This window comes from Apteryx mantelli, chromosome 2, assembly GCF_036417845.1.
Source record: "Apteryx mantelli isolate bAptMan1 chromosome 2, bAptMan1.hap1, whole genome shotgun sequence".
NCBI lineage: Eukaryota > Metazoa > Chordata > Aves > Apterygiformes > Apterygidae > Apteryx > Apteryx mantelli.
Window position 1 is genome coordinate 18,520,103 of NC_089979.1, and position 144,179 is coordinate 18,664,281.

Consider the following 144,179-nt stretch of genomic DNA (forward strand, 5'->3'; position numbering starts at 1 on the left):
TTTTCAGAACATGAAAAGAAAGAGTTGAGAATCATCAAAGCCTAATGATTATAAATCTCGTATCAGAGATTTGACTCTCATAAAAAGATAAAGGTGATTTACTCAGCAAGGTGCTTTCCCCATCTCAATTGTATATTCTTCCAAGATGCGTATAATATAACACCCTGTCTTGGTCTTCAGCCTTGTATTGGTTTTGTGGAGCCTGTGTTGTATCTTATTTGTTTAACGAACAGAAGAATCTTTATATGCTGTATATGTTTATGAAAGACTAGATAAATATGAAAGCTTTTAATATCTCGAAGGAAAATGTAGACTTATTTGAATAACTTAGTATTCATTGATAACTAGGTTTCTATTCATAAAACCTGACTGGCTTCATAAAGCCTAGTAGGCTTTACACAACTCAATGGAAATAAAATATCACTACTTAAATGGACTTTAAAGTGCCAGTTTCCATTCAGCAATGGGTATTTGTTCTCAGTAAAAGTCTAAATCAATCCTGTTTCCTCCAGAATTGTCTCTTTGAGGGATATCCCTGCGCAGCACAGTTTAATTCACCTTTCTGTCCTTGAACTCAGAGCAGCGGGGATAGCTTAGATGATCTTTGACTGTAGCTGTCTTCCACTGTCACATTGACCCTTTGTTGCAGAAGCGGCTTAGCACAAACCTGTAAACCTAGAACAGGTAGAACCGCTTGTGAAATAAATGTTGCAATCCCTTATTTAGTACGTTTTATACTAGTCCAGATGACAGGTTAGGAAAGGAAAATAGATTAATATTTTGAACAAGTAAGCTTTTTTAATTTAGTTTTTATTTACTTTTACTTAGGTTTTATTTAGTTTTTATTTACTTTTTAAAATGAAATATATCTTGAAGCTGCATCTTAATTGTCTCTGAAAAGTAACAGACTTTAAGTCCAGGCAAGGCTTTCTTTGGCTTAAAACTGGAGTTCCACAGCTTGAGTTTTAGCTGTTTGGGAATACTGTGGCAACACACAGATGTGCTGAAAGTAAAGTAAGATGTATTATGTGGATGCTATGTGGCGAAAAGGGTGTAGACAAGGTGGACAATCTCTAACGATAGATGTTTTCGCTGGGAACACCTGGGCATCTGCGTTGGAATGTGTGGTATCGCCTGTAACATCTTCTCAGAATGAGAAAGTGTCATTTATAGGATTAAAAATATGTGGCAAGGCATATGGATAGTTCTCATTAGAAGATTGCACTGCGTGGAGGGTCACGGCACCAAGACACCTGAAGCAGCGTTAGAAAGAGGACGAGGGAGCTGCCAGAGGGGGGTGAGTTGGGTTCGGCGAGTGAACCTGCCGCAGTCCTTTCCCCGGGAAAGGCGTCCCCAGGGCTTAGGAAACGGTGAACTGGAGAATGCGATCGGCCTGTCCATACGGTATGGGATCGCATGGGAACATATGGGACCAACGTATGGGAACGAAAAGAGGGCTGAACGCTTGGTATGAAAGGTGACCAAACGATTGACATCATAAAGAAAGGAAGGTTTTTCATCACCTGATATGGAAGAAATTTGTAGGCAACCCCCTGGGGGAGGCCTGGCTGCCGGGCCCAGACCCAGCTCTAAGCGGGTGCCGCTGAAGGCGGCCCGTCCCGCCGGGCCCGCGGCGGGGGCGGCTCCGAGCAGCGCCGCGCCGCAAGGAGGCCGCGGCCGGGCAGCTGCGTCACGCCGAGCCGCGGTCGCCGCCTGCTGCCCGCCTGAGCCCCGGCCCCGCCGCGCCGCCGCCGCCGGCCCCTGCCTGCCCTGGTCCCGCCGCCGCCTGCTGCCCGCCTGAGCCCCGGCCCCGCCGCGCCGCCGCCGCCGGCCCCTGCCTGCCCTGGTCCCGCCGCCGCCTGCTGCCCGCCTGAGCCCCGGCCCCGCCGCGCCGCCGCCGCCGGCCCCTGCCTGCCCGGTCCCTGCTGATCCGGGCCCAGACCGCGACCCGTTCCCGTTCCCGGCCCCGCGGCGGTGCCCGACGCCCCCCGGAGGGTTTCAGCAAGTGTCAGGGAAGTTTGGCTTTGGACGTGACACAGCAAATCCTACTGTGTTTTAATGTTTTGGTCAAAACTGTTCATAAAAACAGTTACAAGGAAAAGAAAGGGGGGGGGGGTTAGACTCTGGCCCATGTTTTCAGAACTGTTATTTTTCAGAATAATTACAGAAACATGAGGACATCTTAGTGGTATTTTCTTCAGAGATGAAAACTAGAAATTGGATGACAGAAACTAAGGTCAGAGAAAAAGATTTTCCAAAGCATAAAGAGACAGGTAAAACTACAACAAACAAACAAGCACTATCCTTCAGATTTCTGAGATCTGCCACCAATTCGTGAGTATAACAAATAGACGCCTCTGAAGGAAATCAGTCATGGCAAACAGAAACATAAGTGGCGGTGTATGAGGTTGCCCTGCACTCGTAATCTGTCAACCCAGGTCGATCAATAAATGAAATGAGGAATAAGTAACACCTTGATCCTACTTCCAGAAGGGGGAAGTCTGGAAGTCCATCAAATTGCCTGAGAAGATATCTTAGATTACCATGAGCCAAGACAACATATCCAGGATATAAACACTGCTAGATATATGATTTTCCTGCTTCTTGAAAAGAGCAGAATTGATACTTCAAGTGACAATAACTTATTTAGCAAATTTAGTTAGGAGGTACCCATGGTATTAAGATCCATTTGTGACAATGCCAACAGAAATTATAATTTCCTGCCTTATTTATTTTTATTATATCATCCTTATTCAAAATTTGATGATCATAATACAAACTAAGAAGTCAGTGATTAGGCAGGAGCTAGTGCTAGGTAGACTTTTTTTTTTTAATCTTGATTGTAAAAACTGCTTTTAAATAGATTGATATAAAAATCTAATTCAAGGGATATAAATATTAACATTTATTTTGATACTCTTATTTTGTACCCAGTATGCGTTGCACATGAATACTACTTTGAATTACTGCTTTTAACAGCTAAGAATATTTAGCATGGCTAAAAAATAAATTTCTACGCTGGCAACTATCCACACATGCAGATATGCCATCTTGGAAAGTCCATTTCCTTCCATTCTCCTCTCATTTCTGTGAGGTAGCAATTTGCTTGATGCTTGATGTGTTATACCACACATCTAACAGTCTTCTGATCATCCCTTAAAAAAGCAAAGGTAGAGATGTGGGGGAACAGCATGTGTGTAGAAAGGAATTGAATCTCTGTAATGATGGAAACCCAAAAATTAAGAGCACAGCACATAATATATCAGTAATTTTATTTTTTTCTTTTCCTCAAAAATTATATTAGTCAGAGCTATTGTGCCACCCATTCATTTTATGCATTCATTATGCCTACTAGTTGCTTATTTTAGGCTATAGAACTGATATCCTTTTTTTTTTTTTTTTTGTCTCACTGAGTTGACTGGAATGGCTTGTGGAGCTGGATTTTTCTCTTAAGGTTTCTGAATCCTTACTCAAATGTTTTTTCTCTACTTTTCTAGATAAAAGCCTTAGCTAGTGACAAGCACAAATTAAGATTAGGAATGCAAATATTAGCAGCTATGAATCACCTGTGACGAGTTATATACTATATAGTTGGAGCACTTGAAATTCCATCTTCCAGTTCTTTCATGCTGATTTTTTTTAATCAAAGCAAAACAGTCCTACAATTGTATTAATGCTCTATTATGAAGCATATGTCTATAGAGTACTATGTAGACTATTTAATTCAGCCACTGGTATATACATTTCCCCACTTTCTGTGGGAGAAATTGCAGAAACCCAATTAAATGCCTTAAAAACAAACACACAAACTTGATAATAATTAGGAGTCTGATGGAATTTTCCATGCTGACCAATACAGATTTATTGGTTCTTTATAGTCTCTCCTCTATGCATTTCTATCACTTGTCTTATACAATATCTATCGTCTATCTTATACTTGAATTATAAACTTTCTTGAGAGGTTGTCTTTTCACTCTGTGACTATGCAGCAGCTATCACTATAGTGTCCTCTACGTGAAGTTTCTAGACATCAAAGGAATACAAATAATACATAAATAAAAATCTAGAGATTATTTTTATTTTTGTCAGAGCGCAAAACTGAAGACTTCCCGGTTCTATTCTAATCTCTTAACATTTGTCCAGTAGGATATGAAGTATGCCTGATTTCAGAAGTGCTGTGTATACATAAGATTTTTGTTATACTCACTCAAATACTACAATTAAAAGATGGGAAGCCCCATATATGGGTACAATAAAAAGGTGGGAACTCAAAGACTGAAACACTTAAAACAGTGTTATAAAAGTTACAAACAAAAAGAACAACTAAAAGTTGGGACAAGTTTCAGGGAGGTATGAACAGCTTGGATTTTGGAATCTAAAACAGCAACCAAGTCGAATTGCCAAAGTCCTCAAAACACGGAGAGTATTGTCTTCAAGAGCTAAGAGTTTCCTTAGTTTTTTTTTCTTCCAGGAACTCACGAATGGACAATGGACAGCTAAAACTAATTCATATATCTTTCTTTGTATACTGTGTAGGCACAGAACTGGTGAGTGATGGAAGTCTAGCTATACCCTTTGAAGACATAAATTATCCCATAAAAAATGAAGCTATAAAAAACTTCTGCAGGGTTATGAAAAACATATATAGCAAGGATATTACTACATAATTCCCCTTAATGAAATGATTTTATAATACTAATTGGCTATTACCACATGGACAAGTAAATACTAAAAATACTATGTTTTTCTCTTAATGTTTTAATGTGTGCTTACTTATGCCCTTCATTTTAAGTTGTTCTAAACTCATCACTGTGGACATTAATCTCCATCATTTTTATCCTAGTTCTAAACAATCCTTTATGCACTCTAAATGATTTAACACAAAGACATCTATAAACATTTGAAGCTTAGTGGATTGGTAGTCTCTCTTCTGATAGTCTGTCATAAAAAGTCTTATCAAAATCCAAAGAAAGGGGAAATCTTGAAAAGATGTAGGTCATGTCTCTCTCTCTTTCCCTCTCTCTCTTGTCCCCTCCCTCATTCTCATCCTCTCCCTCGTTCTCGTCCTCTCCCTCTCTTTCTTCTTTTTCTCCCTCTCTTTTTCGTTCTCTATCGTTCTCTCCCTTGTCCTCTCTCTCTCGTCCTCTCTCTCTCGTCCTCTCGTCCTCTCTCTTTGTCTCTTGTCCTCTTTTTCTCTATCATTCTCTCTTTTTCTCATTCTCTTTCTCGCTCTTTCTTTTCAAAGCAATGTATTGCTAATTTTGCAGGAGAAGAAGGAATAGAAAGAGTTTGGCTCATACATAGCCAAGCTCTACTTCAGCAATTTAGAACAATACTTAATAATGCTGACAGCTATGCTCTTATTCCTTTTTGGATGACTAATGGAACCACAGACTCTTAAATGATATAAATGGGCAAAGTTGTAACATTTTAAAGATGAAAACATTAGTAAGCTTCATAAAAATGTGACCCAAAGTAGAGTTTAATTAATTTCCCTGACAGAAAATTATGGCATTGTATTTTAACTGAACTGTTTACTGGAACTCAACTCATGTATTTTCTAACAAATACCTCTGGCTATGACTTTATGCAGTGTATTGTTTTGTACCTTCAATGCATATTCTAGGTATTCGAGCTCTACATATCCAAAGTTAAATTACTACCATGAGGCTTTAAGAAAAATCACAAAGATTTTAACAGAAAACGGTAAGTTTTCTTCAGCCAGCCCATGGAATTTATGAGGGAAGTTTATGAATAGCATAAACTATAATGTGCTTAAAATGACGTAGAAATTCTCCGTTAAATTCAGTATGCTTTTTTAAAGAGTTTTTTTAACTGAAATTGACATGTTATTTTCTATTTTTTTTTCTAATGGATAATTAATATTTACATTTAAACTAGTTTTTCACATATGTTTGTGGCAAGAAAAAAAAACAATGTAATATTCATATTTGAAGTAATTGATGGTTTATTCCTTTTTTTTTTTTTCATGAAAGTGCCACATATATTGGAGCATTACATACCTGGCTGATTATTGAAGCAGTCATTAATAAAATCATGGAAAAAAACCCTTGAAAGATAAATGTAATTGATTCAGATATTATTTTCTTTTCTGTAAATTAATGTGAAATATAATTTTGCTTTTTGTAGCAAGTTACCCACAAAGCAAGCTTCAAATTCTCAATATTTTCTAGTTGAAATCAGATGAGAAATATGTGAACATTTTCCATAAATTTAAATAGTTTTCTCTACTATTGAAATTGAAATCTTGACATGCTGAATCTGAACAAGCTCTGTGATACTGTAGTACTTCTACTGATAAAATATTGAACCCAGAACATCCACCTTTAATAAAATCAAAGTATGATTTTAATGTTTGTAGTAAAATGGTAGTAAAGTAAATGCACAACCTGGGAATGCACAACAGTTTTGTAAACTGAGTTCCAGTGAGCAGAAACATTTCCTAGTATTGTTTAGTTTCCAGGATAAGTAGGTGCTATGACTAATCATGTGCAAGGCTGCTGGAAATGTAGTCTTCAAACATACACAAACAGAATTTTGCTCTTACACACTGAACCCCTTACAGCAGAGTTCATTTTTCTGTTCTGTATCTGTATACCCTGCTTAGCACAGTGGTAATTTTATGATACACGACTGTGTTTCCTTACTATTATTAAAATACAAATAGTAACTACAGTCATTTTAAGATGATATGTTGTTGCCTTTTGAAAATTATTATGGATTAATAATAAATGTATGGATGAATTACTTCTTATACCTTAACCATATTTAGTGAAAATGGACATTTTTAGCATCCAGAAGTATGTGTATTTAGTATTTACATACACAGTGGTACCTGTTTCATCCAGTAATATGAAATAATGCTGATGACTCTTCCATAAAGCAATTACACTAATTGCATTGTCACTACAGAATAATTACAATCAGTGCATTATGAAGTATAACTGAAAGACTTTGGTTATATTCTGCCTAATCCTGCCTGAATTTCAATTGCACTAGAAAGTCTGTAAATTTAACAGGATTGGGTTTACTAGTAGATGAGGAACTGGAAGCTCTCCAAAGCAGCACCTGAGTCAGCTGAGCCCAAGCCAAGCAGCAGCACCAGGAGGAGCAGTGAGTGGTAGCAGTAAGAGATTCCCTGCTATGGGGAACAGATGCCCCCCTCTACCATCCTGACCTACTGTCTGGGGAGGTTTGCTGCTTCCCAGGGGCTCAGAGCTGCAATGTTGTGGAGAGGCTGATGAGGCTTGTCTGGCCCTTGGGCTCCCTGCTACTCCACATGGGCAATAATGATACTGCCAGGGGGGCTGGAGTGTATCAAGCATGACTACATGGCTCTGGGGGTGAGCGTCAAGAGCATTCTCAATCCTGCTGGTGAGGGAAAGGGCTTAAGGAGTAGACAGTAGGCTTGAGGAGTAGATTCCTGCAGATCAACACCTGGCTGCGCAGCTGATGTTGACCAGAGAGAGTTGGCTTTTACAACCACAGGATGTTTTTTGAGGATCAAGGACTGCTAAGAAGAGATGGAATCCACCAGATCAAGTGGGACAAAAGCATCTTTGCCAGTAGGCTGGCCAGCCTGCTAAGGAGAGCTTTAAACTAGGAATCATGGAGGAGGAAGATGACAGCTCACAGCCAAGTGAGGAGGTGGTGGACCAGATTGGCAAGTAAAGGGTGCAAGGTGACATGGACAGGAGAAACCTCATAATTGACAAAACAGGGCTGAAGGGGACCTACTTCAAGCATATACACACAAATAAGGAAGTGTCTACAAAACATCATTATGGGGCAAGCGCTTATACTTTTTCTGGGAAATCAGCATGACTGGGTGCCTATTTGAGGGACCTACATAATAGCACATGCAGTGTGGGCAATAATCAGGAGGAATTAGAGGTCTGCATGTGGTTTCAGGGCTATGATCTTATCAGGATCACAGAGATGTGGTAGGATAGCTCACACAACTGGAGGGCTGCAGTGGACAGATACAGGCTCTTCAGGAAGGACAGGCCAGCAAGGTGATGAGGGGGAGTTGCCTTTGATGTGAGTGAGCAGCTGGAGTACGTGGAGCTGCCTTGGGATGGGTAATGAGCCAATGGAGACTTTATGGGCAAGGATTAGAGGGCAAACTAACGTGAGTGATGCTGTTGTAGATATGTGCTACAGACCAGGAGGAAAAAGCAGATAAGGCCTTCTTCAGAAACTGGAAAAGGCCTCATGTTCACAGGCCCTGGTCCTCATGGAGGACTTAAGCATTATGATATCTGTTGGAAGGGCAACACAGCAGGGCACAAGCAATCCAGGAGGTTTCTGGAATGCATTGATGACAGCCTTCTGACACAGGTGATCAAGGAGCTGATGAGGAAAGGCACTCTGCTGGATCTCATACTTAAAAATGAGGAAGAACTGGTTGGGGACATGAAGGTTGGGGGCAGCCTTAGCTGCAGCGACCATGAGATGGTGGAACTCAGAATCCTGAGAGGAGAGAACAAAGCAAAAAGCAGGATCACAGCCCTGGACTTCAGTAGAGCAGACTTTGGCTTATTTAGGCTAAACCCATTGGAGACAGCCCTAGAAAGAAAAGGGATCCATGAGATTTGGTTGATTTTCATCTTTTCCAAGCTCAAGAACAGTCTGTGCCAGCATGTAAGACATCAGATAAAGGTGACAGGGAGCATGTAGGGATGAACAAGTTGCTCTGGAAAAAACTCAAACAGAAAAGGAAGTAAACAAGAGGTGGAAGCAGGGTCAGATCATTCAGGAAGAATACAGAGACACTGTCTGGGTATGCAGCGATGAGGTTAGGAAAGCCAGGGACGAGATTAGGAAAGCCAAAGCCCATCTGGAGCTGAATCTGGTGAGGAACATGAAGAGCAACAAGAAGGGCTCCTACAGGCATGTCAGCAGCAAAAGGAAGATTAGGGGAGATGTGGGTCAGCTGCTGAATGGGGCAGGGGATCGGGTGACAAAGGACATAAAAAAGGCTGCAGTACTCAGTGCCTTTTTGCCTCAGTCTCAACTGGTAGGCCTGGCCTTCAGGAATCCCAGGCTCCTGAGATCAGTGAGAAAGTCTGGAGCAAGGAAGACTTAACCTGCATAAAGGAGGATCAGGTTAGGAAACATTGAAAAAAACAGGATATACACAAGTCCATGGGACCTGATGGAATGCACCTGCAAGTGCTGAGGCAGCTGACTGATGTCATTACAATGCCACTCTTGATTATCTTTGAAAGATTATGGTGACCGGGAGAGGTTCCTGAGGTCTGGAAGAAAGCAAATGTCACTCCTATTTTTGAGAAGGGCAAGAAAGAGGATCTGGGGAACTATTGGCTTGTGAGTGTCCCCTGAGTCCCTGGGACACTGGTTGAGCAAATAATCCTGGAAACCACTTCCAAAGACATTAAGGACAAGAATGTGATTGGGAATAGTCATCATGGATTTACAAAGGGGGAATCATGCCTCACCAACTTGACAGCCTTCTGTGATTAGATGGCTGGCTCGGTGGATGAGGGAAACAGGGGATGTTGTGTATGTTGAATTTAGAAGGGCTTTCAATCAAGACTGTCTCCCATAACATCCTCCCAAATAAAATGATGAAGTGTAGGCTAGATAAGTGGGTGTTGAGGTGAACTGAAAACTGTCAGAAGTGCCAGGCTCAGAGGAAATCCAGCTGGAGACTAGTCCCTAGTGATGTACCCCGGGGGTCAATACTGGGTCCAATACTGTTTAACCTCTTCATTAATGACTGGGAAGATGGGACTGAGTGCACCCTTAGCAAGTCTGCCGATAAAACAAAACTGGAAGGGTTAGTTGATGCACCAGAGGGTTGTGGTGCCATTCAGAGAAATCCCAACAGACTGGAGAAATGGGCTGTTACTGTCGCGTGAAGGGAGGAAAAGGGGTAATCAACTTTGCCTGCCAGAGCCCTCCTCAAAAGGACTTTCACTGGATCAGTTTCGCAAAGTTGATCAAAATAAACAATTTATTAAAGCGACAGATCAACAGGTTCAGGATTGCCAGTGATAAATGCACTTACTGCAACAAATTCTACTTTTTCTGAGCTCAAACTGATAATTAAGTGCTTTCAACAATGGTATTTTTCCCAGAGTAACGTCCGATGTTGTCGGAGGCGCAAACCTTACCAAAAAGGTGTCCCTGTTTTGGGGAGGAGAGAGGTCCAGGCCTGTCGACCCGTCTGTAGGTTGGTGTTCTCATCCTGCAAATGGAGGTTCGTTTATGCACTGAATTTATGCTCTTGGTGAGGTGGGGCTGAGTCAAACACTGTGGCATGTTTGGTCCTTGTCGAGCTCAGCAGCGGGTGTCAATGGCTGCTGGCCTTTTTTTTCTTTTGCCCCTATCAACAACACCAGGCTGCAAGACTCCGACCTCACCCCAGGTGTCATTTTGGGTAGAGCAATGTCAAGTGGTGAGACCTCCGCCTCACCCTGGGCGTTGTCTCACCCCTCACCGGCATGGGCATCAGACCACAAATCACCCTTTGTATCCACTGTTTACCCCACGGCAGGGAGGATCACAGATAATCACAGACCATTATCCCACATGGGCCGACAGGAATCTCATGAAATTTAAAAAAGGGGAATGCAAAATCCTGCACCTGGGGAGGCTTAATCCCATGCACAGGTATACACTGACCAGCTGGAGAGAAACTGCAGAAAAAGGTCTGGGGTTGAACATGAGCCAGCAATATTCACTTGCGGCAAAGAAGGCCAACAGCATCCTTGGCTGCATTAGGAGGAGTGTTGCCAGCAGGTCTAGGGAGGTGGTTCTTTTCTCTGCTCAGCACAACACACCTTGAGTACTGTGTCCAGTTCTGGGCTTCCCAGTACAAGAAAAACATGGACATATTGGAGCAAGTCCAGCAAAGGGCCACACAGATGATAAAGGGATTGGAGCTTCTGGCATACAAGGACAGGCTGAGAGCTGGCATTGTTTAGCCTGGAGAAGAGAATGCTCAGGGGGATCTTATAAATGTGCATAAATACCTGACAGGAGAGTGTAAAGATAGAGCCAAACTCTTCTTGGCGGTGCCCAGTGACAGGGCAAGAGGCAAAGGGCACAGCTTGAAATCCAGGAAATTCCACACAGACATAAGGAAAAAAAGCCATTTTTACTGTGAGTGTGGTCAAACACTTCAACAGTGATGGAACTCTCAGGTTGCCCAGAGAGGTTGTGAAGTCTCCATCCTTGGAGATATTCAAAACTGGACATGGCCCTGAGCAACCTGCTCTAGCTGACCCTGTTTGAGCAGGGGGGCTGGACTAGACACTCTCCAGAGGTTCCTTCCAACCTCAAAGATTCTGTGATTATATGATTCTATGAAAATTCCTATGACAGTTTTTACTTTGGTCTCCTTTTGTATTTTATGGAATTCCATTACTTCTTGTGAAATGAAGCAGGATGGTCCCTAACAGGCCCACAGTGGTGATTCATTTACCTGCCAAGCAGGTGTATTCCAAATTCAGGAACATTAAAAACTAGACTACAAAGTAATAAGGGCTTATTCTATCTGACCTCTCTCAAGAACTCTAACATAGAACTGGATCATAAATATGCACAATATGGCAGATGTCAAGCCTCATGAATACATGTAAATATTCATTAATTTATGGAATTCACAGCTACCCACTGAGAGTGTTTACATTTGAACAAGAAAATCAAAGCATTCTGCCCACATGCTTAAAACATAACTCATAATTTGAGAAGTAATTATCACATAAGAAAAGCTTTATGGCTATTAAAATATTAATCCCTATGGGACAATTCAGTCTTCTCATTGTAATGAAATATTCTTTGAAGTAAAAATAGAAAAGATGTTGAGGAGAAAGATGCCTGAAGTTTGAAAGTAAGTTTCAGGTAATTGTAAAGGCTCTTAAAAATTCTCTTATAGTGTTAACCTAATTTCTACTTTAAAAGTTTTAAACTTCTCTTTTAAAAAACAATGAAATATCAGAGATTAGAGTCAAGAGGTTATAAGCAAAACAAAGTCTTAGTCGTTACCTGCCAAGCAGATAGATTTCTGATTGCTCAGCGTCTTCTGCTTTGGTGTGAGATGTATGCCACCATTGCAGGTCAACTCTAATCTGATTTCTAAAGCTATCTGGTGACAGAAATCCTCAGGGCCACTTTTCCCTAGAGATCTCCCTCATAGTTTTTTTGTTTTGTTTTGTTTTAAGTACAGTTTTGGATTATGCCTAATCTGGTATAATAGGTTATAACAGATTATACCTGGAAATTAAAACTAAGTTCCCAGGCATTGGAATTTAATCATCTGTTAAATTCTCTTAAATTCCTGGAACTGTCCCTTGCACAGTTTTTGCAAGTCGCTTAAAACTCTCCAGAATGTTACCTGAGCACGGTAGGGATTAGGAACCACCCCCAATAGCAAGTTTGCATATGACCACTTTTTTTCCAGTCATAAGAGAATTTAACAATAGGGGTGCATGTTATCCTTTATGTTTGATCTCAGTTCCAAAGAACAGCCCTGGTATGTTTAATTAGCTAATATAGGTGCATCTATAGTGACCTACTACTAAAGGAAGCTACCATCCAACTTCCACCTGAGAGTTCCTGCCCCCTCTCTTATGCCAGTAGTTATGCCCATCTGAGTCCTTGATGAGCTAGTTTAGGGACCTAAAATGTCAGAAGATTATGTGAATTTGCTTGGGGTTAATTTCCTTCTGAATTTCTTCCTGAACCAGCTAACCTCATGGTCACACAAAAGCTAATGTCCAAAGCCCAGAGAAAGTGGTGGAAGTGTTTGTGAGGAACTGCAGCAGGGGAAATGGGACTGCCCATTTTAACAGCAGCTACTTGGAAGACCGGCTCAGCTGCAGTGTCAAATTGCACTTCCAGCTTTTATTCTGTGCCCTTCATACCTGAAGAAAGTGAAACTATCCTCATCTTTGGCAGGCATGACCTACATCTTTTCAAGTTTTCCCCTTTCTTTGGGTTTTGGTGTAGATAGGAAAAATGCTTTAATCAGTCTATATGGACCCTGTCCATATAAGTGTCCTGTAAGCCTTGGACAATTAAAAGTTTATTCTTCTCTTGCCTATTCTGGCAGTTGGTTCCTGTTCCTTCATGTAAATTGGGAAATTCACATTAAATATTACATAAGACATAGTTAACCTGACATTCTATAGTTCATGGTGTGCAAGCCTTCTCTAGAAGCTAACAGGAAATACAGATTACAGATTCATCAATAATAAAGTATCTTCCTCTGTCTGCTGTAAATTTTAGGGGATCCTCTGTTACAGCAATTCATTTAATATAGCTACTGCAAACTACGAGTGTTCAGGCTTTCAAAGGACAGGCCCCTGGGCCAATGTATACGTGTTTAGCTATAGGGTCATAGTCTAAGCCTGTCGATGCTTCGTAGTGAGTTTCTGCAGGTGGGTAACATGTCAAGGACACTCAGACGTGTACCTCTGCTGCTGCATCAATATTAATAAATAGTACCTCTTAGCTGTAACCTAACTAACTGTAACTGCAACCTAATATTTTGCATCAAGTTTACTTTAGATTTTACTTACAGTTCTGCGTATAAAGAAATCTGTATCTTGATCAGAAATATTCCAAAGAAACAGAAGAGGTAATAATGTATGTAGTACTGAATAATGTCCTCCAGAGATAAGAGCCAACAGATGAGAATCTAAAGCAAAGTAATTTTCCTTAAACTTAGCCTGCTACATAAAGCAATCCTCCAGTAACAAACTTATGTGTTTTTCAGAATGGGAAGAGAAAATCTACTAGATCACATTGTCTTAAGGAGAAGCTGTCCAGTCCTATTTAATCTCTTGTTCCTCAAAAGGTTTTGAAAATATACCCATTCTTCCTAAGTCTTAGATATGCTTGGAGAGGCAAACAGTTTATCTGTTCTTCCATCCTGAAGCAATGAAACTCACGACCACAAAGGAATCTATTTTTGTTGCTGTGTGAGTGGCATGTTAAAAGGATTTTGGAGTGGAATATGCCAGAGCACATCATACTTTTGGGAAGTGATATATGTCAGCTGCAGAATACAGTTAAGGGTTTAGTGGCAGCAACAGAACCAAATCTAATGCTGCAGGACAGAGAAGGGACACAGACTTATACCTGTAGGCAACATAATGTAGAAGACTATTTTAGATTAGTCTTAGAAAAGGACCCATTTATCAGAAGCCTTTAACATAAGGAAATTCTTGGAATGTTCAAGCCAAAGAATAACTTAAATGTAAGTGAGATATGTTTGAGCTGGGATCTGAAAACTATTCCTACACTGAAAAATTAACTGACATATTTTCCTTTTCTCTGAAACTTTTTTTATGTGTTGTTATATGTTGCTATGCTGTTCTAAATGTGGCCCACTACTAATGGCTACCAGCACAGTAAGCAGAGTTAATGTTCACCTGACATACATACATATGTCTCTGGTCTCTGTCTCATCTTGTAAGTGGAGTTCTTCTTACTACATATTAGCTGCTTTCACATAGCATAGTGGTTCTGGCTCTGATTATTTCAAAGAGTTGGCACACTTTTTGATGCTGGTCTTATTTTTATAATATCTGGACTGGAATATATGAGTACAGGTTATTTCTCCTAAATGTTTAAATGACTTCCTGATTTTACTATCAAAATCAAACATAATAATCAGAAATGCATCACTTAATTTCACTATTTTCAGAAAATTTCCAAATTGCTTAAAATACATTTGTGTGTATTTTTTAGACAGACTTAGAATGTAGTATAAAACTAGAAACTAAAATAAAGTGCCACATATATAAAAATGTTCTAGGGTCCTTTTATTTTACATAGTATTTTTAATCTTTTATATAGCTATATGTATATGTAGAAGATATTTTTTTCTATGTCAATGGTAATAACTTCTTAATACGTAGAATTTGAATTTGTTAGTGGATCTTTCTGAAGTCCTGGTAATAATAACAGAAACGACCACAGAATGTAAAGTAGTAAAACCTATATTTGCTTCTACTGTTCGGCTCCAGCTCAAGGCCAAGAAAATTTCTTTTATTCAGATCATTAGAGTTATATGGTAAATCTGGTATCCTGTGGACCATGCATTTAATAATAAGTATTTGACCTCCAAGGATGAAAGATAACCTTGCCATCTTTAGACAGAGATTAACCTACTGAAAATACAATAAAGAAAGACAGAACAAACCTCTTAGTCTCCTATGCAGTTTCTGGAATACTCGTTCTTTATCTTAGCAAACAGTACTTGATGGTCATAGTAGAAATATCTACAGTGACATACAGATAGAATTATTTTATTTAAGAAACAGTATCTGGCAATACCAGTATAGATGTAGATCAACTGCTATTTTCACTTAGAACCTAGATTTCCTGTGATTTATAATAGTATTACATTCTTGTAACTTTACAGATTTCTTACAGAAGTTCTCAGATCAAAACAAAATTGCTTTTTCTAACTTTGTTTTAAATCAGCTGGATGATTTCACATATTCCTACCTGAGAAAGATAGAAAAGGCAAAGTCTGAAAGAAAGAGTCCTTTTAAAGGCATAATCTGATCAAACATTAAGCTTAAAAAAGATCTTTTTGATGTTTATCTGAGTCTGATAACATACAGATCCATTTTGCTCATATTATTAAGTATACAGTGCAATTGTAAGGAATATGCAATTATTTACTATGTTGATAAACTTCTATTTTTAAAAATGGTATTTATAATGTTATTTGTATTTTGGAACAAACCCTTGTCTGCTATCACCTGTTAGAACATGACTTAAGCCCCAAAGTTATTTTCATTTGTACTAAATTGACATTTTGGAGCAAATTGTTTAATATGTATTATAAAGATCTTTAAAAAAGGCATCTTCCCAAACAGTTGTATTTACAGAATTGGTGACTCAAAATAATACTGTCTCATTTAACTAACTTTACCAGGTAGTTCAAACATAGTGAACCACTGAAGAAAAGAATCCTTTGAGATAAAGGAGCCACACAGAATCACAGAATCATACAAAAAGTTTGTATGGAAGGGACTTAATCCAAACTCTCTCCACCTCCCTCCCTTCTCCCCCATTCAAAGCATGGTAGCTTTGAAGTTAGATCAGATTTTCAAGTTAGGTGAGTTTGCTTAGGGTTATATTCAGTCAGATTTTGAATTTCTGGAAGGATGGTGACTCCACAGTTTCTCTGGGCAACCTGTTTCAGTGTTTAAACACGCCTAATGTGAATGTTTTTCTAATATCTAACTGGAATTTTCTTTGATGCAACTTGTGTCCATTACCTCTCATTCTTTTGCCATGCACATCTGAGAACTCTGGTTCCATCTTCTTTCTGTCCTCCCATTAGGTATTTGAAGACAACAGTAAGATCCTCCCTTAGCTTTTTTTTTTTCTTTTCAAAACTGAGCAAAGAGAGTTTTCTCATCCTTTCTTTGTATGTTATATACTTCAAGCCTCTAATCATCTTTGTGGCCCTCTGCTGAGATTGCTCTATTTTGTCAATATCTTTCTTGTACTGGGGAACCAAAAACTGGACAGAATACTCTAAATTTGATCTCACAAGTGCCAAATAAAGGGAATCTGCTGTCTACATTCTTAGTAATACAGGCCAGTATGCAATAGCCTTCCTTGGTGGAAGGACAGACTGCAGGTTCATGTTCATCTTGGTGTACACAGAGACCCTCCAGCTCCTTTTCTGCAAAGCTGCTTTCCAGCCATTTGGTCCTCAGCTGTGCTGTTGTATGGACTTCTTCATGCATTTGCCTTTGTTGAACTTTGTGAGGCTTCTTTCAGCCCATTTCTCCAGCTTGTAAAGTCCTGCTGAGTAGTAGCCTTGTTCTCTACTCCCCCCAGTTTGATATTAACCATGAAACTTGCTAAAGGTGCATTCCACCCATCTTTCAGAGTGTTAATGAAGATGTTAACTGGTATTGGCCCCAGTATTGACCCTGGAGGAACACTGTTAGTAACTGGTAGCCAGCTGGACTTCATGCAGCTAATCACAGTGGCAGTCAAGACACTTTTCCACCCATCCCAGCTGGTCCAAATGTCTCCTCTGCCAGAACTTGTTCCTCCTCATCTAATGCCACGGCGCTATACCTGCTCTGTAAGTGCACATCTAGAACTGGAGAAAGAACAACCTTTCTGTTGCCAGAAGTCACAGGTTTCTATCATCTCCCATCTTGGGAGTCTCCTTCTTCCACTTGTTTAGTGTTGCCTCTAGCTGTCTCTCCTTCTGTGTGACATGAGGCCCCATCTTAGGGAGAAGCATCAGGCACTGCCCACAGTGCCTGGGCAGCTGTCTCTGATGCACTGGGGCAGTTGTTGCTTCAGCCAGGCCAGGGACTGCTGTTGTGACACATAACCACCATAGCTGTGCCATCTCAAGTCAGTCCCCTGAAGCCTCAGGTAGCACCTCTTCACTGCCCTCTTCCACACCAACCATTAAGTGCTAGTCCCTTCTGGGCAGCCCTGTTTGCAGAGCTCCACTGTATCTGATTTGTTTTGAGAACTACTTTGAAATTCTAAGTCAGATACTTTACTTTGGGCCTGCATATGTATTAAATTCTCGCAGTTCCCTGAGAAACCACATATGCACTACTGTCATCTCATTCACCTCAGCATTAGCAGTTCAAACAAGAAAAATAGATGTTAACTAAAATAAGAATTTTACCTGAAATGAAATATGAGCACTGTACAGGACAGTGAACATGTCAGCTGTTGATGGATTTCATCAGCTGTGGAGTCTGTTCATACTGCCTTTGTGTACCGAGGAGAAACACAGACCGTATGAGAGACTCTCTAAAGTAACAAAATCACAAGTTGCAAATGCAGGAACAGAATTCTGCAAAGTAACACCTGAGAAAACTAGATGCATAAAGTGATGAGAAGTTGAATGTCTCCATTTTAATCCCTTGAAAGTAACTTGGCATTATATTGCAGAAGTTTATTACTCCAAAAAGTGCAAAGACTTCACATCTATAGAAAAATCTGGCAAAATTAATTTGTTTGTTTCTTGTTTTCGGTGTGGACAGAAAAAAACACTCTGCCTATGGCACTTTTGTCAAGCAGAATAATACAGTTGCTCTGTAACACGGTTGGGAAAACTTGGCAGGTATGAGAAGATGAAAGGGCCTCAGAAGAATAAATAACATTTGCTAAATATTGGTAAAAGATACCTACTGGTGTGTCTCAGAGGTTTTTTGTTTGTTTGTTACTAAATACAGCAAATTAGTCAGCCTTGACTCCACATTAAAATGCTTATGTCCTTCCCTCTGTGAGTTTACCCTGATTAAGACCCTGTACTGAAACCTCCCTCCCCCAAACTTTAGTACTTACAGGAAAACAAAATGGAAACCTGCATACAAACACAGATCTGCACACACACATAACCACACAGCCACACAGAACTGAGTTATAAAAACATCTCTATCTATGGGGTACATGTACTTGCATATATTTGAAATTATATTATTGCAAAATATATACTTTGCAAATAATTTATTATATCAAGCAACAGAGGATTTCAAGGATCAAGGATTTATATGAAAAAAAACCTGAAAACGGAGAATTTAAAAGCAGTGCGGAACAGCAGACAGAAGCCTGAAAAAACAATGGTAAATTTCAAATATGTTCTTCAAATATGTCAGAGTAGGCTATTATTGCAATTGAGATTTACACAAAAACAAACACAAAGATAAAGATAATTTTAGAGTTGTTCCTCAGACTATTGGCAATCTCTATTAATAATTTACTTATCATTGCTTAGTTGGCTGCATTATCCTTTGAAAATTTGTGATGCTCATATCTTCCACAGACAAGAACAAAGACTTCATTTTCTCAAATCTTTAAATGGGATAAGATGAAAATATATCTGCATCACACGTACACAAAAAAAAGAAAGGTTAATATTGGTTATTAGAATTTTTATGCATAAAAGGTGAGAATATCCCAGATAAATCTAATTATCACAGTAATGCATGTTATGAATAACAACATAAAGTATCAGGCAGCAAGATCTATTTTGCCTTATGGATATGATTACAGCAGTGAATCTGAAACATGGAAGATATTATTACATGTTAGGAACTCTTGGAAAATCTTGCAAAATAATTTCCTTCTCATCTCTCACTATTAATTCTTGTTCTGTTTCAGTATTTCTCAAGAGAAACATTCCCAATTTTATGGCATTAGCTTTTGAAGTAGGGTAATGAATGTTGAGGTTTGGCGCATTTTTTAAGACACAGAGTAAAGATTGGCCCAGGCTGTGAGATCACAACCAAAATCATAAAAATAATAATAATAATAATAATATTTTCTTAAACTTTGAAAGTGTTTGGAAACATCATTTGATTCATTCTATTCCTTACACTTTTTTTTTTCTCCACTACAATCAATTACAACCTTTTAGATCCTTCATTTTTGTTTCAGGAACTTTGATAAACATCACATCAACATCTAGCATTCTATGAGAGCATGGAATTAATCATTTACATCAAATTTACATCATTTACAGTATTTACATCAAAATATTCACTATATAGTATTTCAGTAAGTTCACATTACATGGAAAAACAAACAAAACTCCTAAATACTTTAAAAAAATCCTTAATACAGGAATGGGGTTTATCACACCCATTACCTTCATCTGGTGATATGTAGACAACACTCTGGCATTCTGAAAAAAGAAAGACATTAAAAACATACAAATTTCATATCACAAACAGCAAAAGAAATGTTATTTAGTTATGGAGCTTCGTTTTTTTCATGCAGCACAATTCTTTATCTTAAAATATGCAACTGATATCAATACAGAATTATTGACATTTTCAAACCTTCTTCAGATTCTAGATCCTTCAGCTCCAACTTATTGTGATGCATATGGGACTCCTCTAGAACCAAACAAACTGCCAGTCTCTGAATGCTTTTCAGTAGAAAGACATGAAAGTAAAGTTCTCGTCTTATTACATTAAAAATGCCTGCTACACAACACTAGATTATTATTTATACCAGTGCTTGATAACCTACACTTTTTTGTATTTTTTTTCTTTTAAAAGATAAATTTCTTATTTTCAAAAGATGAAAGTATTCCAGTGCACCACTGGTATACATGATCTCTTTATCATCACATCACCTATTTTTATGTGATAGAGGAATAGGCTAAATAGTTTGTGAACCATATGAAGAAGTTTTGTCCATTTGCCAATACATTATTCTTTGCATCTGTGTGCCTATTTTTTTTTTAACCTTCATTCACACTGAAATTGTCACCCGATGAGGGGACTCCAAGTTGGATGAGTATGTCTTTAAGCTATAAGGAGGAAGAACGCATCGGTATCAAAAGCAGTCAGAGAAAGAGATTCAAATTAGAAGTGCATTTTGTTGAAGTCAGATAAGAAGTGATATTAGACTGGATTTCCCTGAACTGAAGAGTATAACCAGCTGAAAAGAGTAGGTTATCTGGTTATCAAAGACCCTGTAGGGGCTTAGGTTTAATCTTATATTTATGCAGATTTAAGAATTAACTGCAGGAGCTTCTGAGTTTAGGAACTCCGAGCTCCCTTTATAAAGGAAAAAGTTTCTCTGTGAAAACAGAGACTAAAGAAAAGCTGTCTGGGGATTTTCTCACTTATCTTTGGCAGGAAGCTTTGCATCGCTTGGGCTATGCAAACTTGATGATTCCAGAGAGTAAGGTTCTGCTCATTCCTTCCTCACTGACTCCTGCTCCTGGACATATGATGTTTCCCTCTTTTTCCCCAAATCCATCTCTCTTTTGTCTAATTTCAGTGAGTCAAACCAGCAGAAAACTAAAAAGCAAAGCAAAAGTCATTAGTTTACTGCCAGCTTAGCAAGCTGGATGGGCTTTACCGTGTGACCGTATGAGAACTTGTGCTGAGACAAGGAAAGAGAAAAGACTATATAGCTAGGATCAGAGGCAGAAGACCAGGACCTCTCTTTAAACAAACAAACAAACAAACAACAACAAAAAAAACTCTTAGACCAACTCGTCTTTAACAGGTGACTTTGTTATTGCAGAGGTGAAGTTTGTATTTCAGTTTTTTTTAAAGATAATAGAATTAAAAGTATTGCTGTGGTGGCATTTTGAGGAAGTCTCAAATAATTTAGAGAACATCTAGATCAATTTAGGTCAACTATGTTGCTAACTGGAAAAGAAAGATTATACTAGTAATAGATTGTAAACATGGCTCGATCTAATGATGTTTATTTAGATCTTCTACGAAGACACAGAATATGTATGATCCTATATTTCAAGTGAAATAAAAATCCTATTTTATGCTTCACAGCTCCAATCTTCCATAAGCATATAAAAAAATTCTTTCCCCTTTACATTTCAACAGTGCTTCGTAGAAGCCCACCCTTAACAAAAAATGGAATAACTAGTATTTGCAATACTGAACATTTGTGCACTCCTGTAAAATCACACAGAAAGTTCCACCACAGCAGTAAAATATACATATCCAATTGCAGAGTGAAATACTGTAGGCAAAAGCTCTGAAAGGCTGTAGGGAATGAGCTAAGAACACTAGAGAACGACAGCTAAGCCAAAAGGAACTCAGATTGAAAACAGAGATACCTATTGAAGATTTGCTGAGAAAACTTAAGTGAATACAGCAGGCAATTCTGCTGAGCGTTGCTTCAGGTCTGGATACATTTGCTCTGACCTTTTTCATGCTCATTTTAAAAATGCATTTCCTTCCTACAGACATTTGGATGATATTTTTTACTTGAATTAACTCTCATTAAATGTTACATTAGGAGTGCAAGATAAAGCACTTACATTTGAAGGTCTATGCCTAAAATATGTTTAATTCTTACTTGGCACCTAAGAACACTGTTCTTAGCATTTAGACTTAAATAAAATGAGTCTAATAATGCTAACTGCACCTTTGTACCTAGAAGAATTAATTTGCATCAGTGGTTAATTCAGTTTCAAAAGAGCATAACAACTCAGTTATATTTTTCACGGAATGGAACATTTCTTTGGCATGGCAGTTAGTTGTCTAGAAGAAGTCAAGAAATTCATGCATTCTGAAAATATTTCATTTCTGGAATAAAGAATTTTTGTCAAGGAGGTAAACTCTGAAGTTCCTATGTAAAACATACAGCTTTATTTGCCCCATAGGAATTATATGTTGGACAAAGCCAGCAAAGCTCAGAGCTTAACATTTTGAAGAAATTTCCTGATCTGGTTTTGTTTATATTTTTCCTTGGGAAATGCTAAAGTCTCTCAGATTTTAAATAATTTGGGTATGATTCCATAACAGACTATGGTGCAAAAGTTCTCAGGATGCTAACTGGCTTCAGTGCTGCACTGTGTTGACATTGCTACATTGCCTCTAGTTTTGGAGATATATCAGAAAAGTTAGTTACCTCTTCTAAAGAAGGAAGTAAAACACATATAACTTATAACTTATCCCACCAACAACTAAGTTATACAACTGGAAACAATTCTAATGATTGAATTTAGATGCTTCCAACTGTCCTCAGTTGACTCACATGATCGATAATTCTGAAGATGCTATGATTTAGTTGTACACATTCTACTTTAAATAAGTTGAGTAGTATACCCTGAAAAAAACCACTTTAGAAACTCAAAATATGAACTCTGCAAATAAAAAAACCCCCAAAACCCACACATAAAATCTCAATAATCTCAATCTCAATAATCTCAATAATTTTGACAAATTTATTGAAAAAGTTATTGTGAATGACTTATGAATGACTTATACCAGGTCACAGAGCAAGTAAGGAGTAGAACTGGGGTAGAAACCATTTTCCCTAGCTCTCAGAAGCCAAAACTTCTACCTATAAAGTTTTGTCTCTCTGATCTAGAAGTAAAAGCGAGAAATTTTGAAAGTCAGGTGAACACTGTTAAAGACAGAATGGCAGATAGATTGATCAAATGGACATTCCAGTTGAAGTTTATCTCTGCGAGAATGATTCAATGTCCATGCAGGAGAGCTGGAAATTTTGGACCATAAAGGAATATGAACTCTGGAAGGCATAAAGAGAAACATGGAGATGATTAAAACTGATGGGTTATACTGAAAACATTGACTTAGAGAAAAAACACTGTAAGCTTGAAGGAAGTCAGTCTTGATCATGAGCTGCAAGCCCCCTAAAAAAATAGCAAATAATTTTAAAAGCTTTTTAGTGTTGAAGATGCTGATCAGTGAATCCATTTGTTCATGCAGAGCAGCATAATGTTATGTTAGCAGGCTAAATTATGATGCAGTATCGTGATGTTATAACCAGGCTACAAGACATGATAAATGTTGAAAAAAATTCCACTAATGCTTGTAAAAATTACAACAGTGTCAGCAAAGAAGAGTTAATAGATTGAAGATTACTCCTGGTATCTCAAGGGAAAAAAAGAAAAATAGAAAAGCTTGAGATAGGGATAATAAATTGAAATATTCTACTTAATTTGATTGCTTCTCCTAAAAAGGAAATTTTGAAAATTTGAAGTCCAAATAAAAGCAAACCTCCTTTAACTTGTTTCTTACAAATCCAAGACAGAGACAGTTCCAAAATTAAACTGATGACAGTTATCTGAATAATATTCTGGAAGAAAAACTCTTTTATCTCAACCAACTCCACAGAGAACAGTTATGCTGATTTACACCAAAAATCTCACCTATAAACAGTGAAAAAAAAAAAAAGAAAAAGAATTAAAGCAAAGAGATTAAAGGGAATAGGAGTCTTAGAAAGAATAACATATCTGTGACTGAAGAGCTTAAAGAACTGATCTTGACAGAGAAAATATTATTGCTTTTTTGAAACTTACATATTAATGGATAGAGAACTTACATGTAACATATACAGATTTCAGTCATGCAATGAAGTTTTATTTAGAATAAAAGTCTCAGATATGAACAATATCACATGAGTTAATATCTTGATGAGGAACTTTTAATAAAAAATATTATGACAAATGGCAAGCTATTACTGTATACTTTAAGCAGGTGCTGATGAGGTACAAGGAAAACTTCTCTTAGGCCCATTCTTATTTAATATCCTCATGAATGTTCTAGAAGATGTCCTGGGCACTGCATTATTACAGGTGATGTATACATAGTTGATGCTATGCTAAGAGATGGAACATTTACAAGAAAGATAAATAAGCAGTTCCAGAGAGATTAGAAATATGACTAGAGACTAATTAAGTAAGATTTACTAGGGAAGACTCAAACTAATGCAGGAAGGGGGGTAGTCTGCATCTCAGAAAACTGTACAAAATGTAACAAAGTGGAAGAAGAAACAGTGTCTTGGCAACTCTATCAAGAGAAACTAAGTCTAAACTATTATGTAAAAGCAAGAACTGGTCAATAAAGTTTGGCATTATAAAATTCAGGAAATGGAAATAGTTATCTTGTGCTGACCTGATGTCTCGTATCAGCTGCATTCCAAAACACTGCCTGCTTTCCTTTAGACTGGCAACCTGGAGGAAATTTCAAGGAAAAGTTGCAAATAAGGTTTCTAAAATGATTAATTAAGGAGTGAAGACCTAAATAGGGATAGTCATTTAAGAGACGGCTTAACATGAAAATGGCATACACATAGAAGAATGATGTACATTGAGGCTGAAGGAGAAATTATATAAGAATGGGGAAAGGATATCACTGAAGATAACTGAATTAAAAGAAAAGTAAGGCATCAAAACAAATGCCTAAGATCTGTGGGGTGTGAAATACGTTCCCAGGATAAATGGTAGAAATTCCATCACTTGGAGCATTTCAGAGTAGCCTAGGCCAAAAAGTAGTGCACGTACAATAAGGAAAAATCATTCATTGTCAGGTAAGAGGACTTAATATATATTCTTAAGCTCTGACTGTAGTGCCTACAAACTCATGATATGAAAACCAATTAATTGAATAATTTATGCTTACTTCCTTTTCATACTCATCTACATCTGTTATACCACTATTCAAGAGAACACTTACTTTTGCTTTAGGTACTTTTACTTTATTAAGATGTAGTGTAAAAATAAAAGTTATCCAATCAGCAGTCCACTAGCATAGTATTTTCTTTTTCTCTGACAGCTAACTGTATGACATTTAGTGGTTTTAAACAAGATGGCTCAAAATTTTCAAGTTGTCATTTATCTACAGATGTGCAAGAATGTAAAAATCTCAAGATAGTAACATTAAAATATAAACTTACTCTCTTATAAAAAATATCAGAAAACCACTGTTGTATAACAACTTGAAAGCTCTGGGCTTTGTTAAATATATAGAATCACAGCTTGTCAGAATCATCAACTACCACTGGGACCATGAAAAAAGAAAATAAAAATGCATGTGTTACTGCTACTCAGAAATGTTTGTCTGTATTTCCAGTGATACCTTGGTAGTTTTAATTTTGGATTATAGTATTTGATTAGCACTTTAAATTGGCAAAAAATTGTTATGAAATCCATTGAGTTTTCATTTGCTCACGGCTACTGAGAAATCTCTTCCTGTTGGATTGTATAATTATTAAAAAGTTGCATTTAATATTTAATATATAATAATATAATTTTAATATATAAAATTATTTAGTTACACTTTTCCCAGTTTTGATCTGTGTAGCTGCCGATCCAACATCGTGTGAAAAACAGCTCACATTAGTGACACATGACAGAAGATCAGTCTAGGAGCTCTCCTGGGCTGCTGTTCCGTGCTGGTTTAGGCCACAACAAGACCTTACTTGCAGGGTTCTGACCATTAGAGCAGAAATAAGTCAGACTGGCAGTACTACTAGGTGGATTGGAAACTACTTGGCACTGCATATGTACTATGTTGCCAGATGAAAAAAATAGTAATAATATCCAATGACTTTGAATAGTTGTAGATGCACTTTTCTGAGAAATTCTGATTTTCAAAATCAGAATTACATTGCCAATTTGAGTTGATTTTTCTTTACTCTTCTAATATAAAGCAGGCTAGTGTGTGAATTTTTTCCACTCATGTTTTATTTCTCTATAGCTTTCATCCTCTTTTACTTTAGGAATTTCATCCTTGTTGACAGATTTAGTTCCCTCTGTGGTTGGTCTTTACCCTGTAGAGAAAAAAGATTCAGTTCTGTATTTAAGTCACTCTGTCTTGATATAAGGTCAAGAGAGCAGACACCTGACTCCAGCTTCCCCTGATGTTGTGGATCACCTTCATAAAAATGATCGTTGGCTTAGATGGTGCTTTTGTTGCTAGACTCTTCCTCTGTTCTTCACTGTTTACTCCCATTAATTCACAACGCACAAACACTCTACATTATGATGCAGTGTAATTTTTCCAGTGGGGTAAAATATGTGGAAAAAAGTTTACATTTAGTTTCAACACGCTAGTTTCAAACGCTAGCACACTGTGTGAAAACATAGCCACCCCCTGCACCCTCGTATATCCTGTTTACACTTTGAATTCAGTAACATTAGCGTCCTGTGTGAGTCAAAGAACTGGAAAATCACACTGCAGGGCAGAATTGTAACACTGATGTTCTGATACTACATTATAATGTAATAATGGAATAATATAATTACAATAATTACAACAATGTAATTACTATCACAATTTTAAGGGAAAAAATGAGTGATAGGAAAAGACAGATGAGAAGGCCAACAAATGGAACTAGGAGAGACTATTCATTCTGCTCTAGCAGTCTCATTTTCCATGTAGAGACCAAAAAAATTTAAAAAAGAATTGTCACACTACATGGAGACACTGATCACCAAGAAAGGACTAACGCTTATGAACAACTGCAGTAGTCTCTGCACATACATTCCATTTTGAGTGGAAAATCCTGGGACATCTTACAGTAATACAAACAGTTTCATTGTCCTCTCTCATCAGTGAAAATGAGGGACAGATCTATTGATCTTATTGAGGTTAGAATCAAATAAAAAATCAGAACAAATAGTAATAGATTTGTTTTGTTAGGTGTCCAGAAAGATAGAGTGAGAATAATTCAGGTGAAGGCTGAAGTGTTAAGGTTAAATAAATGAAAATATCTGTGAAATAATCCTGACCTGCTGTGTGTCTGAAATAACCATGATGCTTCCAAGCCAGGATATAGATGTCAATGGGAATATAAAATGTTCACATAGCATCCTTTCTGTGTAACTAGGTTGAGTTGTGATTGCAGCAACTCATATTATTTATAAAACTGCTGAATAAATAAACCATTTGAAACTATATGAAATGGGCCAGATAAAAAAACTATTCTTTTCTATTAAATTCAGCAGGTTTTTTGCTATATTCTTATCAAACTGAAACATGTCATGCAATGGATGAATATATGGAGTGAAATTCAGGCCCAGGTTAAGGCACCTAAACTTAAGTGTCTACGTGTAGGTTTCTACTTCTTTTTACAGTCAATGGAGATGTAACCAATACAGGAGTTTACATTGCTCTTCATCTCACTTTAAAATAAATATGTAGAATTGGTGAACTGAAGAAAACTCCACAGAGTGTACTGATTATCTTTCCACCATCTGTAAGAGGAGCTTTGATATCCAACTTCTAAATAGAAGTATATGTTTAGATAATTCAAATATCTTAATCTGTGAATTGAATCCCCCATGGATTCCTCAGTGTTTATGTGAGGAATTTTTTATGCTGATTTATTTGACCTTAGCAGGTGGGAACTTTGTTTAAATGTTAAGCCAGAGCCTGCAATGGAACTTAATCAAGACTTGGGGTGCATTCATCTTCTGTCTAGCAAGGCTGAACTCTTTAGACACTCTGGAATCCGTGGAGTTAGACCTCTTAAGTGTGAATATGAATTAGGCTCCTTTTCTGATTTTCCTTTTAAAGAATTCTATTCTTCATTGACTTAAGAAAGATCCTAGGAAAACTGGTCTCTTCAGGTTGAAGTTAGCATTTGTGAATAGCAAAACCCAGTTTTAGTCTAGATAGTAATGACATAGAACTGCATGATCCCAAAAGTAGGGATTTTTTTCACTTTGTCCATTCAATACATTTCAGGCTAGAATGGAAGCAAAAGCTTGAGACACAGAGCTGTGAGACTGGTTTGAAGACAAACCAATATATATGCATACAAATGGAAAGACTATATCTTTTCAGTACTAGATATACAAGGGGTAAATATGAATGGTCCTGATATTCTTCTTGCAGTCTGGAAATCCATGTAAAATGATTACCTGCTTTAGTTTGGATTAACCCTCCAGTACCTCATTATAGAGGAGAATGATAAAAAACAGGCTATAAGTGGAAGCATCAACAAAAAAGATGGACTGAGATGCATCTATGAAAATACAAAGATCACCATCCTTTAAGAGCTTCAGTAGAAGGGTCTTACATACTATTTAGAACTGCGTTTTCCAAAGAAGAAGAATTCTTCTGTCTTGAGAGCTGTGTAAATTCAGTTGAATGAGAGAAAAGGGAAATTGCAAATAACCTTGCAGATGAAATCTGTCAGTTCATTTAATTGTCACTTCTGATCATTTTCCAGGCTTATTTGTGAGCATTCGGTATTTCAGTTGCAGTTTATAGCAATCACAGACAATGGAAAAGTGTCCTAAGCAACTGCAGAAAAAAGTACTGGACTCCCTAGATCTTTGAATGAGACTAAACTTTGTTAATAGTCATATTTAATGACTAATTTAAAGACTGATTTTGGGGTACTGTTGATCCTCCTTTGAGGCCTGAGATACATATTTCCTAGGGAATATTTTTGCACATAGATTTAGTATTTCTGAAATGCATATTTTACCATCTAACTTAAATATCAATTAACTAAACTAAACATAATGCACTTCATAATACAATCTACTGTCATGGGAAGAATAAATATATTATTTTCTTTTTTTACCAAGTTAAAAAACAAACAAACACATCCTTCTTCTTGGTGACAGTGGTATTCTCTGACTCACAAAAGTATTTAATAAAGCCAGTGATAATTTTAATACATACTATAGTGAAAGGAGGAAAATGATTAACAAACTGCTAATCTTCTGCTGAGGTAAAAATTTCTTCTGAAAATTTATAATTCTTAAGATTTCCTAGCATTCTAAAAATGTTATTCAATCTATTCCTTGAGGTTAGGGCAGAGCACCGTGTCTGAGGTGCACCAGCAGTCTCCACAGCTTCTTTCCCCTTTCCTAGGGGACCTTGCCCCCACAATGGCCCCTGAGCAGAGCAGAGCAGAGCAGGTCCAGTGACAGTAACCAGGTTGTCCTGAGAGTCCCGGCAGCCGAACAAGTCCTTAGCACTGAGAAGGTCCGACGACAAGCCGAGACATCAAGTTTGGCAGGCGGGTCAGGATGAGGATCAGTGAGATAGGCAGGCAAAGGTGCCCTCAGTGTAGCTCAGGGCTCATCTTTGCCCAAAGATGAGTGCCTGAGCTTAAAAGCAGCTCCTGAGCAAAGGCGGGAGGCCTCCGAGGAGGTTTCTCACAGCTCATTTCCCAGCAGTCTGATGCCAGGTCACAGCTGCACTGTACCAGAGCTGCCTTTGAGCACAGGCAGCAAAATGTCACCATGGGTTTGGGCAAAGAGGCTGCAGAGCCTGTTGGACACACAGGGCAGCAATTACTGTCAGAAGTTTATTAAGCCTTCATAAGGTTAAGGTTTCTTGAGATAGGTTTCTTGAGATAGGTTTCTTGAGAGCCATCCTGCTCTTTCACTGGCTGGTCAAAAGTCTCATTCCCTGTCACACTGAGACATGAGGAAGAAGGATTTGATGATATCTCTTCTAGGCTCTCACCTCTGTGGACTGTGCATTCACTACCAGCTAGAGATATAGTATTTCCCTGGAGAAGTAGAAAGGCTTTTTGAAATTCCCCCCCGCATGCTCAAACTTTCATATGAGTGTGTTTGCATGAGTATCGCACTGCCAGGGAATCATTTTGAAAAACCTGCAATTCTGATAGTATGCAAAAGCTATTACCTGTAGTAACAGCTAACAACTGAGTAAATAGTAATGCTTTTACATATTACCACTAGCCATAATTCTGTGTTAATAAGCACTACATTCTGTAAAAGGGTTCTTTCAGTGCTAATAATATTTTTAAATTACCCTATTGTAAGTCATCAATACTCATGCTACTTTTTTGAAGAATTTGGAGCAGAGATATTGACATTTTTTCCCAAGGACATGTGTGAGGGGGTCTTTTTCTTTTAGCAATTAATTATTTTACAATTATTCAAACTTATATTCTTGAACAATGTAAAGTGTCTTCATAAAGTTATGAAGAATGCTCCTTTAAAAAACAATACTTGATTTCTTTTCTTTTTAGTTTGTTTGAAACATATTCAACAGCAGCATTTTATTCGCGCACTATGATTTGCAAGTTTCTTTTCAGGCAATGTATCAATGTGACTACTATATTTAAATTTCTAACATGGGCCAATGACTCATCTCTGATTTTGTTAGATGGTTATACTTAACATTTCTTTTTGTTCTGATTCTCATTGTCTCAATGTTTTCAATGTTATATTATAAAATAAGTAACAGCAAATTGCAAATACTTATTTGCAGTAGCCTTGACTTCTATTTAGTAAATGACTGCTCCTGTCATTGTGTAAAAATGTATTCAACTGTAAAAACATGAGGATTCAAATAAGTGGAGATAAAACATTTCCTTTTGTTTGACCTTAATAAGTTTTCTCCTTTTATAGTGGAAAATTTCCTCCTCCAATTTAAAAGTAAAGGGCACACTCCAATCCATATACACATATACACGGAGAAACATATTTTACTCACTCTTCTGCTTTTGCCTTTCGCAGGAGGGGAAAGATGGGAAAGGCTTTACAGTAAGAATCACACAACATCTTTTTTACAAGATATTTGTTCTTAAGAGGAAGTAAATTGTCTACAATAAGACAATGCAAACTCCATATGTGTTCCATACAAAATCTGTGCATGTTGTGAAGGGTCAGATTCTTTTTAAGATATGGCACTATAAAGAAATAAGAAAAAATCCTGTGCAAATTCCACTTTCTCTCTTACTGAATTTATGTGAACTAGATCTTATGTGTCTTTCCCAAGAAATCCATTTTTTACTTCTAGTACACAAAAACGGGATCAAAATGCCTATGTTGAGACTGTAGGTCAGTAGGAATCAAGTAGTTTACTTCCAAGAGTTTTCAACACTACATGCAAAGGTGTAGCTGGACAAAAGGCCCATGGCAACATACACAGTCAGCTTCATATAAATACCTTTAAGCTTTTTTCTGACTTTTCATTGCAAAAATAGGGTTTTTTTCCTTTATGAACCAGCATGAGTATTCCTTCCTTCCATTGCTCCTGATTATACATTCAAAAAGCGTAGGTTTGCATTGTTACATGAAAAAATATTAAGTGTAGGTTGACTCTATTGTAAACCTCCCCCTCAAAAAAAAAAAAAATACAAAACACTTTTTGCATTAATCATACTCTTGTTTCCTTGTTTTTCAGCTTGTGGTATGGTGTTGTAGGCCAATTGGATTAAATTTGCTTTTCTTTTCTTTTTTTTATTCTAATTTTCCATGTAAGTGTATTCCTGGCCACTTCATTGTGCCTTCACTCTTAAGTAACTTCTTCTTTCCTGGTATTTTCATAACTGATAATTTTGGAAACAGCTACAGCTCCTTTAAGCTGTAACCTTTTCTTTTTTTCTTCTTCTTCTTTTTTTTTTTTTAATGAAATAAGTCAAGCACCTACCTCCTTTTGAAAAATAAAATGGTCAGGAGACCTGAGAAACAACCAGCTATTCATGGTACCAGATACAGTTTGAATGTGTCTTATTAGGGTGATCTTAGCTGCAAGCAGTGTTCCATACAACTCTTCATCAGTGCTGAGTACAAAGGTATTAATACTTCCTGACTCTTCTGAAGAATCTCACCAATACATTCTTGAGTCTCATTTGTTCCTGTCGTTCTATTATCCTCTGAGTTACTGTAGGATAGACCTGAGTGCCTGAGTGATTCTTCTTCTACTGATGAGCCCTCCATTTACAGCAGAAATTCTTGTTTTTACTTCATAGGTCTTCCAATTTCTACTTTTAGTTTCATCCCTCAAAGTCATTTAGTTTTTTTTGCTGTTGTATTCACTTCTAATGATGTTGCTTGCCCACTCTGTGTTAACAAGTTACACTAGCACTTTTTATTAATGCGCAAGGTCAACACTCATTGGGAAATGCATTAGTATTCTTGTCTAAATAACTAGATAGTGTTGACTTGCTAGTACCCCAAGCATTTTAGCACAATTTGTTGTTCTCTAGTTTAGATTATACTTTATCCCCATTGGATTTCTTGTACTAATTACCTCACTACTCAGCTAGCGGAAGGGTATCATAGATTAATGGGATTAAATTTGTACTATTTCCCTTGTGCAGAAAACAATTTCTTATTCTATAAGCATATGAGTTCAGTGTGGCAGGACCTACCTTTGGGAAAACACATCGAGCATGTTATCCTATTTTCCCACTTGTTTCTATGACTTTCCTTCAACATTTGTTTCAAAGTACTGCTATTCCTTCCACTCATTCCATTTTCTTAATAGAGGTACTGAGTTAAACTATTCTCCAAACACTTTGTCTGGAGTATAATACAATTTAATCGATACTTAAGATTATGTTAACTTAATAGATATATTAAAAATACTTTCAACTCAACCTCCAACATCTATGTGCCAGTTCTTTCAGTGTTTTAGTCATTTACTTATTCCTTTAATTTCAAGCACAACGCACTCTGAATTGTTTCCATCTTGATAAGGCATGCATCATTTTATTCTTATTATTTGCCTTTCTGTCTTTCCCTTTCTTTAGCACTTGTTTTACTAAAAACAGTGTTAGTATTTGTTTTAGGTTTTGCTTGAAAACTTTATTTCAGTTTTAATATAATTAGTTTCACTTTATCAGGATGTGTAACATGTGAGGGTTTCTTAGGCATAGCTTTGTGATCAGTCAGATCTCTTTTGCCTTGACCCTCTCCCACCAGTTCCACTTATTCAATATTCTCTTTGATTTTTTTTTTTAATATGAAATGGATTTTTTTATCTCCTATGTGAACCTTTCTGGTACAATGTTCTCTCTGTTTGTCATGCAACTTGCAGAACATTTTCCATGTTTGAATTAAATTTCAACTTTGACATCATCTAGTTCCCTGAGTTCTTCAGACAAATTGATTTCATTGACCAGTCTTCTCAAGTTCTCCAGCTTTGATTTGTAAAAGCATAAATTACAAGACTATCTTGGTTTCTCTTTCCATTTAATTTAAACAAAATAGGCTCAGAGTAACTTGGTCCTCCATTAAGTTCACACTGAAAGAAGTTCACACTGTTGTTTTTTTTTTAATATATAAATAATCATGAGTATTTCTTAGCATAAATGCAGTTTTCTCCATGTAAGTAAAATAGTTTGTAAGTTACTGAGATCTAGTCCTGGTTCTTCAATAGACTTTTAGTCTAGATTTCTAACCACACAGAGAAAGCCAAGCATTTTCTGCAAGCAATTTTGAACTTAGCTGGTCTGAACTGCTCTTTAGGGATACCTTTTTATTGTATAGTTAACACAGAAGGTCTACTGAGAGTTTATTTCTGACATCAGGACAGTTGCTGAGGCAACCATGCTAAATGGCATGCACCCAAGATTTTCGGCATTACTTTAGAGAAGTAACATAGGAGAAGCTTGTGGTGATGGACACAGAAATTCGGGGATCTGCAAATATTTTTTTTTTCCACAAGTGCTAAGCTCCCAGAATGCTAGTCAAGTGAGGAGATACATGAATGTCAGTTCAGTAGTAACCCTAAAAATGTTCAGTGATAAGTATTTTCAGTAATAAGATTTGGATTATATTGGTGCTTTCTTCTAAGTGACTTTTTATTTCTGCTAAACTCTTGTCCTATATTGCTTATATATGAAAATATATCTTACTTCCCAGTTCCACAAATTCACCTTTTTTTCTTTAATATTCTGTGCAGATCATATACTTTTGTATGACAATTAGCTAACTAATCTGTCTAGTGTTTACAATTACAAACAACAAGCATTGGTAGATCTTGTTGTGAAAAATTAGTATTCTCATTAAGTATCTATATTTACTGTTAGCAGCAGTTGTGCTGGAGTTTCTGAGACAGCTTCTGAGGCCTGGCTCATATCTGTACTGTGGAAACCTCAGGGCTTTTTAATAAAGTATGGCGTGACCTATCCACTCTTAATCAGAAACCTTCTGTGGCAAGAGAACTGCATAAACATTCCTACTTTGCTGGAGGTATCTAAGCTACACCTTGCTTGTGAATTGTCTGGATCGTGAGCATCCAAAGATTAAAGAAAATGCAGGGCCTTACACAATTTCTGAGTCCTTTGCATTTACTGTACTGCCCACACACCAGAGCATCTGTTAGTCCTCCTCTGTCAGATGCTTTGGATATTCCAGTATCTGCCTGATAGGTGCCACACAGGCAAGCGTGGGACTCAGGATGGTGCAGTTGGCTCTGGGGTGCTCCCCAAGAGTTTAGAAACCCCAGGTGCATGATGGCCGGAGTCACCACGCTGTGGGGGTTGCCGTAGGCTTCCGGTGACCTCATGAGTGCTGAGCGAACCTAGTCAGCAAAGGAGAAGTGACACCGCAGTCTCACACTGTAAGCATCTAGAACTTTGCATTGGGTTGTTTGTTGAACATCCCTACAGTTATCTGTTGACTATGCATACCATTATCTGTTGACCAGCCTGTTGACCATATTGTTGACCATATTGTTATGGGCTGAGGCCACTGGTTCTGTTGTGTAACCATGGTCTGGCACTGTTTGATTGGGTAATGAACTAAGCCTGGGTAGGATAAAAGTAAGTAAGCCACCTACCTTTGGTGTGGACTTGGACTCACTGTCAGCTGGCCTGCAGACCTGACAACCCACCCATCAGCAGGGACGCCCCTGATGCCAGCTGCCAGGGAGAACTGGAATCATCTTGGCGCAGCTCGAGCGTGGTGAGAATAATCTGGGGAAAACTATACCAGAGGCATGGTCCATCAGGACAGGGAAAGGGCAAGAACGGTTATTGTACTGTGGTGGCTTAATCATAGAGCTCTGATATGTGTATTCTATTTTTAGTTCTGTTATATTTCCATCTTTATTGTCTGGTGTTAATTGTTTAGTGTTGTCCAGAGTCTGTCATATGTGTAGAACTGCATAGCTCTAATAAATTCTTATACTTGACAAATGATGATGTCTCAAGTTCAGTGCAACTAACCCTGGAATCCGAAAGAATCCCCAACGCCCCTTTTAGTGGTGTGTCACACTGCCCAAGTCCAAGAAGCTTGACAGAGAGTAGCAGAAGGGGCCACCATGCTCTTCTGCTGTCACGGTTCTGTCCTAAGCCTACCCCATGTGAAGAAGCAAGTCATCCCTTCTCCCAGAAGCTGTTCAGGAACAGCCTTCTCTTTACCTTTCTGGATTGCACTTTGGAGACTGGGCCCAGCCAGTCTGAATAAAAGGAACTGATTTGAGATTGTAATATAAGAATATTGTTCACATACTGTTTCTTGATATGTGCAGATGTATTAACTCCTGCATAAATGGTTTAAACTGATATGTAAGCAAGTCATTACGACAAATGTGGTGCAGAGAACAAACATCACTTCCATACTATAGCCCATGTGCATATTGGGAGAGTGTGGATACAGGAGGCGCAGCAAGAGGTGGAAAGGTGTACAATGTCTCCTAAATTACCTTTGACAGTTATGTGGTTAGAAGAATCTAGATTTATTCTTCGTTATGTTCATACCATGCTGGGGCAGGATCTTGCACATGCTGTCCTCTAGTACCTGCCAAGAGAAATTTCTGATCCATTCCAGGGATAGTGAAAAGAGCATGAAGCGAAGCAAACAATATACTGTATGGACAATGGCATAACTAGACATATAACTAGTTCCCACATGTATAGCAGGGAATGATCTAAAATGACAGTACAGGGGAATTCAATGTAATTTATTCACAGCTACAATATTATAAAATATTTATAAATCTACATACTTGAGGAGACATATCTTTGAGAATAAGGAAAGACTCAGTAAAAGTTCACACTGCCTACAAAGGTGGGAAAACAGGTCAGCATGAAAATTCCTTGCGTATAAAGCTACTGGGTATAGTTCAGCTTATTCATTTAATCTTTTTTCCCTTCTCTATGAACTACTGACTCAGAGGTCAGATAGGTGAGTATCCTACTGTGAGACTGCAAAAATGTCAGCCATGGTAATATTTTCAGTGCTACTGATTCTGAGAGTTGGCAGCTCTTCTTCCTAATGCTGGCCATTGGACTTAGCCATTTTCTATGGCTTGAGGCTGGAACAATGTAAGAGTGTGTGAGATAGTGAATTTAAAAATAGATGCTTCTTCCTGGATGCACAGTATGTTAATTTGTACTGTCTCAATTCGATATTACTAATTTTATTTGTCTCTATTTCCACCAGAGTGTTAGAATTAATTATGATCTGTAGATGTTAACATATCAGTGTCCTCAATAAAACCTAAGAAAGACAGTACATGATAATGTATTTTTAGATTTAGACATAATGTCTCAAATGAACTGAACATCAGTTTCGGTTCATCAGAGTGATTTAACATATTGTCTTGAAATACTTCTATTAAGCTGTTTAGAATCCCAAAGATTTCTCAAGTGAACAGTGTTATTTAAGCTTTGCAGTAACAAACAAAAAGTCTTCAGCACTTATTTAATCACAAAGATGCCACAAATCAAGCTAAAATGCAATTACTGAACATAGCACGAACAACAGCTTTATCTTTGAAAACCTTGGATCACATATTATACAGTAACATCATTCAACTTAAAAAAAAATGATTACTCTGGCAAAGTGCTGGAGCAGGTTATTCACAAAGATTGTCTAACATTGTCTAACAACTTAGAGTCTGCAGGAGTCTGCAGCATACAATAATTTCGAGTTAGTCATAGATATTTTTATGCAGACATACTGAGATGTAAAATGCAATCTGCTTCCCGCTCTGACAGCGGCTTTATTATTTGTATACCATCTCAGAAAATGGAGTTCCAGTCGCTGGAACCTGTATTTTGGGTACACTTAAAAAAATCTGTTGGGAGGGGGAGGGGGAGAGTACGTAATATATTGGTCAGTTTATTCTTCCTAATACAAAGTATTCACTTTTTCTTCAGAAGGATATCACTCAGGTGTAATGAGAAAAGAATTTAACACTGTCAGAATGATTGTATGGCATTTACACATATGAATTTTACTTACTAGTAGACTAGTAAACTTACTAGTATTTTATCCTTACTCTACTTATATAAATGAATATAATAAATCCTGGTTATGTGAATACATGGAATTTATCTTGGAAAATGTCTTTTATCAATTATGACACATTCTTTTTTTTTAAAGTGGAGCATAGTAGAAGTGTATTGCTTCTGCCTAGCTCTATCTGCCTGTATTCTGTCTGCCTAAACAAGGCCTACATGATACGTAGATTCTGAGCCACTATACGAAATATGCTATACTATGCAAGTTTGTATAGCAAAAATCCATTCATATGACAATGTGACAAGTGAATTTGTTTCACTGGACTGCATTCTTATCTCATATCTGTGTAAATCTTGAGCAACACCATTTTCAGAGTGATCAGATAAGTCAAATGTGCTAAAGTAATGTGCAAATGCTGCTAAAAAGGTAAAAAAAATTTTTTTGAATTATCGTCGGGGACCTCTAACGGTAGCTCAGATATTCAGGACTATATTTTTTCATTTTGTGATCATTTTACGAATAACATTTTTTTTCTCTTTTGTTTTACTAAAAGGTAATATGTCACTCTCTTTTTACCACTTAAAATGCAATGCATGTATTTAAAAAGTCAATCCAAAAAGACTAATCTAAAACTTTGCTAACTCACTTCACTCTGTATATGCAGGCTTACCATCATGTTAGCCTAAACATATAAACAAAATGAGTGTTTTAGCATTTATTATATAATTTATCATTTTAATAAGAAAGCTTAGTAGGGTTTGAAATGGAACTTAGACCTCACTTATAAGAATAGTACTTTAACAATCACACAGGAGAGAAGGGTTTGCTTTTTGTCACCATCACAAAATAATCAGACACTTATGTTTTTTGAACAGGCCAGTTCTGCAAATGATAGGACATCAATCTAGGGCATTAATAAAATCATAATCAATCTTATTTTCTGGATACTAGTTAATTTTCCTTTTATCCTACCTTTAATAAATTCCATGCCATAGTTTCCATTCTCTTATTGTCTTGCAAGGTTGACTATCCTCCAATGAAATGTTTTCTGTTTTTTGCTCAGTGATATTTTTCTTCAATTCAGAGATGACTTTTACTAAGATAATCTGATTTTTAAAAATGGTTTCTCAGTATCTTTAGAACAGCAAAAACATATTAAATGAAATCTGAAACTATTAAAGGAATTATTATTCTTTACTATACATACTAGTTAAACCTGAATTCCAGCTGTAAATCTGATCCTTCTCACTTTCTATTGTCAAATTAGTTCCAGGGATTGGACTTCTTTTACCTATGTTTTAGTATGAAATATGCAACTAGGAAAGAGCAATACTGTATCTGCTATTCTGTGTTCATATGTATGCACTTTGTCCTTCTATGATTTTTTCCCTAAACAGATCATTACAAAAGAAAACAAACAGACAGAAAGACAGAACTTTGTGTAGATTTTAGTGAGATTTAAAGACTAATCCCAGTTTGAAATTTTTCTGGAACAGCTTAAAGTTGGATATGAAAAACTCTCTACGCGGTTGTTGACAAATAAAAAAGTTGCACAGATATGCAAACGGTAGCTGTTGCAATACTACAAATGAAAGTAATCAATAAAATACCGAAAAACTACATCTGTATAGAAAACTATACAAATTGTGTTTTCCAAAGAATATGCCATTTAGAATATCTTGAATTTTCTTTGAATTTTGGAATTTTGAATCTCATTCATAATTGCAAATTAATGACAAGTTTTTCATTAATAAAGAATTAACATGATCTATAAAAGGGAATGTCTTTGTGAGGAAAAATATAATAGAGCAATATTATTCTCCTTTACATAACTTTGGGAAGATTAATTCACTATAAAGCTTCTCAGTCTTTCCTATAATCCTGTAACCTGGACTCATTATTGTCACGTTTACTATACAGCACAGTGCTCTCATAAAACTAGCCAGTCCCAGTCATTCACATTCATTTAGAACAGAGAGTACAGCTGACAGGTAAAACACACAGATGTGTAACAACACCTAGACATTTCTTGCCGTTGTTGCACTTTGCAGATCTGATCATTTGATTCAAATGCATCTCTGTGTAGCAGTATTCTAACAGTAAACCACTGCAAACATATATAACTGTAAATGCTATTTTCTGTTACAGCACAGAAAACTAACTTATATTGAAAGATTGGGCTCACATGATAATTAACATATTAGAAATAAAATTTAGTATTTTATCCTTACAAAAATGATTGCCTATACTTTGCTAACTTCTATAATCTACTTAGTATTACAGAAATTGCTATAATACTGTTTGTCACTGTTACAGTTTAGCTTACTTCTGCTGTATTTTCGAAAACAAGATACATAATGCATTAATTCACATTAACAAATTCAAGAAAGCTAAGTTCAGAAAAGTATTTTGTAAGAAAATCTTCAAATTTTATCTGAGAAAATAGCTACCAACAACTTTAATCTGTTGTATTATATAGTTGCAGAAAAAATCATGAGTCAGCGTATTTAATCCTAAACTAGTTTCTCTCCAAAGCAGTACAAATGAAGCTTGGTTAGGTTAGAGATAGCATGAGGATAAATAGCTTTGAAAGAATCCAGCGTCTTTGTGAAAGTCTGGAATTTTCTGCATGTAAAACAGCTGATGGGGATGTAGTTCATGCCACTGTCGTTTGACAGATGGTTTGTAATGAGAACTGAGATGCCTGAGTCACTGAATGGCTAGTCAAGTTTCAAACTGCAAAGCAAGCAAAGCTGAATGAAATGGATTGTTTTTTTTATCCACCAAGTGCTCCTATAGCTTCAGTTACTACCTCTGAGATTATGACTCTCCTATATGTCTCCCCACCATGAATCTCTCTACCTACAATATGTCCTCAAAGGTGACCTGCTGTTTCCTCAAGTGAAAGATGTCAAACTTTCATTCATAACCTCACTCAGCTCTATTAACATTATTACTATTTGCTACTGTAATTCATGCTCCTAATGTCATTCTCAGCTTGACTTCTCTCAAACCAGAGCTTTGTTATGTCTTGTGACTACCAAATCCTCTCCTCTCTGTCCTGCACTTCTAGTCCACATCCCATAGGTTAAATGTTATATGTGTAACTTCCAAAGTCATATAATGATGATGCTAAGATGCTATACGTAGTGAGAACACCTGCGGAAGACCTGGCAAGGAGTCAGTGTCTGGCAGAGTATGTGGCAGCAGCCCCAGTGTGTGAAACTACACACTGACCAAATTCCCGTCAGGGCCAGGCGTGCATATTCCATTTGGTCAACAACGTCTAGCTGCTTCCCGGGCAGTAGCTACTCCAGGTTAGCACAGCTGAGATAAGGACACAGTTCTAGTAGATTTAAGGGGCCCTTAGGAACAACGAGTCGAGTCCTGCCTGGGCATCCGACCCATGCATCCAACCCATGCCTCCAGCAGTCTCCTGCCAGCGACCCCTCCGTGTGGTTCCCAGGGCTCCCCGTGCAGTCTGTAGTGTAAGTCCTTTATTAAACCTATCCTGTTTAAACCCTTATGAACCTTGAAGGTCTCTCTCCACTGGTATCCAACCCTCTCTTGCGCACCTTGCAGTCACATTATATCTAAGACCTTTTCTTTTCATTAGAAAGGACAAGTGTACTACATATAAAAGGAAGAAATGGAAATTTTCACGATGTAAAAGAGACTGTTGGAAGTTTTCTGTTCTTCTGTTTTTCTGTTTCTGTTTTTCATACCTTTGAACAATAACCTGAAACTGATTATTTAATAGACATAAACAGCTTTGAAAATGAAAAGCTCAGGCTCCACAGAGGTGCCAAAGATGTGTGTGACTCCCAAAGTGGCTCACATCACCATCTGAAAACATGGACAGTCTGGACATTCAATTGTTTATATTTATCTGAAAATGAAATGGAATATTTGTGTACTTCTAAGACTAGAGGATTGTGAAGATGCCTAAGCAGATTTGTGGGAAGAGACAAAGAGATGCACACTTTTGTTATTCATGTGAGTCTTGCAGACTTGGCTACCTAACTCAGAGACACAGTTAACTCTTTCTGAGGTTGGGTTTTGAAATCCTCTAGATTTTTTGCACTAGAAATTAATGCTGTCCCATCACGATGGTCATGCAGCTTCCACAAACCAGTTTTCTATAAAAGCATGAATAAAGAACAGTTCAGATACTGTATATTACATGTGATCCGTAAGTAGATGTACAGTATGGTTTCTTTGATTCATCAAAAACGTGTTTTCAAAAAAAATTGCCTTTTACTTGAATTGATGACTGATCTAAGCTTCTTCACCATTATAAACATAAAGTGTTGATCCTTAGGATTTAGTTTCATCACATGCTCGGCAGTTAGTGAAATCCAATAACAATTTTTTCAAGCTTCTTTGAGATGTCAGCAATAATCCACTGCTGAAACAGGAATAGGTGGCAAAAGGAATGCTGGTCTGCTCTATAATTACAGTGAATTTTTTGTTCCTGAAACCATTAAAAATGAATGATTAAGGAACAAGATTGAAGTAACTTGAAACTAGAAAGGAATTGTCATTGCTGTGACAAAATGTTTTACTTCTCTGTCACTTGGGGATCAAATCAGTTCAATACCTGCTTCAATACCTGAAGCAGATCAGTCTTCTACGAAAGCCATGTAGAAGCACAGTACTGGGCAAAATCATATTCAGAATTACTAATATAAAAGCAAACCCAAGCAAAACCAAACTCTAGGTCAAAAGGGACTCAAAATTTTCAAATATTTTGTGGAAATCTAGACTAGTGTATTGAAAGAACTATTGGAAGTATATAATAAACCATCATTGGTATGGGGAGGAAGCAAGTTTTAATATTTAATAAAGCAGAAACATTTATATTTAATATGATAGAGGCTATGAGAAAACACAATAAAGAAATTGTAGTCCATTTTGAATATAATTTGAGAATTGAAAACAAAACAAAACAAAACGTGAGAAATTCTGAACGCCAAAATCTGAAAGCCCTGGAGATCTGTATGACAGGAGAAATTTCTTTTAAAATGGGGAATTGGTGAGTCCATAGTAGTTATAATGCTAATGAAGAAGTCAGTTTTTAAAATTTACTAATAAAGCATTTATAACTCTCAGTTAAGTTAAAGCAATTTATTCAGGAAAACAAATTCTATAAAACTGTGGTAGCCAACTGTTAAGTGGAAGGGAATCCATCCTTTTCAAGGATAGCATCCCTGGTTCTCTTCCTCTGCTCCTGCTGCTGCCTAGAGCAGAATTTTTAAATGCTACAACAGGAAGTTCAGTGTCATAAGATATGACATTAGTATTAGAATTAAAACATTAGGTAACAGACTGATGATATAGTCAAGGCTTTTCAGATTAAAATTTAGAGTGAGTGAGCACCTCTGTGAACCTCATACTGCAAAGATAATGGAAATAAGGCATATGTTGCTGCAAAAGAATTTCTTTTGATGTTACTCTGTGTGGGAAACAATGCAGAGAAAATACAGTAAAAAAAAAAAGTAATTCATAGATACTGACAACATTTGTTTGAAAGTAAGAAAAAGGCTGGAAAAGAGAGGTATGTTCTTGGAATGGTTGACTCCATGTCCTTCTGAGGTGCTATATCTGTTTCAGACCTTTTGTTTTCATTAGAAAGGACAAGTGTACTGCATATAAGGAAAAAATGACAAATTTCACAATGTAAAATAGACTGTTGAAAGTGTATATTGGTATTTCTTATTTCTGTTTTCCATACTTTTGAATTATAGCCCGGAACTGATTAGTCAATGGAGACAAACAACTTTGAAAATTAAAAACTCAAACGCAACACCAAACATTTTAGAAAGGTTACTAACATTAAACATGACATTCTTTTTCATAAATAGGAATCTGCAAGCTACAGGCAAGATTACAGAATAAAAAGCTGTATTTTTCTATGAATCTGTCATATATATGTCTTGGTTACACCAGCTGGCTATATTTAAGATAAATTGTATATTTGTGTAACACTGCGATTTTTTTGTGTGTGTGTGTGTGTGAAAACTGGCACTTGACATCAGATAGTTTTCCGCTATTTTCTTTTGTTTTCAACACCCAGGAAAAGTTATGAATATGTGCTTGTGGCTATCAGACTTTTCTTCTGGAACAGTATTTGAAAATGAGAGCAAATGTAGCTGAAATCAGAATACTGATTCTGGATAAGGACTAGCACTGTGTGGTCTATTAAAAGAGAGAAGGCGCATACCCAGGGCACATCTCCTTCAGAGTCCTAGTTCAGATAAGAACTGCAAGAACTGGATTTCTTCCACATGAAATTAAACTGCAAGAAGTGAAACTAATATGTTTCAGACAGTGAGGAGCTTTCAATTTTAATTTGGGCTAAGGCAACTCCAAAGTAATCCCTTCGCCCATCTATCTATGTATGGTCACAATGTTGGTCCTCAGCACCAGCTATTTCACTCCACACGTCCACTGCTATTGGGCTAATGCACCACACTCCTTTCTAGTGTAGGTACAGTCACAGGCATGCAAATGGTTCTGGGGGCTTATTACTAAATACCCTTTGCCAATTTGAATTTTCTTGTTTTTGCAAACTTTATGTCTGGAAATGAAATGCTACTGAATATTTTTCTACGCATTTTTGCATCAGATCTGAATTGTTACCGCAGCAGTTTGCAGCCACATTTACACTGAGTCTCTGGATGCAGGAAAATACCATATGCTGGCACCAATCTTCCATACATAATTCAGACACTGAGTACAGCTTTAAAAAAAAATGTTGTGGTAACTTGATCAAATGGTTAAACATAGTCATGGAAGCTTCTATATCAACTTTTATTTAAAGGACTAAATTCAACCTCAAGCTTATTTAAATGTATATATTTCTTTGTTTAGACTGGACTCTTGCAGGAGAATCAAGTTTTTGCAAAGTGTGTCTTCTGTATTTAAAATGTCTGCTAGTGCATGTTCATGTTCCTGCTGCATTTATGTTCTTTCCCATCTGGATGATTTTTAGTACAGGATGACTGTAAATAATATAACTGCCCCAAAAGAAAATTTCCAAAATGTGGATATACTTCCCAATTCTTTCTCAAAAATAAAAATCTCCGTCTTTCACCTGTGTTCTAAACAGGCCCTGCCAGTCCTCCAGCATCCCCAAGGATGGCTTTACATCTTCCTACAAACTCAAGTACATAAAATATGAGTCGTTCAATCCTCCTTTCCTCAAAAAGACAGTAAATCCTTGAGCCTCAGAAAAAAAGTATGTGGTTACTCTAAGAAAACAAAGTAACACAAAAACCTTTTCACAGTCCCAAAGGCACCTCAAACCTCTTTTATGTAAGCAAAGAGGAAGGGAAAAAAAAAAAAGTACCCTTTTTTAAAATGCAATGGGCAGAGAGGTAGAGGAATTATTTTCACACATCAAACTGATCCATGTGATTTTTACAGCATAATAAATATATAACTGAGAGCACTGGGGAGAAAAATGGCAGTGATCCAGACATGCCAGGATACAAGGACAGAGAAAAACCATCAGACCCGTCTCTGTAATAGACACGGAAAAACTCCTTAGTGGGGGGATGAAATTGGAAGAGCTATCTTCCTGGGTGAGACATCATGCCTAAAAGCTTTGGCAGATAAACAAAGGTAAAAAGACAAGATTAAAACCTGTAGTTCTGGATGTGCAAAAACACCTTCACTGTAAGAATTACAAATTGCAAATTACATTTTACTAAAGCAGAATGTTCTGTAATTATGCAGTGTAGTAAAAGATAAAAGTATACAAGCAAGGAAGTGTGTGTGTCATATTTTTTTTTAAGAATAAATGAAAGAATTGCACTTAGTTCTTAATAAACTATAATTAACTTCTAAAAGAATAATACATTTTAACTTCCAGGGCTCTAAAATAGCTCTAGAATCTACAAGTATCATAAATAATGGAGATTTTAGGAATACTTAGGCAGTTGATTCCAGTAATTTCAGTCTGCTGTTTTGTAGTTGCATCGTTTTGTATCTGGAAGCAGGTGAGAGAAGAATGGTTGTCAGAGCCAATCCTATGAGATCCTTCTTCCACCCTCATTGAAAATACATTAATGCTTTAGATAATCTGCAGTCTTATTCAGTTGCTGCAGACTGTTGCCAGGCTTTAGACGTAAGCCATACATTTATACCTATATTGTCTATTATGCAGTTCTGTAGATTTTATAAGATTTTGAGAGAGGCTTAAGAATTTGAGACTGAGCTGTTCCTTGAAGATCAAGGCAATTTTACTGTGCATTAGGGAAAGCATGTTTCAGGAATATATATAGTTAAAAACATCATTGAAATGACAGGGAATTTATTCTATTTTATCATCTTATAAAATTGAGTTCTGGCTTATACCTGGCTTCCTTTTCAGTCTTATTTGTGCTTAGAAATAATCAAAATAAGGAAGCTGGTCATGACTGGCAGAAATTTTGCCCTCAGAAAACCCCAGAAACTCAACATTTCTCCTCTTTAAAAAAAGAGATATAATTTCAATCAACATTCTTTGAGTTTGCAACTACTTAGTGCAATGTACTGTTTAAGATATGTGGATGGTGTGAATTTCCATCCCCACTCATCCTGGAGTATAGTGACCTTGGGTATAAAAGTTTTTATTACACAAATCTCTGCATGATCATGCTCTCTGCTAGTCACCTACAGTTTCTTTGGTGGACTTATGAAGCATCTGGTAATGTTCTTGTCATGCATGTTTCATGACATGCATGTCATGATGTAGGAAGAACTTCTTGAAGAGGTGAAAGATCCTTACAAAAATTTGGAACAGATAGAATAAAAAATAATTTCTAATTTCTCCCAGGAACTCCTGCATTGATATTATCCACATTTCTCTCCTTCCTTGTACAGGCATACAGAAACACAATCCATCATCACATTACTCCATAAAAAATAAAGTTTTTTTTTTTTTTTAAAGAATAACCTAAGCTAGCTACTGAGCTCCTATTCAAGAAAGTATCAGGCTGTTTCAAGTACACCACTTCTGTGGAGTCTCCTGCTACACTAAATTTAATCTAATACCCATCACCCAATATTTACTGCTAAAGAGCCATGCTTTATTTGTTTCCTTCCACCCTGTGAATTAAAACTGAAGAAGAGTTTCACCATCTATGGATTATTGGAATGTGTTATATTTACCATAACAAAGTTACAGTGGACATTGATACAGTAAAAGGTTTTTGATATAGGAATTTATGATTCCAATTTAACTATCTTCACTTATACAGGTTCCTTTAAGTAGTTTGCAATTGAAAAGCAATTTCAGTGCACTGTGGTCATAGGTCAGTTTAAAATATTCATATATAAATGATGTAAACATCAGTCTATTCAGAATTTGAGATGAAATATATATGTTGCATTATGAGTATTTGAAACCAGTAAGCTTGACTTAAAATGTTGTTCTTTGTAGTGGTTGAGTATCTATATTCATGACTTCTGATTTGTATTAAGAATATTTCTTTCACTTCTTTTATTTACAAAGTAACTAGTATTAGGTTAAATAGGAAAAAATATTCTTCATATAAAAATAAAATTAACAGATTACTTCATTTACAGCTGTACAGCTAATTTAATGGAAATTTTCCTTTCAAGGATAGCTGTTGTTGGAGCCACATTATGCTATATCAATGTTGAAATTAAAGCACCATCAGTATGCAATTAATGTAAATATATTTCCTTTTGTTATAAAAAACAAGTAACACATTCCACCTTAAATGTCACAATTTAGGGACCAGTCAAGGCTATAATAAGATGTTTAAAACATAATCATAAAATAAGAAAGGCTGTGAAGCAATGAAATTCTCCAGTCTACAGTATAGTTAAATGATATTGACAGAAACACCAGTGCAACAGTGCTGTCAAGAATCACTGTCATAAGCAGATGGATTAGAGATTTAGCAGGTATGCAGCGTGTTCCAAATAGAAGCCCCAATTTATCAGATTCTGACAACACTGAGTCTGCAGAAAACACTGTGAGGGTGGGCAGCCAAGCACAGGAGAGGAAATAAGAAGCAGAGGAAAGCACTGAGGGGGAGGAGGAAAACAGACAAAACTTTTTGCCCTAGAGTATGGCCTAATTAAAGGCTAGGCAGTTCAGAAAAGTATTAAGGAATAACCACTACCAGAAAAGCATGAGAAAAGGAAAACTTTTCTCTTACCAAGAAGATGTTTTGCTGCTAGGTATGTATGCTAATTAGACACATTATACCTTCATTCAGTTTTTGTTTTTTTTAATCAGTTCCATGTGCATGCTAGCAGAAATTTAACACGTTTCTCTGGGTGTTTCACCTCTAAGAACAAAGTAGTTATACAGGAGTTTATAAGAAATATGTTATGCATTGGCAGTTGGTCTGCAAGGAGATCCACCTGGCAGGAATCCAAAATTCCCCACATTCCTGGTTACATTATTTTACTTATTACTAAAACATCCTATGTACAGGTAATCAGTGCTACAGCACCTTGAAACCCATCCATCGTATTGGGGATTCTTTATCCTTTATTCATTATATGTGTATATTTTTAAGCTCAAATATTTTGTGGAACAATTTCATTTCAGCTTTTTTTTTTTTTTTTTTTAATACAGTTTCTAGATCAGGGCTATAAGAGCCCCTTTCTCCCCTCACTTTTGATAGGCAATATACTAGTATGTGGAATATCAAGGTTAAAGATATTGCCTTACTTGAATCAGAATAATCTATGATGGGAAACTGTTTTTTGAAACAAGCAGAGGCTTGCTCTCAAGCATTCCCTTCTAGTAACTCAGGATGCTTTTCAGAAATAACAGGATACACATGTGACTTTGACACCATTTGACAATATTCTGTCTGTAAAATTTCTGTCTGTAAAAACTTTTTTTTTTTTAATTCATGTTTGGAAGAAGTTTGCATGAAAGGTCTTGCTATCCTTTACTTGGATCTAGATTTTTAATGACAAGGTATTATGACCCCAGGTGGCAACAGGGAATTGGACAGAGGCCTTTTCTGTTGCCCTCTGTGTCTGAATTTATACTATTACCAGTTTCTGAGAGGTGCCTCCAGAATGTAGGAGTCCCTGGGCCATGACAAAGTGCCAGTTATGTACTATAAACAGCATAATATGAAGTGGACAGAACAAAGCAAAGACTGTCTTTGTTCCCACAGGCCTTACGCATGGTGACACTGAAGAAAGGATAGCTCCTTAGATTCTCTTTCCCCATGCCTGCCATTGCCACCCCAAGCCTGGTACTGAGTAGATTTTACCTAAAATGGAAGCAAACTTGAAGAACAAAAGGAAAAAGCAAGAGATCATAGATGTAGGCAGTAGGTGGATTAAATGACACTTCTCTGAGTGCAACTGGAGGCTGAACAATCAGTGCATCTGAACAAACTGACTAAGTCGGCCAAGGACTCATGAAAGCTCTGATTAAGCCAGCCTAAAGCCAAGGACCGTGCAATAAAAGTCTGTCTAGTCTTGTGTTTGATGGATGAGAAAGAGAGGAAAGGAAAAAAAACTGTTATGGAAAAAAGGGTGAGTGATGAGCATCTGTGCATATATCATCAATCGATTGCAGGTGTTTCTGAGAGGCAGACGCCTACTCATAGCCTATGTTTGTGAGATGCATTAGCTGTAAATTACGCAGCACTCAGTCCAGACTCATTAAAGGTGGGATAAGGCTTCAAGTCATATCAATAACCCAAGTCAACGTTTACATTATTTTACACCAATTGGTAGGAGGTTGCACTCACAAAGGACAAAATGAGAATCCAAGAAGGCAGTAAAATAGGTAAAGTAAGAAATAATCAGGGTCTAGACAAGGGAATGTACAAGGCAAGTTAGGAAAAGCAAATGTGAGGTAATTGCCTTCTTCACCAATAACAGGGGTTTAATTGGCAAGCCAAAACAAAATGCATTACATACTAAAGGACAAGGTTCAATAGGCGAAGGTTTTAAATGGCTTATTCTCCTATGGGAGTGAATAAGAAGGTAACGCCGCACTGGCCACCTCATTGCAGGTGGACTCCTGATTTGTTTAAGAAGACTAGCACAGGTAAGTTGTGGAAGAGATCTGCATGAAGAAGAATGAGAGTTGGTTATATCATAGAACATGTCAGCCAGAAGTACAGGTCAAAAAAGGAAGGGAAGGAGGGAAGAAAACTTCTGTTTACACAAAGCATACATCACATGATATCCTCCTCATGGCAAGGTGCAGACAAGTGGGTGCATAAGTGCCCTACAACCCAGACTTTAAACTGCGCTTTTGACCAGTGATGGCGTGTTGAAGAGGAAGACTATGAAAATATTCAGGATAATTTATTAAAATTCTCAATATATACAGAGGTTTCTTACAGTTTCTGTTAAAATATTGTAACTTTATGAGAGAGCAACAGAAATAAAATCGGAGCTGCTAATTCTTGCTATTTTGCACCTTACATTATTTGCAGGTGAGTGAAGTGAATGTCAAAAGCTAACATATCTCTTTTCCTTTCCTGTGGCCCGCTCCTTTCACCAGTCTCTTTCATCCTGAGGAGCAGGCAGGCAGTTGACCAGGGTGGACATTCTCATGCTGTGGGAGTACACGCTGAGGAGATCTGCCGTTGTCCTGAATTCAGGTTCAGTTTTGGGAGCTCTATATTCAACAGACTCTCCCTTCTGAAGGATGCAGGAATGACCCTGATGCTGCAGTAATCAGTTCACCAGTTCTTTTTAGCACTCTAAAACCTTCCTCTGAAAGTCTTGAAGCAGAAGAACTTTTAAAAATCCCGCCTATTCTAGACCCTGAAATGGTGCATATTGGGCAGATACTACATAAGTAAATACCACTAGGTTTTTATTCCTAGACCAGATTCTTTCAAGAAAAATGGATTTTTTTTAATAACTGTCATTTATTTCATGTGATGCAGGGCTATGTAAAGAGGGATGATCCAGAACTGGGACACCTTCATCTGCTGGTGCATAGAAACTGAGAAGCCCCAAGGAACCTGTTTTGCATGAGAATACAGAGCTTCTCTGAAAGATCTGTTGTTCTTCCAATAATGTTGCGCACGTATTTTCCATAAAAATATTTATCTTCCTGCTTTATCAATTAAATTACTTTTATGGCATTAATGTCACTTAGGATACTGAAGTAAACAGCAGATAACAACAACAAAAAGAAATAGCCAGAAGCAAATTCTAGTGGGAGGTAAACATTTAAAAACTTAAGAGAATTTGGGCCATTAGGCAAGTTGGAAAAATCTAAGGGTGCTTGTGAGGCTACTTTTTTATTCTTGGAGTTAAAGAGGAATTAAACTTTTTCCAGTGAAGCACATTTTGCACTCTGAAAAAGAATATACAGTATCTGCGAACGTGCAAATAATCAAAGCCTGCAGAAAGGGACTTTCTTAGAAGCTTGGCACAAGCACAGAAAATATCCATTTGTGAAGTGACATATGATAAATTGACTAAGGTTTTTACAGTTCAATAGGTATTTTATTGTGCATCTGTTCTTTTTCTCTGATCTGCTTTGTTCTTACTGAAGTTGCAGCACTGAAATAGGAGCTGTTGTTATTAGTCATTGAGTTGAATGCCAGAAGCTGTTATGATTTAACCTCAAGGTTAGTGAGGAACAAATATAGTACTTATTTTGGCTGGCTTCTTAGTACTGTCTTCTGTTAATAGGACCCAAGAGACAACCAAATAAGTGTAATCGTATCAATGAAACATGCTGCATACTGTATAAGCATGCTAGAAACTATGTGCCCGTATGAAGATGTTCAAAGGGGCTTCATAGCTGAGGCAGTATTCTTCAGAGATCCTCGCAAGAATGAGTCAAGGGTGGAATGTAGTCCTTCCTAAGACAGTGCAGCCCCTGTTATCCTCATGCACTCCTGGCTCACAGGCCAAAGCTTTAATTGTTTCAGAGTCTTGTGGAGAGCTCCGTCAATTTTGATGAAATGTGTTAACAAATAAAGCTCACTGGAGTCCTATCCAAGTAAAATCAGAATCCATTGGCAACTAACTCCCTGACAATTTTATTTATCCTGTTCTGCACAAGCTGACCTGTGGCCTTACAATGGACTTTACTTTTGGAATTCACAAGGATGAATTGCCTATGAAATATAAAGTAATCAAGCAGGCCATACAAAAACCTTGGTGTCGAGGCCTATTGTGACATTGATGATCTACTCTTCAAGTTCTGACAGGTCATCTTCAACCTGCCACCAGTGAAAGTTTAAAAGCAAGTTATATTTTTTGGTCATGAGTGATAAGACAACAAGATGGATTTTATAGAAAAAAATAAAATAAAACAATGAGACCAAGGAGCTTCAGCATTTAGCACTGTTGTTAACCCTTCTCCATGGGAAAAAAATCCTGTGTCAGGTAGGAGAGCCTGATTTCTTAAGAAAAGTATAGCACTAGATTTATCTTTTGTTTTACAATGTTTCTTTTTCTCCTTAATAGATAATATCCAGTCATCTCTGGACAGCTGGTGGAGTTACAGGATTCAGATAAATGTTTCCCAGGTGCATCTTGGCTACAACAGAAGAACATGACATGAAATATAAATGAATATAGAGAAATGCATAACACTACTTCTGTGAAGTCTAGCATACTTTTATCTTCACAACTTCTTCCTTTTCAAAATAAAATGGAAGTCTGAAACATAATTTTACAGCCTATGATTTTAAAATGTATTTGACAGATATCTTTTTTTACTAAGAAATTTGAATATTTATGCTTTTGATACCGCTTCTTGCAAATTGATAATCAATAGGAATTTATTTGTGCTGCACCATTATTCAAGCCCATGGTCTTCAGTTTTCATGCATTTAAGTTGCTTGTTGAATCATCAACATGGGGCTGTCCCATTAGAAGCAAATGAATGACAGGGGGATTAGAGGTATTGGCAAATCTTACGGGTTCTTTGTTGTCTGTTCCTACTTGACCTGCCAAGTATCTCTAATTGAGATTGCTTTTGCAAGGACTTCACAGTAGAAAGGCTCAAGATATCAATTGGATTTAATAGTTAAGCTACAGTTTTGAGAAAAGAGAAGATAAATTTAAACATTTTAAAATCAAACACGTTATTCCTGACTCAGTATTACAAATGCTAAATGAAGGGTATATAGGTGCAAAGAGAAGCGATGGTTAATACCAAAAGCACAAACCAAAGCTTGAAGTCCAGTCACTGGAGAATGATTTTCATATCTGGTTTGTAAGCCAAGTCTCAGAATGGAATGGGTGCAGATAGATATAACATATTTAATATATGGCTATGTATTTTATTATTGCATGTTTTAACATAGGAAGTATATTCAGATAATGCAGTAACCAAGTTAACATGAGAATTTATGCAGAACAAAATCACTTCAAATTATTAGCTATAACATTGATTTGGTATCATTCTGCAAAATCTTTAGGTGGTGTTCCTTCTATGTGTTAATACATCTTTAAACAAAGACTATACCACATTCATCTATCAAGGCTTCTATCCCCTCTGTCCACCAAAATATGGAAGCCATTCATTTAATATGATGTAGAGAAGTTTTGATTTGGGGTCTTTTTCATGCTATTTTGTATATTTAAAATAATTATAAATCTAGGGAAAATATTTCATTTTTAGAGGAAACAAATGTTTTACTTGATAAATTTCTTTTAGTTTTTGTTTCATCCCAAGTTTACAGAAAAAAAAAAAATCCTTTAATGTATTGCTGGAAATGAAAACATATTGTTGTTGTTTTCATACCCTCCAATGAACTGAAAAATCCGTTATTTGCCCAGCCTTGTTTTCTGCACAGGTTTGTATGGGCTCCTAAGTAAAGACCACAGGAGGGCAGGAATTAAGGATTCTTTTCAGCTTGGTCTTATGGTAGCTTAAAATCAGCTACCACTGCTTTACCCTCCAGTTCTTGAAATGGAGTCATGCATGATGTGTTGGAGAATTAAAAAAACTGACAGTCTTCTCAGTGAATTGAGCTAGTTAAGGCTCTCCCACACATTTTTATGCTATTACTCTCCAACCAGAAGTTTCTCTTGCTCTCAGAAGTCAGCATTTCATTTGAGATTTTGAGTACTGATGCATACTATTGACAAGAAACCAAAAGCTGTATCCCATTACGGCAATTAAAAATAAGTTGTGTGTCTTTGTGTCTTGCTTCATTTATCATTAGATTACCAAATTACTATAATCTTTCAGGGGCTACCAGGAAGGAAGGAAGGAAAAAAAAAAAGAGCATTGTGTACAGTCTTAAGGCACAGATTTTCAGAGAAAAATAAATTTAGAGGGAAAAGAGAGAAATACAATGAGAAGGAATCAGATGAAACAGAGTGTTACAGAACGCTAGAAAACGCTAGTGTGGAAGTTCATCTTTCAGGTGCATGTCCATAAAAAAAGGGAGAAAAGTTAGGTATGATGAGCTAGGAATTGCCAACAGATATGGATAACAAAGGAAGAGAATGCCTGCAACTATGCATATGGCATATTCACATAGCTGTAGATATTTAGCAACTTGGAGTAATGTAGCCTCTTTTTTTAACATTTCTGTTGTTTAATTATGCCAAAATGACTGCCTAGTTACTAAACAAGTTTAAACTGCATGCCAGTAAAGCACATGCTGGTATAACCCACTTACTAATCAACCAGTACTCTGATACTGTCATGTCTGAATTTAAAGTTCTGGATAAGACAAAACCAGTTTCTAAATCAGGTCTAACATATTTGTGGCTGCTAAACTTTTATCAGCAGCTTGATATCGTAGGAGTAAGGGTGTACTGGTGATTTTTCTCTCTGTCAATGCAGTTACTGAAGATTTAAATATGCTAGCAGTCCATTCAAGTGTATAAAGCCTGGGTAATATGCTCTGTTTGCTAGTATGTTCTACAGGCTACATCTTTGTGTTTCAGAGTTAGTATTAGCCTTGCTAGACAGAGCAAGCTGAAAATACCTAATCATTCCTTCCTTTTCCTTGCCATGTCTTAATCAGAGCATGGCTGAAATGATTGTTGGAACTACCTCTAAGTCAGAAAGACACTGATTTATATCTGGAATACTTTTCATTTCAAAGGTTTTTAAAATAAGTAAGCAAAGTGATTCTACCATCACTCATTTATAAACTCTTCTGATGCCACTCAGGAAACTATAAATCTGGTCCATCATATATAGACAAGTGATAATTTTGTATTAGTGATAATTGCATTAGTGATAGTGATAACTTTGTCCTGACAGCCTGGATTCCTGGAGACTCTATCCAAAAGATGCAAGCACCCTACAGTTGCAGAAATAATTTAATGTCTTATTGCATGTCAGATAACAGCTGATAATTAGAGGAAAGTCAAGCACATATAAAATGAAAAGCTGTATTTTAAAATACAGTGAATTATTCAAAGCTTTAAGAGAGCCGGTTACTAACCAGCCAAAAATGATCTCAGAATATGATGCAGTTGCTGGGGGGAAAAAAACAAACAAACAAAAAAAACAGTCCATGAATGTATAAACCGAAGTAGGGAAGTGCAACTGAGATAATGTATCTATTTGTGGTATAGAAATATTTCTAAAACACTGCTGAAACAATTAAAAAATATACGAAGAATGATACACTGTCGCTAAAATCTGCCTTATGAAGATAGTCAAAGGAGGCTTAACTAGAATCTAATGCTTGTGCTACTGTGTGGTGACAGCTCTAAATAGATTATTTTCTTGTTTATTCAGCACTACAGCACAATCTTGTCATTAGAATGAGCGGCTTTTGGCAAGAAGTTTCAAATTCTACCTGGGGTATTTGACATGCACATCACAAAGTACACATCTTTTCTTTCATTGTGCTGCTCATTGAGGCTTTTTTAACATTAATCAATATCATCAGCAAGAATGAGAAGGCTAAATTGGTAATAAACAAGTTTCTATCATTATAATCAATTTTATATGCATATCTTCAGCCTTGCACTCAGTTAAGAAGACATCTGGAATTTGGTCAACAAGTTTGACTGTGGTTTATACACTCCTAATAGTCGAGAAATATTTTTTTAACAGATAATATTTTAACCCCCAAAGGAGGTCTAACACATCCATAGTACAAAAAAGAAGTTTAAAAAAAATCCTTCTCCTGTCAGGGTTATTAACCACTGGAACATCTTACCAGCATATGCTGCAGATTTTACACTGCTAAAGATTTAAAAGACAAATCGGATGTTATACTAAAAGTAAGGACATGATGCAGTAATTAATTGGTGTACTTCTATGACTGGCTTGTGTTATGCAAGTGTTCAGAATAAACATTCACCATTTTTCTTTATGGCTTTAAAGCTTGTGAAATCTATCTAAACGTGATTAGGGAGGCCATTGTAAAGAAACAGTTCTCAGCTCTTTCACCAGAGAACTCTACGACACTTTCAGAGAAATCAATGAGAACTTTAATTTACACAGAAGGAATAATATAAAAGTGTTATCAGAGAAGAAAGGATCTGGTTTAAAAGAATGATACTGTTAATACAGTACAAAGAGCACAAATAATGATATAATCCGTAGGAAGTGAATCTGAGTGGTGATTAATCAAGGGCACTAACTGGAGTATTTCACACATTATCATCTTATTTTGTTCCACTTATGGAAGACAGTGAAAGCATGCATCAGGTCATGCTACTCATCGTGCTATTAACTATGAAACAGTACAAATAAAACATTGGGAAAATCAAAACAGTAAAAAACAACTGATATCTTATTTAACTCCTGTACATTTTGCTTAGCCTGGTGTACACCTACATGACAGATTGCCATGAAATGACCCCATTCTAGTTTTAAACAAGGCAACACAGGTTCTACAGGGAGTCTAATTTTGATTGGATCTTGAGCTCTTCTCAGCAGAAAACAGTGTGTATTTCCCTTAAACACAGATTTTTCTCTGTCAACCTCCACTGGAAATTGGGGAAGGGAGATGCAGAGAGGTTGTTAAAAGGTTGAATGGGTACACTGACCACAGAAGAACTACTTGAACTTTCAATATTGAGAATTCAGACATTTGAATCATTAATCCACCTTTCTAAAGCTAATTTTCCAAACTCCCCTTTGAAATTTAGGCTCCAGGATCGATATTTATCTATTTTTCTTTGAGAGACTTAATTTTCAGAAATTCAGAGACCTTAAAGTTCCGTGAAACTAATGATAGCTAGCTTTAAAACCTATATCTAATTAGAAATTGCTCGAGAACTTTTGCTTCCATCTGCTGCATAGAAATGTACTCCACTACTCAAAAAATCACTTTTTGATGATCACAAGATCATCAGTGGACCACTGACAATATCTTTTGGAATTCCTTAGAAAACTGATGGTTAGGAGCCTTCATGACCAACATTTTGAACTTAAGTGATAAAACACAAACAGATACATGTTATTTGTTCATGTTCTGATCTCAAAAGTAAACTGACACTTTCTAATGAAGTTATGGGGCCTCTTCTAAGTAATTCAGAGTATAATTCTGCTCAGTCCATCACAAGTTCTACAATATTACTGAAGAACTGAATATTACTGAATATTACAATATTGCTGAAGAACTAATTTGGTCTTTTTAGTTCCTTTGGCTCTTGTTTCATGCATGAAATTTACCATAAATTTGCTAAGTTAAGCTAAAAAAGCAAGCTGCCAGTCCTAAACTCAGAAATAACCATTGCAAAAAAATTATTTGGAGATTTACTAATATAAAATACAATTAAAATGAAGTTCAAATTAACAGTGTTTAGCCTTTTCAAAGTCATATTTCAATACTCCATATTGCTATTGCCCTAATGTGATTAGAACACGTTTTTCATACGCAACGGTGTCTGATTAAACTGTCATTCTAAAAACATGCATTTTAATCTGCTCTAAAAAGGTGTTGGATGGTAATAGAAAAGGCCATGGCATTTCTACAGCCATTTTTACTTTATTCTGTAGACCTATCCTTAAAAAAAAAAAAATATATATATATATATATATAGTCTTTACTTGAGTGCTTTTCCTTATCATAGTTTTATATCTGCAGTTCCTCTGGCAGGAAAAATAAACCTTGATTATAAGGAAAGACCTGCAGGTCAACAGACAGCATCACCAACATGCTTAACATGTAAATCCCAACATTTCAGGAAAACCTTTGTTAATTCGGACAGCTAGTCCTTAAAAGCAGAGCTGTACAATGCTCCAGATAACCATATGCCTTATTTTCTGTGCAGGGAACATAATGTCATAGGTTTCTTCTTTCCAATTTTGTGTGAATTGTTGTTCCTCTTTTGTGGAAAAAAGTGCATTTATAACATCACATTGGGCATCTCTTGATGCCAGATCTCATTCATAAAAATGTCCCGGGAGATCAGTCTCTTCCTTTGTTCTTTCTCTCCATAACCATTTTGCTAAATACCACTCTTGTCAACTTTCCCTTTCTAGCATCATATAGGCTTTCTCCAGATCTTCTGGATACTCTCCCATTTGTTTCTATCCCAGCTGGAACTGGACTCATATGTGCTATAGCACATGAATTCTCACATCCAAAATATATCTCATTATGTCTTTTGAGTCTGTTCATTTCCTCCCTCATCTCTCTGTCCTGAAGGATAAAAATCTGTGAAGTTATCAGTTACACTGAAAAACTCAAGTGCTTATTCTTCCAATTCCCTGTTATTTGTATATATTTAAAAATATAGAGATATTTGAATATCAATATGCTGAGCATAGGCATACAACTTCTGAGGAATCAATTGAGTTAAGCTGCATAATGTTGTAGATACGTTGGGCTGGGTATCTTATTGCCCTTCACCCTATGTAGCCAATTACATCTGTGTGCAGAGACTGCAAAGTGGTGAAAATTACTACCTTTCTGATTTAATGAGGTTTTACATCCTCTTTGCTCTGGTGTAAATGAATAAAGCGAATGGCAATGAAAAATCAGACAACTTATGTGGAACCTAACATACAGTTCGGTTAGCAATGGGAGATGGCGACATAAGCATGACGTGGAAAGCGGAAGGAAGCCATATCCCAGGATAGTATGAGAAAGTTGTGCCACAGGAACTATCAAGGAAAATCTCTTAGAACTATTTCTGAATGCCTGCCTTTATGATCCACTATTTTATAGTATTCTGGTCTTAAAATGTCACATTTTATTCCTTACTGACTTGATTATTCATTTATGCTGGCATGGAGTGCTCACAGAGCCCACCAAAGACAAAATGGCCTGGATGACAACAGCTGTTAAAATAGGAATTTCATTACACACAGTCGTGTGGAGCAGGACAGGGCACGGCTCATGGGACCCACAGCCGGGGAGTGCGGCCCCAGCCGCAGGGCACTTTCTCAAAGGCATCTGGGTGGGTGGGTAGTGGTGAGCAGCACCTCTTCGCCCAGCGCTGAGGCACCCATGTCTCCTGCAGGAGGGGTGCAAGAAGGAGAACTTGCATGGCCAGCAGTGTGTGTGTGTGTGTGTGCATTTTTTTGTGTGCATGCATTTGTGTGTGTGCATGTGTGTGTGTGTGTGTGATTAAAACATTTCAGAACTAGTTATAGAAGGGTGTTGATAAATTTGTAGGCAAGCATTAACGTTTTGTAAGAATCCAGTATTTGATTTATCTGTTGAGTTGCAGATATTGGTCTTGAATCTATAGTTCACTGATTGCTGATTAATTATGTGTCATTAATAAAACAATTAAACACTTCAGTTTTGGTTCAGTTTAAGCTATTTGAACTAAGCAATTTTTCCCTGCTACATACTGGCAAAAGAATTGACCATGGCAAGTCCAGACTGTAAAAACTGAAAGCGGCCAAATAGAGCATATCAGACTTCCAGCCTGTTTTACATTCAAAATCTTGTTATGGGTAAAAAAGGGAACATGCCATACATATGGAGTAAAGAATTTGTTGTTAGTTCAGCTACAGCTTTAACATTCTAATAAAAATACAAAAAAGTTATTGTTAGCTCAGTTATAATAATACTAATTATATAAATTAATACTGAAATGTCTCCATAATACCCTTAAAATTATTATACAAGAAAACTTGCAAATATCTATCCTTTTTCTCTAGTGTTATGCTCACCCTTCCAATGTTCCTCTGTGTCCTAAGGTCAACAGCACCAGTCTTTCTCAAGAAGAATGGAGTTGGGGGAGGCTATGATATGTCACAAGCATCCCAAAGAGTACAAGATTGGAGTGGTGGAGGTCCCTTCCTTCCCAGGCTTGGATATGTTTGAGACTGCTTTTGTGTGTTTTCTTACCACAGCCTGTTTCCTTCTCACTGTTTCCCAGCTACTGCTTGGAGGTGGCACCACAGCCTTCCTGAACCCTGTGGACGTCACAGGTGACTCTGTGACGTGGTGACGACTGGGTCAGGCAAGTCTTTTCCACGTGTGGCCATCATGGAGGTCTGGCTCAGGATAGGCAATAGTCACTTGGCCACTAGCCTATAATTAAAAAGCTGAAATCAGCTCTGGCTATGGCAAGACCAAACAAGTTCTGAGACCCTGCCCTGGCAGGACAATATAAAGCCCGTGGCCTCTAGGTAGCAATGGCAAAAATCCTGTTTACTGGACCATCACAGAAAAGAGGAAACCCATCACCTCCTCCATTGATTTCAATTTTTGTTTAGCAAAATGGTGTGATTTGGTGAAGAAGGTAGTCTCTATCCAATTTTGTCATGTTATTCTGCTAAAACTTTCAGAAAAATGTTTCCTTATTCCAAATTAAATTTGATATTTAAAATATATTAAGAATCTCATCAAAATGAAATCAATCCCTTTAGAAGCTTCCTTTCAAACAACCCACAAGGATATGAGAATAACTAACAGCAGAAGAGTTTAAATAGCCCCCTTCACACCTCGGTTGCCCTATTTCCAAGCTATATTTTCTTTTAGATTGGCTGCTTGTGAAATTTTAAAACCAGAAATTCCACCCTAAAATGGAAAATATTATCTTAGTGTTCTATAGGGTACATTATATGAAAAACAAACAAACAAACAAACAAAAACCCTCACAGTTTTAGTGGATCAGGATTTTATGATGAAAAACAGGTTTCATCAAAAATTTCTTGCAAATTCTGGCAATACTCTGCATATGTTCATAGGGAACCTTTATGAAGGTACATGCTAACAGAACAAATGCCAAACTTAGATGCACATACAGCTTCTAGTCTGAAGCACTAAAAATAAGATTGTCATTTTTCTGTTCTTTGTTGCTCAGATCTGTCAACTTACTTTTCACCTCTTCCATTCGTTCAGTATCTGTCTACTTATACAGAGAAATGGGCAAAAAATAATCACAGAGCAGGTGATTATAAAAGAATTTCAGGTGTAAGCAAGCAGAAATAGGAATGATGCATCACAGAGCCTTCCTGATCTAAAATTGCACCATAAATCATCAGTCCCAATTTGTCTGAAATACATTACATTTCAGTTGAATGCATTCTGCCATGAAGCCTTCACAAGCTAAGCTAATAGTTTAAATGTAAAAAAAAGATTATATGAAACACAAGGAAGTAATTTCCAATTAGCTTATTCCTTTGCTTTTAACCAAGTTTCCTTACAGCAGAAAGTATCAAAACAATGAAATTAATTTTGATGCAGTTCAACCATTCCCCTTATCTTTCCATACATGCAGCAAACCTCCAAATGAATGTATAAAGACTGTTAAAAATGTTTAGCCACACAAACTTTTAAATCTATTACAGTTGATTTGAATCAACTATAAAACAAAATCAACAGGTAATGGTTAACAATAATAGTTATCACTTTATAAGTTCAAAAAACCTCGTTTTATTAATACTTAAGTTCCCAACTGAAGCCCAAACTAGCACCAGGATTCTTAAAATTAAATATGAAGTTTCTGTCTCTTATAGGATAAATCCTAGATTTCTATATTAGTTCTGTTGAGTCAGAAAGTGTTTAGTGCTTTTTTCAGAAGAAAGTTGCTTTAAAAATACAATAAAAATGAAAAGTGTGTGCAGTAGCCACAAAAGCATACGAAAAGCTGATACTAACATGTTATATTCTCAAAGGGGATGTATAAAAAGGGGATGGCATTTATGTCCTTTTTGCATTTTCAAGAGGTACATAGCAGAGGTAGGGTCTACTCCTTTATTTTTTCTGCATGGTGCCTGATAAACACAGTGCAGAGATCCTACCGAATCCACGTATGAACCTGCAAGTAGTTTTCCTTTGTAGATTCCATATTTAAAAAATGGATTCTGTTAATCGATCGTCATTTTTTGCCTTTTGCCTTTAGCTAATATCTCACAGCACAATACTGTGCCAAGGGGCATAGCTCCCCATTCAGGCCTAACGCAGGGGACTTCTGAAACCTTCTCCATTTGTTAAATAGGCATGAGGTCTATCTGTATTTTAGTCTCCATTCAAGTTAAAAAAGCCTGCTAGGACCTTCTGGGAAAGGCTGACTATATGGCATATGTCTATAGCTGTCTGTGTTGGGTGTGACCTCTAAACACTCTAGCAAAACTTAGGCTGAGAAACCTCCTCGTCAAAATCAAGATGTTTCCATGTTTCACAAATCAACTCTTTCCAACAAAAAGCAAACCAAAAGATTTTTGTCAAAAAGTCCTCAAGCAGCCTGAGTATAACTCTGTATAAAGATGCTGACGTATTGCTGACAAGCATGGAATTCAGTTGTCTTCATGAACAATAAAAGCAGCTGGGACATTTTTAATGTAATCCAAAAAAGCTTGAACTGAGATTTTCCAGGAAATATTTTGGAAGATTGACCTAAGTTAAGAAAATATGCTAAGGCAAATCATATATTTTGTTATGTCTTAAATTACCAGTAAAACTCATTCTTCAGAAGGAAATATGCCTGAAATATGCATCTGTACTGTTTTCACAAGATGAAGGAAACTTCACTTGCTTTAAATCCCGGCAGGTAAAGTCTTCACTAATGATGTTGTTTTGTCAATTTAATTATTTTCTGATATATATATTTAGCAATTATAGATTCTTCTTTGTGTCAGCTGTATAAACTCCACTGAGGAGGCAATGTGAGATTAAAAAATATATAAGGAATCTCTACATAATATCTCCTCAAACACAATCTACTGTCTAATGAAACTATTCAGGCAAAAAGAAGCACTCCTCATTAATATCACCTAGCTTGCTTAGAAAGAAATCCTAGTGGTTCTGATATTCAGTGGATACCATTTTTCAAACACATCCATCTGGAAAAATCCTCATATACATGGTGATAGAATTCTATTATTCAATTCTGTTATTCAACATATTGTGTGGCTGAAGGAAAGAATATAACACTTACAATTCTACATTGTTAATGCAAGAAGAATAAATGTGAGCCAGTATCCAAACTTAAAATGAGTTATGTCTTTCAAGCTTAGAAAAGTCAAATTAGCATCTTAACAGTAATGGTAATTGCATGTTTTCTACTGAACATGAGTTTATCACCTTTACCACAATGTACAATGCAGTCAAACACAAAGTTTACTTATTCCAATGGTTCTTGGAGGTAAAATATGATCAAAAATTCCATTTTAGAGAAAATGCTGTAGTTTCAATCATAATTACCCATACAGCTGGCAGAGTGTTTCTGCAAGGGAATTGCATAGCTGAAACTGCAACAGAGCAAAATCCCAGACACTGAGATCTACTTGGGCATCCCATTTTAGGAAGGCATTTGTGTAGAAATGTCAAAGCTTTAGAAAAAATAGATATGTTCTGTTTTTTATTCAGAGCAATGTTCTTGACCCATGCCCAGTTTTTGTCTTTCTCTCCCTTTTTGTGATGAAGGCAGAGGGCAGTTTCACTTCAATGTGATAGCTGTGTGCAGGAGGATACAAAAGTGTGTCAGGTGGAAGCCATATTACCCACACAGTGGTGGACATATCTCTTTCTGAACTGGATTCTTCATTAAAAAAGGAGTTTTGTTCTGGCTCCAATGAAATGGAAAGATTTCCTCAAGTATTTTACCTTTTACCTGAAGCTAACTCTGCTATAACAAGGCCCTTAAAAAGCCACTATGAAATGAATACTATATCTTTAGCTTTTTTCTTCTCCCCTTTTCACAATAGATGGCTCAAATACATGCTAAATGATATAGTAACCTGCAGTTCACATCAGCAATTATTTATCTGCCTTAACTTAAAATAATTCTATTGCATACAGTTCCCCCTACTTCTTAGCACGTGAAGGGCAATGTTAGAATGATGTGTATTGTCACTGGGTGGTCAAGGAGGCTTTATTTTGTACTAAAGGTTGGTCAAGAATCTATTTATTTATTTATTTAATGTTGATTAATCAGTACCAGACAATAGAATAATTACTTATGTTCAAAGTCTCACTACTTGTTTTCATAGGCTTCTGAGCCTGGGTTCAGAATGTGATAAGGCTACTTCAATGTTGAAAGTAGAGAATGTATTTGATATTTTCTCTCTGGAGCCATCATACAACTTGCTATCTTCCGAGTAAAGTTTGCTTGTGTGGGGGGAAAAAAGGGTGCTGGGAGGAAGTTTCAAAATATGGAAAAAAAGGTTCCTGAAGGGCTTAAAGACCAACAGAAATTCCAATACTTTGTACTGCAGTAATGGCAAAGAAATGGAAATATGAGAGCAGCATTCATCAAAGACACATTCCACAGAGCATAATGCTTGAAGACTTCAGAAAGGAGGTCTGACACACTAGGGGCAAACTCCAAAGTGACATTCAGAGGACCTGAATCCCACTAGAGAGTCCTGGAAGCACCTGTGTCCCTCCTGCAGCCTCCACTCCTCTCTGAAACACTGTTTTTTTCTAAAGGGGCTCAGAGGAAAGGAGAATGCAGTTCAGGGCAGCACTGCATTCTACTGCCTCTCACATTTGTACATAGTGTAAAGGAGGACAGATATCCTACCTAGCTGTAGATCGTGTCCCACATGTTGATTCACTCCAGGATGACAAGGTGCATTTCTTTCAGCCATCCTATAAAATAAACATAAAACTGTATGTATTGTCCTGGATAGATTACCAAAATAAAACACTACACTGCACACACAGCTGTTTCACTTTTGAGGGTGAGGGGAATTGCTGATCATACGTGCCAAATGTCATACAAGAGTGACAGAGTGCTGGAAGTGGGAAAACCCATGCACTTGTCGACGTGGTTATGATTAAGCTATGTAGTAAAGATAAACTAGTGTTCTTCTGCTCTAAACTATATCTTTGAGGTGTAAAGATGCTTTAGATTGTTCCAGCATTGCTCTAGGATTGGAATAAAAAAAGGGCCAAAGCAATTGCAGGGTTCTTTGAGTCCAGTTCAATGGGTCCTAACAGCAGATGTGAAAGGCATTGTACAATCAGATTTAGACTACTAGTTGCCTCCAGCATATCTGATTCCTCTGATCATAAAGCATTAACCTTAAAGTTTGGGAACTGCAGTATCTAAGCATCCAACTTTCAATTGCATGAGGAGAAAAAAAAATACTTGCAGGGTGCAAGTACCACTATTACCATCACTAACACTGTAATATCTAAGTTGCTAATGCCCAATGAATAACTGAAAATAAATTAGCTTTAAACTAGTTTTCTCAAAATAGGATTTCTTCTGTCATACCACTGTTAGTGAAAAAATATCACTGTAAACAGAGCTTTCAAAGCCTGAGTACCTGAAGGAAAGTGCTGATTAATACTGCTGTTTAAGCTGAGGTTAATTAATTGTGATAAAGATTAATTGGTCTCTCCCCCTCTCTCTCCTTGAAAATAATTTTTGTGATGAGATCATGACACCTATTAAACCATATTAAAGACTTATAAACATAGAAATAGTGAAGGGGGGAAGGTAAGGGAGGATTTCAAGAATATCATTCTGAGAAAAAATGGACTAACTAACTAAAAGGCAAATTTCATTTTGTCTTACAATGATCTGTTGATGTATCTGGCACTTTAGAGGGGAAAGTGTGTGTGGAAGGATTCCTAACATACAATACACGGCATATTTATTCGTCCAAGCTATGAGCTTACAAGGCACTTTTTAAAACAGCCTTATTTCTATCAATAACCACTTAGTTTAAGAGAAGCTGAAAATACTGGGCATTTTAGAAGAGGTTTACATACTTAATGGGAGACCATTCCCCCAGACTCAGACGACCAAGACATGACTTCCTTTTTTTAAAAAAAAAAAAAAAAAAAAGCTCTTTGAAAGCTATATATCCTGACAGTCCTGTTAATAACATGGTTAATAAAATGAAGAATTGTGTTAGTGGAACTGTCCCTACATAGTGAAATCATCTTGAAATAATGGATATAATGGCAAGCAGACAGAATTGACTAGAATAGATTATATAAAGGAGAATATATAAAATAAAGCTAGAATAAAAAAACAGAAGATGTTCTTCATTGTGCCATGAATGGAGTTGTCCTTAAATGTACACTTGGATCTAGGCCACCTATGGTATGTCTTACCATCAGAATACAATGACATATAGAAAAAGTGCTGTAACTCTATACATTTCAAAGTTTGGACCAGACAAAAATGGCATTTTTCTGTGCATAGTGGTTATGAATTTTTTTTCATACCTACTTATAAAACACTTTGAAAATCTTTCTTTCTCAAAAGCTGGGGAAAAAAAGAAGAAAAATTTTTGGATTGAAAATCTGAAATTTAATGTCAAGTAGTTATTATTTCACATCATTCTTATTTTACCACATTACTTAAAGTCATAAATAATGGTCATGAATCACATGAATATGATTAACAACTTACTGGAAAATGAAATAGTTTAAATAATCTGTTACTTCTAAAACTCTTACAGTTGTTGCTACATAGAACTATTTAAATGAGCTTATCTGGAAAAGAAACAGTTTGACATTTCAGGCTTGAGAAGAGACTGAACACCTTAATCAACATCAATTAGCAAATGCTTTTAATAATTAAAAATACATAATTATAGTTGGCATATAGTATGAATTCTTGAGCATATCCGCAGTAGATGGTACTGGTACCTCTTTAATGTCAAATAAATACAAAAATGAAAATTCTGTACAAGAATATCCAAACACAAAATTTCTGGAATTTACATTTTAAAAAACATTCCAAAATGAACTATTTTTTTTCTAGAAATTGTTCCATTATTTTGTTTTAAAATATTTTTTTTCAGATCTGTTATTATAATTTAAAAATTCCAAGCAGCTCAGGTAATATGTTGGGAATTAAAAATTGAAAAAACATGACAAATAACTCCAGCTGAAGCTCATCCTATAATTGTTGGCTTTCATGTTGAAAATTAATTCCCAGTAACTGAGTGTATGAGTTTTACTTTCATCTCTTATGTAGAGCTGAGGAATGGAGTTCAGAAAGCTAGCAAGCGGCAAATGATTAAAAAAATGATTAAAAAAAAAAAAAGGCATGGAATGGAACTTTATTCCAAACTATTAGCATGAAATTGAACTTCATTCCTCTTCTTTAGGATCAATGATATACACATTTAGACATAACAGGTATCCTATTTAGATGTTTGTCCCAAAGACATCAAGAAACTTTGTTCTTTGATACATAGTGGTACCCAGACATGTTGTGTGAGGTTGAGGCCCTTTCATTTGGCAGAATGAGAACACGTCCATGTCCATGTCCATGTAAGCTTATATTTTTTGACTAGTCCATAGATGAAAAAGAGAAAAAATATTTAAAATCTTCCTAATTTATATGTGTGGGGCCTCATTAAACAGAATTAGACAGAATGACATGAAAAAATCTGGTATTTCAGGTCTTATTTCTAGTTGCTCCAAGGAAAAGAATGGCTAGTACTGCTCACTAGAGCCACCATCCCTTGTAGCAGAATGAGTTTAAAGTGCCTACACAGTAGCCAGCATTCATGGTCACTCCAGAAACATTCAAGAACAACATTTTAAAATACTAGATTGTTATACATCCCTGGAATAAGTAGATTCCACCTCTCCTTGTCTCTGCTCTGTTACTGACATCACCAGTTAGACCAGAAAGTTCATTCCATTAATCCAATTCAGAGCCCATGATCTTTGCACCAACTTCACATTACTTTTATTATCAACTACTATTAAAGGAATTAGACAGATTTGTTGGGTACTTTGCAAACACATTTCACTGCTGAAGAACTTTAAAGAAACATTTCTTAACTATTCATGTTAATATGTAGGTCCTTGTTGCACAACCTAATTATATTTTAATCTCCTCATGATGGATTCCACTTTTCATTTTTCAATAAGTGTTTTTGACTTCTTGTCCAATTACTATATCTGGCAAAAATATCTCATTATTAAACATTTTGCCATGCACAATTCAACATAAGCAAATTTCCTTTATTATAGTTTATAGAAATGCATTTAACTGCTTCATTACTTGTTTTTGCAGAGAACAAGACATGCATAGTGTGTTCACAAAAACATAGCACTCTGCTATCACATAACAAAATATGATATCAGTTAGGGATTTAAAACAATTTAAAGCAGAAATAGCTCCATAAGTCTGGTTAAAATAATTTAATTGATACAATTAAATCTCTATGCACTTCTTTCAAATTGTAGTGGTTCTGCACTATAAAACATTCGTATTCCATTTTGTGAAGGTTGACATTTAAAATAAACTTTTTATTCTTTTTAATAGGCTTCATTTTGCATTTGGTAAGATGAATTCCTGTCACTTAATTTCCAGTTGCAAAAACACTTGACTTTTCCAGAAGACCCAAAAAAGTAATCCAGGCAGATAACATATTTGCGAGCAAATAACTATATCCTCTTTAAATGTCCTTTTGATGAATTGTTCAATAACAAAGGACTCAGAAAGAAAAACATTTTTTCTTTAAAACACTACAATGTAATTAGGTTCCCAAATTTGGTATACACAGAATATTGCTTTAATCTAAGGGAAATTTTTTTGTTGTTTTAAATAATAATCTATTGCTCATAAACTGAAGAAAAGTCACATATCTCCACTCCTTATTTCTTCCCAAATGCTTGATTTCAGAGCAGAAAAAATAAACCTACTAGTTGTTAGATTACTTGAGCCTACTGACAGCCTTGCTTTCTTAAGTCACACAGTTCCCATGCTGTAAATTGTTTGCTAAAGTTCTCTTCTCTGGCTGTCATTTAGTCATTTTGAACACGTCTCTGCACTTTGTCCGTTCATCAGTTTTACAGGTGCTCTGAGAAAAAGTTGGTGCAGTACTCAAAGAAAGGGGATTGAAAGCGGTAGCCAAGATTGTAGGAAATAAGTGCTATGTGTTCGATGAAGAGACATAGCACTTTTAATCGTTTAAAGTGGTTAAATTTATTGTTCAAAAGTAAGATTATTAAATATACATATATACTTTCAAAGGCAAGAACTTTCTTCTTCTTATAGTTTTCAAGCCTGATAGAAAAATTTAATATATAACAGAAACATCAGTTACCTGACTGTGATTACTCCTTTGAATAATAAGTCATGCTATGACTATGGTTAAATTATGAGACAGAGGACTATCCTGCAGTTCTGCTTCCAGAATGGGCACTTAGACTGCAGCCCAGCTGCAGAGGAAGAGTACATGACGTGTCCTGATGGCCTGCTGTTTTGATCATCCCTACCGAGAGATGCTTTTGAGTGCATCATGGTTCCTGCTCTGACCACGCATTTAGTTTCTTTTGGAAGTAAATCTGGATATACCAACTCGATGGGGAATAACTCAGTCTCCTTCCAGCCTGCACTCTTATGAAGTCAGTTCTAGGATAAACAGGTCCAGTAAGTATTACTCTGTAATATAGATGTTTCCTCTCTCTATCCTCTCACTCTTTAAAAACATAAGGAATTTAATTATACTTTTCTCTTTTTCTTTTTGGTATAGAAAATTGAAAATGTGTAATTTCACAGCTTTCACACCAAATATACTGAATTGGAAAACAAGCATGTCTGAGAGTAAGGTGTTCAGTTAGCAGCTACATTTCCCCTGGATTTAACTTTGCTATTGCCTATCAGTTAGGCAATAATATTTTAGTTCCAAACTTGAATGGGAGATGTGCAAAACTGCTAGAACAACCCAAGAAGAAACCATGACATGCACGGCATGAGGAGGTGCAGGGCTGTTAGAAGTATCTTATTTCAGATGAAACATTCAAATGTCCTGATGAGGCAATGATCTGATCTGTGTTCTGGACAAAGTGTCAAGCTGGATAATGACATTATACTTATATATATATATGTGTGTGTGCATGTGTGTATATGTATATAGACAGATAGATGTCTCTCTCTCTATAAAACCTATATATATATATATAGAATGTTATAATAAATTATGATCTGTAATTTGCATGTATAATTATGGTAAATAATTCTGAAGTAATTACTTTTTTTTTTTTTTTTTACATCCCTTATTCTAAATGGTTTGTTTTACCACAGAGAACTCTATACCTCAATGATGAGTTAAGTGATCTCTATATAGTATTAAATCGCTAGCATTCAATCTGTTTAAAAAGCACTTTGTGATCCACTGGCATAGAATGTAAGATACTATCAGATGTCTAGACAGCTTTTTTCCTGGTAAATTTAGTGCCATTTAAGCAGTTGAGAATTCCCAGCATGAAATAAACTGAGAAAATGAAAGACTCATGGGGAAGTCTGTGAATATGGATTCAAATGAGAACAACAAAAACTGAGGAACTTGGCTCCAAAATCCATTCACACATTTCAGTAAGATTATGTATTATATATAACATCTTTAAAAGTGCCAGCAAAATAGAAATCAAATTGCTGCATAATGTTAAAAAAGTAAAAACAGCCTTCTCCACATCACACTTTGTCCGATACATGGTAATGATACAAAATACAAAAATAATGATACAAATATAATGATACAAAATGAAAGCAGCAAGGAATTTGTGAAAGTGAAGAAAACAGAAGTAGAGAAATCACCAGTAGAATGTCCATCTCCCACTCACTGAGCAAGTTTTCTGTTACAGAAGTTAAAGAATTTTCTATAAATGCTCTCTAAGGTTGCATTTACACCCCTCAGTGCAAAACCGATTCAGAAAGCTGAGCCTGCCCTCAGGCTGGGTGGGGCTGAGTGGTCATGGCCACACTGCCTCGGAAAAGTCATTCACGCTTCGTGGAAGACATCCCTATCTGGTGACTCTGCAGTCCTAAAACACCATTATCATCTTCTGTGTTTTTTATTTGAAGCACCCCAAAGGACATGAAGCTGTGCTGTAGGGGACCAGAGTGGTGTTTCTTATGGGTTGAAAATAAGGGTATGAATTGCATATTATGCAACTCCTGTCAGCTTAGGAGGAAGCTTTAGGACAAAAAGCCTGCTGGAACAGTGCTAGATGACTGTCTAAGGCACAACACAACAGACACAATGTAGCCTTGTCTATATTGCCTAATGGGATGGTCCTCTTGAGTGAACTATCCCCAGAACAAAAGTCAGGTTTTGTTTTGAAAGGAATTAAATGGTTTGTCTGAAAAAAGAGCCTGGGAGTAACACTTATCCAGTGGGAGGAACATTTAACCAGTGCAGGCTATCAGGAGATTAGGAGTCAGAAGCTAAATTATTTGACAGGGGAGATATACCTTTAGATATACTTGAACTGGAAAAGCAAAGACATTTCCCAAACATGCTCTCTAAAGTAGCAGAGGAATAAGAATCAGTTTAGGAGTGACATTACCGTGTTCTAGGTTAAAAAAAGAAGTCTATATTGCAAGCAGTATTCCACGCTCATCTGCTGTGCTACAGACACCAGTGAGACAGCTGTGGGAGTCATAGACGCACATTATTGAAGTTCTCTGGTAATTAGATGTTGCAGTGAAATTCAGTTCTATTCTTGTAAAGTCAATGAAAGAATTACCATTGATCACCACTGTAACAGGATCAAGTATAGAAAAGTAGCTCATCCTGCTGCAACTCCTAAAATACACCTGGCAGGCAATGAAGTGGCTTCAACAGAATTTGAATACAATTTTGAATGCCCCATTACTCTTTTTATAATGTCTTGTTTTACTATGTCCCAGTGGGAAAATAAAACTAGATTGTGGAATGAGTCTTCATCTTGGAAGACGCTTCTAAGATATGATTCCTTGCTTTCCTAATGTACAACTAATTCTAAAATACCTAAGGATAGCCAAAAAGAAGTGAGGTTCTGTCACAGAAAGAAAGGTATTTCAAGCATTTTCTAAATATGAAAGAATTCTAAATTTTGATAAACAATCCAAGATTATGCACAGCAATAATAGTTATAAAATCACAAGCCTGGTCATTCCTTTGGTTATGACTCTAGATATACAGTCTTATAAATCCATCTATTGTGTGTACATATATATATGCACGTGTGTATATATATATTTAGTCATTAGCCATGACCATTCCTTTCCACACTAACATTGCTCAAGGACCATTGACATTAACTCAGTGAAGAGACTGTTGTTTGACTATTTTAACTATTTTGTATTCTTCTTTCTGCTATTTTCTCCCACATGCTGAGATAATTCCTTCCAAATCTGTAACGTATCCTTCTCCCTTTCCCCCATGGACTTTTCTTCTTCATGCCTTAGACAAAGTTCTCTAAGAACAGCTGCTCCCACAGCATTATCAGTAACATGATTCTGAAACAAACTACTACTCTTATGCAATGAGTGACATCAGGCAGAAAGGACAAAAGGAAAGAAAATGTGGTAATAATCCTTTCAATTCTGAAATTGGCTTAAAGACATTTCATAGCTGTCTTGAAATAAATAGTGGTGCATTGCAAAATGGAAGAGGCCTGAGAAGAAAATCCTGTGCTATGAAAAGCTATATTTAAAGACTAGAATTAAAATGCAAATGATAATGATTTAGAAGATATATACAGCATACCTCTTTGCCTTTGGTACTATCTGCCTATGAAGGGGACAATTAACAGGTGGGTGTTGGCTTCCTATACATGAGTGCCTAAGCAAATTAAAGTGTTCTTAATATATTTAAAGTGTAATAAGTATCAAGATAGTTTTATATCCCCATATTTTTCTTGTACTACCATTCTGACCTTGATTCAGAAAATCTTCTACAGAACTACAGAACATATAAAAATGTTGGTTTCCAGGGAAAGGCTGATGGTCTCTGGTTAATTTACAGGGGTAACAGTAGGCAACATTGACATACAGCGAAGGTTACAAGAGGCTTACTCCATTGAGATTCAAACTGAGAAAATCCTGTTAGACTTTCAGCTGTTTCCAGATACCCAAACAGCAACACAGGCAACTATTTCTTATCTTTTCTGTTTATCCTTATTGGCATCCAATATGCACTCTCCATTAAGCTACAGTTGATATGGAATGATGTGGAATCTAAAACCAGTTCACGTAGCTCTCTTGCTCTACTGAACAATGTTTAAGATCTTTAAGTATACTGTACCAATGTCCAGAGGCCTGAAACTGTAACTATTCGTATTAAAATCTAAAATCAGGAACTTTTAGACAATTAGCTACCTCCTCTTTGCTACACTGATATGTTAGAACCCATCATTTACTTGACTTGTCATGTTGACAGTTCCCCTCTCTACATTTTTTTTTAAGGAAGTAGACTGTAGCAGTGTTTTCTCCACAAATAGTTCTCAATTCTCAGATTCATTTTTCTCTTTGATAGTGTTTTGATTAATTCATCTTTTTCATTTTTACATTACAGAGGAAAAAAATACTAGTGTTTTCTCTAGGAGATGCAGTAAATAGTATTGAATTCTTATGCAACTGTTTGAATATTTGTGTTTCTCCCTCCTGTGTATCATATGGACAAAAAATGTTGATAGGATTATATCTAATTTATACAGACTAGAACATACACTAACAATACATCCATGCAAAGAAAATAGTCTACAGTTGCTTCTGACAGTGTACTCCTAAGCTAACCTTTGGTGCCTATGTCTGAAAACAAAGAGGCTCAAACGATCTTTGAACTATCAGGCCAGTTGTGGATTTTCAGCCACATGATACAATTCAGTGACAATCTTTTCCAGGAAATCTGGAAATGCTCTGAATAACGGCAGGTGTCACTATGCCACATATGCCACTATAGTGGCATACGTGTGGTACGGTTTCTGTCAAAGATGGATTTGGGCATTAATAAATCATCCATAATCAAGCCAGAGCAGCTGGTTACTGTCATATCTGTTCTCAGTCTAGAAAAATTGATGAATTTCATCTCAGTAATCCCATTCAGAAGTTTTCACAAAGTTAACACAGCTATATGAGGGTGGTTTAAAAGATAAGATTCAGTAGCTGACAAAAATTCACACTGCAGTGCATACGCTGAATCCGCCACAAGGGAAAAATGTCAGGGTAAGGAAAAGAGGGAAAGAGAAAATTAGTTAGTTACTGAGTTTGTGACGTTAAAGACTGGGCAGAAGATGACATCGGATCCACCAAAGAGGTGAAAAAGGAATGTCAAGAGGTTCTCCAAAGTAAGTGAAAGAAAAATACATTTTAGGAGCGAAAGACAGAACCTGCAGGGTCCAAAATAATAATAATAATAATAATAATAATAATAATAATAAAAAGTTTAAAAGTTAACTTCCTTCACCATAAGGATTTCTTTCTGAGGACTGTAAACTGAGAAACAGGGCACTGAGAGAGAAAGAATCTCTGACTCAGGAAAAATCTCTACAGAAATTATGCTAAAGTAGAATTTTTAGATTTGACTCTGGTATGGATATATTATGTATAGTTTCTTTGCTTTCATCCTCCATGTCATTTATGAACATTTATAATTTCACTCTCTGTCAGTTGTTGAAAATTAAGAGCTTTACTTCAATTTTACCTTGTTCTAAAATATAGACAACTTTTCATTTGTGAACTTTTCAACTGCACATGCCAAGTTTGGTGAGTCTTCTTCAGTACCTCCCTGTCATAATACATTTATACTTTCTTTTTCCTTAATGACACAATGAAAATACCCTAAATTTAAACCCTAAAATTAGACCTATTAATTCAGCAATATTTTACCAAATATTCATCAAATGACTTAACCTTTAGAAAAAGAAAAAAAGGTAGAGATAGGGGAAGTAGGCTTTAAATTTATGGTTTAGGGAAAATTGTGCATTGTAAGAAACTGGTTCTGATTTACACTGATGCATTCTATTACAAGTAGTGAATAGTCTGACAATCTATTCTGAACAATTTTCTAAGATTCTGTAATGATTATGTAACTGCAGTTCGATCTTGTAACTTTAGATTATCAAAGGCAACATTTTTAAGTTGAATATAAAAAACATTTATCAGAACTGTAGATGTTACATGTCTAGAGAAGACAAAGTTGGCATTCAATGGATACTAGACATCCAAAAATTGAAGATCTTTGTCAAACTTTCAAAGAGTATAATCATAGGAGCCTTTAAAAGTTGTTAACTATTTTTATTGCTTCAAAGAACTGTTTTTTACTGTGCAGAATTAAAATCCGTAATTTTCAATTCATTTGTTTTATCGGTATGATGATATATCCTAAAATTGGTTAGTAATGAAAGTATGCTGATAATTTTAATCCCAGTGATAGAGGAGTATAGGATTGTCAGAGGAAGAAGAGAGCATCATGTTCATCTGTGACTTTGAAAAACACCCCTACTAACATTCTTCAATACCAGTTAATATGTTGAAATATTGATGTTAATTATAAAGATGTTAAAACATTTCCATAGCAAGGTATTTGAATTACTGCCAGTAACCACGGTTCATAAATAGCCCCTCTTAAACATTTCTGCCATTCTCCTGCCTTTAGACTGAAGATTTATCAAGACTTCCTTGAAAATGAAGCCGGGGGTGGGGGGGGTGGGGACGACTAATACATATTCTTTAACTAAGTTAAACTACATACTTTAATAAATGGACTAATAATGGTGCCAGTAGAGTGAGATATCACCTTCTTTATGAGATCCTCCTACATCAGTCAGAGCTGAAAAGAGTAAGCAATGATATCAATGATATGAGTCAAGTAACACTAAAAAGAACTACTACTATCTTCTCTTCAGCATCTATGTGCAATTCTTTCCCAATCCCTCTAAAACAAGCAACATAGAGGAAACAGTGGTTTAGCAGTTATGAAGAACAAACAGAAGCTTCGCTGCCACAGTGGCAGGCTATAGCCCTATACATATACTAAACATCCTGTATAAAGACAATTCACTGAACTGATCTTGTGAATAAACCCGAAACAGCATAGAAAACAAAGGAGAAATTGTTAATGATGTTTTGTTCTTTGATATCTTTTAGGTAAGCATGCTCCTGGAACAGATATTGGTTAGAGCTGAACAGGAATTTTGAAGTGATAGTTTGTTGAGACACTAATATGAAGGCACTCGGTTGACTAAATCTCACAATTCATGTATTTTCTTTTTGAAGTTTCAAAATTGCCAAAATAAGTTTTCCTAGGGCTTTTCTTTTTTTATTTAGTATTCTGATGAAGAGTTTTGAAATCTTTTCTGAGAGTCCGTGCTCAGCTTAAAGGACAATATATTATGTAATAAATCTAGTAGAAGACAGTACCCTAAACATGGTGGCCAATTGTCCGCTAAAAAGCATTTCCGACTTATGTGTATCTACCCGTTTATATTGGAAAGAGAGACACACTGGCAGACATATATATTCATACTGATATTCCCTCACAAGACTGGACATTTTAATTAAAATCCTCTGTTAATGTTTAATATTTTTTTCATATTGATTTAGGCATGATCTAAAGGCCTTTGCATTAAGTGTCTTCCACAGATTTTATACAAATTCCTTTGGGTTTAAAGATAGAAGGAAGATTACAAGTCAAAAGAAGAAAGTAATATTTTGTCATTCCTGTCAGTAAAGAAAGCTGTATAAGATCATCTCAAGGGTTCATGCAAATAACTTAGGCTATTTTTCTCAGTGGGAGTTTGCACACCTTCTGCATGGAAATAAACCAAGTCTTGAAACAAAATTGTCTCTAAACCAGCAAGCCACATGTCTTACAAGAGGAAACTCATATCAGCTCCCTTTTTCTGTTGAAACAACACCTTTTGTCTTCCTAAAACACATACAGAAGGGATATTAGTTAAGATCAAAGATTATTGCCATAGCAAAGGAGACAAATGTTTCCTAACAGACTTCCTTGACTAGCAATTTTACAGCTATTCTAATTATATATGAGCTTTTGGGCAATATTCATCTCTTCTAGTTGACATGAATTCACAAATTTCAGAAGTCTACAGTATAGATACCTACATCTGAACTAGGTGTCTAAGCTTCAATGGCCTACTGCAAGTTATCAGATAACCTTAAAGCGAGCTAAAGTGAGAAGTGATGAATTCACTCCTTTTGGTTCAGAGCAGTAAATACCACTCCATAACTACTGTAATTGTCTTGATTTGGAAAGATAGAATTAGCAGGGCATACGGTGAAACGTCTAAGTGTTTCCTGTTTGTGTTACCTGGTATTACTGCCTAGGTCTTTAACGTGCTACACATTCTGCTATTGCCTATCACTTCAGCAGTCGAAGATCATTAGAGAGAAAGCTCACTGGCAACACAGAAAACTATCAGTAATTTCTGTATTGTGTTTACTAACATAAAAGACAGCATATTAATTCCAAACCAAGGAAGAAGCAATGTATCTTCTCTATGATGCTCCAATATGAATTAGCAAAGTGGGTATTGAGAAAGCAGAACATACTCTTTTTTAAATTTTTATTATTTTTCTGGTCCCATTCTAGAGAATCTTGTAGTATCTGTAGAAACAGTACTGCACAAACATCATCATATATTTTAGATCCTTCCTTAATTCTTGCAGAAATTCCCTAATTGCATATGGAATCACATTTTGACTTATACTTTACAAAAATGGAATATAGCATAGTACAGTGGAATATAATTTTAGTGAACTGAAACACCTGTATCCAAATCATTGCACAGACAGTTCCTACTATTTGGCATACAGGTGAATGAAATAATGAATTCATGAAAAAAGTGTAATAATAATTTTTCTGCCTCAAAATAGACAGATTTGGAAAATAATAATATTTAATAGGTGAGTCTGAACCTGGTAAATCCACAGTATTCATATATAACAGCAGAGTTTGAGCTGATACTTATTTAAAAATAACATGGCTATATTTCTGAATAATATGCTGAAATAAAAAAAATAATTCATATCTTGGTAAGCAAACCTCCTTAGACTGCAAGACCATTTCTTAGGCACATGTCACAAAATAAACACAGATGCAGAAAGCCAGTTTGTCAGAGGCAAGTAGAGTGAAACAGAAAAGTAAAGACAGTATATATTATTGTCTGACCATAAGTAATCTAGAAGGAAAATTACATAATGAAGCTTAAAAACTAATCAGGATTGTAGAGGTGTCATTCTCAACTACACAAAGGTAAGGTTATCTTTAATAGTTCATTATAAGTCTTATTTTCCATGCTTCCTAATTTCACTAACACCAGCTTCTCTCTTAAATAATCCTTTTTTTTTTTTTTTTTCTTCCTCAAATGTATTTACATTCCTCCAGGGAACAAAGTTATTTTTCCCAAACAACTTCAAAAGTCCACATTTAAAGACATCCATATGCTATTAATTTTAAATTACTTCTTCTGATGTAATTAAAATATTTTTTCCCACTACCTCCTACCTTTTCCATTAACTCTCAACAGTTGCAGATTTTCACACTTTGCTATGTCACACATTGATTACAATTTACACTTCTTACAGAGATGAGATTCACTCATGGCAGTAAAATTTTTATTGCCCCAGTCAGCAAAGAAGAAAATATTTAGACAGTAGGAAGACGCTATACAATTTTCCTTTGCCAGATAAGTATTGTGCCTCTAACCCATTTTTTCAGAATCCTTGAAGACAACAGGAATATCCAAATCCAAAGAATCAGTTGATAGTTATTTTAGGAGATAGGACAAAGAAATGTAACAGGTTTATGTTAAAGGATTGAACTGGAATTCAGAAGATAAGGGCTGTAATCGTAGCTTTTCAAAGCCTCCCAAAAACTTCCTGCATGAATGAACAAGTCACTTCTCTATGCTCCAGTTCTAGCCATCAACCTTTGCCAGTTTGAGGTCATTCAGAAAAGACTGCCTCATAAAATAGACAAAACAATACTTTCCAAAGCCCTATTGCAAAACCAGTACAAATTCTTCTGCTTCTAAGATCAGAAGCCAAGAGCTGAGTGACAGAGGAAGTTTGAGTAGCCAGACTGAGATGGAGGGAAGAAGAGCAATTGAGCACCACCTAACTTTACAGTTAGTAGAAATCAATGCATCATTCATTCCTGAATTCATTCCTTAAAACTGAAACAGTTTCATCTGGAACATCTTAATAATGATTTAGAAGAAGAGATTTAACTCTTACAGAGATGAAAACTCATGTATGTATCCTTCTTTGAGGAAGTAACCCTCAAAGACTTTTAATGGGCAAAAAAGGGAACACGCCTTTTAAGGAATGCCAAGAATTTATTGTTAGTCTATTTAAAGTTTTAACAGTATAACTAAGATACATCAAACATTTTGGTTAGTTCAGTTACAATGATACTAAATCATCTAAATAACTAAGAAATCTTATAAATAACAGGGCTAAAATTGCTATACAGAAACTTCCTAGTGCTCCCCTTTCTCTTTTGTTGTGCTCACCTTTCCACTGTCCCACCGGTCCCTATTGTCAATGGCACCTATCTACCTCTAGCAGAAGTGGGGGTGCAGCAAGTTGTCTGTATCCTGAATTCTTCTCCTGGAGGACTGTGATATTGATGATGGCATTTCTTCTGCTGCTTCTTTGCCAAGAAGACCATGATTTTTATGTTGATAGTATCTTCTTCTTCACTCTGAGGTCCACTTGAGGCTATTTTTGTATGCTTTCTTACACACTTAACACCCTGCTTTTTTCTTCAGTCTGCAACTCCAAATACATGCAAATGTATTGCACATAGTGTATTTTATGTATGTTAGATACTTGTTCTCTATTCTCTTAGTTACCATAAACCCAGTTTTGACCAGCTCACTGATCTACATTTAACTGACCATTGGTGAGTCCTTTATAGTCCTGGGGTTTCCAGTGTCCCTTTTCTTATCATCCAATGCTTGTACTCCTCTACTCTGTGTCTCTGCTGTCACACCAAGCCCACATTCTTCTACACTATGCTGTTATGTTATAGTCATATAGCTATATAGTTTACAGCTGCATGTAAAGAAGCTAAAAAAAAAAAAAAAAAAAATTCCAGGCAGGACAATTTCAGACAAAGCAAGCCTCTGTCCTGAGACCTGGCAAAGTCAGCACAAAGCCTGTGGTGTTGCTAGCACTGGTAATCTGGGCTACAGGCTACAAGACCAAGTACTATAATAATTAAGGAGTTGCATCAAAAAGGAAAGCCTTTCTTTTCTGCTTTTAAAAGAATCATTGTATTTTGCAGAGGACCTGGTCCTGATGGTGTGCTTTGACATGATCCTAGAAAACCCTGTAGACTGAACCTATCAGGGGACTTTGGTAGAGGAACAAATAGTTCCTAAATCCTGACTGGACTTAATGTGAGCTATATCCTGAGCCATCCAGGTTTGTCAAGATGCAATGTCAGTTGTCAAAAATCTTTACAGTAGAAAGTAAGACTGCTATGGACTGTCGGCTCCCCTCAAGGGGAGAAAATTTCCTCAGAGCAGGCAGCAGCTAAGCACAGATTTTCTGAATTTCAATTTTGGACATGGTTCAAAATATTGCCCAACTCCCATTGCAGAGCTAGCTTAACTGAGGTAAGAGAAGTATAACAAAACAATGAAGAAGAGAAGTACAAATGAGCAACACTTAAAGTCAGAGATAAAAAACTTCAGATACCACATATCAGGCACATTATTTAAAACAGAAAAAAGTGAAAACCATTGAAATCACCAGCTCAGGCTATACTTACAATTCTCACATCAGATCTGCTGAATGCTCTTGCAAAAACTATGTTTAGAACATCAATTTCCAACCTTTATTCTTGACTATATGCTTTCAGGGACCTATTTTTTTTGCATGCAAAAATGGTATACAATGCAGCATATTCAGTGAGGAACATGTTCGTGGGCTGTCCTACACATGCTCTTTGGTCCTCAGATGCCTCATTTTTCTGGTTCCAAATGCTTCTTTTATTCTAATACAACATTTTTTTAATTAAAAAATATATATATAGAATAGAAAAACATAGAATATAAAGATACAGAATTCTTTTGAGAACTCTATGAAACTTTCATAACCGTTGTGAATAAAGATGTAAACAAGATAACTATACTGCTTCTCTTGATCGGGAAATTCGCCAGCAATATTCCTAAAGAGAGACCATCTAATCCTGGATGATGACAGGAATAACAAAAATTCAATCATGAATACACTGAAGAAACAAGCTTTCCCTTGAAACAAGTACAGACACATTTTCCAAACCAACAAGGACTTACAACTTCCACTTATTCTTGTGCCATAGAAGAAATCTTATCTTTGAAAATAAGATATTAATAGAACGTACTATTTTGCCAGCAATTGATGTATGAAGTAGTCCAGATACATGCAAACTCAGTTTACCGACCCCAAGAATCTGGCTGATTTAACTGCTTGCGTATCAGTTTGAAAGAATCTTCCACATTAAGTTGCAGAGGCATTTTTATACTGGAAAGATAGTAGAGTAAGTTCTCTTTTTTTCTGGATTTCTGGAAGTGTAAGTAGTCTGAACTACGGACAGAAGACATTAAATCATTTCTTACTACCATCAAACTTTGCCTATTTCAGTGATAACACACAATTTTTTCTGGAAAGCACATTACAGTCTCAGCTTCTGTGCCTCAAAGTCATCACACTTTTGTTAGTTTTGTAGCAAATATGTGTGAAGGTCTTCCTATACAATCGAAGCAATACTGTAGTACAGGGCTACATGGTTACACATGGGCAATCTCACCTCAAACATTTTTTTAAGGAAGTAGGCAAATGGAAGTTGATAGTCTTCCAAGCTTATTAAAAAAGTAATCCAGCTAATATCATTATCACTATCACAATCACCTTAAGGAATTTTTAGATGGCTTGTAATGATTTTTACAAAGTATAAATTATAGTATCTCTTCCATTTAATATGTATAACTGCATAATGACTGCTCATCAACATCATCAGGATGCTTAAATCTTTAAGATTGACTATGAGTTTTTCAGGTTGCTTGTCATTTTTGAAAGTCCTCTTAAGCATGAGCAACAATTATTAGAAGACTACACTGATGCTTTTGCGACCCAGATTAAAGCTGCATTGCAGGTCTTCTCTTTAAAGAAAATGATATTTAACAGACCAGAAAAACATGGAAGAAAAAATTTCCCTGAAACATGAGCAGATAAGGAGAGGGAAATAAAATCACTTAATTTTAAAATAAGATTAGAAAAAATAAAACAGGAAGGAATTTGAAAGTATTAGGAAGTGTTTGGACTAAGAATATTGAAGGTGTGTAATCTGTTAGACACAAACATCTAGAAGTCAATAAGCTATGAGCCTAATGCATATCTTTGTAACAGTGCAATCTCTTAAATTTCAGACAGATTGCAAATATGGCAGCACCATAATCATAGTTTTAATGAATGAGGGTAGCTGAAAAACAAACTGATGTGTAATAAAATTATAAGGAACTGAGGATACATATGTAAAAACAATATAAAAGAAATAGAAATCATATTGATTGAAACATAACCATATTATATATCCAAGGTATTGGAAGCTGATTCAAGCACAGAACCATTTTTTAAGACAGAAAAGTTCACACAGAAGTTAGGTTCCACATGCATTTCAGTAACTTGTGTAACAAATAAAACATAACTCAGTGATACCACCTAAAGTAGTGTGAAAATTGTTTTTCAGGATGCAGGCTATTGATATAAACAATACAAATTGCAAGTATATACCTCTGTGAAAGTTAATGAATAACATGAAATTAGACTATTTGTAAAGCTTTAAAAAGAAGACATACAAAGTTTAATATAAACTTTGAAGAAAAACACTAGTCAGATTGATGTATTCTTAGGGTAAAGTTACCAGTAAGAATATAAATAATGTATTTGTATTCAAGATCACTGAACAAGAAATCTAAGTTACAGAGGCCATTTCACCAAGCTACCTATTTACTTTTGTACTAGGTGCTAGGTAGTTATATGCAGTTAAAAACACTATGAAGGTAGGAAATGACTTGACCAAAACTAAACTGAGGTCACGAAAGACTGCCCGACTAATACACAAATAATTGCTAACATTCTCATTACTAGAGAACAAGGCAACATGAAGAGATTATGAGCAGAAACTGAAATTAAGTTAGGGAGAAAAATATCAAACAGAACCTGGTTAACCTGAAATTGCATTGAATTTGGCTTAGCAAGAGAAAGTGCTATTTGTCACTCTTTTGCTGACAAAAGGACTAAAGTATGAGATGAAAAAATCACAGAGATGCTCTGTCCCATAAATATGTGCTATTCAAAGAGCCTTAGGGATAGTACTGAAATTTCTTAATCACTTGTCAAAAAAGAGTGAAGCTTTGAGCCAAGTAATACATAACATCATCATTTGGGAATGGACAGAAATACAGGAAAAAGCTTTTGAAGAAGTAAAGAGGTTAATTCTGAATTCTCCATTAATGAAATATTATAACCCAAAGGGAAGGCTAGTCTTACAAAGTGACACATTGGAGAACAATCTGGGAGGCACATTAATGCAGACGGCATGTCAAAAAGCACTTACAAGCTGTGATTTCTTAGTTAAGGAATAAGAACAAACTTCGACTAGACACTTACAAAACTGAGGTAAATCTATTAGAACAACAAACAGTACAGCGTGATGCCTCCCTGTCTTTCCTTACGATTTAAATAGCTAAAATCGGTATTTTTAATGGGGAGCGCGGAACTGCAGTTCATCGTCGTGCCCAGGAGACTGGGCCCGACACTGCCACCTGCCAATACCACAACAAGGTAAGAAGTGTCCGGCTCATCTTCAAATCCCTTCCCCCCACACTGTCAGTGCCCTCCAGATTTGAAATTAAGCAAGAAAAATACAGCTGAATTCTGCCCATCAAAGTAATGTCATGCCTCTTCCTGAAGGCCTCTCCAGCCTCATTCTTCTCTGGAAGCTGTGACACACAGCCTTCCTCCCCGACCACTCTGGCTTCCAAAAATTTGTCAAACAAACCAGAATTGGACATCTGTCACTTTCATTAAATTTGCATTTCCAGAGCCAGGCTAAAGAAGAGGCTCTTACACATTTGGCTTCTACACTCTCACCGTGAGGCTGCTGCACAGGCAACGTTGGGGGCTGCCACTGCCGGGGGCTGCTGGTGCCTGGGGCTGCCGGCGGGGCCGGGCCAGGCCAGGCCAGTCCTGGCCGCCAGGGCCCGTCGCCCGCCCCAAGGGAGCAGGGCCGGGGGCGGCCGGGGCAGCCCCAGCCTGGGGGCATCGGGCACCGCTGCGGGGCTGGGGCCTGGCCGGGGGCTCCCGTGGCTGCGCCGGAGCTGGCGCCACTGCGGTGTCATGGGGCAGCGACCCACAGCCCCGGGCTGTGCTGAGATGGGGCCGGGGCTGGGACAGGGACTGGCAGGGCTGGGGGTGCCCTCAGGGCCCTGACACTCGGTGTCCAGAATGAAATACATATAGCTGCCAGTGAAGCATACAGATTGCCTATACAAGGGCAGACCCTTAGCGGAAAGGCCAGCCTGAAGAGGAGGATGTCACCCTGGAGTAAGGGAACGGCCAGGAACCTTCCAAAAGTGAGGAAAGGAGAAGCAGGAAGAGCTTCTCGGGAAGGCCAAAGGCATGGCCACCCTCCATCCATGCTCCCTCCAAAGCTCCCTTTAAAATAAGAGTGTGTGACCTTCCTTTAAACACAGAGAAAACAAATCAAAAAGGGAGATATTTCATCAGAGCACTCATCCAGAAAGTGAAAAATTCATAATTTTCCCCATAGCTGCCTTCACAGGAGGGTGCTCTGACAGCCAGGTTAGGTTTGGTTATGCTCCCTCAGCAGCTAGTCACAGTCACATACGCTGCTTGTGTAGAGATGTGCCTGAATACAGTTTTCTGTGCACATGAAAATTCTGCTTCTGGGTACGCCCCAGAAATCATTCACCTTTGAGAGATCTGAGGTAAGAGCTGGGCATCAAGCTGCTAATTCGGATGGGGATCCAGAAATTCCCCATGTTTCTGCTTAAATCCTCAAATCTAGTACACGTTCTCTGAGCCCATTTAATAAACATGACCTCCTGCAGCTGAGGAGTTTCTCTTTTATAAAAACATGCATTCATAATTACAAATATGGGCATGCTGTTTAGTTGATGACAACTAAATCAAAGACATATGAAACTGTAATATTTTTATGAGATGGAGTATCTTCTGATAATACATGTATACATAGGCTACAGTTTCTGATTTTTCAAGATCAGATTTTAGCCCTTTTACAGCCAGCATGAGCTTTCTTTTATTAAACTCAAAATTATGCAATTTCAGATGATTAAGAGCACTAGCAAGAGATGTAACCTGAACCTAAAAAAAATATTTTCTTAAAATACTTGCCAAGAAGTGGAAACAGAAAATGTACAGTAAAGACTGGCCAGACATTGCAGATGAAAATAAAGGGAACTGGACCATGTTCCCATCTGACAATACAGCCTCACACCAAGCAGCAGGGTATAAAAGCAGTCTAACATGGAGACTAAGGAAAAGAACATGAACATTGTCACCAGTCTCAAAAAACTGACAGGGCTAAATTTCTGTTCAATAGTCTCTGGAGCAAAAAGAAAGCAGACAAGCATTATCCTACAACAGATTTGCCAAGAATGTAAATGAAATCATCATGAAAAAAGTGCAACAAATGTAGCAAGATATGATAGCACAATAACAAGATTATAGTAGGAGGAAAATGTTAAAGTTTTATAAGTGGATCAGATGACACAAACAAAAAAGAGAATAAAGGAAAAATGGTGACATTGAAGTAGTAACACACAGTAGCGTGAAAGATTTAGAGACGGGAAGGTCAGAGAGCACAGAAAACAGAATGGATGTGGAGTTGCCACCCCTTCACCACAGCAAAGTAGCTCAGGACTTGAAGCATTTTATCTCATAGATTCCTGTTGAGTCAGAAGCAAAGCTGCAAAGACTAGGTCAGGTCAAATAATAATAAAGATGTAAAGCATGATTTGAAACACCTCATAATGCACAGTATGGTGGAGTGCTAAATTCATACATAAAAAGTGGAAGTGGCACAGGAGCAGCACATATAGAAAGCAAGAGGGAACAGAGAAAAGCTGATCCCCATCTCTCTGGACCTTAGCTGCTCATGATGGTCAAACCTCAACAGAGCCTGAACCCCAGTCACCCTCAGAGGCTTTTTGTTTGCTTCATCTCTCCAAAGAATCCTGTTCCCCAGTGCAGGGTTTCATGAGTGTACACTGTTTTGTTTTAGATTCTTTTAAAAACCTGGTGAAGTTATGCTTTGCTATTTCTTGCAAACACTTGTCCATTACAAATCAGGAAAAAGTTATTCAGACTAATTGAATCATAGTCCCCTGTCATGTATTTATGGTGACTGAACAATATGGGCTTCTGTGCCACGTCTCCATAGATTCTTTGTGGCATCTCTTCAAAGATGCAGCCCTGACAACAAATCCTAGCAGGCAGAGGTGGAGGGGACATCACAAAGAAAGTAAAAAGTAATTGGAACCATGTCAGCTGTACTGACTGGAATGGCACAGGGAATGCTTAGCAGCCCGTAACTGAACACTGAGACTTAGTGCTGCATCCACACTTCACTATCCCATCTCCAACAGACTATTTCATTTGTTTGATCTCATCCTCATCCAACTTCTAAATGTGGGTTTGTTTCAATTACATATATATATATACTGACAGTTTTGATAGCCATTTTTACATATGTTTTTAGTAGTCACCCTAACTGTACTATACACAGACTTAGGGAGGGAAGTTCGCTTTCCCATTTCATAATAAGGAAGAAAACACAAACTCCTTTCCAGATTCTGCTGTGTTATCAGTCATTACAAAGTTCTTTAGGCATGCAGAATCAGTATTCATATACCTTCAAGGTAAAGTTGACTTCTTAATACAGGCTGACTGGGTGTCTAATACTGTACTGTGCAGAAGGTTATAAACTCATAAAGCTTATAAGAAACTGCCTACTGATGACAACAGAAGAAGGATTAATTGACTCTCCCCAGAATTTCAGGTAAGATTATACCTTGACATTGATATTCTTCAGGAGAATCACTCAGGTCTCTCAAGAGAGACTTAAATCCTGAGACCAAGCCACATTTGTCTGTGCAATATGGAATCAAGTTGCCTCTAATCCTATTTGACCTGGTGGCTGGAAGAGTCACTTTTAAAAGCGGCCCCGAGGGTTCTTCCCTCTCTCTCTGAACCATCTTCTCAGCTGAAAGATAGTCACCTGATATTGCTCTAAAAGAAAACATGGGGCAGCCAGGTATACAATATCAGAAGACATCCACATTTCACAGGAATGGATATCTGCACTCTTAAACATTTGAGTTTGCCTGTATCTATATCTGAGTTTGCTTCTGTGACTGAGGTTTCCCTTCACACCCAAAACAGGTCTGCTAACATACACCAGAGGTAAATATAAATTGCATCAGCCTGAAATAAGCAATGAAGAAAGCTGGCAACTCTGGTTTTGAGCTTGCTCTCAAGTCCACTCCTGCTCTATGCTCCTAATTAAGTTCACCCAAAACTTTATTTTAGCAAATGAAGTTCCAACCTTGAACACTTAATATCAGGTTACATCATTTAACAAGAACTTCTGTGTTCATTTCTTATTCAGTATTTGGATAATCCAAAAGCAAGCAGGGCATATAGAGGGTCAAGAGTTAGAACAAAGTGCTGAAACAAAGTTTCCTTGTTCATGAATATTTGGGTAATAACTTTGGAAACTTGGAAACTAGCACTTTCTTCGGCATATTCTGCCTTAGCACTAAACACATTACAAAATATTATCTTCAAACAGAAAAAGTAATGTCTAAGATATATTCCTAATTAGCCAGGATGAGGCACTATGAGAATTTTAAACAGGAAAATAAAGCATCACAGCTGAGAAGAACTGAAAGTTCCACCTGTTAAAATTAGATATCTTCTCACTATGCCTCACCAGGAGAGTTTAAGTATTGACATTAGTAACTTTAAGTGCAGTTAGTAACTTTTAGTAGAGAAGTACAATGTAGACTTAGCAACACCTAAAATAGAATTAAAATATTTCATTTAGCTACTCACAGCAGTGTAGCCAAGCTAAGCAAAAGCTGCTAAATTAATTTGGGCAGCTAGTACATACTGTGCTTCCTACTGCTATAGATACAATAATGACAGCACCACCACACAAGCCCTTTTGACTTCAGAGTAGGCACATTATTAGTTACAACCCACACATGAACATTCATCAACTTATTAGTGACAACTGTGTTCTGATTATGCTGTATATCTAAACTAAAGACAAAAAAACCTGCAGACTTTGAATAACTATCTGAGAATAACTCATTTCTCAGAAGGGAAAGAACACTGAATGTGAAGAGTATCAAGTTTCAAATGTACCTGAGACATATTTAAGCATATTCCAAAAGCTAGGAAATTCTGCCTGGCACAATTTGTAGTTAGCAAGTCCTTCAGTCTGTCTGAAAATGCTTATATTCTCATCTTTGAGTACAATAAGCACCACTGAAAAAATGGCAGACTTGCCCAAGTTTGAGTAAATTGCACTGGAGGAAATAGATTGTGGTTGCATTTTTATATCTTATCAATTTTCAAATAAAAGCCCCTAAAACAAACAAAAAAACTCAGTAAATAAGGAGGCAGGGCAATGCTCAGTGACTGTATCCAAACATGTAAAAAGACTCTGGAATAAGAAGCTAGTTTAACATTGTTATTATTTCAAAAGCTTTTTATAGTATTCTACACTTAACTGAAATGGTGCATAATTTTCATATTGTACTTGCATATAATTTCAAATTCTGGCACCAAGTTGAATTTTTGGAAGTCATCTTTTTTTTCCCCCACTGAATCTGACACCTTAGTGAGATATTCTGCTAAATAGTAATATAAAATCAAAGCAACTGTTGGAAATTAGAGAGACATTTGTAAAAGGCTGTTAGTTTAGAAAAAAATATTGTATAGTAATGCAATTGTAGAGTCAATTATATTGTATAATAAAACAGTAGTTTCAAACACTGCTATTTAAAGTTGTATTCTTCAATTCACCCTTAACACTTGAATGTCAATGACCTCATTGAACATCTACATGTCTTGCTGAACACAGTGAGGACAGTTGAGCAGTTACAAAGCCTGGCTGGAGTAAGTGAGAGTGGCATACACTGACTAGCTCTAAAAATCCTGAACAGACTTCCTGTTAGACACCTACACATGGAGATATCTAACTTTAAGCCTCAAGGTCTGAAGCACTATTAAACATGTTTCTGCTTGAAAATGACACTTCAGATATCAATAATAATTCACAAATAGAGATCTGTAAGAGCAAATAAAAAAGCAGATCATGTTGAATGCATGAATATCTCAAGATTTGCTTTGGGACTAGAGCCCTCACATGAACAATATCCTACAGATGATAAAGTGATGCTTTGCCAACAGACACCAGATGGTTGTTAAATGACAGATGAGGATCTACATTTGATAGAGTCAACAAACCAGGCTGTAGCATATTTAAAATTAGTAATTTGTATGCATGTTTTAGAGACCAAAAATTGCCTGCTGATTATAAAAAGTTAGTTCAAAACATTTCAGCTTTCAAAGCTTTCTTTGCCTTAACATTCTCCTAGCTTAAACAGTATTGTTATCATTTATCTTCAAGTGGTAAATTCTAATAGCCTCACCTGTGATGAGAGAGATAACTGAAGGAAAGATCTGATTAGCAAAGGCCCATTCTTCATAGTGAGCAATAGTCTCTTAGTGAATGTTGAAAAGAGGATCGTATTGACTCACGTGAGAATTCTGTCTGGTAATAGAAAAGATGATGACTGACCAGTGTTTTCATACAATTGGTGGTTAGAATAATACCTGATGCAGAACTACAGTCCCTGAGCCCCTAAACAACAGTGCAGTATTATTCTGATCTGATGCCTCGTGATTTGTAGGTAAAAGAAAAATCAGAAACAAAATTTTTGTTATAAAGTAGATATTGGTTGCAACTACTTGTGGAGAGAAAGGGGTGGGGGGGAATCAAACAGTCTCCATTTTTATTGTCCAGCAATGTCCTATCTAATGATGTTGCTTTAATAGCAGGAGATATTACACTTTTATTTCTAGAAAGTATAAAGTCTGGTCTCTTTGGTACAATTCATTTACAGAAATTCAGCCCAATAAGGACCATAAATGATCTGCCAAAAGTCAAGGAAGAATTCTCCCAAATTGGGGAAAGATTTGATTTTTTTCCCCCTTTCTCATCAGTAGAGGATAATAAAAGCCCTTTCCTTTCTCAGGATCCTGAATATCATTTTGTATTCTATCTACAACTGAAAACTTACTTTATCTGAAAAGTGAGATTATACAATTTCCTAATTTCCAATTACATCCTTCAGCTTTGCACTGGGGCTCAAAATGCCAGCTGAGGCTACCACAAATACATGTAGGTGAAAAATCTGTGCACACAGACCAGTCTCTGATACTCTGCCAATTAATATCATTGCCTCACTTGAAGATCAGAAAAAGGTCTTAAAAATGGCCTTGCTTCCGCCAGAATCTTGGTAAGTGAAGACTAACATGTTTGTGGAGAATATGAAAAAACAAACACTGTTCCTGACAGGGGAACACCAGATCTCTTCTGATTTATCTCTAAAGCTAAAACCAAAAAAAAATCAGACCACAGAGAGCCATGAGTCCAAAGAACAAAACACTACTGTGTCATAAGAGAGGCAGAAAGGCAGAGCAGACCTAAAGACTGTTTGGCTTTAATAGACTTTTTATTGTGCATTTCAGAAACTGGATTGCCCAAGTTCATGGGTACACTGTTAGTCAGTTATTAGTATTGTCCAGAATTCTCACTTGCAATTTGTTGGGATTTTCTTTTTTTGTAGATTCAAGCCTTGGTGTCTGAGGTGGTTTAAAAATCATAATGGTGGAATATGGCCTGAAAGTACTGTTTTTTGCATCTTTGTAACAAAGTTGCTTTTTTGTTACAGCCTCTTTGAGTGAAGTGTCTGTGCGTGCTTATGTAATTGCTCACAGTTCATTCGTTTGTCCCTGATTCTCTTTCCTATCCCTCCTGAACCTAAGGAGGTCGGTTAGCTTCTAGAGTGGGAACAGCATAAAGACCCAAGTAACAGATAAGTAAGAGATAAATGACACATAAGTAAAGAGCAGGGCCAGAATGTGCCAGTGCATCCAGGTTCTGGGGATACAGGACACGTTGTCTGCACGCTCAGAGCAGGCACTCAAGCAGCCTAAGCCTGTAGGGTAGCTGCTGCTTGTTTTGCCTTGTGTCAGTAATCTGGGACAGGAAAAAATAGGGTGTCAGGGAGAAATGAAAGAGGCTGAGAGCCCAGATCCATAGTGTGTGGGTTTCTAGGCCATTTCCTACCTCTACCCTCAGTCCTACCTCTGTTCTCAGATGCGTGGCATCACACATTGAAGAGCAGGTAGTGCCACTGGCATGTGCAGGTGATTTGGGAACAACAGTTGTGTAAGGAGCTGGCCTAAATTCTTATGCTATGCTGTGGGTATAAAGCTAAGTCATGTGTGGCAAAGCCTAAGAAGAGACTCTACTTGGTGAGAATATCACAGCTGTAAATGAGAATGAAAATGCCCCTTGCAGACATTATAAATGTGCCTCAGCTGAGACTGATGCTCTCCCTTTTCCATTTCATGGTAAGATATAAAGCTTGTGTGATGCACATAAATGCACAGGAGGGCATCTATATTCTATGAGTTGATAAATGCACAGGGAGCAGATATAACTTTCAGTGTAGGACAGAATGTAGAATCAGGAAGAAACTGAAACAAGCAAGCTGGGCACAGCAAAATGCTTCAAGAGTTCTGTGCAAAGGATTTGGGGATATCTCTCCACTGCACTTTGGTAACAATTGGGAAACCTTGGATCATCCTAAGAGTCTTCAGAGTGAATACCGAAATCATGCAGAGAGTCCTCAAAACATCCTACCACAGCAGGGCGGATAATACTCAACCATGGGCTCAAACACAAGCTAAGAATCACTCTGGTCTGGGAAGCCAGGCACGTATTTGCTTCCTAAGCTCTACTTTGCAACACATAAGTTGCAGGTGTCTGCCTTAGTAAATGATTTGACTCCTACTTTCTCTAACAAACACAACTAAATAACTAAGTTTTCCAGATGGTCATAATCTGGTCAAATATCACTGAATTTTACATGAACAAATGTACTTTTCCACCAGCAAACATTTGCCCTCTGAAACACGTATACCTGCCCACACTTACTTCAACTCTGTACCCCAAGTATCCTGCTAAAATGTTTTAATGTTTCTTTTGTATGGGAACACAAGTCCCCAAATTCATTCTGATTGAACACTGTTTGCTGAAATTTTGAAAATAAAATTAAATCTAATTTATATTTGGGAGAATGCGTATTACATAGAAATTCTGGTCTGAAATTCAGCGGAGTTCCAATCAACTGAAAATGGGTCTTAGGATGAAAGGTGTCAGCATTTTTACCTGCTCTGCTTATAGTAAACAAAATTAAATAGTGTTGCAGCTCTTGAAATGTTAGTGTTTGCAAAGTACAGTGGAGCATGTCACAAGTACAAATGCTGATAGTCATCTGCTAACATGTCTAACACTGTTATCAGCATGAAATTCTAAATGGATTATTATAAGATAGCACCCAAAAGTCTGGTAGGCGCACCACAAATAACACAGAAAGAAACATTTCCTGTTCTGACTGCAATTTTTTCAAGATACATCCAAAATTTTCCCATAACTTTCACTTCTGGCATTAACTTAAGGAGAACATAGGAAGATTCTGCTACAATGAAAAATTTATTTGTTCATAAATTATATTAATTCATTCCTGACAATCTGCTGGATGTTTGCTGAAAGCAGACTCAGTCTGAACATTGCCCGCAGACGTATCTTGAAGCAAAGCATGGTGTTCAGATTGGCAAATGTCACAAACATGCAGTTTCTGGAAACTGGGAGGAGTGGTCAACTGCTGAATGCTTCGATTTGGACACATGAGAAAGGTTGAAGAGTTACAAAGTGCTTTGCTCAGCATTTTTCTGAGAACTGGTCATGGTGTTTTAAGCTCTTAAGGCTTTGTTTCTTGATTCGATTTATTCTTGATTAAAATTCCAGTCCCTGGACAAAAAATGGTTGTGTTTGCTTTCTAAAGTCTTTTGTAATACATACTTGGTATCACCACTGGTTCTAGTAAAAATTTTGAGGTAATGGCACTTTTTTCCATAAAATATCTCTTTTGATGCTGTAGATTTTCAGTCTGCCTTTCCAATTTGTTCCAACAAATAATCATATTGTTATGTGAAAAATTAGAGGGTTTGTTTTTTGTTTTCTTTTTCAGAAGCTTCAGTTTCACCAGCTACTTGCAGCTTTCTTCATTAGTCACCCAACAGCAATGATTATTCCTATGATGGCAGCTAACAAACTAGTTTTATACCTCAGACTCAGCAGCTGGCACAGCGACAGCAGCACAAATCTTGCCTGCAAAGCTCCAGCAGCACACACACTGCAGAGGCTGCTTTGCATACATCTACACAGGTGTAACTGCAATCACTGCGCTCCCATTCAAAGAGATTCCAGAAAACAGCATGCCCCGTCACCAAGCTTCCAGGCAAATACACAGTTTATAGGTTATGCCTTAGGGTGTTGCTGTACTGGACAAGTAGTAGTTATTTATTCATTGACACATGCCTTTCATATATAACAGCAAATGCTTTCAGTTAAATTTTAAAGGAAAACTAGTGCCTTTATGTGCTTCATTGATTTTCCACATGGCCATACCAGAGACACTTCTTCTCACCCTGCACAAAAGGTTCTCTGCAGTTGTCATTGTCCTTCAGCAACATATAACTAGCGTCACTGACTGCCTTGACCTTGTAACAGCACTGTCTGAAAAAAACACAGTAAACGACACCTGTGCTTTTGTGTATCTGTGTGGTTGACTAACTTGCATCACAGTAGATAAAAAATGATGCTGCACTTAAGAATTTGTAGGATGCACTTCACATGCATGCTTCACATGCAATTAACATTTTTCTGATGAGCTAATTCACGCTTCTTAAAAGCATGAAATAATAGAAAAATATTATGAAAAAATACTTTTGCAGAAAAGAAGTTAAATCACAGAAGAGACAAAGAAATAAGAATCCTAATGCAGCCCCTCAGAAAGAAAATTCTTGGGAAAAGAGAAGGGTTATAGTGTTCAATAATAGGCTTTAATATTTAATATAATATTAAAATATTAATCAGTATTTCTTTGGAATTTTTTTTGAGATATGTCGCTTGTATTTTGCTAATTAGTGTATTGTCAAACATAATAATCTCACTATCAAGAGTATTTTCCCCAAAATATTAAATGAAAACATGAAATACCTTGAGTATGTTCATTGAATTCCATAAGCTCTACATAAAAGTTTCAAAAAAAAAAGGACAGTAACACATATCTAATAAAAGCAAAATATTACTAAATTAATAGAAAAGAAAAATATACACGAAGGATTCATTACTCTTATTAATGCCTGAAACACTGATGTACCATAAATATTTTACCAAGTTAGTCACCAAAGGAAGGTACTTAAAATTGCACCTGTCACAATATTAATTATCAACTTGATCACAAGAGTTCTTAATTACCTTCCTCTGTAATTATACTAGATAATTCTTCCAGTTGCATTTGATTTTCTCTGCTGTTAACAAAATATTCCAGTTGACTTAGACAAAACAAGACAGACACACAAATGTCTCTAAGAACTCTTAAAACTTTTCCAGAAGAAAATTCTGCACTGAGATTTAAAGAGCTCATTTTAATATGAAAAATGTCTACTGTGAACTCTGCTGTCAGAAATATACTTAGGAGTGAAAATTTTTCATCATTTTAATATATAAGTATTTACACTATATTCTTGTCAGAAAAATAGAGTTCTATTAGATCTCTGTTCTAAAGATTTACATGACAAGGCACTTTGTCAGAGAAAGATTCAGTTCAGGGTACAAACTTCTAATGTGCTTTCTGGAAGAAATAAGACTTTACTGGACTATGTACATTCCTCTTGAATCTCATTTTCTACTGATATTTTTGTAAAAAAACTGAAGACGGAGAAAACGATTTTTGAATTTTTAGCTTGCTTAAAAGGATAATGGTTTAAATGCCATTTTTAAACCACATCTTTACAGTCACTTGTGATAGTTCTTGTTTTACTGATTCCCATTTTAAGCCCATTATTATGCCACTATTTCTTAAAGAATCTTGCTGAGAACTCTTTCCCACTAAGTCAAAGAATCATTCAAAGTTTATATCTAGTCAAATTCTAAACCATCTGCTAAATTTTTACTCTCACTCTTAGTGCTTCAATGGCAAATGGATTTATCAAAAAGTCCAGGCAATGAACAGAAACAACATTATTTTGATGATCAATAGAGCCCGAGGGAAAGAAAATCCATATCCACAGAAGTATATTGGTGCCTGATTCCTAGGAAAAACAGTTGCTTTAACAGAAGTCATAGGTGTTTAGATACCACAACAGAGCTGATCATAAGAAACGAATTTAGTGTTTAGTACACTAGAGGAGAAAGACCTCAAAGACTGCTTTTTTTAATTATCTGATCCTATCTCTGAGAGATGCGCAGGTACCAGTTGGAAATTTCCTATGTAAAATTCAAAAAATTATAAAAGCAATTTCTAAAGCTTCTAAGACTGAGGGATTAAAAGCAACACATATCTAAGCTTATAAACAGACGTATAAACTGGATTCAAATTGTAAGTTTTTCAACTGGAAAGTTTATAGAAATTAGTAACAGTAGGCTCAAGATAAATCATCTTCCCTGTCCAAAGGGAAGACTACTGGACTGACTGATGTAAATCTAGCTTAAGCGCTGAATAACATCAGGGGACAGTACTTTCTTGGTGTTTTTAATTTTTTAAGACAACAGATTATACCTTGTTTATCTACATTGACCCAGGAAGTCCAGGTTTCATTTCTTTTCTCTTTTCAGTTGTTTCGTTTTTATTTTTGCTTTTGTTTGGGGGGGAGGGGGCTCTGACCAGCATGTTCATCTTTCTATTGATTTTCAAGTTTGATTGTTTACCATATACTAGAACGACTTTTAATATTTTTCACTGCTGCACAGCAATATGCCAGCAGGATATTGTCCTTGCAGGATGCCACCTCTTTTGAGTGATGTAACAGCTCTGTCATTTTCCTCTATGATAAAAGCAGTTACTGCAGTGTTGTCTGACAGGAAACTGCCAAAACTGCCTGTGAATAAAAAAGAAAATACTTTTGTTATCTTGTAGAATAATCTAGCACATTAGCATGATGTCCCACTCTGTCTCTGCTGCTTTGCTTATCAAATTTTTGCTATTTCTTTTTCTTAACCGTTAGATTTTCTTGATGACAGTCATTCATTTTTCCTGCCTTCTTTTAATGTTAAAAAGTCATTTATAAATTACTTCCATATTGAGAAGTTTTTGAAAGTAACATATTTGCAATATTTCACTGAAATTTTTACCTGAAGTTTAGTAGAATGGAAACATTACTTCTTCCTTCTCCTCCCATCTTCTTTCCTACTACTGTTAAAATTCATGCTGATGAAGATTAAAATTCTGGAGGGAAAGGGAACCAATAAGTATATGGAAAAATTAACTTATAAAATTATCTTCTAGGCTTTGTTTGAGTGGCCAGCAGAGACCAGTCAGTTAAGATGAGACTAATGATAAATTTAAAATTGGATTTCATTCTGAAAATCTTGGGTTGTTCTTTGTAACTGGGAATATACAGACAACCAAAACTGTTTTCATAGAGTTCTGTTTATATACTTTAAACGTATCTAGCCCATTATGGATACATGAAATATGAGGCAATGCTTTATGATGTCATGTTGATGAGTTGATAATATTCTTCCAAGAAAATACTCAAACCCATTACATTTCCTCAGGAGTTCACAAATATTTTTAGTGTTTAGGCCATGAAAGTACAGACTTATCAAAAAGAGCAGGGTAAACAAATGAAAGAGTAAGACAAATGAAAGAGTAAGACTAATGAAAGAGTAAGACAAATGAGAGTAAGACAGCAACTATCAGACTACTTTTCCTTTTCTAAGAAAAATATTTTAAAAATTGGACTATTAAAATGATGGGGTGCAAAAGGTGATTCACTCATCTTTATGTGCCAAAAATCAAATTAAATTGCCTAAGATTCCTTAAATAATTAATAGGGAGATGTAAGACTTCTTAGGGTGATATTCGTCACACTTATTTTATATGCTTCCAATACATGAATTGAAATTCAGAAATGCTTATTTCTTTAGCATATGTAGAAAGATGACCTAAAGTTACTACCTCAGGTAGTGACAACTGTAGGTAAATTCTACCTCAAAATGCTATAAAAGAATATCTGAGAAACTGCTGCAGGGGAAACAAAGCCAATAAATATTATAAAGTAATATACAAAAGTACAATATAGGAAATGCTGAGTTTTCTAATTCATCAGTCAGCATTCTGGAAGGTTTTCATGGCTCCCATGCACTGTCCTTTGAGGAACCTCACTCACATGTTATCTCTTGGCACAGTAAAGTTATGTATACTGAATTCTTTGAAAATGTATGTATATTGTATGATAAGAGGAATGCTTATTTATTGTTCATGAGTGAAGTTTCAAGCTTCTGTCTAAAAAGTTGTCTAGTTATTTCAGGAATAAATAGTCCTAGTTTAATGAAAAGTGACAGTTGCTGGAAATGCCACATGCACATGAAGGTAGCAATTTATATTATAAAAATGTCATATTTCCTCTCTTGAGAAAAAGTAATCCAGAATAGACATGAGACACAACATTATGGTCATGATATTTGAAAAACAAGAAGGAAAAAAATCTCAGGAAGATATGAAATGCAAAAGATTTTTACCTTTGAAACTGATTAATCATATAAAAAAGCAGTGAGAAGCTCCTGGCTTCATGTGGTTAGTCAAGTTATCTAATGGCCAGATTAAGGGTTTGATAATATTAATCTGATTGAAGAGCAAAGGCTTGCTTACAGATAAAATTGATACACCTTTGTTACCTCAGAAATCTCAGCTATAGCACGTCTGGTTGGCATGTCTGTTTTTCAGAAATTATTTACTTTTACATCACATTGTTTCTTAAGCAATAATGGCACAGAACAAATACTGCAAACTGGATGAGAAACCAACCAAGGCAGAAAAAATTGGTGTGATAACAGAAGGGATCTACCATGCTGGAAGGAAATTGCTAATGCAATTGGTTAGGTTCTCATTTAATGTTTTCATTGTTTATTTTGCCACAAAAAGCAGAGGGCTAAGAAACTTCCAACTGGCAATACATCAGGAGGCATTATAGAGATTGATCAGAATATTAGAAAGAATATTGGAAAAAACCTTAAGAATTGCAGCAATAAAAGTGGGTGAAACTTACTAGTGACTAGTGCAAGGCTGCACCATAGACCCTAATAACAAAAGCTGAGACGAAACACATCTAAGAGAAGAAAGCCAGTCATTGCTGTGATTCAGAAAAGAAAAAAGAAAATGAGATTCTGAGGTATATCTTCTGAGGCACTATGGGATCAAGAGAGAATGAATTCAGGGAGAAAGATAAGGGGACACAAAGGAAAAACAGTACCCGGCAGGCAAAACACACCACCCTTTTACAACACAAGTAACAAGGCAGCTGGTGAAGGCCAGACAGTTTGTTCCAGCTGCACAGCAGAGGAGGGAGCGATATGGAGGTATCACGGTCCGCCCCTGACCACAAAGGGTTGCATCCCGAAAAAATAATTGCTGCTCACGGACTAACTGTTGACCTATAGTACCCCTAGCCTCATTATCCCTGATTACCATATTAAAAACATGCCCTTTGCTGCATAATGATATGTAAATAAGGGAGGCATACCCCCAACAGCCGCGCAAATGGCAATCTGGCCAATGAAGTATGTCTGCCGTGCTTCCACATCCCACCTTCAGCAACTATAAAACAGCGGATAGCTCACTAAAGTTTTTTGGAAGGGAAGAAAATTGAACCCCCGACCCGTTCGCTGGAGATTGCTGGCGAGCGAGCCTCCTTCTCCCCTCCCCCAAACAGGAACGCCTCTTTGGTAAGACTTGCGCCTCCAACATACGTCGGACGTTACCCGGGAAAATATATTATTATTGAAAGCACTTAATTGTTAGTTTGAGCTCGTAGAAAGAAAATTTGTAGCAGCAAGTGCATTTATCAACAGCAATTCCGAACCTGTTGTATCTGTCGCTTAATAAAATCTTATTTTACTTTGTGAAACTGACCCAGGGAAAGTCCTCAAACAGGGGGCTCTGGCAGGCAAACGTAAATTGTAAAGATAAGGAAGGGCCTTCCGTCCCTCCCTTTCACGTGGCAGGCACTGCTAGTGGCAACGAGGAAACATTCATAACCAGAACACTGTGTGTAATTATGATCATACGTACTCCAGAAAAGAGAATTCAAAGTGGAGCACGTACAGAGATGGTCTACTAGAGTGAGAATAGGAACAGATTTCTTATTTTAGCAATGGAGACTGAAAAAGCCTGGATTGTTAAGTTGATAAAACAAACACTGAGAGGAGATATGATTTCCTTCTCTAAATATATCAGGATAAACAGTAGGAAAGAAATAACACATTTAAACTGAAGAAATATGTTGGAGGAGGTATAAATGGATATGCGTTGCTGTGAGTATATTTAGACTAGAAATCATAAGATTTAAATTTCCAAAGAAATGATATCCTGATCTGCAACAAATATCCTCTATTAGCTGGATTTGGATTTCAAGGCCAAGAAGGTCCTTTCCATTCTCATATTTCTAAGAGCAAAATTAATCATAGGAAGAGCAAATAAGATTAATAGATCAATACAGCTAAGTGAAGCCAACCCTCCTTCATGCTCCCCATTAAATTTAATGATGGTTTTCCACTTCATTTAAGAGCAATCTGATTTTTTCAAACTGTGACCTAAGTTTTAAATAAGAACTTTATCAGCAATGATTTTCACTATACAAGGAGAAACCCTAAAACACACATTTGTTGTTTTCTTTTTGTATACTGAAAAGTGTCTTGTTCCTTACAATGTAAAGGATCATACTGAGCTTTTCAGCATCAGAACAACAAACCAGATTACTTTCACACTCTTTCTCTCTCTCTCTCTCTTTTTTTTTTTTTTCTGGACCACATTTAAAGGTGGCTGTAGATCCTTCCTGAAATAAATCAGGAGAGAACAATTAAGCACCTTGAATCAGAAATATATGAAAGCATATACTGCTGATAGAGCATGTAGTCAAGCATGCACTGAAGTCTATGAATTTGCAAATTTCTTGCTGCCCTAGAGCGATTTTCTAGTTTTGGAAGCCAAAGAGCCTTAGCAGAGCAATACTGTCAGCACCCACATTTCAGGACACTGTATTTAATCTTGTGAGGACTGCCTTACAAAGGTGCTAGCAGGCAGAAGTTCTGAGTCACAAAGCAAGCTGTACATTAAGCAAGGAACATTTCTTTATGCCATTAGTCCAACAAAAATGCAAGTTAGTTCTAGAGTCTATTTACCCTTTGGCTTCTCAATTTTAGTCATTATGAGAGTTTCCAGCTGTACAAACTGTTTCTATGATTTTAACATCTGCTCTCTACAAATTAGAAGTGTAATCAAATTGCAGTGTAGCTGTAACCAGCCAACTCCTTCATGGAACCTACTTAACCTTTGCTAACCTATACAACCAGAAGACACAAGAGTTTGGGGCCAATATCAGTCATCTTTCCAAAATTATTATGGAAAATGTAAAACCCTTAAGGGCTGCATGTTTAAAAGAATTATGCAGGGAGAAAAATAAAGGTGGAGAAAAAAGAATAGGTTTTACCAGAATTTTAAAAAATGTTAAGTATTACTGATATTCTGTGTTTTTCAAATGCTTTTATCTTATCATGGCTTTTATGTATAATCTAGCCCAAATTTCTGATTTAAAATATTGATAATCAAAGTCATTTTTCACAGTGCACATCATTTAACATATTATGGCTGATGCAGAAGTAGTCTTTTTGTAGTTGTTTTGTCAGTCTAAATGTAGAAACACGAGTTATTTATATTCAAGATTTGGATATCAGATTCAGTGCCTGCCTAATAATGCTACAATTCCACATATTGAAATTTCATGTGAAATCAAATAACCACATTAAAGCCACAGTCAGATGGCACATTTGCACCCAAACCTACCTACTCGCATATGTCAAGAAACATTTTTGTCTAGGGGCTCTAACAGAGCCAGTTGCCTCTGTCGCATACTTTATCCATCTCTTTTAATGTTATGGAAGACTTCTGTGTATCCCTCAGCATCCCTTTCCTCTTTTCCTTCTGCAACTCAGAAAGGCACTGATTGCAGGTTTTGGAAAGAAAACACAAGTCAGGAAGACAGTTAAGGACAGGAGCAGTACTCAGACTGTGAAACAAACAGCAATTTTTGTCATCAGTCCAGAGAGGAGTACTTCCAAAAGTTACTTCAGGCTGACATTAAGCAGTCCTGTAGAACCATCTGGAGACTCCTCCAAAAAAAGTACATAGGACAGTGAAAAGCTGAGAGTATATCAGTAGCACAGTTACACTGAAGCCACCCTCCTGTGTGTGTTCAGCCTCACGAAAGGCCAGTCTATCATTCTGGCAAGGTGTTCAATCCCAGCACAACATAAGCCTTCTCAAAAACATATTAAGTTCTTTTGAACTTTAGAGGAAAGGCTAATGTTTTATAAGAAGGCTTGCTAAACAGTACTTGTTAATAGAGCTATATAATATTTAGGGGATTAAAATACTGGTTTTCAGGAAGATCTGCTAGTCCAGTCCTGCATATCTACCTCACAACAGGAAGAATTAAACAGTCTCACATCAGAACAGTTGCACACTGAAATGCGTATCACCAGAATGACTTCAGTCAGCTGTCTTCCTCCATGAATTGTTCTAGAATATTTCCAGGCAATATTAGGCTACATTTGATCTTTCATGTTCTAACTTTTCTAAATCTAAAAATTTTAAATATAATTGAAAGCTAGAAGTGTTTCCAGCTGGTTAAAGGTCATGGTGAAATTCTGCTTATTTAGGTATGATACATTTAGTCACCCAGAATGACTCTAAGGAAAGCCCTTACCTTCCACCTTTCTTTTTAGTTTAGTGGTTTTCAGTGACTCTCTAGCTTGAATTAAACTCACACAGCCATCTTAAGGGGCTGTGAAAGGTCATCTGCTTCCCATAATCTCAGTACTTCAGCTTTACTTTTTGGCATCTGCTTCCTGCTACAATCAGTTCCCTTGATTTTCTCAGAAATGTGCCAACCTGGACCTGTGCAGCTGACTCGCTCCTTGCTACCTAGTCCTGCTGTGCCACAACCACCTTGCAGCCTAGAGGCCCCTCCAGCTGCTCTCTGGGCAGGGACAAGCTCTGCAGAACTTCCCATGTGATGATGCCAACCCACGGCACATCTGCAGCAGCAAAGGCAAAGCAAACAGGTAGCTTCTCTCTGCTGCTCGGCCGCTCTTCTTCACAACAACATGCAGCAATATGCAGCAAGTTGTGAAGGAAGGAAGAAGCCATCATGCCATGTGTCACAAATACAAGTCCCCCATCATTTCAGCATTTGTGACACAAAATACATGAAACTGGGGAAAATTGGTACCAGAGAACTGGGAGATCATTTTGATTAGTAGTTGAAGTGAAACAAGGCAGATGGTTTGCTTTATTTTCATTATTTTAACAAAGATGAGTGTTCAGGAAGGAACAAAAACAGAAACTCAAGTTTAGTCATTACATTTTAAGAATTTTTTTTGTTTTAACATTCATAGGAAAAAGTGCAAAGGAGTATATGGAGAAAGAAGCTTATACACTTCAGCAAACTAATTAAGGTCTACAGAAAAATATGTTCTATTTAATACTGAATACTAAATTGAAAATTAACTATTAAAGCCATTGTTTCCCATAACCTGTATAAAATAAGGAATGAAGTTATTTTATTCAATATGTAAGAAAGCTTCATTTATAAGCATTTTTTTCATGTCCTTTTAAGGGAAAGTAAATACAATATCTATTCAGCCGTGCAAATAATTTCCAAGTGTAGGTATAGATATTCCTACACTCACATATATATATTTTAAGGACAGACTATATATTTCCCATGCTAGACTACATAAAGGCCTATATAGCAGTTAAATACTGGAACTCCTCTAGATTTAATACAGTCATGGGATTGCATAAATAACCAACACAGAATTTAATGGACTTGTGAGTCTGTATACTGTATAGTTTCATAGAGCTGCATGTGTTTAAATGTTTATTTGAGGAGTTGCATGTTTTAACTACTGTTTTAATAAAAACGAAGAAGAAAAGAGAATTCCTGCCTGAAGTTGTCTCTTTGAAATGCTAGGAAAAAATTATGTTCAGCTGCTTCATGACATCTTATACTTCCACTCATTATGAAAATAAGATTATTGTGTGTAATTCTACTGGAAAGATTTTCATAGAAAGTGATAATTAGTAGAAATGATATTTGAAAAAGTTACAGACTTTTTTGGGGGGGTGAGCATCCAGGGAAACAAAATCTCTACATTCTTAAACTTGTGATGATTTAAGATCATGGTTTCTGGACCATTTTATTCCCATGCTAGCTCTCTATGCATTGCAGTATAATTCCAGTGCCAGAGCAAATCACAGTTAATTATCAGTATGGGTTCATGAACATAATAAAATCTAATACGTGATTCTGAATATCTAAGAAACAGTTGATGGTTTTAAATCTTAAGAATTTCCCTTTTATTACCACAGATAGTCTTATTTATAATATTTATAACATTATAATATGAATCTGCCAGAAGTATGAAAATATGATTTTTTTTTATTATAGAATAAGTCAAAGTCAAATGGTAGCTGCAGCTAAAGATGACAAGCCAATAGCTCTAAGTGCAGGTGAGCTCCAAGTATTTGACACTTTGGGGAGAAATGGCACCGATTATCCTGTTCTTTGATAATTGCACTGTGAATTAAAAAGGGGGAGTGAACTTTAACGCCACACTGCCCTTGGTCCTAGAATTATGCCGTTAATTGGGCCTGGGTCTTCTTTGTTACTTTTTTTTTTCCCCTCTCTCCTTTTTTATATTGATGCTCTATCTGTACTTCTTGTGAGTCATTTGGAAAAACCTAGGTATCTGGCATACAGACTAAAGCAATTTTATTTAAGGCTTTTGTTTGTGTGCATTTCTTTCTGGAGATCTTTCTCTATTCCTTTTCTCTGTAGTTACAAAAGGAAAAAAAGTATTTAAATGGTTTCACAAATAAGAGAAGCCAAGAATAAGCCACTTTTCATTAAAATAAAATAAAACAAAATATTTAAATTCATTCAGGAGGTGATAGCATAGGAGACGGAGATTGACTTATATTTTGGTTTTTGTACTCTTTGGCTATTGTCACCTCCAACTGTTTGGCTTTTTTCTCTCTTTCTGCCATAGCAATGACACAAACCACTGGAAACAGCAACTATATGCAGGCCTCATTCTGAAATACTCTGTGAGTCAAAATGCCCTTTGAGTTCAATGGCTGCCAGATAATAAGACAATTATTTTAAAAACATATATTCAGATAATAAATATTATGTCCATATTTTCTCAGAGAAAATTAGGAGTCTAAAATTGCAACATGAATGCCTTCTGGGGTCCTTCTACCCTTTATCCAAGCAGAGTATTTCTAGGTAGATGAAAGGAGGAGGTGTATAAAAGGAAAGGAAGGTAAAGGTGTAGTGCTGCCTTGAACCCTGACTTTGAATAGATTTCTGAGATTATTTTTAAACTGTCTCTTGAAGTTTCATGCTGCATCAGGGAACACTTAACCTTTTTTTCCCAATATAAGCTTTTTCATATATTTCTTTTTTCTGTTGTTCCTATTAGTATTTTAGGCTTTTAGGGGAGATATGTGATCTAAAAGAAGGTGCGAATGGATCTGGAAAGATTTCATTATCATGCCCTAACCAGACAAATTAGAACTTGTAAGCATTCTCATATGCCTGAGCAATACAGAAAAGAATCAAATATAGATTAATACTAGGGAGAGAAGGGGGAGGAGGAAAAAGAGATGTTTTGTGGAGGACATCAGAGAAAATGACTGCTTCCTTCACTGTTCCACTCCATCTTGTGAGGAGAGAAATTTGCAGAGATAGAGGTAGTAAGCTGGATATGTATTTCCTGAGCAACAAATCATGAAAAGCGGTAAATGAAGCACAGAAATAAGAAACAGGAGGAGACACAAACAGACTGAACAATGTGCACCATTTCTCCAAATAAATCCAAGACTAGAGACTAGCTCTAATGTTGATTTTGCTGCTGTTTTCAACTCAGTTTTATCAGCTCACCTGCTGCAGTATTACCCATCCCTTGCAATCACAAACTGTCTACTCCAGTTTATTAAATGAATAAAGATAGACACTTTGTGAGCACATTTATGTTTGTTTGAAGGCAAAGGAAAGTGGGTTGCCAGCAATATTTTGCTGCCAGCTTAGCTAATCTTGTTTCAAGTCTTTTTTGTTGACATTACTAAATGGGTTGAGATACTTTAAGTTCCAACACAGGTGTAAAGAGAAGGATTTCTTTTGTTTGCTTTTTCTGTTTCTGATGTGAAGATTCTCCAGTGATCCATTGTTCTTTTGAAAATACTGGCTTTGCTCAGATAATAAGTCATCAAATAATTTCAATTTAAGAAGCACTATGGAATTGGAAAGACAGAGTTGCAACTAGATCTTTTATGTGTCATGCACTTTCGTTGGAAGGATACACATAGGTTGTTAGAAGTGCCTTCCTGTATGTTTTTTATATTATTATCTTATGTTATGTTATGATATCATACCATATATTATATTACATTTTATTATATTATTATATGTACAAATTGTGTATATATTATATGCATATAAAGCTAGTAAAATCTGGAGGCTTTTGGTAAGGTAACAACTTCATCTTTTAGCCCCTTCTTTTCATTTCTCATTCTTTCAGAGCTTGAAGGAAAACACACAACTTCTGAGTCCTGCAGTACAAATCAGCAAATTTGGATTCTTTCTAATGTAAGTAATGCTACTTTTTTATATTTCTAATGCAATATATGGTAGACTAGTTCATACCAGTAGAGATTTTGTCAGTGTAAAGATGCCTCCAAAATCTTTGAACAAATCCAAAAGAAAAAAGAAAAAAAAGAGTATAAAGTTTAATGTAGCTGTTAGAATTTCACAGATTTACTGGATTTCATTTTATTCACCTTATAATTACTTATTAGGCTCACTTTCCAATTATTTTTTTGTTAAGCAGTGTTTCCGTTGGTTCGATGTTAAACATTAAGTCACTTTGAAAGTGAGGACACATTTCTTAATAATAACATTTTTTGACACTGTGCTGGTACTAGGAAACATTTCTTGTCCCTTTCGTGCACATCAGTTCCTCAAAACAGCTGTGCCTCTATCATTCCAGCAATTCCTTATTTGCTGGCACAAATATAAAAGAAATATTTCCATAATGGTGATGTAAAGATTCAGGGGTCATAAACACTCTAGATGTTCAGGATGCTTTATCACTTCTTAATCTTTAAATGTGAAAAATTATAATTGTTTTCCATCCATTGCATGGAGACCAAAATAGAAGGAAGGAAGGGTCTTGAGCGTGACCACAAGGAGAGCTGTCACCAGACATGGCTCCAGGACACACACAGTGGTTCAAACTTCTGCTCAGACAGCCAGGTAAGGAATGCCAAATTCCAAGAAAACAGGCTAAACTGAAATACCTGATGTTTTCTAAGCTGGATATCAGCAGAGGATCAGAGTTAATATAATATTTTAATATTAATGTAATAAAAGTGACATAGCATTAAGTGAGCTGTTTACTTTCTCTAGGATAACAAATAGGAAAGAGGAAAGGAGTCATATTATCACCTGCTTTTCACTATAAGCTTCATATTTTCCTTCCAGATATGAAATGCTGTGGGTTATGTTGTAGTGATGCAGGGAGGAGGTTAGTGGTTGCTGTGTTTTTCTTCCCCCCCCCCCCCCTTTTTTTTTTAACCTTGGAAAATAATAGAGCAATAGAGACATCTACTGGTGCTTTCATAATATTTAGAATCAATAAATCTCTCAGAAAAACTCTAAAAAGATTTAGCTGTAGGTTAAGCTATTTTACTGCCTATTATAGCTTTTGAGATTAACAAAGGCCATGATTCTAAAAAAAAGTGATAATTCAGTCTTCATATTAAACCCAGTGTGTTCTAGATATGCAAGTTCTTCCTCAATTCCTACTACTTGAACATGATATATTCAGATTAAAAGTTCTTAATGAAGTCAGACTTTGCATTAAGAGAATATCATCCTTCTGTTTAGATGTTATTCAGTGCATACATTTTTTTAATGTATAATTAAAAGGATAGATGACCAAGTTCTCATTATATTGACTAGAATGTGTAATAAACTAATTGTAATATTCCTAGACTATTTTGTACACCTAGTGCAATTCTCCAGTATCTTTAGATATTGCTTTAACTTTTCAAAATAGTAGGAAGATATGGTATTTCCCTTTGTGCCTGGAAAAATAACATTCTTAGAGTCCATTTCTATTTTTTGATGCAACTACTGGCAGTTCCTGAGAGGAAGTGCTCAGTTTTTAAAATTGGAACTTTATGAAAGATGTGGTTGGATTCCACATTGAGTGAGTTTGAAATCTTTTATATATTTCCAAAGCTATTGGTGACTTTTATTCTATAGACACAAGGCCAATCTGATCACTGTTCTCCATCTTCTATTTTTCCAGGTCAAGGACAAAAATATTTTTCTGTGTGATACTCGGCTACCTGGCTGTTTTTTTAATTAAAAACACAAACTGATTATGTACTAATTATGATTCAGAACATTTCCCAGAGGGACTAGAGACAAGAATCTGATGTAATATGGTGTGACAGCTGCCTGCTATTCCTTTTCTTATTATTGACGTCAGTTCTCAAGATGGTCTGTGCCATAGCTTATTTTATCTGGGGGAAAAAACAGCACTGAGAAAGTCTGCAGAAAAGGTAATATCCTCAAATTGATCAGTGTTCCAGTCCTTTAACAGGGAGAGCTAACTTGTATTGCAATGCACTGTAAAACTAAGGACTAAAGGGAGCCTGTTAAGTCCTCACATTCAGTTCTGCTTAGGAATGATTCAATTGTGTATAAAATATTTTTATAATGAATATAGTCTTTATATTGTAAGTATTTTATATAATATACTTATATGTATGTATGTTTGTCTTCATTAAAACAGCTTTATAAACAAACATTCTTCTAAATTACAATATATGTGTTTCAGTATATTTAAGTAATTGATAAAGTGGCATGAAGAGTCCATAAAGGTTGAATTTGACCAAGGTGGCTCAGGAAAACCAAAAGTCTCCTTGGATTTATTTTTTTAAAGGAGAAGGTTTTAAAATAATTTGCTACTATAATATAAGGAGAAAAAAAGTCTATAAAACATTTTGAAATGAAAAAATATTTTCTAAATGTGTCTAATGAGGTAGATTCAAATGGAAACAAAATGCTTAAGTTGTCAGAAAATGTCCTTTAATTATCAAGGGACAGCAGAGAAGAAAGACAAGTATTGTATCAGAAGGATTCAGAAAGAGTTTTTGCCACTGAATGAAGCAGATAAAGCTGGGTTTTATCTCAGTGAATTTTCATCTTATGTACACCTCAGCAAGTCATTAATATTACCTTTATTACTAGTGGCAGGAAAGTTGCACTCTAAAATATGAATTCATATGACCAATAGAAGACTACTTCTGAATACTACTTTTCTAGAACTGTTTTTTTCACCATTTCTCACCATAAATGTAGACAAAACCTCTAGCTCAGGTGCAGACATCTACAACTGAACAGATGAATCCCACCCATTGTGTTCAAATAATAACATGAAAAGGTTCTTCTAACAAATGAGCTAGTAGCAAAGTAATTGCTATCAGCAGTTGTAAATTGTTCTTTTATAATTCACTCATAGGCTGTCAACATGTTTTGTTAATATAGTCAACAGTCCAAAAATAATACTGCCTTTCAAGAGGAAAAAAAAATTAAAAATTGCATGTGCAAGGTGGCTAACTTTATTGCCTAGGTCTTGCATTAAGCTTCTGATTAGCCATTACAGAGTGGTAGCAAATCTGAATTTCATAAAGAATGCATTCATAACTCTCTGATACCAAATTAAGGCACAGTTGGTGTTCCAGTTCTCAGCTCTTTAAGCATTTACTTAATTCCTTTAGCAGTCCTAGGGATAAATCCAGTCACTTTAAATTGCCATAGTTCCACTCAATCAATAGGGCTATAATAAGTCTATAAAACCTGCTTTTGTGTCTTGAATTTCTTAATCCCCAAGTTGCTGAATCTTTTTTACACATGAATCCTCAAATCCTACCAGTGTCTTAGAGAAGGGTTAGCTGAACTGTACACATAATGCACATTTGTATGTCATATTGGGGTAGCGTATGACACTTTTTCTGTTCATAAATTATCCAAAAACATATCTGCCTTTCTGGAATCCTTATTTTCAAAATCATTTGAACATATTATGTAAGTAGTTTTTTTTAATTATAAGCTTTTTGAAATCTACTCATCTTGTCTATGTCCTTAACTTCTTTGTTATTACTAATTGTTATTTATGGCTTGTCTAACTCCTAAGAACATGATTGTTCTAACCTAGGAAATTTTTTAGGATTTCCAAAATGCTTCTATCCTAAAATGAAACGGAAAATTAAATTTCAAGAGGTATTGTACCTGGAATTAAATTAACTAAAGTATATACTAACTCAACTTTGGTCATCTTTTAATGCTCCTTCAAAACTCTCATTGTCAGGCTGCTTCAGGGTTAAAGAAATGAATGATTAATTTTTACAATGTAACTTTCTATAACTTAAAAGAATCATTTCAGTAAATCTTTCAAATGTAGCCTTTCTTCTAACTAGTTTTATTTTTGAATGTCCACGTTTTGACAAAAAATGCATAGTCAGAAATTTGCAGGCAGTAGTTATGGAAGTGTGCATGTTTTTCAGGCATAAGTAGAGACCAAATCTTAACTGGGGAAGATTTTTATTGTCATGTGATTTGAAAGTAAAAAGATCACACTCATCCATAGCTGCCACTATTATCTCCATCGCTACCATTCCCTAGATAATGGAATATCTTTCCCCTTCATCCCCATCATAGGGTCACTTCCAGTGAATTTTCTCCATTTCTACCTTTCTTTCATTTTCAACCACACATGCTATAAGAACTTTTTAGAAAAAAGTAATTTCTGAGGAAGAAAAGGTAAATTTTTATTTATTTATTTATTTATTGTCTAGGGACGAAAGAGAGGAAGAAAAGGGAAAGGAAAATGAATGAATGAACTAAAACCAGTACATGTTTAATAATGTTGCATGCCATTGTGAAATGATATGTTTTTTTAGGGCTATACCAGAGAATGAGACAGGATTTGCATAAAGGTGGGATCAGTGTAAGAACTGATTCTTAAAAACTTTAGGAGGTAATAGAAAAATGAGCTGAGGGAGTTACAATGAATCTCAGCAAATTATATCTTCTTCCAACTACTTTTGAAGGCCCCAGCAGGAATGGTTTTATATAAGAATATGTAGGACTCAGATACATGGTTAAGAAAATTTTGACAATAATAGGTTGGAAAAAAAAATGAAGCAAACATGAGCTCAGCAGAAAAGAGCACAATGTTGCAAGCAAAGGAAGGCAGGGCTGATTTGCTTCGGTAATCTTCAAAAAAAATCCTAATGATGAAAAACACTTTCTATAATAATGCAAAATATTCTCATGCTGTTTTAATACTCTCTGTGAAAAGATTATGAAACAGGTTGTGTGTTACAGAGTACACCTCTACTGTATCTACTGATTGGTGCAGCATATCAGAAGAAAGAGGGCACAGAGGATGACAGCTGCTCAGATCAAGCCTGAGTCAAAATCTGGGATACAATCTGCATTAGTTGAAGAGCAGACAGGGAGGTGAGCAGAGGTTACTCTCATGACACACCTGATGGTGTCAGACTTTGGTTTCCTTGAAAATTAAAATCCTAAAATATTACAAAGGGAAAAGAAAAGCGATTATGCTACCTAGCTCATGTGAAGCAACATGACTGTATCTTTTGGCAGAAAATATGTCATATATAGAAACAAATGAATTTTCTCTCCAATAATTTTCCTCTTCTACACTACAGTGTAAATCAATATTTTATTTTGCAAGAAATTCTGCTGTGAAAAAAATCTTGGATAATATTGGGGGAGTAAAACATTTGTGTAAATTCACGTATCTGAAAAGATGTAGCACAAGTGCAAAACACAATAATTAGCATTGTGCTTCCCTTTTTTGCTACTTAGTGGCCATGTGCAAAAATCTCCTAAACACTAGATTAGATTTCCAATCATACTTTCTTCAGCCCATCATTTGTAGGATAGCTTATGTACCTACTGCATTTAAATTGGGGGTATCTTTGAAAAAGTGTGTGAAATACCATAACCATAGAGCTTAAATACCATAACCATAGAGATTACTTTTTCAAACTCTTTTAGCAGATGTTGTTACCAGGTTTTTCTGAAAACCAAGCTCAAATGAAGACTTTCTCTGTAAGAGAACAAGTGTATGCTGACTATTAATAAGTTCCAGAAAAGATTCTATCAGTTACAAAATTTCTTCAAACGGCCTAAAAACTAAGAGTCTGCTGCAATCAAATGCCAAAGCTCATCTCTCTGTCAATGTCTTTCTGATTTTCCTTTTCCAGTCATTGATTTCTAAAAATGGATCTTAAATGTTAGAGTAAAAGGATAATAGGTAATAGGTTAAGGTAATGAACTATCGTGACTGAAGAAAGTCAGACAATATTAAGGACTAGAGGAAATTGAGGCCGTTTGTTTCTCTTCAAGCTTTATCTGTTGATTCATCTTTACTAATAGTATGTTCTGAATTTACATAGCAGGCTCTCAGCTAACCAGATATACAATCGGTATGAAAAAGTTTGTTTAATCAAACACAATCTAAGCCACCTTAGCAAAGGCTAGGTTAACAAGGATAGCCTTCAGGCAATTCAGAGAAATGAAGATGAATATCATGTTTGTCTAATAATGAATAATGCAGAGATATCAGTTTTCTGTTAATTGAAGAAAACAAGATATTGTTATTCTAGCAAATAGAAATTTTAGTGTTTTATTAATAAAGATGCACTGTACATATGTGTGGAAGGAAGACTCCTTGATGTAAGATTAAACATCTATAATTTTCCTGCATCCAGCATAGCAAACTAAATATTCATGCATGTTATCGCCTATTAAAATACATTATTGCCTATTAAAATATGCATAGAGTGACTTATAGTACTAAAGTTTTACAGATATGTGAAGGAGACTTTTACAGTTAACACATATGTAAGAAAATCCCTAATAACTTGCATGGCAATTCAAGTAATATAAATCACATTGTCTGTTTATATATATTTACTGGATAAGATATTCATGATTTTTTTAAAAATATATGATAATAAAGTTGGAATATTTATCATAGAATTGCAAAGAAAATATGCTTATAAAGCAAAAATAAACTCTGGATTTGGGGCATGTATATGAAAAGATTTCAAAAAAATTGTTTCATTTTGAATTTTCAGTACCTGAGTGAAATATGATATTTAGTCCTTGCTATAATTAACAAATCTAGGAATGTGAAGTTGATGGAGTTTTGCTGTTGCTGTGGCTGCCATAAATATTGGAAAATGAAATCTGCCAGTGAAAGTTGTTCCTAAATATTAATTAAATAAAGTCATTATGTCCTTCTTAATATTAGTGCATTTATATATTCACTTTTTTTAAAAACTGTTAATGTTAACTGAATTGTTACTGTACTCCTACTAGAAGTGAAGCAAAACCTCAAGCAAAGTTGTTCAAGAGCAACAAACCAATAATTCTGTTACCAGAATGCTTCTTATTTCAAAATATATAGTTGTTTTGGAGGTCCATTATATTAGCTGAACAGCTCTTCTTGCTTTTCAGTGATTTCACTGGAGTGGTTATGTTGAAGAGACTACTTGTCTTAGCAGAGAGGGTCTCTCTAAAAGAGTGGGCAACTGTCAGAGGACGCCGGAGTGGGAGGCGGGCCCGGAGTAAGGACGGAGTCTCAATATGAGTATGATCGTTCTCCCTTTATTCAAGCTTTTACAGAGTATACATAGACAGGCGATAGAGCATGTGCTAGCAACAGCCATATGATTGGTTTACAGTCTCTGTTCACGCGCCTAAAGCGGATATACGATTGGTGCAAGGTTGCTGTTCATGTGGAGGGGTCTGTCGGCACCCTCCTTGACTTGTTTACCACTACTTGCCTTCCCCGTCTGTAACGGTCTAGGAATGTTCAAGGACAGCTCGCATAGCTGTGAGGCCCTCCTCCCATCGAAAAGGCAGGATTGCTCAATTCCAAGAGATCATGCCCCTTTTCACTTAGCCATTCTTCCACAGGCAACTGTTTTCTGAATTATATTTTAATATAATTTTATATTTTATGTAATTTATAGACATTTATAACATGTTATAAAATTTTTATGTTTTATAGTTATATGACAGATAATTAATATATATCAACATAAGGTGTGGTTCAGAAATGTTGTGTCTAAATACAGTTAAGATATATCTTGAATAATAGCAGATATTACTCAGTGATCCTAAGAATTTCCATGGATTAGTTTTCTGTTTTATCCTGGTTTTTTTAGTCAGCACTAGCAAAGATGTTTCAGGGGAAAGTGCAAAAAAGTACATAAAGAATAGTGTTGGAATAATGTGAAAGCTTCTACCTAAATATTTGTCAATTAGCAGTTGTCTTGCTTTGATTTAGATAGCTAGTAAATCATATCTGGGCATCTAAATAAAAGTGATGCCCTTTTCAAAAGTCCTTAGCATAACTGGAACTCACTAATTCATGGATATTACTGGAATGCATCTCCAGACTTCAGGAGTTCAATTTTGAAGAACATCGCCCAGTTCTCTCCGCTTATTATTGTTTGGTTCACAGCAAGGAAAAATATCAGAGTGCACAAGCAGCATGAAAGGCTCATCTCAACCACTAAAAGACTTTCAAACCCTCAATCAGAATAGACTAAATCCAAAGTAAAAAACCCTGAGATGTGTACAGCATAACTGTTGGGTCATCAAAACCAACTGTTTCTCACAACAAATCTACTCCTGTTGCACTCTACTACTTGCTAGATTTAGTAGACATAGCTATAGTTGATTAAAATCTAAAACTTTCTACTGATGGTTTTTCTTAACATGCACTTTTCAGTTCCCAACTAATCCTGTTTCCAATTAAAATAAGATTCAGAAAAATAAAGTTTTCAACATAGTCCATACTGAGAGGAGAAAGGGAATATATATTGATGGGAACTGGGAATAAGCTGGCCTGTCCCCAGGGGGGAAGTTCTATTCAGTGGTGAGTAGTACAAGAAAGAGGCTCTGGATCAGTTGAGATCAGGATGAGTTGAGAAAGTGTTAGGGAATATGTTAATTCAAGAGAATTGTAATGCCCCTATTGCTTGTTCTGAAAATTTTCAGGAGTCTAAGAGGCAATGAGCTCAAACAAAGTTTTTCCCACCATCTGAATTTTTATTGCATTTTTACCTGCTTATCTAGTTTACAAAATTGAATTATCTTTAAGAGTTCTATCAAAGTTGGATATCAAAAGTTATTGAGGATTGGTAGAAGACAGAATGATAGAGGAGTTACATCCACAACAATTACTCCAGAAAGTGACTCAAGTGTTAAGAAGTGATGATGTCCAGACTTCTCAGAGATAATCTTTTCTATGGCAGACTGGTCATAAAATATAGCATTTGATTATAGGTTGTGGGTCTGATATGGTACCCCTGTGGTCCTAAGAAAAAATCATGACTTTATGTGTGTTTTTTGTAGTATACAATATCTGAAATAATTTGAATGCTGCGTTACAGCCCATCAGAGTGGTGCATGAAACACGGTAATATGGTGCCTGGCATAAAAATGGCATAAAAAAAGGTGGTGGTACTTAAGGGTGAACACAACTGCTGGGTTAACACAAGAGAACTGTGTAGGGCAGAGACCTGATACAGAGCTAAGGGTACTGTTTACTGGGAGAAGCCCCCAAAATGAGCCGTCTCCAGAAACATCCTTACAGTTTGTTTTGAAGGAAAGTAGTTGGTTTGTGCCAAAAGAGAGTGAGATATAGCATTTACACAAGATGGCTAACTGAAGGTCTAGGACTCAAGAGTGAAATAGGTAGCTCAATATTCACACAGTGAAGATGAGGCATATGTACAATGGATGATTCCATAAATTTTGTATCATTATGATACAAAAAAAACCATGAAAACATGAAAAATTCCCATCTTCCACAGCATTCTCCTTTCACGCCTTAACCATCTCCACCTTTTATGAGGAAGGTGTTTCTTATTGATATTTCTTTTAATATCCTTTCCTTTGAGCGCCAGGAAAGTCACTAATGTTCTTGAACATATCCAAGTCAGAGCCAAGAACTGTGTTGAGCCGTTAGCATGAAAGATAAAGTTTCAAACAGGAAAAAAGGCTTAGGAAGGCAAGAAAGGGATTTGTGTATCTCCCTTGTTGATAAACAGACTTTTTAATGTGCTTTAATTCGGTCATCAAAACCCGGTGTTTTGGAGAATGTTGCATTTCATCTCATGACCTTTTAAGGACTCAGTTATCCGTTACAGGAGGAGCTACATCCTTGCACTGAAACTTTGTTCTGCAGTGTTGTCAATACATTCCATATTAGATTTGTACAAAGTAAACCTTGACCCAACTTCAGTCCTTTCCACCTCACAGATGAGGAGAAGCAGTAGAAGGTGCCATCCCAGAAGCGTCAGCCTCTGGGATGGCATCTCCGGGACTGTGTCCTACCCACATCATCATCAACATCAAAAACAGCTGACAACTCCAAATGAATCAGCATGATCTTCATTTCACTTCACTTTGCTTTCATCCATGAATAACAGGTAATCATCAAACAACATAAAAAGTAATTCTTTTGTACTTTGTCCAGTTCTGAATCCTGAATCAGAAGAGTGAAAGAAATCTGGAGACCTATAAAAAAAAAAAAACAGCTATAATCTTTGTCACATATATGGAATATCATTATTTATGATTAGAGTTAGGTATTAGCTACTAGGAATGCCATGGTCTTTTTAAAGAGAAGAATGGATAGGGATTTGCACAATACTGAGATGCATATGGAAGTATTTCTTTTCCGATTATCCTTATGAAAAGAAGCCTAAGAAGTGTTTTCTTGTCAGAATCAATGATTTTACCCTCTGAAAACTAGTAGACTGCATTTGTCTGTCAGCCTTTCATCTACCGCTAACGTAATTTTTCCTGGAAAAAGTTCATATAAGCCTGTGTTATTGAATTTATAATGGTCACATATGCACACCATTTGAATGTTGGTGGTTAAAAGCAGATTAAAAAATAAATATTAAAAAGATCCCATGTTATATACTAAATTGTTTATCCTCTTTTTTGACATGCTAATTTCTGAAGTCATTTAGATGCATTATGCTTTAGACTATTTTTGCTGCAAGGCTCTTAAAAATAAATTTCAGGAAGTTGTATATACGCTCATACTCGCAACTTACAGGAAGTGGTAGCAGTCATAGGAATAAAAAGAAATGTGATGTGGTAAAAGAGAGTCCACGAGTCCCATTAATCTGGTGCTACTGATGTTTTGCAGCAGCAGACCAAGAGACAGTTCTAATTGTTTTTGGTCTCAGCTGATAAACTGTTTTTGACCACGCATGATAAATATGGCTACACTCATTCAGTTTTCTTAGTAATCATCTATGAAATACATAAGAGCTTATTGTTGTCTAGCAAAGATAGCCCTTTCGTATCAATAGTTCTATTCCACAAGCTTATTTGCTTATCTTAAATGAAAAATTTTATGCTACAAGCAGTAAATAAAATAGAAAAAATACAAATCTTTAATTAAAGATCTTTTCCTAATGTCTGGGATATTTTTCTTTAGGTAACAGCTATTTTGATTTGCTTTGGTCTGCCTCATGAATCACTGACAGTCTCACATTCACCTAAGATCACTTTTCTCTGTCCAGTCTCTATTTCTCTGTGTGCTCTCAATTTTGCTGTTCCTGTTGGTTCTTACTGCTGTGTTTTGCATGACCAGTAGCAGACTGTTCTCTTTTACAGACAGCCTTTAGGAACCAGGAATTTGGGAAGAAAGGGCTGCAAGGGAGTCTCCTGAACTATAAAATCCAATCTCTGTCATTGCAATAAAAGTTTCATTAAGGAAGTTCTCTACAATATCCAGGATAGATCCTGGCACTTATCTTGGGCCACAAAAAAACTTCCTCGTACCCTTCAGGAAACTTAAAGACTTATAGCAAAGTTCTGAAAGCCAGAAATATAGTATGCTACAGGGGGAGAACAGAAACTTTATGAGCATCACAAGTATCCTAGACTTCCAGAAGGGAATCTATTAATTAAAACTCCAAGGTGATCTTGGGATAGAAATAACACATTTTGTGCTATTGAAGAGGGCAAAGACCCAACTGGCAATCTGAGCTGTGGATTAACAACTTATTTTTGACCTCAAATCAGCAAGCTTATGGGGATGGAAAGAACAACCAGATCAATTCCATACATCTTGTTTCTAAGCAGGGCAAATCACCAGTGCTTGGGAAAAAGAAGAACAGTACAGAACAAAAACCCACATCCAAACCCATAAACCAAGTCATCAGTCTTGGAGTGGGGGAAATTGTGTTTCTCTTGGTCCCTACTGTCAATTACACTGGTAGATACTCTGAAGTTTAGGATTACCCTGCCATGGAAAAGATTAAATCAAATAATGATATAATTTCTTTTCAAAACCTTAGGGATACCAGAAATATTGGATACCTAAAGATTAAAAGCACAGATATATTTTCATTTATGTGAAATTTATTTTCAGGAATCCTTTCCATAAGTTTATCATGAGGTCTCTTAAAATAATTTTGGTGCCCACAGCAACCTGTTTGTTTCAGACTACTTGGATAGCTAAAATTTTTCTTCTAACTCCTGGAACTTACTTTTACAAAAATAGAATAAGCCATAACAACTACAGTTTATTAAGCTTTGGAGAGCACTGTAACTCTCATCAAGGTCAAAGTGAAATAACCCTCAATTTCTTATCATGTTCTTTATGCTTTTATATGTCAGGGAAGATGCAGAGACATAAGAACTCACTAGGGATTCTGTAAGAGTTGCTGCTAGCCAGAGAAGTGAATGCTGGGTTTTAGATGGTATGTGCAGAGTCTCTTCCAGCACTACGGAAGACACTGCATGTGCTTTATTTAGAGGTTAGACGTTTGATTTTATTACATTTTACTTTTTGCTTCAGGTAAAAGGGAGGTGCTAAGAAGGAATAGCTGCTGAAAGTTGAGCATAGTGTTTTTCCAGCTTCCTTTTAAGTGTAAGGTCAGGTGTTGAGCACTTACTGCCAACAAACATTTCTAAATTAACAATTTCTCACTGAAAAACTACATTGCCCTTAAGACACCAGTGTTTAAATTCTATGTAATAGGTGAAAAAAACAGTTTAGTCTAACAAAGATCCTTATTTCAAAGCCACAAATATAAGTATCCAGAAACTAAAGTTTATTTAACTGAACTTCATCTAAGTTAAATATCTATTTGTCCCTCAACTTCCTTTACGCTCGGCTCTAAGTGAAAAAATTAGTCAAGCAACAGCATAGAACCAACTAGAAGCACCTGAAGCCTGGAGCATTTGCAGGTAATGATGACTATTAAAAGTAAAGACACAGCTGTCACTTGAAGAATGGCCTGAATTTTTGAAACTTTCACAATGTGGTTCTTATAGCCTCACAAATTTACCATATGGTTACCTCTTGGGGCTTGTCTACACAAATTGGTTTATCTAAAATGGAGATGCATTGAAGCAAAAGCTGCAGTGCAACTGCTTTGATGCAATTGCATCTGAGCTAACTGCCAAAGTATGCTACTTCTCAAATTATTATTTCTACATGAGGGAAATTTATCTCTGTTCCCTATATTTATATATTTATTTTTGCCATATAGATATTTTTGGAACTTCTGTCTTGTCCTATGCAATGTGGGTTTATTCCTGTTGGAGAACAGGAGAAATTCTCTAGTTACACTACTGTTGATGCTGTGGATGATTCATATTCTTTGGTTCATACCTGAGGCCTCACAATTCATAAATAAGAAGAAGACTTCTTCGGAGTGTTCTGAGACTCAGTCCTATCAGCCTAGAAATGTTCAAAATGACAGTATTTTCAGGAAGTGTGTTTTATACAACAAACAGTGTGGAAGAAAAAGATGTAAGCATTTCTCTTCTTTTCCTTTGGGATTCTACCACCATATTTGCTGAAATCTTTCATTTAATATCTGGATAACAGACAGACCAGCCTACTGAACAGGCAAGCAGCTGTAGGTGGACAGTGTGGTGTACTTTTGGGAGACTGAAGACAATCATTTAGCGGGCAGCTAAGCAGAATCTTGGATTAGAACTGTGTGCTGGGCTCCATACTATAACTGTGAGAAGAAAAATGAGTGCTTTGCCAAAATCTGTGAGGCAGAGACAGAAAAATGCCCAGCACAGCATGACTAGCCAATGAGATACTTGCCTGTATATGACAGCTGCTGTGTGCATACCATCTTGTGTGCTTTTTAGTCCAGTCAGAAGAAAAGATTTTGACTATAAGAAGTTGCCTTGGTATATTTTACCTGTCTTCATGATTTTTTTTAATGTAGAAAATAGCATATCAACAAATTGTTCAGAGAAATCAGTGGTATGGATCTTCAGGATTTGTTTCCTGTGCTTTCTTCAGCAACACAATGTGCATCTTCAGTGCTTAGTGCATACAGTTGTTGGGTCTTTGCAGGCTCCCTGGCCATCTGGGACACATGCTGTGTATGGCTGTGTGAAACCTGACTTTGTGTGCTTTCACCTTTTAGAGCTTGCCATGAGAAAGCCAAAATCCAGAGCTCTGAAGTCATAAACCTTTGGGAACATATGGTTATGTAAGCCTAGATAGATCCCACGTCTACATGAAGGGGGTATTTTGTAATTCATATGCAACATCCTTGGATGATAGGAGAAAAAAAAAGCATCTTTCCAGGAGAAGAAAAGAACCTATTTGCCTTTTAACGTCAAGTGGGTGTCAATAATGATCAAATTTAAAATATGTGACTGTTTACTCCACATTTTGTGTGCATGCACATGCATGCACATTATGATAACCAAATAAAGAGTACAGGATATAATACATAATAAAATATTTAGTAAATGATTATTGCACTATCTTTTATAAAAATATGCAGTTAGAAGTTTCAGATCAAAATTATTTTATCCAGAGTTTTATGGAAGATAAATAGTTTAATGATAATTCTACATTTATGAAAATATCCCCATACTGCTACAAGTCATATATTTTGCTACTTGTCTGTTTCCTAAATTATATTTAAGACCAGATAGTTTGTTGTAAAGTTTTTAGTAGTCTGCATGATTTGTTTTCCTTCATTTTTATCTTTTTGGTTTTATTTTAGCATAGAAATAGCTGATGATGAATTCATATACATTTTAATTAGCATGTGCTTGATTTAATTTTACTAGCTACACATTAGTTTTAGGATTTTTTAAATAAAAAAGGTGCAGACAAAACCCACGCAAAAATTATTTGAGATATCACACCATAAAGAGACACGAAGCAAGTGGGAGGGTTGTGCAAAATTCCTTATTCAGGAGATAAGGACATCTTGGGAAGAATATCACCTTACAATCAACCCCCCGTGATGCATGTTGAACTACTCTGCAGACACAGAATGGGCACTCTTTTATTCAGTCAAGCTCCGTTTCACCTTCCTTATACTTCCTGAACCTTTCCATTACAGTGGAAGTGTACATTGCAAATGAAAGCCATACACAGAAACTGGAAATACGCACAGGGAATCACTGCCTGGATATAACCTGTGGCCGTAGGGGGGCTCTGGCTGAAGACAGACCTTAGCTCTGCTGTACTTTTTTAGCCGACCAGATATAAAATAAGTAGCTTGGCATCTGTGGAGCTCTAGCAGCCTGGTGCGGCAAGGCAGGACGCCTGGACCCAGTGCTCAGGTCGCGCTAATGAAACTGCCGGGGCTCCAGGCTGAGCACAACTTGCAGCCAGACAGCTTGGAGCAGCCGGGACCTGTCTGTATAAGCATGTCCCAAACTGCTGTGTTTCTGTTCTCTCTACTCAAAAGGGCTGTGATTACCAAAATCAGAGATGCTGTGAAAGCTGTAACCCTGCACTGCTTTTGCAGTACAAACAGTTAATGTTTGCACTGTGCTCATGATGAAGTAACAGACAGTGTAAGTGGCAGTGCTCAGCATCTCTGAAAATTAGGCCATAAATACAGGTTTCTAAATTTACAATGTAGGCTGGATGAGACTGATGAGATTAAGGTTAATTGAAGATTAGATGGATCAGATTAAATATTAGATTTTGCAACCATGCTTGAAAGTTTAGGTTGCAATTTTACCTCTTGGCTTCAAACATTAGCCACAGTACTGTCCTGCCTGGCAGTTCAGACAAACGTTCTTTTTCTCTAAACTTGTTCTGAGTGAAATTTGATGCAGTACTTGCCATTTTTTTGCAGGAGATGCAGAATTAAATGAAGCAAGAGCTAGATAAATGGAAAATGCTGCAAAATGTGGCTTTCTGAATGATTGCCTGCTCTAAGAACAACACCGTTACAGGAGTGATTTACAATTACTCCAATCAATATTTATCTAAAATGTGAAACATTTCCACACCCCCAAATTACACATTGTGGGAGTTTTACAGAACTCTGTTAATTGCCTACTTGACCAAAAGAACTCATGTTTCTCTGACTATAAATTTTCTGTCAGTGAACATAGCTGAGTTATTCTTCCTGATTAGACTGTGTACTTTGTTTCACATCTGTACTGCATTAAGTCAAAGAGCCTTCCACTTAAATTAAAAATGGTCATGCTGAACCTTCACCTCCTGCAATAGCTAGTGTAGAACTAAACTGTGCAAAATTCACATCACTTTTGCAAATGTTTCAGTGAACATGTTCATAATTTAACTTGAAGTCGGACAAATGTCCTCTGTGTTCCAGAATCACAAAATATTCTTAATCTGTTGACACAGCATTTGTATGAGAATAAACGTGTATCTATCAAACTGAATGAGAATTTCTGTAATTGCAATCAGTTTAGATGTAATAGTAGTTAATTATTCTATAAAACATTAAAATAAAGTTGTATACATAATAAGTGCTTAATTTGTCAACTGTTATTTCCTGACTTTCATTAAGAATTGGTGCCATCTTCTTACCCAAGTAAGAAGTAGAAAGGAATCTCTATGAGCTTCACAATTGTGAAATATTTATTTTTCTTATTCTGTTATATTTATTATTTTTCTATGATTTATCCATATAATTCTATTAAAAGCAATGAAACATATGTAACTGAAAATGGACATCCTACTCATAGGTCATACGGGCCTAACTAGAAAGCTACAGTGACCAAGCAATAATCACCTAATCCAAAGACAATGATTTAGAGTATTGGAGCAAAGTAATTAGGGTCCCTGTGTAGGCAATGGAGAAGGAAAATGCACTGAAAACCTCTGATGAGTGATTCAAAGTGCCTGCCTGAATTACTAATGAGCATTGTAAAGACACTGTGTGCAGCACCTCTTGTGAACCCGATGACTGGAAGCTTTTCCTGATGGAGGCAGCATGCCTACCTTTAGTTTTTAGTGCTCACAGCTTAGAAGTGATTTCAAAATCCTGTCACAGCACAGCAATGGCCATATCAATTTTATCCTGTTTTCATCTGCCTAGGAAGTTACAACACTCGCAAGAGCTGTGTTCAATCTTTTCTTTCTTTGGTGGCATATTCTCGTAAAGCTCTAGCTCTTAAACCTTTGCAGAGAGGCAAGTTGTTGCAATATATGATGTCTTTATTGAGCAGGAGTTTTGCTAGGACAGTACTAATAGGGTAAGAGCTGCCATGGCTACATGTAAGTTTGCAGATAATATTTAATGAGTTATGATCAGTGTGTACATAAACAGCACTGGTGTACTGAAGGACTGACTTTCTTCCCATGTTATGCTACCATGGCAAGGAGCAGCAGCAGCACTGAAGCTGTCTCTGACGTGATGGTGTTGGTTGACAGGCCATGCTCTAGAAAGCCATTGGAACTGGTTTCCTGCCTCAGTCCAAATATATATATAGTTTTCTCTTTTACTTAGTCTTGTACTGAATTAGAGTTACTCAACTTTCCAATTTGTATCTCATGAAAAAATTGACTAAAAATTGTTGTGACATTTGTGAGTTTGTTCCTAGAAGTTACAGGAATGTGAGCAAATTAATCACTGTTTAAAAGACCTTCTCTGTAATGTCACAAAACTTAACTGCAATAGGAAAAGCCCTTGAAAAATTTCTCTTAAAGAATTTTTCTTGAGTTTTTGCTATGGCAGTTAAAGAAAATAAATCTAGCAGTGCAGCTGATCCTCTGATCAAGCTTTCATTAATTATAAAAAGAAATATGTAAATATATACACATATACATTATATATATAATCCAAATATACTTTTTTTTTTGTATTTTTTACGTATTCATCTTCAAGATAGGGAAGCTGAAAGAAAAAGAATCTGCATTGTCAAATAAGTAAAGAAACTGTTGCATGCTTTGAAAAGAAGGTCAAAATAGAAATTAAAACACTATATCATTCTTTTAATGAAGGAGTTTATTTCGGTCTCCATCCTATACAAGACACTTAAACAGAACTTAAAAGGCATAATTACAGATCATTAAAAATATTCTTTCACATTCCATTTCCCTGAAACTATAGACTCTAATGTCTTGGAGAAATCCTTCTTAGTAGTTTCTTACTACGGGCTGAGTATTGGAGTATAATCAATAATTTTTGTTAGATATGGCAAAGTATGTCCAAGCTGACAAAGTCAAGATTAGAGGCTCTGTGCAAATAAGTATAAGCAAAAGGTGACTTTTGAGCCTGGAAACCAGAAGGAAAGTTGGGGTGCAAAATGTGTGACTACAGGACAGCACCATATTCCATGTGTCAAACAATAAGCAAAATAAGTTCATTAAAAATTCACAAAGAGCCAAAGTATTAGACATGAAGGCATTTGAAGAATTTTTTTTTTTTCCCACAAAAACATGAAACAACTTCCACTAGGAAGTGGAAGAGAAATCCATCAAGACCTATTAAATATAAAGACACCATTTCTGGCTTGGTAAGTTGTTTACACCACTACAAGCTGAAAGGGAACTGCTAGACTGCTGGGAAGAATTGCAATACACTTGACTTATTATACTCTTCCTTAGGTATCTGCTGGGTAGGTATACTGGTGTAGAAATGTTTCTGCTGACCTGGTATGGCTTGTCTTGTTTGTATGTATTATTACCTTCAAATGAATTCAAGTAATATTATCTTTATTATCTAAATATTAGGATTAATTGGACAATGTGACATTGATTAACACTATTATAGTAATATGTTCCCACCTATATATTGCCCCCAAGGTAATATGTTCCCAACTTCCTTCCCACTAAGAGAAGGAAGATAAGGGAAAGCTAATTAACCTGGCAATGTAAAAACATAATAGTCATTCGCAGCTAAGAGGACAAATTCTATCTCTGCAAGAACAGGGAAAGAAAAAAACTATTTAAACTAAACTTTACTCAGGAAATTAATATTACAGTAGTTAAATTATTATTTAATATCAGAAAATTCTGATTCTGTTTTCTTAAGTTACGACCACATAGTAACTTAGTTATTATTAAGCCAAACCTTGTGAACAAGAACAATCTTTGTCTAATATCCCCAAGAGTATGATTCCCTCCTAAAGATTTTTGGTGCTGTTTCTTAGATTTAATTAAAATTGAAAATTTTAAAATGGTGTTCACATCAAAATAAGAGTTCCTTTTTCTTTAAATTTATGCTATGGGATTTTGTGCCACTGCCTGAAGTCTACCAAGAGCTCAGTGAGCAGTAACATTTAACCTTTAAAATAAATTATCATTGAATTATTACATTCATATTAAAATGCCTTTTATGTGCAATCAAGGTACTCAGAATTCAGCTTATAAAAAGCACTGGAGGCACAAAAGAAAATTAGAAACTGATCTATGACCATGCTTACTTTGCAAATTAAATAAAAAGACAAAAACTCTGGGTCTATTGAGAATATGTCATTTTTTCTCTATAAAAAGCTGATGTTGATGTACCATACCAAAAAAAATTAGAACACAAATGTTGTGAGAAAAGTTTCGGATGAGATTGTTAAAATATAAGAATTGTTTTGAAACGTTTCTGTTGATCTGGCATATTTTTAAATTGAGTTTTGGAGTCTTCACTTTCCTGTTTATTTTCCTTTTTATAGCCTTTGGGAAAAATACTCCAGGCCCACTGACGGCAATGTGAGTTTTTGGAAAGCAGTGGGGGTTTTTCCCCTACAGCTCTGTAATGAGCTCCATGAAGACACAACTCTGCATCTCCCTGAGTCTCAGCAAGGTCAGTAGTGCTCCAGGTCAATGCAGTGGACCACTAATACAAAGGGTATTTCAAGATAATTCCCAAGGTATCATCCCTGCAGAGAAATTCACATATGCTTAGCTTTAATGCTGACTTCAACAGGACAAAGAATATTTGTAAGCTTGTAGGACTTTGCATTGGGTCCAAGACAGTAAATAGGTCAGCTCTGCTTTTGCAGTATAGAATCCAAAATATAAAGCCTTTTTTAAAGCAAGAAAATGCACATTCACTGCCCCTCTAATGATCTACTTCAGATCTAGGCAGACCACACAGGCTATAAAGAACACATTTATCAATTCTTAGTTAAGATGAAAATTATTTACAAGATTACAAAGTCCTCAAAATCCTAATACTGATGCCTCATTTAAAAAAAAAAAAAGAGGAATAAAAAGCTATACATCTGGTACTTCAGAATGCTTAGACTCAGAGTTAAGATAATGGAATAAAAGATATACTCACTGCAGTTTTATGCTTGAGGTTTGTTTGAAAGGAGCAATTATTTCACATTTGTATTCAGTCATTCCTCTAGCAACTGAGCATATAAAAGATTAACTCATTGCAGAACTGCTCTACAAAATACAGCTCTATTCATAATACTGTTTCTTGTCTCATATATGTATATCTAGCACACTGGACTAGACATAATTGCTCTTGTATTGAATATAATCATATATGCTCTAGTAGGGTGATTGCATCATGCTCAAACATTAAGACACTGTATGAGAGTTAATAATACTGAGCAGGGAATTCATCATATTTATTTTGGGCTCCCAAGTGAAACATAAATTAGAAGCTTCACCTCTTACATGTCCCTCTATAGTCAACAAAGAGAAACAGCCACCTCCCGGTGGTGACGTGGCATGTCTAAGGACAGCTCGTTCACAGTTGTGCTTCGCAGGCTTCTACAGTTAGTTGGCCTGAGTCTCTTCCCTCACCTCTGAGGCATAATTTCTTCTGGAGAAGATAGTGGCCACAGGTCAGCACCATATTCCATGTGTCAAACAATCAGCAAAATAAGTTAATTAAAAATTCAAGAAGAGCCAAAGTACCAGACATAAAGTATTTGAAGAATTATTAAAAATAAAAGATAGGCGATTTTGTTACAATCCTTTTTCATTTACCAAGTTTGACCATTTTTTCCTTGCACCAGCAGTTTTTAACCACACAAGCAGATACAACTTGTGTATAATAGACATTGTCTCATCTTTAGTAGGGATGTTTGAGTGAATGTTTATTTTTAAATTAAATTTCTCCTCATTCCTTCAATTTCTCTTTTTTCCCTTATATAGGCCTTTCATCATTGCTATCCAGCTGCAAGTGTCTATGGTTAGAAAAGAAAAAAAAAACTGTATTGCACATGCATTTGTTATGCAGGTTTAGATTTTAATTTTTTTCTTGTCTTTTCTGTATTTTAACTACCGCCTCTTGGGAGAGGTGTAGCCTTGCACAGAATGCCGCTGGGAAGAGCCATCTGGCACTAGATTCACTGCTCTAGTCTCGTCTGTTTGTGTCATTAGTGTGCTGGGCAGCCTGTATTCCAGATGTGGTCTGTCAACCAGCACTGCGTAGAGAAAAGCCCCTCAGTCCCTCCAGCTGCCTGCTCAAGTGCCTAAAACAAACCTGGCAGCGGTGGGATTCGAACCCACGCCTCCGAAGAGACTGGAACCTTAATCCAGCGCCTTAGACCGCTCGGCCACACTACCTCGGTATAGAAACTTTTTCTCGATATGGAATACAACACATAGAAAATTTTGGTGATTGTGCAAAATTTATTCTGCAGTAATAACAGTAACTGCGCAATTTTGAGTTTTGTGTAGTAACTAACAAATGAGACAATCATTTCAATAGCATCTTGCATCTCTGTGTGTATCAAAAAAGTGCAGTGTTGGAGTCATCCACTGAAAACACTTAAGGCCTGGAACACTGTTTACGGATGTTTGAATCTGGCACCTAGGAAAATGTGTCTCTGATCCAAAGAGAGCCATGAGATATGTGTCATTAAATTATCACTACTAGTAACTCTCTAAGGGCCCAGTTCTTGCAACTTTATTTATACAAGCCTGAGCATGGAAAGGGAGTCAAACATAGCAGTCACACATAAAAGGCAGCAGGAAAGGAACAAAGTTTTATGAGGCAAAATGGCTCAGGTAAGAGAGCTCTTCTATTCTCCAGCAAGGGTTCTGTATGTAAACCACAACTAGGTGCAAATTGGGTTAATTTTTATAATTGCACCATATAAAACAAGGCAGAATAAGAACATATCAATATCATGGACAAAGAAATTCTTATCTCTCTAATTCATATCTAACAATTCCACATAGAAATAAATGAAATTTCAGACAAATTTAAGTCATTAAAAAAATCTTATACTGAGTGAAATTCCTGCTTTCAGAAACTGAATTATGTTAGGATCTGGAAAAATAAAAAGATAATGGAGAAATTTAACCAGTGCATACATGTTAACATGTATATGTGTGCATGTTGCGTCTTCTGCAGTGTGTTATTGGAGCTATGCAAACAGAAACCAGTTGACCATTTTGTCCTCCAGGCTCATCATACACTGACGCTTATGCCAATAAAACTTCATTCATAAACCTGGAGTTACTCTCAATTTATATTTGTGCTAGTGAAAAGAGAATCAAACTCATTGATTTTGTGACAAACTGCTAATAGTTCTTTAAAGGTGTCCTGCTTTGGAATGAATGTACAGGTTGATTGCCTCCATACTGCATTCACACTGCTTCTTTCTGTCCTTGACCTTTATCTGTGAGACACAATTTCAGGATGACTTGATAAGAGACTTTTCAGGAGAGCCTGCACCTGGTGTTCTGCAATTTTCCCTTGATTTACATTTCACAGAAAAAAAGGAAAAGAACAAAGGAAAATAGATTAATGGCACTGACTTTTATTTTATGCATAAGTGTATGTTCAATGTGTTTTGATACATGCACATATAAAAATAACAAAATTGAATAAATGGAAAGTATTTAATGAGTTCAGTTAAAACATTGATTTGATTCATCAGTTTTCTCTGAGAATTATAAATCTCGTTGTCATTTCACTGAGTTGGTTTCTGAAGAAAAGCTAATCAAAAAGTCTAATTTCATTTCTGATTTGCACATGATATATGGAATATATAAACAGTATAAATAAGAGAATATGATTTTTAAAGATGACTTGTGGTTTTACATCAAGCCATTTTGATAGTCCTAATCTCATCCTCAATATTGATGGCTTATATCATGTAGAGTGCTATGACAAGCTAAATCTTGCCAGGAGATTCAGAAGAAATATCAGCAAGTTAATATTGCCCGTGCAATGCAAAATCTCACTTCAGGAGACAAATTAAGGACTTTGGTTGCAAAATCTCTCTTTGGTAGACAAATTAAGGACTTTGCTTTCAGGTTTGTCAGCCTGTGACAACATGCAAGCATCACTCATCTGCAAGTCTGTCCATATCTCTCAAGGATTTCTGAGCACCTGTTACCCTTGTACCGAAGCTAAGCTATTTGCCCCCCTACTGCATCTGTTTCAGTCTCTGGGAAGGAACTAGCATTAATTTTGCAGGAAAGCTATTGAAATTTGCCCCTAAAAGTCAGGAGAAAAGGGTCTTCAGTACTACTGCATGTTTTTCTGACATATTTCCAACCCTTCCTTTCATTACACTCCAAAGACATATTCTTTCTATATTCCCTTCCTCCTGCTGACTATTCTTTTACCATTTTACAAAACCACTATGTATCTTTTTACGCTTAAATGTACAAAATTTGTTGTTGCTGTTTTTTAAAGAACTGTCCATGGGTTTGCTTTTTCAAAAATATAGTTTTGCATGAGAAATATGCTATGAATTTTCATCAGGAATGAATGCATAAAATAATTACAGTTTAACCCTGTTGCCCAAGAAAACTATCAAGCCTTTTAAACATAATTGCTCCATAGTAAATTACCAAGGAACATTTAAAATACCTCATTTACATTGGAAAAAGGTGTAATTATCCTTAAATATGTTATCCTGAATGCATTACATCGAGTATATAGAGACTTGGTCACTGTAATGCAAGAAATGCTTTATATACATCTCTATGATGGACTACTATTGCTGAATTACTAATAGAATGAGTTCAAGGTTTAAGAAAATGGAGTAAATAACAACAAATGTAATAGGCAATGTGAGCAGAACAAAAATCAGAGGTCACCCCAGAGGAAAAACATACATTGCAATAGAGATACAGCAACCATCAAAGCTAAAACAATAGCAATAAATCTCTATTTCTAATTTCAGGTGTATGTGCAATATGCCATGGTTGTCTTTGGGGAACCTAAAGAGATGGAACAGTGCAGTCATTTAAAAGTAAAAATGATCCCGATGTGAACACTTCAGACTAACAAAGCAATACATCTAACAGCATAAACTTGGTCTCTGTGTGTAAAGACATTAAGACAAATGGTACAGTAATGGAGTGTTGGAGAAGTACAGGGAAATCTGCCACGTCTATAGCTTCTACAGCATTTCAGAGTGTTTAGAAGTAATTGAGTCAACTACGACACAGTGTGGTATGCTTCATTTATTAATGGCACAACCTTCACAATTTTGGGGGGTGAAGGAACTGCTCTGCTATATCACACAGCAAAAACATTGGCATGAACTTTCTTTTTCAGATTGTTTTTAAATTAGTTTTGCTGTCTTCATTCTCTGCTCCTGCTTTTTACACAAAAGCTTAATACTTTCTACTTAAGGAAAGAAAAAATATACATATTTTTCTTTTTTTCTAACACTTTTTTTGCTTCTTACTTCTCCTTCTCTTCTCTTCTTTTCTTTTCCTGCCTATTCTGCTTTCCAACCCATTTTCCTGTTCCAGTATCTACAGCTAGTCTTATCTTTTAAATTCTTTCAGCCCTTCTCTTTCATTTCAGCTCAACTTCTAAAGTCTTTTCAAGTTCCTTGCCCTCCCAGCTCTCTCTCTCTTTGGAAAATCCATCCACTCTACCCTACAGATTATTGTTTAACCTCCCTTCTTCAATTCATCTTTATATACATTGCTGACCAGAACAGATTAATGGAGCTCCTACCCTGCATGTTAAAGTCCTAGTCTGAATGCTGTGTTTAACTCTTCACTAAAAATGCCTGTAATGACCAAATCTTAGAGTCTTTTCTCAACCATCATCTGTAAACCTTATTCCATGCCAATGTATTCTTAATGCTTTTGCTAAAAATAGTCAATGGCAGAGTGTCAAGGCAAGACCATTATATTGGCTCCTCTGTTTTCCTTTGTAAAGGCCCTTTAGAACATAGCCTCATCTCACAGATCAATAAGCCATTTGTATATGGAAAAGTGGCTAAAATGAAGACTAAATTTTAAATATTCTGTAAGATTATCCTATATGTAGATCTCATCAAAACAGTTTCTGCAAGTTATCTTATTTATAAAACATCTTTCAGTGTGTCCATAAAGCAAACCATGAAGATACATTGTTATAGAAAGACTAGCCAAGTGACATATGTGTGTGTCTGTGCATGTTTGTGTGTATAGGACACAGAGAGTTTGAGGAAGAGATTTTCAAAAAATAGGGGAAGAGGGGAAGAGGGCTTTTTGTCTCACAGGAATCATATTTCAAGTTCTATTATCTCAAATATTTCCAAATTAGAGACACATGGGGCACAATGAGTCGTTATTATCCTCTGACAATGAGTACCTAAATAAGCTGATAGATCAATTTACATCTTTTTCCACATATTCAGTACAGAAATATTCTTCAGATATGTTGATAAGCAGATAAAGAGCCAGAAAGATAAACAGAAATATACATATTCTATATGGAATGGTTAAAACAGAAAAGCACTAAAAGTATATTTAATTTGTCAGTCCAATGTGAGTCCAAATGCATTGTCACCTCTGTCATCAGTATACAGGCAAGTCTTTTAGGGTCATCTCCAGTCATTTTGGTGGGCAAAAGTTGCAGCAGGTCTCCAAGACTGCTGGCATCTGGGTGTTCTGTACATGCTTTGACCTTCAGCAAGAGGCAGACTATCAATGAGGCCCATTTACAAGTGCAAGCATACACACACACACACACACACACACACACACACACATGCACACACACAGGAGCCCCACAGCCCAGGGGGGGCAAGTGGGGGAGCCCCAGTAGCCCTGTCAGAGCCACCAGCCCCTGCACAGCCCCCAGGTCTGTCCCAGGAGAGCCCCAGCCCGGCGGGCCAGGAGGAGACCCATCCCTGTGGCCAGCGGAGAGGCTCTCCAGGGCCCTCGCAGGCTGGGCACTGCGGGGGCACGGGGCTTGTTATGGGATGCAGGGGAAGAGCATCCTGGCATGGTGTGAGACTTACTATGGGATGTCTAGGGGAAGGACCAAAGGTGGGGAGAGGGAGGCATCAAGGTGAATTGAGGAGGAACAAGAGTGGGGAAAAAGAGGGAAAAGGGGACAAAAGGGGCCAGTTGCCTGTAAACAGGGGCTGGTCTGTGCACTTGTCTGGCCATGCCGTGTGCCTGATCAGTGCAGACTGCCCCGTCTGCTCATTAAACTCCATTTCTGAGTATTTTCCTGGGTGAGGGGATCTCTCTTCTGGTGCACGTGCGTGTGGACGTCTGAGTGCAGCCGCTGGAGTGGGATCTTGGGCCACAGGGTTGTGTGTCCGGGGTGACAGTAATTTGAGAGAGAGAGGGTTTGCAAGTCAGTGTGTGATCACTAGCAAAGCTCAAGCTGGACTAGCCGGTGAGTAGTTTGGGAGCCAGTTGTGTATGTGTGTCTCTGAGGGTGAGACCAAAGGGGCAGTTGGCTACTGGAGGGGCCAGATGGTCCTGGTGAACCACTGGAGAGACTGTGGGGTCGACTGAGAGACTCATTTGCCTGTGTGTGTGTCTCTGTGCGGGAGGCAACGGGGGAACGCAAGGATCCAGGACCAGCACCTGGACGGACTGCAGGAGGGATCCACTGTGTGTGTATGTATGCGAACTAAAGGGTCTGTACCAGCAATGGGAGAGGGGCTGCGGGCCTTGGGGGCTTGTATGTCCCAGTGCCAGTGACTGGGGAGAGCAGGGACCCAGGGCCAGCTGCTGGGAGGACTGAGTCCCCAAGCCCAGCTGCTGGAAGGATCCACATTGAACATATGTATATTTTTCCCACTAATGGACCTTTATCCTGGTTGGCCAGAGAGGGGAAGAGGATGAAGCCATTGATGCTGTTTATGTTTGTGCGAGTGCTGAGTGTTTCTGTCTGCGTTGTTCTGTGGGGCTGGCTGTGTGCACATGCGTGTATGTGTATATGTGCATTGTGCACCAGTTTGTGTGGGTGCCTACTGGGAACACATGCTCATCCTCCCTACTGGTTGGACCTGGAGGCATGGAGCTGTGGCAGCCTCCCCTCTATCAGGCTACCAGACTTGGTAGCTCCCTAGCAAAGGACATGCTGCTTTAAATGCTATACATTTTTCTTGACATTCTGAGTGAGATATAATCTTCTGTCAAGCTAAACCACAAGAACATGCTTCTATATTCTTTTGGGCTAAATCTCTGACTTAAGCTTGGAAACCCACATCTAGTAAATCCCCCTAGGATTTCTTTCACACAACTACTTGTGAGCACCAGATTTAGAATACACGAAGCACTAAGGCAATCTGAGATGCAGAGTATTATAAACTGTAGAAAAAAAAGATAAGTAGCTTTATCTGATATGAGCAGAATTTGCAATGAGAAAAAAACATCCTAGAAATGTCAATTAATGATGAGTCTTGCTTTCAGTGTCAAAGATTTATCACATCCTTAGTGAATTGTTGGTATGAATTTGGCTTCCTCTATTCCAGGTGAGTATTTTAATCATCAAGATATGATCTCAGGCTCTCTAGAGTCAAATTTATGCTTAACTGTTTTATATACATTACAGTAGGCTGAACAGACTGAAACAAAGGTTGACTATATAGTCTAGTGTCTAGGACAGAGTAGGGAGCTAAATCTCACCCAGACACAAAAAAGGCTTAATCTACAGGCCAGTGTATACTTTTTGGCTTTTGTTATTTTATGAAAAAAAATATAATTCTCATTATCATTTTACTTTAGACAAAAAAAATCAACATTTTTGGAGAATTTTTTTTGCTTGTCCTTGAAGATGACATTTTATACTGTAGTGAAAGTGCCATAAGTGAGCATTTGAAATTTCTTTCTTTATTAAAAAAAAAAAAGGAAGAGCTGACTAGTTAAAGAATTAAAAAAAGAAATGGGAGATAGACAATGTACAGAATTCATACTAGATCAAACATTATTTCTAAATTCTTTTGTAAAGATCACTAATAGAGTATCATGATTCATATTTAAATGAATTTGGAATAAGAATCATCCTGAGAAATCTGCAAGCTGTAGAAACATTCTTAGTTCTAGTTACTCTAGAATTTAGAGGAAACACTACTGAATACATTCGTAATTATCTGTAAAATGGAAAAAAAAATGTTCTCATGAAGCAATATTCTTCTAATTCAACTATTTTCATATTTGAAAACTACCTCTTTCAACCACTACAGGGTACTCTCCTGTTCTAAAAATATTAATTTCCAACACATTTAGATTCAGTGTTAGTTTGCATTTGTTATTATCTATTATTTATGAAAAATACACTGAATCATGAGACCTGACATAGAAAATGGGTGTTGACCATAGCAGCTTAAAAAAGGTTATATTTGGAAGGATGAATGGCTCATGATCTGTTTCTTCCACAAGGAAACCTAGTATGCTTTTTCATTAACATGATCCTTTGACATTATGATTTAACTCTCCATAGAGTCTGTAAAGTACTGATTTCTTGCCATTGACATTAATGGAACCACCAAAAAAAAAAAAGTTTGTCTTCTTATCTGCTGAAGTTGGTTACAACAAGGTCAAGGTTGAAAGTGGTGCAATAACATGCATACTGTCTTTCTCCAGTACTAAGGAAAGATCTTAGCCAACATTAAGTTTGATTCTGCAGCTCACTGTTTTATTTACTTTCTGAATTCCATTTATTCCTCGGTGTTGTCTAAATAAATAGACTTTCATTATCCAGAAGAGTTTATAGTGCACAGTGGAAAATGAGTATGCACTGAGTGTCTGAGGAGAGAGATTTGAATTCGTTCCTAATTGACACAATTCTTAACAAGTCTCAGTTAAAGTGGGAGTTACTTTCTGCAATGAATATTTTATGTTTTGAAGAGTCTAGCAAACAGAACCTAAGTATAACTAAACAAATATTCTTAGCATTTAATCATTCAGGCTGCAACTCTAACCAGTGACTTAATGTGTGCTTGGTAAATGCATTCATTGCAAGGTGAAAACACAATTAAGTGCTTTATAGAATAACAAAAGGCCACCTTGCCTGAAAAGCTTATATTCAAACTTGTTTCAGGTTTAGGTCTTTAACTGTCACACACTGCATAAGTGGGAGATTTCAGTGTTTCAATAGAGGACAAGAAAGAAACATTTTCATTACTAGTAAAGTAATACAGAATGGAAATACCATGTTAGGAATTTATTATTTTCCTCAAAAATATTATCTAGCACTACATGCAAATAAAAATGATGATGATGAAATAATAATTTATAACTATTCTGGAGAATTTGGCTTCTAAATTGTGGAAGACGTATTTCTCTGCCTGAGCTAGCTGTCCTAGGTATAATAGTTTTGGACACAATATTCTTATTACATCTGTAAAGACCCACTATTTCAGTAGCAATGTGTAAGACAGTCTTCTAATCCATCATTATCTATAAAACGATCTAAGAGACTGTTTTCATCCTGTCATTTGCATCAAGATGTTTCATCTGTTCTAAAGATGTTTTGCTTTGAGCAGAACAGCATTAGCTGAGGCCATAATCCTTCAGAAGACACTCCATCTGAAAAAAAAGTTGTATGGACTTCTGGAGTCTTTGGATTTTGGTTAGTGAATGAAGCTTATACTTCCGTAGCAAAAATATTGTAACCTGTGTATGGGAACAGAATTTGGGACATAAATGCACTGGAGCATCTATAGCTTAACACAAGTCAAACTTGCAAAAATTGACAAAACAGCAATGGCAAATGGCAAAATGTGAAAAATGGCAAAAGAAAGCTTAGCATGAATGAAGCCACAAGATTCTAACACTAACAAACACTACAAAGATTAAAACTGATAAAAACATGAATTTCACATTTAAATGGAATTTTCAAAATAAAGTCTGATTCCTTAGTGAACCTCAGAAATTGAAACTCATGTAATTTATACTTCTAACCTCTTACTGTGTAAAGAAAATCAACTACTACAGTCACAGCACTGACCTATGGTATTCTACATGATTCATTTAGAACTTTCTTCTTGTCAATAATGAATCATCACAAATTCTTGGTTATAAAACCTTTATAATATATGGCATCATGTATTCTCTATTTCACTTTAAATTCTATTTGCTTTAAACTTACTTGACATTTTATTCTATAAATTTACTCTATTTTGAATGGAAGTCTAAATTGAATTCTCTAAGCCTTAATTTTCCATTTTTTTTCCTTCAGCTTTGTAAATTCTAAAGCATTAGTCATATGTCTTCAAAAAAACCTTTCAGAAGAACTAGGTCACTTTTAAGACATTTTAGCCTTCTCTTATGACAAAATCATGCTAGGAAAAAAGCCTGTCTTAATGCAACTACTTTTTTTCTTCCTGTTGCTCAGCTGGAGGATAGGAAATAGTTCTAACATTGTTCCTGTACAATTTTAAATTAAGCATAGGGAAAATGTGCAGAGAAAAGGAAGCATCTAAATTTCAGAGTAAATTCTTAATAATTAAAGAGACAATTAAAAGTAAATGCTTTATTTAACGGGTATTAATATTGTATTTTTCAGGTCCCAATTTCTAGCTATGTGTTGTTTCAAAAGATATTTCACTATTTAAGTTAGTGTCATTCAGAAAGCAATATTTCAGTATAATTCAATGCTATTTTAAATAATAAACTTTGTGGATATTTTGTTCTACACTTAGGCTCAGGTTTTTCCTTGTATAGGACAAGGTGCTGATATCCTTTCATATTTTACATACATGAGTCTATATACACACATCAAATGCTTCTTCAACATCAGATGCTTAAATATAGCCCCTCAGTATAGAAGTAAGATTACAAATTTATTTTATTTTTTTTTAAATGCTGTTTTTATTTCTCATGGAAACTTACTGTTGTTCCAAATCTGGTAACTCAGTTCAAATTTCAGGCAAGTCTGACAGAACTTAAATGATACCCCACACTTTCATTTGTGAGAAAAAGACATGATTTATATGTTTCAGCAGATTTAAGTGGAGGGTTTTTTTGCATCTATTTCTCCTTAAAGGAAAAGGAAAATCTCTGGTTACTGGATATTAGATATTATATAAAACCTTAGAATAGCTGCAAACAATAGCACTAAGACAAGTGTCTGTATAATCTGTATTTATAAGGTCTATGCTCCTAAGAAAAGGCCAGGATTTTTTGTTTTCTTGTTCTTTGGTTATATCTAAATTACAGTATTGAAGCAGACCAGATTTTGCTCTAGGGTCATAAGCTATGAGTGGTCCACAGAGCCTACCTGTTGATGCCTATATATGTTCCATATGTGGAACATACCAGCTGGAAGATACCTGAGAAATCTCAATATGGAGAGGCAGCTGATTTTCTCTAAATGATATACCTACGTCTAATATGGGTTATACTTGTGCAGCCAATAGAGAGCTAAAACCTCTGCCAAAGGATCATGAGACAACACTGGACCTAATAACTGGTATGAATACCCATGTCCATGTAAAAGAAGTGAAACACTGCTCTAGAGAGGTTATCTCCCTCCCAAGTCTACCCCAAGAAAAGTGGAAGAACCAAGCACTTTAGAGGCAACCAACTTCCACTCCAAAAACAAAAGCCCAAATAGTTGTTTTGCAGGCAACTTTTCAGAAATGTTCCAAGGGTAATTCAATTTAAATGCAATGGTTCCCACAGATAAAATATTCCTAAAACATTCTAGGGTGTTTTGGAAAGTTTTAGAGAGTCTGTTCCAAAAGATAGTATTGAAGAGTAAAATTATGTTATTTCCAAAATCTTTGAGCAAAACATTCACTGAGCCCCCATAGTTCTTGGGTTTATTATGCTGTTACCGTTCAATTGAACTATGTCTTGGTCTCTGTGGCAGACAAGTAACAGCAGGGAGGAAGAAGAAGTGGAATCAGCTACAAAACTAATGGCAGAAAAAGGAAAGCTGAAGACTGTTTAGAGCCCCATCTGTTAGCTGACTGACAGCACAGCTATCCTTGTGTGTTTCTGGCATTAAAAAAGCAGTAAATGAGTCTCCCTTCCCTCCCTGCCTCCTACAAACAATGGAGAAATTAGGCAGATAAATATGATGCATTGGGGCATCATAATGCATCTCAGAGCTATGCCTGTGATGGAGTAGTTTGCCTAAGGACCGTGTAACCCTTGTTATGAATGTCTAGGCTATTTATAAATATGAGGTTTTATTTCTTTTAATACCACATGTCCATGTATACACGTGCAAAACCACGCATATTTGCATATGAAATCTAAGCCCATAAATTCCTGATCCTCTCATCTACTGCTCATAGAATAAAAATATTTAATGGAATTTCTTTCGGGTTTTCTAAAAAGATAAATCATGTGGAGGACAACTTGCATTGCAACTTTTCTACATTGTGGCTATGAAGTCCTGACGGACTCTTATCTCCAAATGTTATATAAAGGATGCTGTAACAAGTATTATGTATTTGGGGGTTATTCACAATCAAATTTATATCTGTACAGTTGTTCTCTCCAACTAACCTCCCATTTGAGAAATAATCGATAGCTTGCTGCATTAGAGAAATGAAAATGAATATAAATGAATAAGCTGCTAAGATTAATTTGCATTGTTAAGTTTCACCTAGGATTGTGACTTTCTACAAAAGAAATGGCATGACTTGGATGGCATTTACTACTGCAAAATATATTAGTGTCTCAGGTGCTTCCAGATTTTATAAAACATGAAAAATGTATCACTATATAAACATATGTGGACATATCACCAAGATATCCCAGCGTTTGCAATTTAAGGATAAAAAAATCCCCCTTCTGCTAAAACAATGAAAATCTATGAATGAGTTATAAGCTATACATACATTGACTGAAAGTTTAAATGTTTCAAGCCACCTCTGTGTTAAACAAGGACACTTACTTTCAGTTCATACCAAGTGAAATTTTATCACCTATTAAATAAATTTGCTATAATTGTTGATACGTTATTTCAGACTCAAATATGAAACTGTCTGTAAAAAGAGATGATAATCTACAAAGACAGCTAGAGTGAAATCTGAAGAAAAAGTAAATCTTCTCAATATTTGTTTACCATAAGCTTTACTAGCAAGAAAAGAGGTCTTGCTGCACATGAATAATTATTGAAAGTGTTGGGCACAAAATCTGATTTAGACACCTAAGAAAAGAGCTTATTTGTACTTAATGTTAGTACAGTTCTTAATATAGTCAATGGAGAGAAATAAGCTTTCCCAGAGCTTCCAGAGCCTCCTCACTGAACTTAAATTAAATTCTTGCTATGAATTACCCAACAGAGAAAACTACTCGTAGCAGAGAGAGCCTAAGGAGAATAACCTTCTAACATAAGCATTTAACATTACATATATAAAATAAATGATACAAATAAGTCACTTCTTTGATGCTATCTGCAAAAGAATATAAAATCATTCACCATTAATCTTGTGAGTCTGCAGTTTTCTTGGCAGAACCTTGTAGTCAGTGGTAACAAAGTTAAACGAAAGATCAAAAGTTATCCTCATAAACACTTTGACAGTGTAAACACAGCAGACCGCTGCACAGTTAAATTCATTATTTTTGTGCCCCATCAAACACCATGTTGCCTGTTAAGTTTGAGAATTCTTCTCAGAATTCCTCTGATGTCTTAATTATTTTGCTTAAGTTATGTGGTGGAAGCACTGTACTCAAAAATTGACTTTTGTTCGGTTTTGGATTTGGGGCTTTTTCAGAATGAAATGTGTTGTTCTACTAATACCAAACAATAATAATTATTTCCAAAACTGATCACCTTTAGTCTGCCAGGTTTTATTTCTTTGAAAAGCTATGCATCATCCTCCCTGCCTTCCCCTCCCCAGCTGCTTAGAATAGTTCCCTAAAACTTTGAAAGTAGCTAAACTTCTTTAGATTGTGCTTTGTAACTATGGATGGTTTCCATAGAACAGAAAACTAATTTGTCAAAGAGAGAACATCAGTTGCATAATAACGTAAAACAGCTCTAGCAAAACGTTTATGAGAGGATGACAAAGACAGCAGAGGGAGACAACAAGGAGACAGAGAGATTATGTTAATCAGCATGATAGGCAGCAGTCTGAACAGATAGATGGCCTCATCTTTGCTAAGATATCCTTTAAAGGACACCAATGAAAAGTTTTAAAGAGAAATTTGAAGGAACACAATGTTGCATCTTTGTAGGTGTTAATAGAAAGGAAGAAAAACAGAACTTTGTCTAAAACTGACCATGCTTGTGCTACAGAGTGACAACTTGGGCTGCTTGCTTCTGAGATCAATCTTCTTAACATAGACGATAAGTAACTGGGAGAGGGTGTTGCAGCCTCCCAAAGAGGAAGCAAGCCATTTGTGCTGGATGTTACAAGCAGATTGTCATTTTCCAGTTTGGAATCTTTCAAGGACACTTGTTACAACAAAAACTTTGATAAAATCACAATAGGGTCCATACTGAAAAATAGCAGCAAGGAATTTAATAAAAAAACCATCCCTCCTGGTAGGATAGTGGTCTTGTAATAATTGAATAAGCCATCCTGACTCTGAATAAAAATGAATAAACCAGTTCAAACCTTGCTGGCCTGTGAAATCCAATGATGCTGTAGTATTCAGGGATACATAATGAAATAGAAATGATTTACTCTGAAGTAACACACATTACAAATACATACAAGATGATCAGTTGTAACTTCTGTGTAAACTTTTTTTTTTTCCTAACTTTTTATACTGAGCTCCTTGGTTTTAAGTGATGTGTGGCTGTTAACATCTTTTAACATGTTGCCTTACTCTAAGGCATCCATAGCTCAGAAACTTAATTTTCTGTAATGTACAAAGTTAAATATCAGTGAATGATCTTTCTAATTATTTCAATAAACAAATCTATTGATTGTCTTAATCCCCTGTGGCATCCACAGAAACAAGATCTAGTTTCTTGGTTGACCTAGATAGGCACCAATTTGCATTAGGTGCTCTAAAAAGCACAGACTACTCAGTAACTGAGTAACTACTGAGCAAGCAACTACCTCAACCATGGCTGAATATCTAACCTAAACAGGGCCAGCTGCAGAATGCCTTTTAGTTGGAGAGGATCCTTGGTGTCAATCTTGATACTGACATGTGCTCCCCCACCATCTGTGCTTCACCCAACAGGAGAATATCTCAGAATTTTTTACTTGGTATTCTTGGTAAAGTTCTGGTGAGGATAAGCTCCACTATCCCTAGTGGGGATATGCACACATTTTAAAATATAATCATATGGCTCCATGGTCCTGTGACTTCAGTATGGCAACTTAGTCAATGCTATATATTATATGAAAGGTCTAAGACCAGCTTATCTGCAAGGAATCAAAAAGATGGTAGCTGTTACCAGATAGCTAGGAATAGAATATGAGAAGCAGTGCAAATATAGGGTGATTTGGAGGCTGTTCACTTGGATTGCCATATTCTCATGGCACATGCCACATTCTCACAGTCTTCTCGAGCAGGAGACTGCATGCACACTGGCATGATGAATAGCCTCTGATATACCTATTTTCTGTGAATTGGTCTAATCTGTGATCTAATCAATACTTCAGACTTCAACAACAAACTCTGGCAATGAATTCCACTATTTAATTATGTGCTGTGTGAATAAATATCTCTTTTTGTTTGTTTATTGCACTGGCTGCCCAACCATTCTTGTGTTTAAAGAGTAATCATTTCCCTATTCACTGTCTCCATACTATTCATGATTTTATAGATGTGCAACATATCCTTTCCCTCAGACATTCATTTTTCTTTCTTCTCACATTGCAGTTGTTTCATGTCCAGAATCACTGATGTCCTCTCTCCTTGTGTAGATCTACTAGGTAACTGTATATTCCTACTAGGTACCCTACTTCCTTTGTATGTTTCTGCTAACTCCCTTCAAGAACACATGGCCAGATCCAGCAGTGGTATAAAAGTTGTGGATGATTTACACAGATTTACACAGTCTGTTTTATTCACAGTTCACTTCATAGTCATTTCTAACATTGTATTTTCCATTTTGGCCATAACTAACATTTGACTCTATGTTTTCAGAAAGTTATCCTCAGTGATTCTAAGGTGCTAAGCTTTTTCTAAGTAGTAATTGTTTAGAATCTATCCTTGTGTATATATACAATTAGGCTGTTGTTGGCAAATAGTGTTTTGGTTTTTATTCACAGTGTACATTGTTTTTTTTTTCTTTTTTCTTTTCTTTTTTTCTTTTTTTAACTTATTCACCAGTCTCTCAGTATCATGAAATTCTTCCAGAGTTTTTGTTTTGTCTCTCCTGAATAATATTGTTCCAGAAAACTTAATCACTCACTAGTCACTTTCTTTTCTGGATGATTAGGTAAACTGAGTAAAAAGAATTCCAACACGATCCCTGTAAGATCCCATTCTTAATCTATCTTCAGTGTGAAAATAGATGGGCTGTATTCTGGTTCAACTGCTTGTTTCCTTCCTTCTAAGCATAGAACATAAACATAACATACATAAACATAAACAAACAAACCATCAGCCCTGGTTTGTATGTACCTGCATGTGTATAAGGAAACAACCTGTAACTTTTGTTTTAGCATTGTGGAAAGAATTCTAATGAAAATCCCATGGAAGCAACAAAGTAAGAAGCTTTGGCTGAAGAAGTTTTTGTCTCCACATATGGAAATTGTCTTACAGTTATTAAGAATGAGGGACTTCAATCTTGAATGGATTTTGGTGATATGGTCATTTGTGCTCCTGAGAGGAAGAGAATAAGTAAAAGACTGCTCCAGAATAGAGCTAATATTCATGGAACCATAAGGTTATTTGTTTTCAATGCATGTATCCTGTTAACGTATTTAAGATAATTGAATGCCATTCTTTCTGAAAATCCTCACTTCTTCTGTCTAAATCCATGTGATGGAAATGCTGTGGTTTGTAGAAAGCAAAGAACATCCCAATAACAGCAAGCATTCTTAGCACAGCAGAATGCATCTGATGTTTTCTACCCAGACCTTTGGCATGCGTATGAAGATTTCTCCTGTGCTTAGCAGGGAGCAGAGCCATACTCATTCTTCCAGTTAGGCTGCCCCTGAGAGAAGTGAAGGTTCTTTATTCCAAAATATCCTTTCCACAACCCTGTTGAGTGACTAGCATGTATATCAAATGGGAAAATCACTGACACAGAAATGTCATTAAGCTCTTATCACCTGGACTTTCTAATAGTCATGTTTCTTATCTAAATAGCTGAATTATTATTTCAGGGGACTGTACATCTTCCCTATAAAAACATGTAATTGATACAAGAGGTATTGCTTTTTTTTTTTTTTTTTTTGCCAGTGACTGATAGCAAAGTAGATGAGAAACCCAAGCCTGAGGCTGCACTATGGAAAAGCAGCTTTCACCACACCCAGGGGCTGAGCGTCCCTGTTCTTTCCATCTTCCCTAACACCAGGTTACCTAACACCCAACACCCTTCTCCAGAGGCTCCACCCATCTTCCCAGGCCTGGAGCACATGGCAGGAAAAACCCTTCCTCCAGGATGACTGTGGGGAGGTACTTGGCTTTTGTCATACGGTGAAATAGATAGATAATCTGTGTGCTACCTCTTACCTTGACATTTAAATGTTTTCAGAAAATATGGCTGTTTATTCTACCCAGGAAATGAATTTTCAGATGGCTATGCATGCACAAAGAAGAACTAGAGTTTGTGTGTATGAATGTTCATCCCACATGCTGTTTCCTCCGTGTTGGATGCTGTTTAGTGGTGCAAAAAGAAGTCAGGTCATGTGAAGATCAGATTATGTGTTGTTTCTCCTTCACTCCACTCAAGCAGCAGTAACCAAAGATGTTAGGGGCACAGAATGTCATTTTTGACTGTAAAGGAAGCACCATTATTGGCTTCTTCAGTTCTACATGTTCAGGTCCAAAAATGCATTATGAAAATTCAGAATTATTCACAAATTTCAGTCAAACCATTTTGATAGAACAAATTTCAGTGTCTTCCTTCAACCTGCAAAAGAGGAAAGAAAACAGTAAAAGAAAACAACTTTTCATTTTGAAATAACATTTCAATACCAAATTTAAGTAAAATTAATTCCATTGTGTATTAAAACTCTAAAGCCCTTGAAACTGTTCTGCTCAGTCTCAGTGTTTTTTTCTGTTTTTTTCTTGGAAATGAAAAGAACACTTTTTCATCTCACATTACTTTTAAAAAATTAGGAGGAGATGAAGAGAGGATATGCAATTACCAAGTTGAAAAATATAATTATTGATGCATGTCTATTTAAAATACACACTTCTACTAAGGTATTTGTGTATCTTCCCAGAGTAGCATCAAAACTGAGATGAAACAAATTCTCTTGTCAATGGAATTTAATGGTCATAAATTAAAGTGTGGCCATATATCTATGTATATATGTATATATGAGACAGAGGGAGAGGGACAGGCAGTTAAATGTCATACATATAAACCAATATTACAACCTGTTAGGGCATTGTATAGTGTAAAAGTCTTTCAACACCTTAAATAATTGCTTCTCAAAGTAAGGAGTACCAAAGTAAACAAGAAGAGAAAGTATTTTGAATGTTCTCTTAATAACTCAGAGGAAATTAGATTAAGAAGTAATGATACCTACACCACTAAGTAATTACAAAGGCTGTAATTAAGTTCAATATCCTTAGAAAAGTTAGTTTAGTCCTACTTAAAAGTAAACAAACAGCTTATGCTTGGCTCAGAAAATAGAGATCTCAGGTTTTAATAAAGTAATGAAGAAATTAAAGCAGCAGCCTGACTAGGTAAAAATGTTTCAGCAGTCATGGATTATCAGCCTGAACACAGCAGACCCAGTAGTACCTGTAATACTTGAACTTTTGCTTTTTTTCCCCCTAATAGCTACTTTTCTGGCCAAATAA

The 144,179-nt window shown here is 36.4% G+C and overlaps 1 non-coding gene across 1 annotated transcript; it reads right to left on the reverse strand.

Moving 5' to 3' along the window:
• Positions 1 to 126,607: 126,607 nt before the first annotated feature.
• Positions 126,608 to 126,689, reverse strand: TRNAL-AAG (transfer RNA leucine (anticodon AAG)). Its single transcript has one exon. It is a non-coding gene; the product is annotated as a tRNA-Leu (tRNA).
• Positions 126,690 to 144,179: the final 17,490 nt, after the last annotated feature.